This window comes from Miniopterus natalensis, chromosome 1 (assembly GCF_054644295.1).
Source record: "Miniopterus natalensis isolate mMinNat1 chromosome 1, mMinNat1.hap1, whole genome shotgun sequence".
Taxonomy (NCBI): Eukaryota; Metazoa; Chordata; class Mammalia; order Chiroptera; family Miniopteridae; genus Miniopterus; species Miniopterus natalensis.
The window spans coordinates 37,357,553-37,481,682 of record NC_142081.1 but is presented as its reverse complement, the minus strand read 5'-3'; the positions used below and the strand labels follow the sequence as shown (position 1 = coordinate 37,481,682).

At 42.2% G+C, this 124,130-nt stretch overlaps 1 protein-coding gene across 1 annotated transcript; it reads right to left on the bottom strand.

Annotated features, from left to right (window-relative positions):
* Positions 1–11,055: 11,055 nt before the first annotated feature.
* NIN (ninein) lies at positions 11,056–102,503 on the bottom strand. The gene is made up of 31 exons (XM_087820543.1): positions 102,315–102,503; positions 93,385–93,588; positions 82,508–82,589; positions 72,380–72,469; positions 70,367–70,536; positions 58,008–58,047; positions 56,663–56,853; positions 52,293–52,439; positions 51,666–51,830; positions 50,606–50,742; positions 50,145–50,285; positions 49,726–49,900; positions 47,069–47,179; positions 46,597–46,686; positions 44,536–44,674; positions 40,509–40,630; positions 38,883–39,388; positions 35,564–37,708; positions 34,178–34,303; positions 34,000–34,069; positions 32,269–32,481; positions 30,938–31,051; positions 28,072–28,194; positions 27,261–27,374; positions 26,326–26,472; positions 24,874–25,053; positions 23,137–23,286; positions 20,702–20,803; positions 17,295–17,495; positions 13,712–13,825; positions 11,056–11,318 (listed from the first exon to the last, which is right to left on the bottom strand). The coding sequence occupies exons 2-31, from the start codon at positions 93,565–93,567 to the stop codon at positions 11,109–11,111; spliced, it is 6,498 nt and encodes a 2,165-aa protein (XP_087676669.1). The 5' UTR covers positions 93,568–93,588; positions 102,315–102,503; the 3' UTR covers positions 11,056–11,108.
* Positions 102,504–124,130: the final 21,627 nt, after the last annotated feature.

Genomic DNA, 124,130 nt, shown 5'->3' with positions numbered 1-124,130 from the left:
TGGGCTTGTCATTGTCCAGGAGAGGCCAAGCTATGAGCCAATGCAGGCTACCGCTAGTGCTAGGTCTGGAGCCACTTATCAAGCGGTATAGGGCATGCTGCTGCTTGTTTGAGAGATTTTAGGAAAGTCCTAAGCATGAGGCTTGAGAGGCCACTTGCACAGAAAAGCCCCTGGAAATGGCCTGGATGAGCTGCAGGTGGGGAGGGGCGAGGCCTCCAGGAATCACAGGGCGGGGTCAAAGGTGTGAGTCAGGTGCTGGCGACTCAAATATGGCGCTTGCCTGCGGGCTGTGTATGGGGAGGGCTCACCAAAGGAGCAATGGCCTCTGCCTGCTCTTCTGCCTGGGAGAAAGCTGGCCCTCCACCTCTCGCCCAGGTTTCAGGCAGGTTAGTTCCTCCCCAAATGTCCTAGGTTCCCTTCAAACTGCTGTCTGGCACTGGGGTTCAGAGGGAGCGCGTCTGAGTGAGTCCGTGCTTGGGCCCTTTAAGAGGAGCTGCTGGGGCTCCTGCAGCCTCCGCGACCCTCAGCCATAGTCCCCGCTGGTTTCACAGCCCAGAATCGTGGGGACGTCTCTTCCTAGCCCTGGAGCCCTGGGCTGGGGGCCTGCTGTGGGGTAGGGACCCCTTGCTGCTCTAGGAAACCTCCACCACTGAGATTCCCTCCCGGGTTTAAACCGAGGCACCGGGTGTGGGCCTGCAGCGTGTCTCCAATTCAGTCCTGATCCGCCCATGTTTCCGCCCCTCCTATGGTCTCGGTGCTTCTTCAGTTCCCTGGTTGTAGGGCTTCTGTTCAGCCAGATTTCAGGAGGATCTGAGTGATGGTTGTTCTGTATTTTAGTTGTAATTTTGGTGTGGTTGTGGGAGGCAGTGGGTGCAGCTGTACCTATGCCGCCATCTTGTTTCTCTTCTCCAATATCTTGATTGCATTTTTTCTGATGAAAAAAATCTGTCAACCTTATTTTGTGACTTTCTATATAATACCTTTTTCTCTGGCTGCATAAAAATGAATGGATATAGATTTATAAACCATGGTTTATGAGACACAAAAATATATTCTTTGGTGAAAAATGGATCAAGTAACACCAGGTTGACAAAATTAGATTTGTCTGTAGGCCATATATATATAATAATGATTCTCAAACTTTCTGGTCTCTGGACCCCTTTGCATTCTTGAGAATTGAGGATCTCAAAGAGATTTCACATATATGGATTATATCTATCAATTTTAACCATGTTAGAATTTAAAACTGACAAAAATTTAAAAGTATTTTAAAATAAACAATAAGGTTTCTGGTGTACAATCTTTTTTCTCTTTTTTTAAAAATTTATTTATTTATTTAATATATCTTTATTGATTTCAGAGAGAGGAAAGGAGAGGGAGAGGCAGAGATAGAAACATCAATGATGAGAGTCACTGATCGGATAGCCCGCAACCCAGGCATGTGCCCTGACCATGAATCAAACCCTGATCGCCTGGATCCTAGGTCGACGCTCAACCGTTGAGCCAAGCCTGGCCGGGCTCTGGTGTACAATTCTATAATACATCATTTGTATATTGTATTGTGTGTTCACTACCCAAAGTCAAGTCTCCTTTTTCACCATTTACCTCCTCTTTACCCTCTTCTACCTCCCTCCACCCCACTTTGTAGTAGTCTTTTTTTTTAATCTTAAATACATTTAAAAAATATGTATCATTTTTTAATTTAGAAAGATGCAAAGTTATTTTTCATTTTGGGGAAACATTTCAATGGATTGTTTTTAAGTGGCCCTGGTTCTTGCCTGCTTCCATTTTAAACCACATGTCTAATGAGCTGGAGAATAGAGATAAAGAAAACCTGATGGGATGATCCTTGGTCGTCTTATGTCATGAGATTGTTAGGTTCAAGCAGGCGGGTGATAATTTATTGTAGGAAGACATTTAAATCATGTCTAGGCACAAACCTAGAGGCAGAGGCTCATCCCACTACATGCAATTTGAACATGAACCAGATTTTAGGTTTTTGCTTCCATCAGAAAAATGAGAATAGCAAAAATTAAACAATTGTGACATTAAACGAGCTAACTTAAGCCAAGCATCTCTATCCCTCCTCTCCCCAAATCCACTAGAATTTTGTCCTTTTCTTCAGAAAAAGTGATACTTAACTTATTACACTGTCTTTACAAACCGTTAATCTGAGTAAATATCATCAGCTTGTACTACTTATTATCAGAGTTAATAGATTGTGACTTATGGGACTGAAAAGAAAATGCACTCTTTCAACTGCTGGAAGTTAGCACTTTATTTTTATCATTTTGAAAGATGATTTTTCCTTAAATTACCTGGAAAATTGTCCTCAATTCCTTGCTATATATTTTTAAAACTTCGATCTTTTAGTGAAGAATGAAGACTAAGATGAACACCATAAATCATATGCATAAGCAATTAACATATATACTGTATCAGTGCCATTACAGGATGAGACATTCAAAATAGAAATGTACACACTCTACCATCCATATAATGAGTTTTTGTGTATGATGTAAAATAGTAATCCAGTTTCATTTTTTTGCATGTGGTTGTCCAATTTTCCTAAATATATTAAAGAGACTGTCCTTTCCCCATTGTATAGTCTTGCCTTCTTTGTCACAAATTAATTGAACATGTATGGGTGGGTTTATTTCTGGGCTGTCTATTCTGTCCCATTGATCTATGTGTCTTTTTAAGCCAATACTGTACTATTTTGATTACTATTGCTTTGTAATATAGTTTGAAATCAGGGAGTATTGTTCTTCTTTCTCAATATTGATGTAGCTATTCATAGCCTTCTGTGGTCCCATACGTTTATTTCTGTAAAAAAATGCCATTGGGGTTTTGATAGAGGCTGCATTGAATGTGTGGATTTGAGCAATATGCACATTTCAAGTATATAAATTCTTCCAGTTCCTGCATATGAAATATTTTTTCAGTTATTGGTGTCTTTTTCAATTTCTTTCCTCAGTGTCTTATAGTTCTCAGTGTACAGGTCTTTCACTTCCTTGGTAAATTTATTCCTAGGTGTTTTATTCTTTTTGATACAGTTGTAAATGGGATTGTTTTCTCAATTTCTTTTTCTGATTGCTTGTTGTTAGAAACACAACAGATTTTTGTGTGTTGATTTTGTACCCTGCAAATGTACTCCATTTATTAGTTCTAACAGTTTTTGGGTGGAGTTCTTAGGGTTTTTATATAAAATATGTCATCTGTAGTTAGTTTTACTTCTTCCTTTCCTATTTGGATGCCATTTATTTACTTGTTTAGTTGTCTAATTGCTCCGGCCAGAACTTCCAATATTATGTTGAATAAAAGTGGCAAGAGTCTGTATCTTTGTCTTGTTTCTGGTCTTAGAGAAAAAGCTTTCAGCTTCTCAGCTGTAGGCTTGTTATATAGGCTTTTATTATGTAGAGGTTATGTTCCGTCTATACCTACTTTGTTGAGAGTTTTTATCATAAATGTGTTGAATTTTGTCAAATGCTTTTTTTCTGCATCTATTGAGATGATATAATTTCATTTTTGTAGTGTATCACATTGATTGATTTGCAGATGTTGAACCATTCTTGCATCTTTTGAATAAATCGTACTTGATTATGGTGTACGACCCTTTTAATATATTGTTGAAATTGATTTGGGTTTTTTTTGAGGATTTTTGCATTGATGTTCATCAGGAATATCAGGCTGCAATTTGTGTGTGTGTGTGGTGTCCATGTCTGGTTTATTCAGAATAATGCTGGACTCGTAAAATGAATTTGGAAGTGTTGCCCACCTTCAAATTTTTGTAAGAGTTTGAGATGAGTAGGTATTAAATCTTCTTGAATGTTTGGTATAATTCACCAGTGAAGCCATCTTGTCATCTCTGTTGCTTTCTTCTGTTACTCTTCCTTTATGGCTTGATAACTTTAAGTGTTATGCTTAGATTCCTTCCTCGTTATCTTTTGTGTATCTACTATGTTTTTGCTTTGTGGTAACCATGAGGCTAATATATAATAGCCTATATATATATTGGTGATTTTCAACCATTTTCACCCCATGGCACATGTAAACTAATTACTAAAATTCTGCAGCACACAAAAGAAATATATCTTTTGCTGATCTGACACAAAAAATAGGTATAATTTTGATTCATTCACACCCAATGGCTATTGTGTTGGCCGTTGTCTTTTTTTAAAATTTGATAATCTAAGGAGAAAGAGGTCAGTGCTCTGACTAAACAGTCAGGTATTGCATGTTTTAAAAATTCTTGTGGCACACCAGTGTTCCTCTTGTGGCACAGTAGTGTGTCTGTCATGGCACACTGGTTGAAAATGGCTGCCATACATATATATATATGATTAATCCACCACCTTTTCTATATATTTACCTCTACCAGCGAGATTTATACTTTCATATGTTTTCTTGTTACTAATACCCTTCATTCTCAGCTTAAAGAAGTCACTTTAACATTACTTGTAAGGCCAGTTTAGTGGTGATGAATTCCTTTAGCTTTTGCTTGTTTGGAAAATTATCCTTTAATGCTGAATGATGGCATTGCTGGGTATTCTTGGTTGGAAGTTTTTTCTTTTCAGCACTTTGAATATATTGTGCCACCCCTTCTAGCATGCAGTTTCTTCTGAAAAATCTGTCCTATTGGGGTTCCCTTGTACCAACTAGTTGTTTTTCTCTTGCTTTTAGATTTTTATTATTTTTTAAATTTATTGATTTTAGAGAGAGAGAGGAAGAGACAGAGGAGGAGAGAAAGAAACGTCAATTTATTGTTCTATTTATGCATTCGGTGGTTGATTCTTGTATGTGCACTGACTGGGGATTGAACCTACAACCTTGGCGTATTGTGATGACAGTCTAACCAACTGAACTGCTGGGCCAGGGCCTGGATTCTTCTTTAACTTTTGACATTTTAATTATGTGACTTGGTGTGGCTATTTTGGGTTCATCTTATTTGGAACTCTCTGGGCTTTCTAGGTCTGAATATGTTTCCCTTCCCACTTTCAAGAAGTTTTCAGCCATTATGTCTTTGAATAAGTTTTCTGCTCCTTTCTCTCTCTCTTATTCTGAGGCCCCAATAATGCAATATTACCCCACTTGATGGTGTTCCATTGGTCTTTTAAGCTATCTTTCACTTTGTTACTTTGTCTTAGAGAAAAAGCTTCAAGCTTTTTAGCTGTAGGTTTGTCATATAAGCTTTTATCATGTAGAAGTATGTTCCATCTATACCTACTTTGTTGAGAGTTGCCTTTGCATGGGGTTGGTGCATACTGATTGCTTGAGATCTTGAAGATAGATAAATCTCCAAACAAGAAAGAAATGATTGGTAAACACTCATTTGTGCTGTAAGGACTGTTGAGGATCATTTACTTTGGCTTAACTAGTAAAGCATATCTTATGTATGATTTCTCAGAATTAAATATTGTTTTAACATAGGGTATCCAGCTCTATTTTACATGGTTGTCTACTTGTTAGTTTATAATATTTCACTGATTGTTTTATAGTTCCCATTTGTGGCATTTTAATTTTTTTGATAATTCTGTTTGTAAAAATTAGCCATTTTTCATGATTTGCAAATAAGATAAAACAATGAATAAAAAACTTTTGTGACATACATATTTTGTCTAGATTAAATTTAAGTTTTCTATCAGTAGATTATAGACATTTTACATGATTTAGGTCAAAATTCTGGTCTTTTGGACAAAATTTAACCAGTATTATGGAAAAATGGATATCAGGTACATACGAGAAAAATTACGACTTTTTCAATGCAAAATAAATTTTTAAAAGGAACTACAAAACAAAATACAGAATTATGTTTAACACCAGATTAAGAAACTTCCTCATTTTCTATGTTAAAATGCCTGAGGGCACTAATCTTCCTTACCTTAGTGCCCATAGCACTGAGTCTATCAACAAAGTTTGATAATCTTTCATATGCATTTTTCCCCTCAAAGTTTGTAATGCATTTTTCCCCTCAAAGTGTCTGCATAAATCTTACTACTCTATCCTAATCAGATTGTAAACAGAAAACCAGGAATGCTCTGTATTTTTCTTTAGAGTGCAGTGCCCGTAGTAGTTATTCAAATCAATACTGATTAAATATTGTTTGCCTATTACAAGTGTTGCAGCATATTAATACAGACAAACCTGGGCCTTGAGTCCTGTGTCCCCTACTTAGCAGTCTGTGTGGTCTTGAGTAAGTCACAACTTTGCTAAGTTGCCATTTTCTCATCTGTAAAATGGGGATAATAGTTTGCCTCATAAAGGCAGTGTGACGTTAGTCTAAAAGCTTTGAAAATAAATGAGGCTCATTAGATGGGTCTAGTTTGCAATATTTCTATTTCATATAAACTTTATGTGCTTTCAGGTTAACTTTTTTTGTGTGCCTATAACTGCACTTATCATTCATGAATAGCTAAACAAAAAAGTCTGAGCCACCCATGAAGGTGGCAAAGCGAAATATGAAAAACAAAGCCACCTCAGAACCACCCAAAATTTCACTCACAGCCTCACTTATGGTTAAGTCAGGATTAAAATTTGTTTTTTAATCCTCACCTGAGGTTATTTTTTCCATTACTTTTCAGAGAGAGTGGAAAGAAACATTGATGTGAGAGAGACACTTGGTCGGGGATTAAGCCTGCAACCCCTATGACCAAAGCTGAACCTGAGACCCATCAGTCCATAGGCCAATGCTCTAACCACTGAGCAAAACTGGCTAGGGCTAAATCAGGATTTTAGAAGTAAGTTATGAACCACAAAAGGGACTGAGACCTCAGACTAACCAGTGTGAAAGTTATCAATTCTGTGATAGAAATGAGTACCAGTGTGCTCAATCACATAGGAATTATTTGGGGATCTTTACAAAATGCATAATCTGATTTATTAGGTCAGGAGTAGAGGCTTGGATTCTGTATTAGCAGAATTTTTATTGCAATATTTTGATGTTTTCACTCTAAATACCAAGATAAATACAATGAAACTGTAAAAGTTCAAGGTGTATAAAAAACAAGAGCCATATTTGCAAATTATTTATTTACTGTTTAAGCTCACATTAAAAATTTTCTAAGAATGGCTAAGATGAAATATACAAGGTCGATATACACATTAATCTTTATCTGAGAAGAATCCTAGAGATGGCTTTAGATGAACTCAGGCTTTCCTTCATGAAACGTGTTCCCTTAAATTGGGTGGGGAACATCTGCCCTGCGGGTCTCATTTGGTCTGGCCCTGCCAAGACAACCGCAGGCACGACTCAAAATTCAATATTGTCATAGCTTTTTTTTTTTAAATCCTCACCTAAGGATATTTTTTCCATTGCTTTTCAGAGAGAGTAGAAGGGGGCGCGGCGGTGGGGTGGAGAGAGAGATCGACCTGAGAGAGAGACATCAATTGGCTGCCTCCTGCATATGCCCTGACTGGGGATCAAGCCTGCAACCAAGGTACACGTCCTTGGCTGGAATCAAACCCAGGACCCTTCAGCCTGCAGACTGACACTCTAACTACTGAGCCAAACCAGCCAGGGCATAGCTAATTTTTAAGTTGATAATTTTGTATGGCCCACAAATGATGTCATAAATATCCAAATTGCCCTTGGCGGAAAAAAGGTTCCCCACCCCTGCCTTAAATCATGCTATGATATATTGCCATAAGAATAAATTTAATATATCTTTCAGAAAAACTGAGAAACAAAAAACTAACTTGGATTTATTATTAAACAACTATACATATGCTATAAAACCAAAACTATTTTATGATGCTGAGATGTTTAAATAGGTGCAAACATGATATAATTAATAAATTTTAAATATGGAATGCTTTGGTTATTAGGCTTTGACTTGGATTTTGGCTTGCTTGTGTAATTTTATCATTCCAATGAGTCATTCCAGGTAATCCATTCAAAACCAGACTTGCTCAATACTATTTATTACAAAGCACTGAGCCTTTCCTTGATTGGGAATACCTTTAAGATGCTGACAGTAGCAACACATTTCTCTTTTTCTTCACTCAGAAAGTAGAAATAAATCTCAAAAATAAAAAATTCATTCCAACATGTTAAAATCTGCCATAAAATCTTATTCATTCTTTTTAAAAAAGAAATTCCTCATAATAATACCTGCCCTGGGTATTGGTACATTATTGAAATACTAGACCTGTAACAGCTCCTCTCATACCTTGAAAGCCTATGGCTTGGTGATCTATTTACGTAAAAGATGCTTAATATTAAATATATAAGCAATGCTGTTGAAGCTTCTGGGGAGGATTCGCATTTAAAATAGTTTTTAAAATCTGAGTTTAATAAGAATTTTAGAAAAATAAATAAAATACTGTGGTGGCCCTACCCCTCCCTCCCTTCTATTTTTCTCCCTTCACAAATTTGAGCTTAAGAGTTCAGGCTTCTAAAAAGCAGAAGAAAGTGAAATAGAATGCAGGTTTTACTATCCACATTTTCCTCTTCGTAGTGCAATGTATTATTATCACAAAGGCAAACTTGATTTTCTTTCCTTGAAACGAAGATCCCATCTTCTAGGACTTAATTTAAATAACTGTTCTTAGGAAGTCAAAAGAAAGTTTAACCAGTGCTTTTAACAAACAAGCAGCTATAAATGTCTATAAAATAATACATAATATGTGATTTTAAAGAGTGCTATTATAAAGTCTGAAAGCAAAACCTAAACATTTTAACATTTTAATCTCTTTAAAAGGTCTTTTAAAAAGCTATAAGCTATATTATAAATTGCCAGTTAAATTCCCACTCTAAATTACTTTACAAAAATAAACTGCTGCACAAATGTATCAATTAAGGTAACTATATATTTCTCATGTTGATCTTTTTTTCCAATCTCAAAAGTGCAGTAAAGCAAGAAATTAAGCACCTAGATGTTGGTTAAATAAACTTTCACTTGAGCAGCATTCTGATTTTGGATAAAAGAATTCTAAATGTAGTCTAAAACTTTCTAGAAAGTCACATTCACATTCATTGTACAGCATTTTACATACACATCAATACAGATTTATAAGAAATAAATATGTTAACCTACACTATTCATAATGTGAAAATTAAAATTCAACATGTGATCACATGCTATGCTAGCTATTTGAGAAATATGCTTGGTGCTCACTTCTGATGGCAATGACCTTGAGTAACTTGAAGATTATCACATAAGCATACCACAGATACTTAATTTATTTATGACCTTAGTGTAGACCTAACCACAGTTTTAAAAGTGAAAAAGATTCTCTGTTAAGTTCAATGCAGTAAAAGTAGTTGTATTTACTAGAATGTTTGCATTGGAAAAGGAAGATGGGGAAAGGCATGAGAGCAGATATTAAATGCTTTGAGGTGTAATTATAGGGAAGGATTAAAATTCTTTTTCCAGGGAGAAATCAGGATTTCTGATAAGAGTTGTCAAAAAATGAAAAGGTAAGTGTGAACTCCCCATCCCACAAACCACCGGGGCTTGTTAGGACTCTTCTGAGGACTCCTGTGTTGGCAGGTGGGACTAACAGATGGTTAGGCCTGGAGAAACACTTAAGTTCCTTGATGCAAATTGTTGTGTTGAGATTGAGTTTCTAACATAGGACTTCTTAGGCAGTTTGCTTCATCTTTTGTTCCTGCCCATAAAGCAGTGTTTGATTTTGCTGTTGTACTGCTTGTAAATCAGTGGGTTTGGCCTTCTTGGGATACATCAAAGCAAATTTTTCTTATCTAATTGCTCTCCCACAAAAATAAATAGGTGACTGATGAGCTTTGTTAGTGTCCTACACCTAACAAGTCCTCCACCAACCGCATGCTGATGTAGGCTACAACACAGATTTTACTTCGGGAGCAAAAAGTTAGCCAACCTAAACTGTTTACTGTTCTATATAGAGTTCTGGTTGTAAGGCTGAATGGGAAATCCTATTTGGAACTCCTTTATCTCAGATGGCATGCCATTGCTTATCATGTAAGAAATTCTTATTATCAGACTTGAGGTGTAGAGAATAGGAAGTGTGGAAATACTGAACCATTTACACAAGCAAATAATAATAACTATTCCATAAGTTAGAAGAGGTTTTCAACTGTAAAACCAAGGCCTTTTTTTCAGAAGATTACATTCACTAAAAGTGTAGAAATGAAAATCCCATTATGGCTCTAAATATAAGACAAATAAATAAGGTCACATGGTTTATACATTTTAACTTCTTAATGAGGCCGTATGTTATTTCAGGACGACAGTTTAAAGTATTGTTCCCTGAGTTCTTGAGGCAGCCCCAAATGTAATTTCATGCATTCCAAGACTTTAGAGAGAGAGAAAACCCACACTGTATACTTCTCTCTCTTCTAGTAGCTTTTTTACAAAGTGGTTTGTCCAATGCTTTCCCCATAGCTCAAATCCTTTAATAATGTGGCTTTATCTATTTTTTATAAGACAAGCTCCCAAATGAAACTTATAAGGAAAAAAAAGGCTGTTTAAAGAAAGTACAGTTTTAACATTAGTTAACAGTGCAGTTGAGTAAATCAGTTTTATACCTATAACACATCAAGAGTGATAATACTGTCATAGGTGTTAGAAGGTAGAGTTCTAAGAACTCAGGCTTTTCTTTACTTCAGCGGTTATTGAGTCCAGTTTCTGTTACCAAGCAGAAAGTCTACCAATTAATTCAAAGAATGAAACTATTAGAAAGACAATGACTTTCCCATATTTAAATGCTAAGGAAGCATACATTTGGTTTAACATAAAGATCAAAACAACAAAATGAATTAGATCTCAAACTTAAAATATCTGGAACTTAATAATTATATAAAAAACCTCATTCAAAACTGGGGTTTAAGGTTCATGAATTGTTTTCAGTATCTACCTTCTTGGTGACTACTAGAATATTTAAAAAAATTCAAAACCTGGGAATACTTCAAACAGTGAAATATGTATATATTTGTTGGCAACTCCCACTACAGTCTACTTAGGAAACTCATTACAATGAATGGAGACTCCAATTCTGTTGCTGCAAGTTTTAGGTTGAAGCCATTAAAGGTTTTTTAAATAAAAAAAAAAAAAAGGTTGAGAGAATCTACTGAAATGTTCCACCCATTTCAGTAAAGTGCACAAACAAGAGTGTATCCTTTGGCTTTGCTATGACCTCAAGGGAGGTGTAGAAGTCAATGGTGCTGGTGTCAGATTCCTGACTATATTACTGAGGCTGGCAATCTTCTCTTCTAGGAGGTAATTTTTCTTTTCAGCTGTTTTTTGTCGCTGCTCAGTCATTTCCAGAGCTTTCAACAACTGGGCATTTTCAACATACAAATCCTTCACCACTGCATCTGCTTTAGTATTCTTGCAGAGCTAGAAACAGAACCAGAAACATCTTGACTCCATTTCTGTAATTCTTTTAAGTTAAAGTCTGACATAAGGACAGTTGTTTATAAAGGCAAATGGCTTCTATCAATTATATTCTTTTATTTTACAACACAGCTTTAACATCAGACTGGCATTGGAGGTACCAGTGGAGCAAATCCAAGCTGTTTGCATAATATGTTTGTAGAAGTCACTGATAAAAAGAACAATTTGATATTTGAGGGTTCAAAAATGAAAGTTTTTTTCCACTTAAGTAAATTAGATATTTTTCCTTTATTCATTCTCTAAAAATACTAAATACTTTTATAACTTAAATTTCTGAGTTGTAGGGTGTGAACTGTGTTTAACTCTGTTATTAATTTCAGATGCTTGAGCTTCCCATTTGTAACTACAGCCTACTAATTATTTAAAAATGTGGCTCATGTATTATAACAAAGAGATAAGATTTGAGCAGTTACTTTTCCTTAACTCTTCCTCTTTTGCATAGAGCCTTGTCTAGAAGATATATTCTAATATTTATGGTTAGAATATATAGTCTAGGTTAGGGTGGAAAACTTGTCAGCAGCCTTGGGATAATTTTATTATTGCTTCTGTTAATATTTTCTAATCCCTCGTCCTTCAATATACCTTTAACTCCTCAGTTACACGTAATTTCAGTTAGGACATCTAAAAATATAAAGGCTTAAGGGGATAGAGTGGCTAATTAATTTACTAACGTTTCAGAGGGCAACGATGAAGCCCAGAACCTAGATGACTGGTGAGTGTTAAATACTAACCTACTCTCGCCTGGCTGGAGTGGCTCAGTGGTTGAGCATTGACCTATGATCCAGGAGATCATGGATCGATTCGATTCCCAGTGAGGGCACATGCCCAGGTTGCGGGCTCCATCCCTAGTAGGGGGCGTGCAGGAGGCAGCTGATCAATGCCTCTCTCTCATCATTGATGTTTCTCTCCCTCCCTTTCCCTTCCTCTCTCTGAAATCAATAAAGACATATTAAAAAAACAAAAAACTAACCTACTCTCTGTTGAACTGTTTTAATACAACTTTCCCCCCTCCTACCTTCTAGTAAAAGACACTTTGATGATTCTTTATCACTTAAAGAATGAAATTCAAACTCCATGGCTCAGCCTGTAAGGCCCTCTACTGCCAGCTCCTCCCTAACTCTAGTTTCTTCTGCTTTTCCCTGGACAGTGTTATGCCAAACTGCTAATGCCAAAGTGTTTGCAGATGTCCACACCCATATGGTGTCATAATTCCACGATGTTTCCATAGCCTAGAATGCCCTTCCCACATTTCTTCACCTGTTAAAATCTTACTCAACCCATAATAGGTTTAAGAGGTCATCAGAAAACTTACTTTCAACTGGTTGCATCAAGTATTCCTTTCCTGTGCTCCCCTCTACTGAAAATAGAGTGGACCCCATTTTCTTCATTTTTGAAACTACTACTGGCCAAATGATCGGTACTTTTGTAGGTGAACTATACTACATGTGGGTAGAGATTTTGTTTTGTTCATTGCTGTACCTCTAGTGCTTAGAATACTACCTGGCACATAGTAATTATATATTGAATAAATTAGTGATTAAAGGATTGAATCAATAAATGCTTATTTTACAGGGCTTTTTCTTTCCATTCTGTGTATTAAGATATAGGACAAAGGAAAGCTCCTGTCTACCTCTGCATTAAGATCTTCTGTTGGGATTACTCTTCCTAAATTGTATGTATCTAGAAAACAATGCTGGGAAACTTTCTCCTGCCCAACCCCTACCAGCTCAACTCAAATTTTCCTAGAAACTAGTCCTTTTTGCATGTCTCTTCAGTGGATGTACATACAATTTCTAAACACAGAGGCCATACCTGTCACCAGAAGGTGAAAAGGTTCAGGCTGCTTGGTGGTCTTGGAGTTCAGGGTCTGGATTCTAATTCAAAGCATAGCCTTTTGAGTCAGGTTATAATCATAAGGTACTTTTTGAGGTGGTCATAGCTGTTGCAAATAGGAAAGCTAAAGTTCTAAATATTATCCTCCAATTTTTTACCAATATAAATTTTCTGTTTATTTAAGTAGGAATATTTCCTGTCTTGGGCAAAAAAAAAAAAAAAAAAAAAAAATCTATGAGTTACTGTTAACAAATACACATTTTAAAAACTGTGGACAAATATATGCCTTAAAAGAGCTTCAGAAAAAATAATGTAGAACACAGGATTCATATTTTTGAAATGGTATGGGGGAACGTGAATCCTAAATTCTTCTATACATTCATAGTAGGATTTGCCTTTATTAGACAACAACAGTTAACAAGTTAATGGCAATAAAGGAATGTAAAACTGGAGTTAAAAGTGGAATGTAAGGTGGGTGGGTAGAGATGACCTGGGAGGCTCACTTGTTCTTTGAGCTGATTCACTTTCTCCTGAAGAAGCCTTTTCACCAGTTTCAATTTCTGTTCAACTTCCATCATTCGTTCCTCCATGACAGTTACTAGTAGTTCCTGGTTTCCCTGAAGGGAAGGGAAAAAAAGTATTATCATTTGAAAATCATGCCACACTGAAATGAAAACACTAGTAGTTTATTTTCCCCATAAGATGCCTAGAGAAAGGAGAGCAAATGTTTGCCTCTGTAACAGGAAGGGGGGATTTCTTTACGAAATGGGAGTTCTGAACACTGCATGGGTTATACATGTTAGAAAAGTAACCCTTTTCTAAGAGAAAGAATCAAAGATAAAAAAAAAGAATCTTACCTGTGTTACCATCTTCCCCTGAGATAAAGCAAAATTCTTAAAACCCATAATTTAATACCTCTGTGCACTTTTAGTAAAATAGGTATCCAAAGTAAATTAAAAGATGTTTATCAACCTTCTATCTGTGATTTGGGTCGTTGCAATACTGTAGGCCTCTTAACAACAAAACCAAAACTGAATGTATTCAGGGCTGTCTAACATTTCCAATCAGCTTGCAATGTGCGCATCTGTTTTTCCTTTGAAATGGCTGATTACTGTGAGGGTGTTAGTATTTCTTCATGATAATAACTCTTCCCAGTTATTCTACTCATCTGTTTCCAATTTGACTTGTCAATGTGAAGCAAACGTCTGGATTGGAGGATGGGTTTATCATCTGAACAGATTTAAAATAAAGAATCTTCTCCCCACAAACAACTCCTAGATAAAATAGGGCAGAAAAAGAGCCCTGGCTTCTCCTCCTCGCCCCACACAAGAGTGACAGATTAAGGACTATGTGGGTTTTGGAGAGAAGAGGACCTGGAGGGAGACTTAGAGTACAACTGACTGCCCCTACCCATAGTCCACCAAAATGTTCACATAAGGAATTTCAGATTTTAAAAGGTTCTTCAAATGTTAAGCAGGTGTTAGTGGCTGATGGCATAACCAGCCTTTAAAAATATTCTCAAAAAGGCATCCTTTAAAAAGCACACAGAATGACCAAACATGAGTTGAAAGCCAACATTTGTTTGGTTATTAAATAAGAACATTTCTTCAAACATAAAAGAAACAACTAATTCATGGGATTAATTTGAAGACAAAAACTGTAGTAGGCAAAAGTATAATGCAGAAAGTGAATTTCAAGAAATCAGGCTTTCAGAGTATCTCGCTTTCAAAAAACCCTGTATTTTAAAAGATATAATGGCTTTTCAAAATTTAAACACAAATTGGAAAATGCCTGATTTCCATTTGCCTTAAAAACAACAACAAAACAAAGCACAACTAAGAAAGCAAAACAAAACAATAACAACTAATTAATTCAAAGAGCGTGAAGCACGGCAAAAGAGTGGAGAAAGAGGAAAAACAAAGGCAGCCATATTTAAAATTTATTTTATTGTTTTGTCAAAATTCTCCTTTTTCCTGTCAAAAAAGTATTGTACATCTTATACAAAACAGTATAAATAAACCCTGATTTTCTTCAAATTCCATATATAAAAGTAGTACCTTTTATTAAAAATAGTTACAACATGTGGAATGAGAAAATATATAGAATACGTCCTTTCAAGAATCTCAAATCCACGCTTTAATGGTATAAATAAAATGATTTGTAACAAGCTGGTATTTGTGAACTTGATTCACAAAATCTGTCATTTCTACATAAATAAATAAGACACAGAATACTGCAAAGGCATAATAATAATAATAATAATAATAATTTAAAAGAGCACTTGATTCCAAAACATTTCTCAGCTTGTCTCTGTGTTTGTGTGGTATGTGTGGGTGTGTGGGCGTGTGCATTTGAGTATCTGCCATGGTAAGAAATGCCATCAATAGCAGCCCAGTTTTCACAGGTGCCCAATCCTTCTGTAGGAATCTGCATGCACTGCTCGCTGCTCCGGTAGCAAGGCCTAGAGAAAGAAGGCAAGTGGTACACTTCACCCTGATATTCAGGTTATGTTTTTTGGGGGGAGTCTAAATTCACACATTTATAATGCAAACAATTTTAAAAGCACACACATTAACACCACAGATGCAAGCAAAGCAACACAAAGGCAGAAGAAATCACATCACTCCACACAAGAGACAACATGCAGGTTCTGATAATATCCTTAAAATTAGTGTCTGCTCAGTTACCAGAAACAGGAGAACGTGTAGTGGCATTCTAGTGAGAGCACTAAGCAGTCCACCCTGCCACCTGACTGGAGGAATTGTTTTTTTTAGTATAAAAATCTTAACCTTTTTTGTCTACCTAATCCCGAAGTAACTGGAGTAATGGGATATTTATTTTTAAGCCTTGGTGGGTGGGTTGGGAAGAGCATGCTTTGGAAATAGTGTGTATGAGAAAGCAATGAGTAAAATCTTAGCTTAATCATTGGCTTAAAATGTCCAGCAAAAACTGAGGTCAAGGTTTCATAATTCAACTCTGTAATAAAGAGTTGAAGCATCTAATACCCCATCATCACAATTTTTACTCAAGAATTTAATTTTAATATTTGAAAATGGAAGTGGAATGTAGGAAGCTTCTAAGAACATGGATTTTAAAGCACAAAAGAAAAAAAATTTAAGGTTAGAACAGAGAACAGGAGTACATCATGACAAAGCATAGATATATTAGGAGAGGAAAAGATAACTGCTCTAATGTATAATTATAGTGTTAATGTGACTTTGCAAAAGCCACTTTGGAGGGATTACAGAAAAAGAGTTGGGAAATTCCTTATCAAATATCAACCAAGAAGCTAAGTATTTGAAAACAGAAGAGCATCTAAACCAGAAAGAAGTTATTTAGAATTCTAAAATGAAGGCGTATTTTTAATTTTATTTATAATTCTGAATAAACGTGGAAGACCAAAGAGGTAAGAGGCTTCTGAAAAAGGATGATTATGAATGAAGCACTAAAGAGAAATAACTATTTGAAAACCTTGGTAATATAAGATTGTGTCTGGTAGTGAGCTGGGATAATGTTAATTGAAAGGGAAGGGGAAGAAGATCTTTATTATCTTAAAAATAATTTTTTATATAATGTAGTTTGAAAATCTCTAAGTGAACTATGTCAACTAAAAAGAGCCACTGACTGCACATTTGACTTTGTTAGTTGTGAAAGTCCCCAGCTGTGAATTCCATGAACTCAGCACTCTGCACCCTCTGGTACAAGAAAGCCCAGGAGGCTTTGTTAGTAACGCATATCCTAGAGTTGCACTTGAATTCTGTAATATTTTTGGCATCAGACAAAAATGTTAGGTCGATTGTGCACTATGTGCAAGTGATCTTGATACTTTATCATCAATTATGAATGTGCAAAGGAGACCCGAAACACTTAATTACCCAGCTGAGAAGCTGGGAGCTCAAAAGCAGCAAGCACTGCAAAAAAACAAAAAGAAAGAGGCACTGCACTTCTGTGGATCTGTAATACAGGTAAGGTGTAATCTCTGACAGAAGATTTACACTTTTTATCTCCACCTTTCAGTTGGTTTAACTTCAAATAAACAGGTAAAATTAAACTAGGTGATCTGAGTTTCTACAAAGAGCCTCGTACCTGTGGTGTGTTGGTTTCAGAGGTTCTGTTTTCAGGCTCCTCCTGCAGGTGCTGGTTTATCCTTTCTCCCTGCAGCAGCTGGTGTTGAAGCTGCAGAAACTGCTCCCTGGGCACCACCGGACAGGCTTGCTGCTGGAGCAGCTGCAGATCCCAAGCGTGAGGGGGTGGGCTAAGCATCACAGTGGACCTCAGGTGCTGCATCTGGGGGCGGGGGCAAAGCAAAGCCCTGGTCAGCCGCAGGGCCTGCAATCACAGAGCTGTCCTCGGAAGTATTAAGCAGAGAGTAATGAAGCCTGACCCACTGATAGCCTGTAAATCAGGATGGCACCTGAGTGTGAGTAAGAAGTAAAGGGGAAGAATCATTTTGCTCAGGAGATAATATAATTAATAAATCAGTAGGCCTCCTTAAAAGTTTTAGACTTAAAACTGTTCTCCCTCACTCCTGAGTGACTTTAAGGGTATGAGGTACATGATGTACATAATGTCTGAATTCTTCATTTTTTACTTACACTAGAACATTTACTTATCCCTCTTTAAAAAACCACCACCACTACCAGGGTTGGAGTAGACAAAGGGGAGAAAGTGGTTATGCTTTAGGGCTCGCCACTTTACTTACCATTCATAAAGATTCTTAAAAGCAAACATTCAACAACTATGCAGTTTTCAAGTTAGCAGTATTCTTTCAAAGAATCTTGCATCTAAAATTATTTTAACCTATCTTGGCTTATCAATGTTATACTCTTAAATAGCACAATAAGATAGGCAATTCTGGGGCATAAGGAGATATCACAGAACATCTGGGAACTGAAGTGCATGGAATAGAAGTATTTGTTCAAGACAATGAAGAAATAGTATGTGAATGACATGCCAATCAAAGTTGGAGACAGGAGAATGCATTGCGTTTGGCCAGTGAAGCATGCCAATTCACATCTGTCGACACATTTCAGCAGACACAGGGCTCAATGGGAGGCATGCAGCAAACATGACCAAGTACTAAACTCAAGAAGTACCTCCAGGCTTGTGAGAAGGGAAAAAGGTCCTCTAGACACAACTATAATGACATGTTATGAAACTTCAGAGCCACTATCCATTTCTTTAAATCTAAATTTCTGAGGTGGGCCATTACCCATTTTGCAATATATTATAGATTCAGAAAAGCCACCACTTTATTTTCAGGAATAAAGTGTATATGGAGAATTATGATTCAATGATTTTATATCAGTGGGATGGTTTTCACCACGTCTTCAAATACTGAGTTTTAAATACTGAGGAAAACCTCATGTAAATATGAACACAGACATATCCCACAGTTAAAAGACAAATGAAAATGAATACTGGCTCTTACCTTAAGTACTTATTAACTGTTACAGTCAGGAGAAATGATCACATGTACAAGGAATTTAATGAGATGTCTCCATGCTATGAAATTCATTGAAAGAGAATGTTCTACCTTCACACACTATCTCAGGCAGAGAACTGCACCCTTCTCTGCTAGTTCCAATCACAGAGTTCTAGGTACAGGTTAGCCACAGACAAAACAAAAACAAAAGAAAATTACAGGAGTTATAAAAGGAAGAAAAGTATGAGTTATAAAAAGAGAAAGAAGAGTACACAGTGGGTGTGTTATATACCTGAATATGTGTGTTCTAGTCAGTAAGAACTTATAAAGGACCAACAGTTACTTTTCTCTGTATATAAATTGTACAGATATTAAAAAGTTTTGGGAATAGGTGGCGATGGTTGTAGAACACTGTGAATGTAATCAATGCCACTGAATTGTACACTTAAAAATGGTTAAAATGGCAAATTATATATATATATATTTATCACAATTTAAAAAATTAACGTAATACACCAAAACCATTGAATTGTGCACTTTAAATAGGTGAATTGTAGTATGTGGACTATATTTCAATAAGATTACTAAAGAATACAATTTGTATAGGTCTATACAGAGTTAATAGCTCTCATTTTCCTAAAGAGTTTTGTTAGAATAATGTATAAGATGTTCTTTTCAGTGTTCCAGTTGAAAATTCATGCTTTTTCTTTATTCACTTCTAGTACCAAGTACTCTCCCTCATCCATTAGTAAATATTTATTAATCAGGGAGAAAAATAACGAGGGAAAATTGCTTAGCAAGGCAAATAATGTGAAATAGGGTTGGGAGATAAGGGAGCTTCCAGGCCTGCGAGAGCAGGTAGGAGAACTGGCTTGTTGGCAGCGCTGGGAGAGGCTCTGGTGCTGATTAAGTATATCCTATTACTCTTTAATTTGGTATTAGATATGTCAGCCTTAGATTCAGATATCTTATTCATTCCAGTATGTAATTATTTCATCAGAAAAGCATATCTACATCTAAACACAGCCCACAGCTCAAGGTTTTAAACACATTTATTATATGCTGTCAGAGAAAAAAAAATGGTTTGGATTTCACTATTTATAGTGGCTAAATCAGAACACATAAAGGTGACAGAAACCTCAGTGGTCATTTAAATGTCAATGTGATATGTTTGCCCATATTTCACATTTAAAACTCAAGCATCTATTTAAAGTTACCTTTGCTTGTGCCCAGCTTCATAAAAATATTTAAACATCTCTCTTCCTTCCTATAGTTCTGGCTTATAATACTTGTATACATAGTACTTTTTAAGAGCACAATAAAGACAGTTTCTACTCATTCCTCTTTACCTTATGTAAATTTTACAGTTGACTAAACACTGGATTAATATTTTCATCTACCCAAAGCAGAATATCCAATGAAATTATGATTTATTAAGGATTTGTAAATAAGTTGCTTTATAGCCTATAACTGTCCTCAGTATTCAAAAAGCAATCTAGTAGACTGGAACCCCCTGTCCAGGCTGACAAGTTTTACAAATCCATTTTATATTTAACAGCTGTACCTCTCTCAAGGCAGTGCTGTGTTGCTAATGTAATGAACGGTGGCAACACTTGAAAGTTAAACTTCTAAATGCTAATGTTCTCACATACCCTGCGTGAATTTCCTACCTGAAGAGGCTGTTAGAGAGCAATCTTACCTATAAAACACTATAACATGGAAGGTACCAGGAAACTGTTACAACCTTAGCAATGGCGAGAGAGCCATGGGTCTCTGGGCTAGTTTTGGACAGAGACTCTGCCTCCTGAATCTGCTGAGGAACAGGTCCTTACGTTTTAGGATAATCAACATTAGCCCCTCCTCTGTGAAGCGGTACGAATTCCTATGACTGAGCTGAAATGGCCATCAAACTTGTTAAGATAGACCAAAGAATTCAGCGTGGCAGCGTACTTAGATTTTCGCTTTTTTCATAAGATGAATTCAATGCTGTGCTCGTCTCTCCCAACAAATGGCTCATTCATGGATTAAAATATTCTTCATAGCTAAGACCATTTGCTTAAAACTTTACCTCCATTAGCTGTTCATCCAGTTTTACTTGTTTCTTTTTCAGGCCTTCTGTTTCCAAATGAGTTGTTTCTAATTCTCGTTCAAGGGAATTCATTTGACTGACCTGTTAAAAAACAAAAAATTCCCTTAAAAAACAAAACAAAAATAAACACATCTGAGTTGCTCTACTTCATTTTGACAAGTTTACGCTAGTGAGAAATCTCAGCTCTTGGAAGAAAGCTGAATTCATTCCTTGAAGGAAAGCAAACAATGTAATTCAATGCATGTATTACATTTAAGTAGTCTAGTTTTAATCACCACTCCTTATGTAGAGCAGGTTGCTTAAGGGAGCTGGCTTTCAAACTTCAATGCCACTCACTGTATGAAATACATTTTACCTTGCAACCCAGAAAATATACCTACACCCACGTGTATGTGTATACATGCATAATTAGTTATAAGTGCACATCACCGAAAGAAAACTTTCAGAAATAATACTTATCCTACCATGTACTCTGACATTTTGTAGTGTATTTTATTAATAAAAAATGCTGATGTTTCACTAAATCAATTTTATGATTCTCTACTATGGATCCGCAATGGAAAAAAACACTGTCTTAAGGCAAAGTTCAAAGATTTAAAACTGGGAGTACATAAAACCTGATTTCTCTAACTCCTTTCTCAATTTTAAAGATGAAATTTGAAGACTATATGAGTATCCATTTTTGGAATTCCCTTTATTATAAGAAGAATTTAATGAGCTAGAGAACACTGGGATTCAGAATACTGCTAAATAGAAAACATATGTCATAAACATATGACAAAAATGTTGATTTTTGCTTCTACCAAAACAGATGAAGATAGTAACAAGAGTTGTTAAAACGAGTGTAATCTTGCCCGGCTGGTGTGGCTCAGCGGTTGAGCATCGACCTAGGATCCAGGAGATGGAGGTTCGATTATCAGTCAGGGCACATGCCTGGGTTGTGGGCTCGTAGGAGGCAGCCAATCAATGACTCTCTCATCACTGATGTTTCAACTCTCTCTCCCTCTCCCTTCTTCTCTTTGAAATCAATAAAGATATATTTAAAAAAAAAAAGTGTAATCTCTCAAGGTACATTTAAATTCATTGTTAAGTTAAAACCTATCATTAGAGTTTTCCCTTAGTGAGCAGCTGAATGAAACCCACTGTCTTTCTTGAAAAGTTGATTTGAATGTGCCTAATTTAATGACATTTCAGCTTTAGAGCACATCCAGTGTTCTTACTGCCAACGGTCATCATAACTTTCACAAATTTAAAACAAATTTTTCTAAAATTAAATTCTTTAACAGGATTAACCTACCTTGTCCCCCCCCCCTTTTAATTGAATTTATTGGGGTGACACTGGTTAACAAAATTATACAGGCTTCAGGTGCACAGCCCATCATCTGCACACTGTATTGTGTGTTCACTACCCCAATTACCAATTTTTGTAATAAAGTAAATGATCATCATTCTCGCCAGATTTTTAAACCGTAAGTTTCAGAAGAGGAAGGTAACAGTGAAAACTGTGAGTTTTAGTTTAGAAAAAGAAAGAAAAACAAGCAGCAACAAGAACTCCTAGAGTAACACTGGTCTAGAACTCTTAACCTCATGGAACGAAGAACTGCACTGTGTTCCAGAGGTTTAACCGTGTGGCAGTGAGCCTCCAACACGGTCCCCAGTGATCGCCACCTCCTGGTCTTCACACCCTTGCGCGGAGCCCTCCCATACGCTACCAGGGTTAGTCTGTGTGACCCTGAATACAGCAGAACTAATGGCGTGTCATTTCTGGGATTAGCTTATAAAAGGTACTGCAGCGTCCGGGCTGGCGTTCTGGGATCTCTCATCACTCGCTGCCAAGTCCTGAGAAAAGGCCCCTGCGGTAGGAGCCGAGGCCTCGGGCAGTCAGTGAGCCGGGAAAGAAGCCTCCTCCTAACTGATGTGAATGAGCCTGGAAGCGGATCCTCCCTCCCAGCGACGCCCTCGGGTGAGGACAGCCCCGGCTGATACGCGGACGCGACCCCACGAGAGACTCAGCCAGAAGCACTCAGCTAAGCTGCTTCTGAAATCTTGACCCACAGAAACTGTAAAACAAGTGTACTGTTTTAATTTGTTACCCAGCAATAGATCACAGAGGCCTTAAGATGTTCCTAATATTCGGGCTATGCAGACTTTACTGACTTATAAAGGCTTTGTAATACTAGTAATGATTAGCTGTCTTCTTTATGAAAGCGTCAAGTTAACAGCTCCTTTTCAACCATCACTCAATCAAAAAAGTATACTGTTTCGACAAGATTACAAGAGCACAGACAAAAGGAAGAACAAAAATATGCCACCTTAGTCATTTCCTTGGAAGCACACAGGAGAAGAAACACACTTAGGAACGGACGCATCCTAGTCAGAACATAGACACGTGGTATAAGCTCTTAAAAACTCACCTTCCTATTTGCAGGAGATCTTTCCTTTTGCAACTGTTCACACTCTCTTTTTAAGCTCAGCTTCTCCTGCTCTGTGGGCTTCACAGTACCTGATGTGTTTACATGTTTTTGGTGTTTGAGGGGGAGAAGGCTGGATTCCAGATGACGGACCTAAGAACAAATGTAAGAGGAAGAAATGCTAATACAATCGCCCAGCCAGGAAAAACAGACGACAAACATAGGAAAGTTTTTATTTAGCACTTGGGTATTACTGTATTAAACACACTTTTTCAGTCAAGGCGGCTAATTTTTGAAGCCTACTTTTTTGTATTTCAAAAGATCCTTTCTACGTAAATCTCTTTTTAGTCTGACTGGCTCTAAAAACCCAACACTATAAGGAACAGGTAGGGAAAGAGGGGACTTCTGGCTCTACCAAACCATGGAGAGTCAAGAAAACAGACACGGTCCGAGGCGCTTTTGCTCTGACACGGGTGTGACTTTTTGGGAGTAAATTAGATGGTCGCCCACTTTGTACTGGACTGTTCACACCTGAAACAATATATTTATATCAACTAAGTTCCATGTGGACAGTGACCCTGTCTATCTTGTTCAACACCGCAGCTTCAGTGATAGCAGTTTCTGGCACACAGTAGATGTTGTAAAATAAAAATCTGTGGCTCTTCAGAGAGTTCTTCCTTGAAAGAGGTGTTAAGTAAAGGTTAAACATGATTGGTTCACTACTTACTAGAGGTAAAGAATGATGGAAGGAGACTTGCCTTGGGGTGGTGAACACACAATACAATAGACAGATGATATATTATAGAATTATACTCCTGAAAACTACATAATTTTATTAACCAATGTCATCCCAATAAATTCAATTAAAAATGCATGTGAGGTTCAGTTATGCTGTTGTGTATACAGGTGTTTATTCCTTTTCATTGCTGAATAGTATTTCATTGTGTGGATGTGCTACAGCTTGTTTATCCATGTACCAGGTGAAGGATATTTGGATTCTTTCCAATTTGGCATGACAATTAATAAAGCTGATTTAAACATTAAAAAAGAAAAAAAGGCCATTCTAACCTTTGAAAACCATTCTAAACTTGAAAGTTTAATTCTATTTTTTAAAGACCATTCTAACCTCTAAACCTTGAAATAACCTTTAAAAAGGGGCACCTTTGCCTTGGCCGGGTGGCTCAGTTGGTTGGAGCATTGCCCAGTACACCAAAAGGTTTTGGGTTCGATTCCTGGTCAGTGCACACACCTAGGTTGCAGGTTTGATCCCCAGTTGGGGAGCATATGGGAGGCAACTGATCCCTGTCTCTCCCCACCCAAACATATCCTCTGGTGAGGATTTAAATAAATAAATAAAATTTTTTTAAAGGGGCACCTTTTCTCTTACAAGCAGTTAGACCAACAAGATCTGAGTCTCGCTGTGCCATTTTTGTGCTACTAGTCTTGGTGGCTAGCCTATTTGAAGAGGAAAATATGGTTAACAACTTCTATGAGTCTCTATTTTAGATCCGAGGATTTAAATCACAGATTCTTATACTGAACTGCTTTTACAAAATGAAAAATATACCAGGACAAAATTAAATGAAAGTAAATGATAGATTATACATCCTGAAAATAAGTCTGCTTTAACAGAATACTCAATTCCATACCTGAGAACTATTTCAATGATATCAAACACTCATTTTCACATCACAGTAAGCATTTCCAAACATCGCCACCGTGGGCAGCTTTTCGAGGTACCTTCTCCCGGGAGTGTGCGAGCTCCGCCTTGGTGCTCTGCACCACAGTCTGGAGTCTCTCGTTCTCTTGCCAAAGCAGTTGCTGTTCCTCATTCCTCAGATGATCCAACTTGTCCCAAGACAGCCGCGGCTGCTGGTTCTGGAATCCTGACGGCGGGGTGGCTACTTCTGGGGCCCAGTTCTTAAGAGACAATGGCACAGTTAAGCCTTAAAAACAAGCTGATTTCTGTTTTGAGTGTTGTGTTTACCTAATGACAGCAATTCTTAGTTAAGAACCTTTCAACCTTTACCTTTGCGTTCTAATGGGAGTGAGTAAATGTATATACAGATATAAAAAACAATGTTATTGGGGCTTGATTTAAAAAAAAAAAAAAAAAAAAAGGAGTATAAACACTCTGTTTAAAATGGTCTTTGGCAAAATAACCCCATCAAGTCTACTAGCAAAGGTGACCGTACAGCAAGTTCCAGTTCCATACAGGACACAAGTACATAGAAACTGGTGGCCTTAAAAACTTCCCCATTCTTATGAAGTTATGCTTTGAACCCAGGTAACTGCTCTTCTGGTTAACAGAGGGCACAGAGGCACCATGGAAATGCAGTGCTAACTTGAAAGCTTTCACAAGCTCAACTCTACTTTCATTTTCACATATGCAATCATATCCTTCTTTAGCTTCCAAAGCACATAATGTTCATGTAATTGAGGCCTGAACAGAGAAATACACATTAAGCTACCGAAGTGATTTTTTGGATCCTGAAAAATGCTTTAAAAAACAAAAAAGGTAACACAACTAGATAAGCCTTTTAAGTCAAAACATGAAAAAGAAAAAAAAGTACCATCTCATTCTGAGAAAAATGTCAGTTCAGAAGTAATTTTTTTAAATGGAAACAACTATTTTTTTTAAAAAAAAATCACAATAGAAAATTATCATCATGAGAAAAAGTAACTGAATTAATGCCCACTTTTATGCTAGGACAAAATCTCAACATCTGCCTGAGGCTGATGCCCCTAACACTGTTTGTTCTTAAGTTATTTGTGCACAGATGAAGCAGTATTGTGATATTAAAATGAGAGACACTCTCTAGAACATCAAAATATTTTAGTTTTACAACAAAACAATGTAGTCATGGTCTTTTGACTTGCATACTACAAAAAGTTAACTTGTCACTATGGTTCTATTTATATAAAGTTCAGAAACAAGAGTCCGTAATCTATGGTGCAGACGGAACAGTGGTTCCCTTGGGGTTATCAGCTGGAGAGGACAGAAGAGAGCCTGCTGGGTGCTGGAAATGTTCTGTATTTTCAACTAGGTGGTGGTTACACATACACACACACACACACACGCAGGTATGCAAAATATCACATTTTATGTATACATGTCTATAATCAAGTTATATACTTAAAATGTGTACACTTTACTGTATAAAGTTACACCTCAATTAAAAAGGAAATTACCTTGTCACCAGCATTCTGAAGCTGCTTCTGTAAAGACATCACTTCTTGTTTCAAACCCTCCTTTTCCTGCTGAGTCGCTCGTAGGTCGGATTTAATCCGGGACATTTGCAGGTTTACATTCTGCAGTGTGTCCTCTAAACTCTGAACCTGCATCAGGAGAACAGTCTTACACTCTGACCCAAATCCTTGTGCCTCACCTATAGCATGTCCAGGTATGAATGAGCTAGGACAAGATAATGCCAAGGTCCCTTATGTTTCTACTTGTTATATCCAGCTCTTCACAGTAGCTCTGTGGAAGCCCATTCTATTATGTATATTTAAAGGATGTTAAATTATATTTACGACAGTGATGAACTATGCCTGGAGCAGGGTATTGCTGACACAGTCATCTGGCCTATTACCAAGTGATATCTTACAGAACCAATAAGTACCAACTGCCATCACAAAAGATGGTTTCGCCTAATTTTATAGAAATTATGTTTTAGCCTGTGGTGTTGGTTTATAAAGGATCTCTTAGTTGAAAACAAAAATTTATCCTGGTAGAACCCTAGTCTATGCTAACATCTCAATTATTTCAATTAAAAAATACTAAACTGGTAAAAGGAATGTTGATGCAGATCTTTATAATAGGGCATGAACCTGCCTTAGAAATGTCATTTCTAAATTACGAACAAGCAGTCATTTTTACACACTATCCTCAGCTTTCATAAAGAAGTAATCTCATAATGATGAGATAACCTCATAGAAATGAACTTGGAGAGGAAATACTCAAATTATTTCACTACACTATAAGCATTATATCAAATATTAGTCAAACTAAATCATTCTGAGCCCCCTTGGCCACTTCTGTCCGGAACATTCTTTCCACTGGGGGTTCTGCTGGAAGACACAGGGAAATATTAACTGTGCCGATGAAACAAGAATCGTCCAAGTACCTTTTCCTGTGAAGCCGCCAGCTGTAACTTCAAGCTTTCACTCTGGTGTTCCCAAGACTTCTGTTCTTGCTTCATAGTAGCTATTCTGTGCTCTAGAAGACTTGACTTCGCCAACTGTTTCAGGGAAAGAAAAGAGGGTGCAGGGCATTTTTCAAATAGATCTAGTCTCAATTTACAGGCCTCCACTTATGTTAAAAAGATCAAGTACCATGTATTTATGGGGGGAGCAGAGCAAGGCAGAAGTTCTCCTGACTCCCTCTTCTCCCTTTGATTTTGAGGAGTCTCTTCTCTCTGGGGATTTCCATTTTTCTTTCTCATTGCCTCATATTTTGTGGGTTAGAGATGGTGGACTGGGAGGCAATGAGAAATCTCAAGAGTATACCATAATAGGAAAATACAGATCACCTAGTAAGGCAGGTGGGACAAAAGCAGTGTTTTGGATTTGCTAGGGAAAAAACAATAGAAAAAAAAAAGTCTATGTAATAGACCTCAGATTATTAAAAACAACAAATATTATTTACTTTATATATAAGTAGGGAGTGATATACTTAAATAATATTATATATGAAGTAGCATGGCTACATATTAAAATGAGACAAACTTTCTATTACCATATTTAACAATGTGATTAGACAGCTACTTTAGACTCCTGGTGAAATCATGGCTTTGGGAGCTCTAAGGTCGCAAAATGCCAGCTGAAATGCTGTTCCAGGAGCCTCTGGAATAATCAGGCCCATGTGCCAACTGCAGAGAGAAATGCTCATTACGGCACACAGTGTACAGCAGTGGTAAAAAGTCATACTTTCACTACCTTATCAACGCAGCTATTTAATTCTTCACTTAGAGCTTCCTTTTCTTTCAGCAGTTTTTCACTGTAGCTTAGAACACTAGAAATTTTTTGCTGGAAGTCTGAGAGATCGGGACATCTGTGCAGCTGTAAGAGATAAACAAACGAGCCCTCCCATCACATCTCATGCCTATATTTATAAAAAGGTATTTATAAACAGGGCATTTTCATGACTGCTGTTATTTCCCTATCTGTAGATATTTCAGAAGACATATAAACTCTCGGGGACTATAATTAACTTTAACAAAATGTTCCCGCTAGTTTCTCTCCATTCTCCAATCGACCGTTGAAATGTCTGCTCAGATAGACTCAACCAGACAGACATTGATAAATAATGGTCCTAGCTTTCTGTTTTACTTTCAGGGTAAAATAAATAACAAACTGACATCCCGTCATCAATTTAACTTGTGTACATGTAGCCCAATACATTTTCCTTGTGCTTTAACTAAAAAAAAAAAAAAAAATCTTTAAAAAAAAATCTGTCAAGACTATACAACTGGTATGAACCAAGTACAATGTATTAACACAAGGGCAAGTTTAAAGAAAAAACATTATTTCTGAGCTTGTTCCATGTACCCTTTCCTTCGGAAGATATCCAAATTGACTTGCTTAGTAAAATGTTGCTGGTGTGGACACTGGCTTCCTCCTCTCCACTTCATGGAATCAGGACAAACCAGACTTTTTTTGTTTCTTTTCAGCATCAACCTTAGCACTACTGACATTTCGGGCCAGATAATTCTTTGTTGTGGGGTCTGTCCTGTGCACTGTAGGGTGGTGAACCGCATGTCTGGCTTTACCAATTAGATTCCAGTAGTGTCCCTCCCCCTTCCCCACACACAAGTTACACAAACCAAAAAACGTCCCCAGACATTGCTAAATGCCCAGGGTGGGGAGCACCCCCCCCCCCACTTTAAAGAGACTGGTTGTTTCTTACACTTCTTAACTCTTTCCACAGTTCATACGTTTTTCATTTCCCTCCACTTCACTTGACTTTCCAATGTTCAGTTCTTTATTATCATCATGATTTTATGGCCATCTTTCTACTTCCTACCTTAAGTTCTTTTACATTTAGCTTAATAATACTATGACAAAATAGCCTTTAAGGGTAGGATCTTGCCTTCAACTGGCAACAAATCAGGCATACCTTACAAATCTAAGCAAGTCGGAAGGCTGGAGGAACATGTATTTTAAAGTACCTGGGCACTGGTTTAATGAAGGACCTCTCTCCTTTACCCACCACCTTGCCTCCCCAACCCCAGACCCTCACAGAGCCTGTTGTCATTTTAGGTGTCGACAAATGGGCATGTGGCTTCTGGTGCCGTTCATGTTTCTTCTCAGTGCAACAGATAATAAAAGTGTTTTGTGAATGAGGAGTCTTCACCTGTGCTTTCTAGGTCCCAGCTGTGTGGCAGCCAACAATGGGCTGACACCTTCCACTCTTGTCACCCGAAAGAGTGCCACAGAACTTCCTGCCAAAGGCAGACAGGGCTCACAGTTTTTCCATCTCACCGTTTATATCAATGCCTCTGTAAAAAATCTGCAATAAAAACGTGCTGAATGATGTCCTCATCGTGCTACTATGCTCCCACGTCTGCTCCTTTCCTTCTGCTCTCTAGCTTAACAAAGTCCCAAAGCACACGTCGCCCATGCTCTGGACCTGGAAGCCATCACTGCCACCTCGGAGGTCCAACGGCAGGCAGACTTTCAAAAGGTGAAGGAGAGAAAGAAGTATGCCCAAGCTACCTGGGACGAAGGCGGCGACGGCAGCGCTGGCGTGCTCAGCCACCAGAGAGGGGCGTGTGAGTTTTAACCTCTGCAGTGTTTATACGGACAGGCAGCTTCTGTTAGGGCAGAAGAGATACGCCACGCACAGGGGCATCTGACTTGGAGGGGTTCTCCCGAGGCGCCCACTAGGCACCGGGACTGCACTAGGCATTGCGAGAGGCACAGATTCCCCGACAGCCTCATGATGCTGTTAGGAAATCAGGACTGAAGGAGTCAATCAGAGTCAACAAACACAGCATTTGGCGGTAGAGACTCAATATTTCAGCAGTCAGGGAGGGACGCCTTTATGCGCATAGACTGGACAGACACAGAGAGAATTTTATAATCTAAGGAGGTCATAATATTAAAGTTATCCTTTAGTGAAGCAAATGAAGTAAAATGGACCAACCAAGTTCTCCTATTATAAATCAGGACTGCTCAAACAGAAAGATTCCTGTACTCACTGAAAAACTCAGAATAAAGAATAAAATAGGACAATGTCCAGGATAGAACTTTAAGGTGAACCCTCTTTTATACTTAAAATTAAGTCTTTGAAACTTTGAAATAGGCTCTGAAAGCGAAATTTGTGAGAGCATCCCTGATAATACTCTAGAATTTACCCTTGCGCCTAGGATAGATGCCTCATACCGGCAGTAAGGAAAACAAACAAGAAGGACCAGCTGTGTCTCACGAATCTGGGTGAACAGTTATTAAAGTTATAAGGAAAAGGTTACCTTCTTTTTAGACAAACATATTAGTTTTTCACCTGGTTTGGAGAAAGTACAATACCAAATTTCTTAAACTGAAGTGGTTGTGATCATTTATAGCAAAAGGACTTCAGTCTATAACATATATAAGTTACAACCTAGAACAACATTTAGAGAATTAGCAATAAAAGCCCTTCTACGTAGACTTACATTGCAAGTCCTCAACTTCACTAAGCGATAATCTAGTTGACAGGATTCAGTAGAAGGGACACTTGGTGGCCAGAAAAGCCAGACCATCAGTACCTAATGTTCTACGAGCCCCTTTCCCCGCACCTCTCCTAAGCAGCATACACTCTTACTTGTTTCATTTTCTCCAGTTCGTCTTTGAGAAGGAAGTTTTCCTGTTCCACAATATGAGTCTGTATTTTAACTTCAGAAAGTTCTGCTTCCAGAGAAGACACTAAAGTGGAAGACTAGGAAAAAAACCAAAAAGTCAAACAATATACATGTGCATTTGGCCTAGGGACACATACTAGGGTCACAGAAGGCAGCATTAAGGACACACCAGCACAAATTCAATGACACAGTGGTTTTTGTTTGTTTTTAAATATGGGAAAGTTTATTTAGAAAGCCACAGAGGTAGCAGAAGGGCCCTTGGTGCTTGCGGGCCGGGAGAGGGAGGAGAGGCAGGGGCGTGCCTCGGAAGAGAGCGAGCGCCGGTGACGCAGCTTTATGACCATTCAGCCTGTCCGCAACCGAGCTAACTAAAACTCTTTTAAAAGACCCTCCTCTTCAATGACATGAACATGACTTCTAAGGTAGTTTTTGCAGGTTTCTCCACTGTACAGTTACTCTTTCTCTTGGGGGGACATACTTTTAGGCTATGCAAATCGTGCTTCTTCTTAAACTTTTTGCTTATTAAGTTTAGTGTCTATCACTGGATTTTGTCTACAATAATTACTACCCTGGTGTTTGCCTTATAATGATTTTCTATTTCTTTCTTTCTGCATTTATTAATTGGAATTCTGCTGTAAGGAAGACAGTGTTTCTCCCCCTTCATTTACTTACTCAGTTTTTTATATTGGTGTGGACCTATAGATATTTATTTTATCCTATGTTTATACTTATTTGATGTTATACGATGGTTATTTATTTTGTTGATGAAATCATTCCACCTTTGGCCAAGAACACGGGGCCCAACCTCCTTCAGGTTGGGCCGTGTGTGTCCTTCTAACATGCCCCATCTTTTATTGGGCTTTGTTTTCCTTTCTGGCACCATGAAATATTCCAGGCTTATCTTGAATTTTCCTTGTCTCAGCCTTGGAATCAATCATTTTTCCAAGGAGCCCTGGTTCCTCTCATAGGAGAAAGGTGTTTAGAAACCAAGATCTGAGCACTCCATCCATGAACACACATCCATATCTCTGTCTATTCATAAGCTAGTACCACACTGTTGTTGTTTTTTCCCCCCTATGCAGAATAATGTATTTATTATTATTTTTATATATGCTTTTATTCATTTTAGAGAGAGAGGAAGGGAGAGGGAGAGCTAGAAACATCAATGCTAAGAGAGAATCATTAGTCAGCTCACCCTGTTTTATTAAGACTTTATGTACAAGAAATTTAATACAAGCATTTCTTTTATGTTGGGATTTCCTCCAAAAGGCTGCCCGGTGGCTGCAGACCATACCTGCGCTTTACAGTGTTCCAGCTCCTCTTTCAGATTCGACTTTTCTCCTTCCCGTTCCTCGGCCGTGCTGGGTCCTGGCTCCTCCTTCTGGCATAGCACTTCTGCCAGCCGTTGATTAAGCTCTTGCAGTTCTTTCTGATTTTCAGAGTTCTTTTGGCTAAGTTCCGTATTTTCCAAATCCAACTGTTGGTTTTTGGTTTTTAATTCTGAAATCTAATTAAAATTGAAATAGGTTTTAAAAACTAGTTACCCTACTTCTGCTAAAAAAACAGATTTAGAGACTAATTGGTTTTTTCCTGACTACGTAAAGTTACACATACACACTTAATAACAGAAATAATATAGAGTAATTGTTACAAATCTGGTCAGTTCAGACGTGTATGAAGAAGTGACAGGCACTCAGTCCAACCCAGTCCACATGGGTAGCCACTGTTCACAGCTGGATACGTATATAACCCTCCAGGTTGTTTTCTATGCATATACAAAACCCATATACACACAGAGATTTTTTTTCTTCTTTGTAACAAAAATTGGAATCCTTTCAGATGTTTGGACAGCCTGTTTTTCCCCACTTAACATATCTTACAGGCTCCTATCTTCCAAGTCAATGCATTTAGAAACCACCATATGCTATATTTTTTAGTGGCTGTCACATTTTCCAAGGATCAAGACATTACATAATGCATTAAGTTTTAATTATGAAGGAACAAAACAATCCTTTGGAAAATTCATTTACACATGGTAGCATTTTGTATTTAGGGTCATTTCTTTTTTAGAAGTTGGGCTGCTGGCTTAGAAGGCAAGCATATGCATTACTATTTTTACGGATATCCCCCAAATGCCTTCCTCACAGGCCCACCAACTTACAGTCCTATCAACAAGGTATGAGCACCTTCATCTCCCCACCACCTCTTTTATACTGGTGATACCACTCTTCAATTTTTGCAAATCTGACAAGTGAAAAAGTTATTTAATCTGCACTTCCCTCATCACTAGTGAGGCTAACCGTCTTTTTACTTAATATATTCTTTTGTTTCTGTGACTTGACCACTCACATCAACTATTCATTTTTCAACTGGATTCTGCCATTTGTTTGTATGTGTACAAAATACACTGTGGATGTCAATGCCTTGTCCACTCTTTTCCCAGGATGTTCCTGCCTTTTTACTGTTTCAGACAGATTTTTAAATGGCCTTCCTCTACCCAATGGCATATTGTGAGATTGTACAAATTGGCATTGAATGGCACAAGTTATCTGAATAAATCATAATTCTGTGAAAAAGATATACTGATAAACTGGCATTCTATATCTGTGAAATTTTCTGCTTTTAATCACAGTGAGAAAAGAGGAAGGCGCTAACAGCTGAAACTGTATGAAGAATGGAGCTAGTATTACTTAGGTTTGTTTAAAGGTATCACCTCCCCATTCCCACTTATTATAAAGTTTTTATCAAGCACTCACACAGAGTCAAGAAATAATAATACATTATTATACCCACAAAAAATAGAAACTTAGTTTCTAGTTACAAAAAATTCACCTATTGACAAAAAATAGAAACCTTAGTTTAGAGTCAGCATGAGGTGAGTTTCCATTTTGAATCTCTAAATTTACAACCTTACCACCACTAACTAATGTTATTCCAAAAGCATGTCCTATAAACCTGTAAATTTCAAATAAAAAAGAAAATGTCAGACTCCAGAAACACTGGGAAATATTAAGGATCTCCTTACCTGTTTCTTTAAATTTTCAACTATCTTCTGAACTTCGGCTTTTTCCTGTTTTACAGTTTCTATATTTTGCCTAAAGGGACAATGAAAACATAACTTAAGCGTTAAGCTTTAAAAGTTGAGGTAAAATAGTTTTAGTCCTTGCAAAAATGCCTTAAGAAAATTTAAGTATATGTCTTACCGCATTTCTTCCTGAGATCCATTTAATGCCTCCAATTGCAGGTCAGAAATGCTGTCTTCTTCGTTTAGACTAGTAATTTCATTTCTCAAAATAGAATTTTCCTCTTGAAGCTTCTCAGATTCATATCTGAAGTACAGAGATTTTTTCCAAAAAGTAGTTACCACAAGGCAGTCATCTGGCATCTTTGGAAACTACTTTCTAGTAATTTCCAATGAAATAAGTACTTCATGCCAGTTAAAACGAGAAGTCTGAATTAGTAGCCTCTGCTCTTAGAAATCGAACTGTATCATATTGACTCATTTCTTACAGGAAGTAAGAATTCCACTGGAGGACCTCAGGGAAGTGCCGCTAAGCCACTGAAGACAGAATGGAGGCCAACGTCCACTCGGGTTGCTGCCTGCCTGTGCGCGCCTGCTGCTCTGCGCACATAACTTCATTTATCTCAGTCTCAAGTCCTACCTGCTTCCAACAGACATAACCCATATGACTAAGCTGTATTAGCTTTAGTTTAGGCCCCAAGGTCCCTAGAGAAAGAAAATGCACTACATGAATAAAAGGGCTGCACTGAAACATGAAATGTTTACTTTGTGATTGTTTCCTACTTCATTATATTCTGATTTTCAGAACTGAAAATCATCTGAAGCAGAGGAAACACCATGCACAATTAAATTATTTTGTTTCATATCATTAAGATATTTCAGGCATGATGCAATATTTTATGAGTTTTTTTAAAAACCAAATTTGCTAGAAGACCTACTGCAATCATAACTTTTAAAGTCAAGTGAGTGGCGGTTCAAGTCGTTTCATTCTTGTCTTTATTTTCAATCACATTTCTTAGAATCTGAAAGCTCCTCAATAAAATTACACATTCTAAGATAGATGTCTATTGTTTACAGAAAATCGGCACGTTCCTTCAAGTAGTATAAGGAAAAAACTGTAAGGTACAAAACACATCTATCCTATATTAGTATAAAAAGAGAGTTATCTACCAAGCAAGTTAATAATACACAAAAGGCATTCATTCTCATATAAGTTTCATCACAATGAGGAAAATAACATTTAACAGCGACAAAAAAATCTACCCGTCCAAATGAAGTGCTAGAAAAGAGTTAAAGACTCGACATACACTGACGCACGCGGTGGGACAGCAAACACTCTCCCTCATGAGCTTTCACACCGAAATGAACGACACTGATTTCCTACGGAGGAAGGGGCTGCCTCCCAGGCAAGGTTACTCTACTTGTTAATGTGTCAGAAGCAGAGGGGCGGCTACGGCCCTGCTCTCTTCTGGAGGCTACAGGTTAGTTTCTCTAGGTGCAGCAAGCAGCAGTTAGATCGGGCGAGGCGCTCTGTGGGGCTCCGTGCGTTTAGAAGGACATACATTACCTCAGAAGCTCAACTTTCTGCTGCATCTCACTGCACGTGATCTGCAGGTCGTGCATCGTTGCCTTCAGCTCTTCCTCCTTTCCTCCTTGGGAAGGCACATCTTTCTGCTTAACTAAATTAGTGACTCTCTCCCTCAGCTTTCTGGTGAGCTCCTGCAGCTTTGTTTTCTCCAGTTCTAACTCTGCTATCACGGCCTGACGCTGAAGATGTTTGTCGTGAAGGCCTAGGAGAGCGGCGTTTTCCTCCACGATGACTCGGTCCTGCTCTCCGGGCTTTTCGCCGTGAGTCCGGATCGTTGTGTGCAGCCAGGCAATTTCACGGGCCTTTACTTTGCCCGGGGTCTGCGGGCTCTCCTGCTCAAGGTACTGGTTTTCCTGGTAACGCTCTTCTATAACCTGGTGCCCACCCAGGACCTCGGGCGCGCGCTCTCCCAGGGCCCGATGCGGGCCGAGCGCCCTTTGGTCAGGCTGCGCGCCCAGGCTCTCCAAGTGCGCCTCCCACAGGGAGAAGCAGGCACACTGCAGCGCCGACCTTTCCCGCAGCCTCTCGACCTTGCCTTGAAGTCTCAAAACCACAACACGCAGCTCCTCGTTTTCTCTTTTGACCGCGTCGTAACTCTTCTCCAGGCTAAGGTATGTTTCGGTCGCTTCTTCCACTTTCTTCAGCTCGTCCTGCAACCTGAAAACTTCTGAAGCGAGTTCCTTGTTGTTTTCCAGGGCTTCATCGTAGTGTGTCTCCAGCACTCTCAGCTCTTCCTGCAGACAGTCATTTTCTCTGCTGGCATCTTCGTACAGCAATTTATACTTGGGAGAAGCCTCGGGGATTCTTTCAAGCACATTTAGTTTCTTTTTCAGCACAGAAACATCGAAAAGGAGATCCTGTTTCTTTTCAGAAGCTCGATCGCAGTCTGCACGTAAGGTCATTAACTGTTCCTGAAGCTGACAAATCTGATTCTTCAGGTCCCGGGTCTCGGTCCTGGTCTCCTCACTGTTTTCAAGCTCAGAAAAACTCTCCATTGACGCTTCAGACTCCTCTCTCTTGACCTCCTGTCTCTGAACAGAGCTCGTCCCTGTGCTTCCCAGGTCCCGGACCTCATCGTCTTGCGGGTCGCTGAGGATGCGCCGCCTGGTTATACCTTCTACTTGCTTCATTCGGTTTTGCAGTAAAAACGGCTCTGTTCGTTCCACAGAATTTCCAAAAAATCCAGTAGCTGGCTCCTCTAAACAAGATGACATTACTGACCCTGGCTCTAATTTTTGCAGCCTCTGCTGCAATCTAGAAATTTCAGTGGCCATTTTCACATTTTCCTTCACTGCCTGTTCGTGGGCTCGCTGCAGGCTCAAGAGGACGTCTCCATTCTCTTCCAGCAGCTGCTGTCCTTGCTGGAGCAGGGACATGGCTCCACTTCCTTCTGCCTCCTCGCCTCCTGCTTCCTGGCAGCCGTTCTGCAGCCTGGAGGGAGGAGGCGCCACCTGCTGCATTTCCTTGATTTGATTCTGAAGCCGGGAGATCTCTGTGCTCATCTCGGCCCTGTCTCGATCTGCTTTCTCGCAGGTCACTTGGTGGACGCTCTCCATGGCCAGAAGCTTGGCCATCAGTTCCTGCCTCTCCTGGTCACGCTCCCTTTCCAGCCTTTCGAGCCGCTGGTTGGCCAGCTGCTCCGAGACGCCTGCCTGGCACAGGACCTGCTCACGGTCCTTCAGCTCCCTTTCGTGGCTGCTTTTCAGCTCAAGTATCTGGTTGGACAGTAGGCTTTGCTGACTTTCCGACACATTTCTTAGATCTTTCAGGTCGTTGAGTAGCTGCTCTCTCTCAACAACCATGCTATTCAAGTGTTCTTTGTATGTTTTCTCCAGCATCTCTCTCTCCTGGGTCAAGACCAGGGAAGTTGCTTTCTCCCTCTGGAGAGTCTCTTTAAGCTGCTCCTGGGCTTCGGCACACTCCTGGGTGAGCTCGTCCTTCTCAAACTGCCACTGAGACCTCTCCTCGCATTGCTGTTCCAGGAGCTCCCTCAGCTCTTGGCGGTAGTGCCTTTCCAGGCTCTGCAGAGCATTTTCGCATCTCTCAGTGACTTTCTGACAATCAGCCTGAAACTGGGCTTCTATCTGACAGGTTCTTCTATTACACTCAGTTTCCATTTTTTCCCTAAATGTGGTCAACATACAGCATTACTGAAACGGACATCAACTCCAGAAGCAAACAAACAAGCAAAACATTTCCCATGCATGAAAGGAGCTGCCAACCAAACAATTTAAGTACTTCCTAAAAATAGTTTTCACTTATGCCTCTGTGATTCATTTATACTGAGAAGGGATCTCATTTCTGACAGACAAGACCAGCAGCCATAATTCATTTAAAAGACTCAGTACTTAAATCTCTCTACATTTAGAAGAAAACTTTAGGAAAAAAAAAGTTCTTTGGCATACTCCTGGATGTATTTGTTTTTAGATTTTTAACCAAAAACTTAAACTGATATTTCAGGGTAAATGATCGAATGAATTTATATTCCCCTAACTTGGGGAATATAAAAAAAAAAAATCCTTTTAATTGTATACATTGAAGGATAGTAATCATATAAACAACACATTTTAAATTCATTGTGCTTTCGCCTCCTATTTAATGAAGTAGAACTGAGGTCATCAGAGTAAGAAGCGGCAAAGCCTTCATATGTACCTGAGATTTTATGCAAGTGAGGTAAGCACAAAGCCGTGTTTCATAACTCTGGGATGAAATGTAACTTTGCCCAGAATCTAGGTTATAAATAGCCTTTCTTAGAAAACAACAGGCCTGAACTAGGAAGGAATCACATTTGCGACAATCTTCTCCTCATTTGTTGTTCTTAAAGATACAAGTCTGAGCCCTGGCCGGGTGGCTCCGTTTGGGGCATCATCTTGTGCACCAAAAGGCTGCAGGTCTGATCCCCAGCCAGGGCACATACCTTGTGGGTTCGATCCCTGGTCGAGGCATGTACGGGAGGCAACCGATGGGTGTTTCTCTCTCACACTGACGTTTCTCTCTCCCCCTCCCTCTCCCTCTCTCTCTAAAAATCAATAAAAACAGATCTTCTGGTGAAGATTAAAAAAAAAAGATACAAGTCTGATACGAGGCATACTTTCCTCTTGTAAAAGAAAAACAGTTTCAATGACCCCAAGGAAGGCTTATGTCTGAACAACGGCAAAACAGGTCGAAAGACTAAGAATCTCGTGAATCAAGGGGCTACTGTGCCTTCTGATTTATCAGCGTCTCCTTAACTGACCGGAACGTCCGGTGCCTGTGACAGGCAGCACCCCAGGTTGTCCCATTTCCCCCCTTTTCTTACCTTCCCTCTTGAAGTTCCCTTTGGTGTTTTTCCAAGAGCTCTTTTCGCAACTCCTCTTTCTCAAGAGTGTGCTTCTCCACCAGGCTTTTCAGCTGCTCCTGGTGGAACTGCTCTAGTTCCTGAGTCAAGCCCCTCACCTTCTCTTCTGTCCAGGCGCCATTTCGAAGGAGTCCTTCCCTGTCTCGGTTCCAGCTCTCCTCCGCCTGCTCCAGCCGGTCCTTGAGCTCCGTCTCATGTTCCAGCCTCAGCCTCTCCTGCAGGAGAGTCTTCTCCTCCTCCCACTTCACCTGCAGTTGTTTCTTCTCCTCCTCGTGTCTGCAGTTAGTCGTATGTTGTGCCTCCTGGAGCACCGCTGCCTGGCCCTGAAGTTCCGCAACTTCATTTTTAAGGTCACTTATTTGTTTTTCCAAGACGTGCACTTCATTCTCATGCTTCTGCTTCATGCTCTCCTGCTCCCTGTCACAGGCAGCCTTGACTGCATCCAGCTGCTTTTCATAGTGGTGCACCTGAAGCCAAAAAGCGAGACCGCCGCCAAGTTATTCAGCTCGAGGCCATGGAAATGTGATGGGGCAGAAGTACTTTCTTTCCTACAATACGTTACTCAGTTTTCCCATTTTCTTTTAAAGTAACAATTCAAAAACACATTAAATAAGATTAAATCAGGCATGGTTTGCTTTCCTTTATTTTAATTTGGTTGAATTTTATTAGTTTCTGAACAACTCTATTAAAACTAACCAGACCTTCACATAGATACCATTTGTCTTCCCAGGCATCCTTTCCAACTGCAAACTTAGGGGCTTACCATACTTAATTAAATTCATATATTTATTGAACACCTATCAGGCATTCAGCAAGCCTCGTGGGGACATAAAGTTGGGTAAGACATAGTCCCTGCCATCAAGGAGAAACCTGTCTAGATGTGGTTATGACAAATACAAAGAAGTATACTACAAGGCAGAATAAAAAATATAAAAGGCATGAAAAAAAGAGCTACAATGTAACCAGGGAATTCAAAGGAGGGGAAAAAAAATCACATTTGGTGGGGGAAATTCAGGAATGGGTTCATGCAAGAGGTAATATTTGATATTAAACTCTGAAGGGTAACTAGACTTTTGAGAGATAGAAATAACATAGCACGTAACAGTATGAGCCAAAGAGCACAGTCTGATGAAAAACAGCAAACTGCCTGGTTTGACTGGAGGATAAGGGAACTCAAAGGAATGGTAAAAGAGAAAAACGGAAAAATAAATTGAAGCAACAAGGTTAAGGAAGGGTTTTGAAGGCCAACATTCAGAACTTGTATCTAAGAGGTAATGTTATAGCAAAGGGCTTTTTTAGTTTTATCAAGACATTTTTTAACAAGTTGAAAATAAAATAATGGCCTTCAAGTTTATGCTTGCTGGAAAATGAAGATCTTACATTTTGGAGAAACTCTATGAGGAAAAGGCCTTACCTTTGGCCTATAAAACCATCCTGAGGAACTGCGTTTCTGGTAGTCACCAAGACATGAGAGAAAATATATAGAAAGTGCTGCTCTATCGGAACAAAGAACTGAGAATGTACTACATACAAAAGCTTATCAGAACTCAAAGAAATTAGAGAACAGGACTGATAAGAAAGACTTACTTTATCTTCAAGTTCCAGTCTTAGATGACATAAGTCCCTGTGATGATGTTCTTTCATCTGTTCAATGACCAGCTCTGCCTCGATGCTCATATTCATTGGATTGCATTCTTCAGAATCAAGCCCTGAAAATACATGAGATCTGTTGACCCTGCCACATTGGACAATCTGAACAAAATGGATAAATTCCTAGAAATACACAATCTTCCAAAACTGAATAAAGAAGAATGAGAAAATCTGAATGGACAGATTACAACTAGTGAAACTGAAACAATAATCAAAAAAAACTTCCAACAAACAAAAGTCCTGGATGGGATGGCTTCACAGGTGAGTTTTACCAAACATTCAAAGAAGAACACACACCTATTCTTCTCAAACTATTCCATAAAATTCAGAGGGAGGGAAGATTCCCAAGCTCATTTTACAAGGCCAGCATTATCCTAATCCCCAAACCAGGTAAAGACACTACGAAGAAAGAAAATTATAGGCCAATATCCCTGATGAACATAGATGCTAAAATCCTCAACAAAATATTAGCAAACTGGGCCCAGCAATACATTAAAAAGATCATACACCATGATCAAGTGAGATTTATTCTTGGGGATGCACAGTTGGTACAATATCCGTAAATTAATAAATGTGATGCATCACATAAACAAAATGAAGGACAAAAATCATATGATCATATCAACAGTTGCAGAAAAAGCATTCAATAAAACTCAACACCCAATTATGATAAAAACTCTCAACAAAGTGGGAATGGAGGGAACATACCTTAACATAATTAGGCCCTATATGACAAATCCACAGCCAACATCATACTCAATGGGCAAAACTAAAAGTTTTGTTCCCTTAAGATCAGGAAAAAGACAGGGATGCCTACTTCCCCCACTCTTATTCAACATAGAACTAGAAGTCCAAGCCACAGCAATCAGACAAGAAGAAGAAATACAAGGCATTAAAAATAGGAAAGGAAGAAGTAAAACTGTCATTATTTGCAGATGACAGGATATTATAGACACAGAACACTAAAGGTTCCACCAAAAAACTACTGAAACTGATAAATGAATTCAGTAAAGTAGCAGGATACAAAATAAATATCCAGGAATCAGTTGCATTTTTATACACCAATATTAAACTATTAATAAGGAAAACTAAGAAAACAAGCCCATTTACAATTGCATCAAAAAAAAATACACACTAGGAACAAATTTAATGAAGGATATAAAAGATTTATGCTCATAAAATTATAAGACACTGAAGAAAGACAATGAAGAAGATACAAATAACTGGAAGCATATACTGTGTCTATGGATAGGAAGAATTAACATCATTAAAATGTCCATACCACCCAAAGCAATCTACAGATTCAGCGCAATTCCTATCAAGATACCAATGGCATATTTCACAGAACTAGAACAAATATTCCAAAAACTTAAATGGAACCACAACAGACTTCGAACAGAAACAGCAATCTTGAGAATGAAGAACAAAGTTGGAGGAGTCAGGCTATCTAATACTGAGCTATACTACAAGGCCATAGTAATTAAAACAGCCTCGTACTGGCATAAAAACAGATATATAGATCAATGGAATTAGAATAGAGCGCCCAGAAATAAACCCAAGCCTCTATGGTAAATTAATAGTTGACAAAGGAGGCAAAAACATACAGTGGGGTAAAGACAGTCTATTCAATAAATGGTGTTGGGAAAATTGGACAGATACGTGCAAAAAAATGAAAGCAGATCACCTTCTTACACTGCACACAAGGATAAACTCAAAAAGGATTAAAGACTTACATGCAAGACTCAAAACCATAAAAATCCTAGAAGAAAACGTAGGCAGTAAAATCTCAGACATTTCTCATAGCAGTATTTTTTCTGATATATCTCCTCAGGCAAGAGAAACAAACAGAAACAGACTCATAGATACAGAGAACAGACTGACAGCCTCTCAGAGGGGAGTAGGGGGTTAGAGGGCTGGGTGACAAAGATAAAGGGATTAAGCAAAAAAATAAATAACCTCATAGACACAGACAATAGTATGGTGATGACCAGAGGGAAAGCGGGTGGGGGGGGGGTGGTGAAAGTGGGTAGAGGGGATAAATGGGGGTGAAAGGAGGCTCACTTGGGGTGGTGGACACCAATACAATATACAGATGATGTATTGAATTGTACACCTGAAACCTACATAATTTTATTAACCAATGTCACTCCAATAAATTCAATACAAAATTTAAAAAAACAAACACACAAATTAGCTAGGGGCAATGGGGCAGGAGAATAAAAGACCAGCATACTTCCCGCTATGCCTTGAGGTATTAATTTCATGGGTCAAGATATCCAACTCACTATTCAACATTACAGAAGATTATTGTAATATTAATTCCTGTAGAATAGGTGGAGTCCCCACCTCAAATTACTGACTCAGACTTTAAAATAATCAATAGGGAGGGCTTATGGGAGGAGCTAGGGCTATGGGAACAGTTCTCACACTATACAAAATTGTGATAACCCTACGGGAAGAACTCTGTGTTTATATAATAAAGCTCTATGGTTCTAATTTCCCCTTCCTTTAACTTCCTTTTCCCCTTATATAAATACCCCTCCCGGTCGGTACACAGACTCGTGTGTGCACGTGGCTTGTCATGCACTGGGTCGCAACTTCTTCTTTTTCCTGAATAAATCTTTTTTGGTGATGAAACACCCAGTCAATATTATTTTTCAGTCGGCAAAACAAATAGGGCATAGTTTAGGAACACAGATATAGGAAGTCTGGGGGAAATTTTCTCAACTCAACCATATGAGTTCACTTTTGCAACTGCCCATGATGGTGACTGAGAGGGACACTGAAATGTAAAGTATTAAGTTGGGGGCTCAGCTAGTACATAGACAAAATGATTATATCTAATACTATGTAGAAATCTCTTAAGGCAGGGGACTCAAAAATATTTCTCGTGTGAGGGTACACAGGCAGATGAGAGAAAGGGCATAAATCCAGCATCTGGAATTGATGATCTTGCTTTGAGTTTTTGCTTCGTACATCACGGCATATCCCCAACTGGTGATACTTGGGGTGTCAACCACTCCAAGATGGTACAGCTTCATGCACCCATGAGGAGAAACCCCAACACTTGGTCATCTATGGAAAAGTCCAGAAAAGCTTCTGAAATGTATCATACTGTCACCTGGGCTCCATCCTTACACTACAGTAAGGCTACAGACGTAGAATCAGAGGAAAGGTCTCATTAAGCTCTTTTGTCCCTTCTCCATATAAATTCTAGAATTTATTTATTCTAGGATAAATAGGTACTTATAAGGACCTGTACTCCAGTAATAAGTAGCAGTGGACAAAACTATTTATAACAGGAGAATTTATTATGAGTCCTTTCTGAAATTCAAACTCAACACACTGGAAGAAAGAGGCAGGAGACCAGGAGGGAGGAAAAGAGCTGACAATGAGTAGAGGACGGTTCCCTAACAACTCTGCCTTCCAACCTTGCCATTCAAAATCTTCCTCAAAGACACAGGTAACCAACACATTTATTTTATTTGTTGTTTTGCAGAGGAAATGCAGACAGTTAGCACAGCCAGCATAAGAAAACCAAATTTTGTGGTTTCTGGCTGGTCCACTCTCCAAAACCATCGTCATGCCAGTCAGGCACTCTTTTAGAAAGGGAGGAGTCAGCAATAGCTCAGTGTCTGAATTCACACTTCCAAGGCCTGGATTCTCAGACTTGTGGCCAGGATTATTTTGTTTTTTGTGTGTTTTTTAAACAAAGCAAATATCTTTGTGGTTTGATTTTTCCATTCCTTTATTGTTGCATATCAAAATCAGATAAAAATATTCTCACAGAGGCTTCAAGAACAAATGAAAACACTGACCACAACGAAATAGCTCAAGAAAATAGTATTGCCAAAGTCTTTTTCTGTTGTTATTGTTGCCAAAGTTTGTCCATTTTACATTCAATCATGGATCAAAAAGAAAAGTCAAAGGCAGACTCTGAAAAGCTAGCGTCTGAATGGCTTACCCTGGTCAGGTTCAAGGCAACCACTGTTAACATCAAGTTCTTCCGACAGTGGGTTCTTCAAGGAAAGTCTGAAAGCTTTGCCTTGTGTACGATATTCTTCCAGCTCGGACTGGAGTTCATCCACTTGGTCTTGTAATACCTGGAGTTTAAAAACCAACATGAGTCTTAGATGTGACGCCAAGCAGCAAAAGAATAAATTGGACATCATCAAAATTAAAAGCTTTTGTGCTTCAAAGGATATCATCAAAGAAAGTAAAAAAAACACAACCTACAAAATGGGAGAAAAGTTTTTTGCAAATTATATATTTGATAAGGGACTTGTAACTATATAACATATAATAATATATAATATATAAAGAACTATTAAAATTCAATAATAACAAGACAAATAACTCATTTAATTATTCGGCAAAGGGTCTAAACAGTCATTTCTCCAAAGAAGATATACCAATGAGCAAGTGAAAAGGTACCATCATTAGCCATCAGTGAAATGCAAATCAAAACCACAATGACATACCACTTCACAGCCACTAGAATGGCTATAATAAAAAAGACATACCATAATAACTACTGACAAGGATGTGGAGAACCTGAAACTCTCATACTGGTGGAAATGTAAATTGGTGCAAACCCATTGGAAAGGTTTGGCAGTCCCTCAAAAAGTTAAACAGAGTGATCATATGACCCAGCAATTCCGCTCCTCGGTATGTACCCAAGAGAAATGAAAGTATATGTCCACACAAGAACTTGCACACAAATACTCACAGCGGCATTATTCATAATCTTGAAAACAACCCAAATGTCCATCAACTAATGAATGGATAAATAAAATGTGGTATAGCCATATAATGGAATATTATTTAGCACCTGAGAGAAATGAAGTACTGATACAAGCTACAACGTGGATGGACCTTGAAAACACTATGCTAAATGAAGCAAGCCAGATACAAAGAACCACATATTGTATGATTCCATTTATATGAAATGTAAAGCAAAGGCAAATCTATAGAGACAGAAAGTAGGTTATTAGTTGCTCAGAGCTGGGGTCATGGGAGAGAGAAAAGCAAAGTGAAATGGGAGTTTCTTTTTTGGGTGATGAAATGTTCTAAATTTGATTATGATAATGGTTGCACAATTCTGTGAATATGCTAAAAAACAGTGAATTGTACACCTCAAATGGAAGAACTGTATAGTTATGAAAAGCTTTCAAAAAAAAAAAAATAAAGAAGTGGGTGGATTTGGGGAATTTTTGGAGATAGAGCTGACAGATTTTACTGATGACATACTTAACTTTAAAGACATATAAAGAAAACACCTCTATTTGATTAGAGCCAAGAGCCAAAATTTAATTATAAAAATGGCATGAATATTTCATTTCTTTAGTCAAGATATACATATAAACTTCCTGAGAAGGCAAACTATGAACATCCTCAAGAGGAGGTGCTGTTTTCCCCATTTCTGCACAATTACAATGTTCATCTAAAGCAGTCAGAACTCAGTTATGCTTACTTACCTTGTTAGAATAAACAAGTGTTTGTGGTTTAAGAAAACCAATTCAAATACCCAAGCTAAAAAATCCAAGATTTCTATTATATATATAAGGATTTTTTTTGTCTCTTCAGGTAGAAATTTGTAATGACTTACTAGCTAAAGAGTTGAGTGGTTTCTGCTTTATTTGCATTTAGTAAATAAAGGAATGTAATCAGAAAGAAACTCCCACAGGACAAAAGCAAACTACATCAGGTTAGGTCTGTAATGATCAATCAGGAAGAGTTAATTTTGGAATATGCACATCAACATGACCACATATTCCTCTACTCGGAATAAAACTATATTTTTCTGTGAGCACCAGTTGTTTCCAACCTAGATAAAGCAGACTTAAATGCAGTATGTATGATTCCCTAATATTTCAAGATACTTAATAATAACATTAATACCTAACACTTGGGTTAAGTGCTTACAATATCCCAGGCTCTGCTCTAAGCACTTTCCACGTAGACACTCACTGAATCTTTACAACAAACCTACCCTCCGCCTACTAAGTTCTCTTCACTCACTCACCCTGCACTGCTGCTCATACTCATTTCTCATCTGCGTCAGCCTCTCTTCTTGCAGAAAGAATTCAGCACTGCTGGGATCGAGGTCACCAAACTAGAAAAGGAAAAACAGAAACTGTCATTTTTCCCAACTGCCCTTCTCTGACCTATAACATACCAAAGGTTCCAGTTTCTGGTGTTCACCCAGTCTCTTGAGTACGAAAGGAATGTGACATTTAAGCAGGAACACCACCAACTGGATGATGGGAAGAACATTCTAGAGGGATGTGTTCAACTAACACAGAGACCACTTCTCAGTGCCCTGCAATGTTTTCCTCACATACACCCTCTTAATGAACTCTCTGCAGAAATGACTGCTTCCGTTAGCCACCTAAATCATTCCCTAATAGGAACTTTCTCGGTGGCATTGCTTCTGCTCTTTTGGGTAAACTACACTTTGGGCTGCGTCTCAGGAAGTCACATTTAAACAGATTTACCTTTTCTGCTAACACATTTTCCAAATTTCGTTGAAGTTTGTTTGTCAGATTCTCATACTCTGCCAACTTCTCAGCATTTTCCAGCAGCTCATTTTCTAGACGACTGTTTTCCTGAAGAAATTTAGGGAAATTAAATAGGCACAGATTAAAAAATAAGAAAACTGTTGTGCCATTTTATATGAGGCAAAAATCAGTGCTGTAGATTGAGGATTTGTTCATTTTTGAGTTTCAGATTAGACAAAAGTAAATATTTAAAAAATGGACATTTATCTTATAATCTAAAATCTGCCTCCTCTTTCTTTCCAATCTTACAGAATTGTGCCATCCAATATGTAGCCACTTGCAGTCACACATGGATACTGAACACCTGAAGTATGTACAGAATAGCACACAGGCCTGTAAGTGTAAAATACACACCAGATTCCTAAGAGTTAGTGCAAAAACATAAAATAGCTCAATAATAATTTTTGTACACTGATTACATCAAAATGATAATGTTTGGAGATATTAGCTTAAATAAAAATGACTTAAAATTAATTCCACTTGTTCCTTTTTAACCTTTTAATGGGGCTATTTGAAAATTTGAAATTACATGTATGGCTTGCATTATCTTTCTAGTGGACAACATTGCAGCAGAAAATTTAATGACATCCAAAACATTTTCAACATATATTAAATGAGAGAAAACTGGTTCGTTCAGCTAACAGCAAAAGAGAAGTCAGAAAAACTACAAAAAGTAGAATAACCCTAAAATCAATTTTTATTTAGTGGTTTTAGAGCTTGGTTTATATTTAATTTACAATTTTATTTTGGTTTAAAGATGTAAAAGTTACACACATATAGGTTTTTCATAATTGGTATATGTTTAAGTTATTATAATAAAATAACACATAAAATGAAGTCTACAAAGGGTGGATTTTTACCCCTGCATATATAATACTTGTTAGAAAGACTTCCACCCCACATTTGTTAAAATATATATATCTATAGAATCACACAGACGTGCCATTCGACCTATTTTCTATTCCAATGTTAAAGGCTGATTGGAAGAACAGTATTTTCAAAGTACATTCTGCCAAAAGAATATAGAGCCAATATGTTAATACATTCTTGTTCACACCCTCTCACAGCAATATGAAGTAAAAAAGAATGTGCGTGAAGCATTTAAAAAATACTACCTTTCCCCCAAATGCCAATTCTACAACTCTAACCTTTCCAAGTACGTCTAAATTTAGATGTTAAATAGTGAGAAGCAATCTCGGTGTGTGAGGCCTGTGCTGGTGCTCTAGACACTGCGGAATCAGGTTCTGTTACTGACAACAGGGAATGCACAGTCTGGACCGTGGGGAGGGAGTTAGATACGCATACAATGACCTATGATGCGATAGAAAATTAAGCTATCTCTGGCAAGAACAAAGTAAGTGAAATGGAAACAAAAAAGGAATTTGGCCCGCAGTGTTGGGGAAAGCGGTGAAGGAGCACAAAAGCCCACTGAGGAGCCCGGCTGATGGCAGTTGCAGTGGGGTTGGGAGCAGGACACGGGGGGTTGCTGGCGGTTCCTGGCTACAAAGGCCTGAAAGCCCCATTTCAGGGGCCCTCAGTGCTACCCCACTGCACCCTTACAAAGGGTAACAGCACGATTGTAAGTGTTCTTTAGTAAGGTCACTCTGGTGGCCATACGGAGGTCGGACAGGTAGAAGAAAAGGCTGCACATCAAGTCCACTGAGAAATCGTGATGAACTCTGCACCTATTCAGACACAGCCTGTGGAAACGGAGAGGAAGTGGACACAGCTGAGAGGCACTGCACAGCATCAGCAAGACCTAAAGCCCGACGAGCGAGGATGACTGGGGATTTTAGTCCCCTGTGACGTACAGCACGTGGTGGTGACAGAGAGTAGGGAGCAAATTTGAGAGAGGAAATAGTTTGATGGTTAGGAAGCAAGAATTAGCTCAATTTTTGATGTGTGGAGTTTGGGAACCTTTCATAACCTCAACAGTAGTGAATATTCCACATGTACCAACTACCTTCCAGACACTGTCTGTGAATCGTCTCATTTAATGCCCGTATCTAGGCAGCGGGGTAAGGCTAACAATGGTGCCCATCTTGCATATTAGGAAACAGGTCTGGGTGCCCTGATCAAGGTTTTCCAGTCAGTAGTGGTATCCAGGTTGGAACCAGGCAGCCTGAGACCAGAACCCTCGTCCCCGCTCATCCCTGGACTACACTGTACCACAGCATCTGGTGTCAGGGCCCAGGAAAGACAAGGATCACTTCCTCTACGAGGTGTGGGGAAGGAGAGGATGTGTAAGGGAAATGGCACATTTGGAAGCAGGGAAGCAAAGCTGACGGGCTCTGTGTGGCAGGAGACAAGGTCATCTGCTCAGAGCGAGGGGGGTGGGGAAGGCAGGGGAGAGCATCAGCCTGAGGACCAGTGCAGCTTTGGGGGGAAAAAACAAGACACTAAACACCACCGTTGATGAACCAGAAGCCTGGATACCCCTGAAATCAAGATCCCGGGGTGGGGCTCTGCTACGTCTGGGTCATGACCCAGCGGGGTGCACTTTTGGGAACCTGTGACTGAGCCCTGTGCAGGCCTCTCACACAGCTGCGGCTTCCCCAGCAGGACACAGACCACAGAACCAACCGGAGGATTACCTTTAAAGAGAGGGCAAGGCGGTCCCGGACGTAGTTCTCTTCCGTTTTTGCCTTTTCAATTTCCTGCTCAAGTTCCGAACGCTGCTTGCCCACCTGCTGCATGATCTGCTCTCTCTCCTTCCGGAGTTCATTCTTCAAGGCTGCTATGCGCTCCTTGTACTCTTCATCCAGTTTCCTGTGAGAGGGAAAGACCGACAAGCTGCCATCAGAGCCCTGGGAGATCCCTATGTGGATTCACCAAAAATGGAAACAGAGTCAGAGAGGAGAAGCCACTTGAGAAAGTATCTAGTGCATCCTGCTTTCCTTTAGGTTTAGCAAGACCCCACTCACTCCAGCCAGGTGTGGCCAGCAGGCAGGCTGAGCCTGCGGCTCTGCGCCAGGGTGCTGGGCAAGGAGGGGCCCGCCCCTACCAGTCGCACCTGAGGTTGTATTCATTCCGCCGCTCTATGGCCGCATGGTGATCGTCCACTTCTGAGGCCATTAGAGACTTGAGCTTCTCAGCTTTGTCCAGATCTGACCGTAGCTTCTCTTTTTCTCTGACCACCTGATCAACACGCTCCCTAGAATCAGAAATAGACCGAGTTAAAGGGAAACTGTTTCTAAGCAACAAGTAGACCCAAAAAGACTCTCATCTGGCTTGCTTCAATACAAACTCAAAACCAAGACAACTAAAAACCTTCCAAAACAAAGACATTCCACAGCTCCCTTCAAAAACCTATGTGCACATTTAACCTCTCCCTCATTTTCACAGCAGAGATGATGGCAGATTAGCCACATTTGCGTATGGAATGAAAGAGGGTATGTCACAGGCATCTGAATGACTTGCTGGACAAGTAGAAAAGAGAATGAATGGAGCAGGTGAACCTTCTGCCCAACTCACAGCAAATGCCGGATCTCAGCTTTAAAGCTGGCCAGAGCTGCCTGGTGAATGCTGTTCTTGGTGACCAAAAGTTCATTTTCAAGGGCCAGGGTCAATTCTGTCAAGTTGACATTTCCATCAAGGCTGAAATCCAAGGCCTAGAAACCAAAACAAGTTCAGGAGAATCACAAGTTCTATCCTCTGAAAGCAGAAAATGAGGGTTAACCCAGAGAGCCAAATTCATAGTCTAGAAGACGGGTGATTACATTTCTTTAGTGATTGCCAAGGAATAGTCTTCAGTCCAGAACATGACTAAGTTCTCTTTAAGGAAACCATAACATGGTTATTTATGTTTTTAAAGAAAATGCTATCTGGCACTTTAAATAAACACAGTGGTATATTTCTAATCCTTACCAACCAGAGATCAGTTAAGAACATTTCTTTCTCTTTTTTAAAGCTGTGGTACATTTACACAATGGAATACTACTCTGCCATAAGAAGGAAGAAAATTTAACCCTTTGTGACAGCATGAATGGACCTGGGAACATTATGCTAAGTGAAATAAGCCAGTCAGAGAAAGACAAGTACCATATGATTTCACTCACATGTGGAATTTAATGAACCAGCTGAACTACCAAGCAAAATAGAGACAGACTCATAGAGAGCAGGCAGACAGCTCTTGAGGGGAGTGCTGGCGGGGAGGGGAGGGATTGAGCAAAAAAGAAAAAAAAAGAGAGAGAACACTGGACGGGGACAACAGTGTGGTGATTGCAGAAGTGGAGGGGGAGGGCTGGAGAGGAAAGAGGGTATAGAGGGGCTAAATGGTAATGGAAAAATAAAATAAAAATAAAATTTTAAAAAAGAGTATTTCTCTTATCAATTTAGGGGTTAAAAACATGGAAAGTAGTTAGCAACAGATTCCTGGTTAAAGTGGGTAGGCAAAGTTACCTCTTATTTCTGAGGTTTTGTGAACAGAAGTATCATTAAGGAGAAATCAAAGCAAATCACAGTTTCAAAAAAAACCTGGAATTTTTCAACCCTTTCCCGATTTGTCATTTTTCTGCCATTTTTGCTGCCACACCTTCAGGACCTCCTGGCTGTTCTCAATGCCCTCCTCCTGCCAGGTGTCCAGGATCCTCTCCACCGACGCGCAGCCCATCCCGTCATCCAGGCAGGAGAAGACCCGAAAGCCGATGGTACTGGTCATCGCCGACGGAATCGTGCGTCGCCCACTCTCATCGAAAGACTGGAAGGAGAAAGAGACTTGAGCGCGCTCAGGCATTTCCACAAGATGCTGGTGAAGGCGCAAACTGGTCAGTCCTGACGGCAGGGAGCAGATGTGTTTCTCCAATTCACACTGCGGGGGGGCAAAGTCACGCAGCCCCTTCGGTCTCCTTCTCCCAGGGGAGCCAAGGACGCAAAGCCTGTCAACAACCACCGCTCTTGCCAGAGATGAGACGGGTCTCTGCTTAACACCGGCCTTCCCTTTCGGCTAACATTAAGGGGCACAATTAGGGGTCTTCCCGCCCGTAATTGACGGTCGTTTCTCAAACCCAACTTTTCCTTCTTAATGGTAAAGTCTTTCTTAATCTTCCTTTGCTTCTTCCTCCCCCGTATTTTCCCTCAGACAACCGATGACGTCATGAAAAAGCAGTCACATGGGCTTGCCTTCTACTTACAAAGACACCCCTTCCCGTCTGTCCCTTACCTGCATGGAGAGATGCCTTTTCAACTGTCTGTACGGAGTCGATGCGGATGGCGTGAGGGATTTCCCATGTTTGAACAAGCCGTAGAAAAAGTCTTCTACACTCATGGTCCCGTCAGGATCAAGATTATGGAAGACTTCCTCAAGCACCTAGAAAAGGGTAACCATGTATTTTAAATGTTTCACTCAAAATAGCACAAGGCCCAAAGTACACTTCTGGCCAACAGAAATTGGCACCAATGTTGATCGCAGGAATCTAGAAATATAACATGTCCCTTTATTCTAATGTCACCAAATTTATTTTCCTTTTCAGTAATAGGTCCTTCCACCTCACACAAACTAAACAAAAGTCCAGTTCAGCACCTTCATAATCTTTACAAGTTATCAATTAACTGTATTTTTTTACTCACACTCTTAGAACAAGTAATCTTTTTTTTAAAATCTTCACTGAGGATATGCTTTTATTGATTTTAGAGAGAAAGGAGAGGAGGAAGGAGGGAGGGAAACAGAAACGAGAGACACAGAGAGAAGGAAACATCAATGTGAGAGAGAAACATCAATTGGCTGCCTCCTATATACTTCGCGACCAGGCATCAAACCTGCAGCCTAGGTATGTGTCCTAACTGGAAATTGAACCCAAAACCTTTTGGAGCATGGGATGGCACTCCAACCAACTGAGCTACCCAGCCAGGGCTAGAGCAGGTTAATTTTTAATGTTACTACACATTATTCTCACAAGTTAAAAAGTTACTTAAAAAATATAAAGATACAGCTTCCTAGTATTGTAACAGTAGAAGTTAGCTGGACATGGAGCCATTGTACTGTGGTGACTCTACATAATATTGTAGTTATATTAAATTTTTGACATTAGGATGTTAACACAGAGAATCTGGTCTGGGACAGATTGCAATGATCTAAGAGTTTGGGTCTGAAGCCCATGACTTGGGATTTAGAATCTTACTTGGAACAATACTGTGTGTTTTGGGTTTTTATTTGTTTTAATGCTTCAGCACCAGAGAAATGAAATTGGCTAAGAAGGATTTTGTGTGTGGGGGATGAGAAGGGTTCCAAGAGATGTAAAGAGCAGGGAATTTTGCCTGGTCATTTTGCAACCTCTGACAGTGGTCAAGTGGTCCTCATCATATAGTCGGGGAAGATGACACCAGACTGCAGTCCCTTCTACAGGCTTGCCTAGGAGATACTTTATTCCCTAGCTCAACAGAGGAATGGAAAGGGGAATAGTGTAGATGAATCACTGAAACACAAAACAGGGAGGGGAGCGAAAGACCTCTCTCTCCTGCTAGCAGTCGGATTCCTCTTTATTTGGTGGGGGCTAAAATTTTTCTATAGGAACATGCCTCCAAGGAACAAAACAGAAATCACCTGAGAATCTTGTTAAAATGTGGGCTCTAATATAGTTAAATCTGGGGTTGGGGCCTGAGATTCTTCATTTCCAGCAAGCTCTCAGGTGATGCCCATGTTGCTAAGTAATAAACAGGATAAACAACAAATTTACTCTTGCTGCATTAAGCCTACAGTTAAGTGGGTCCATTCTCTGTAACACATCCTCAAATTCTCAATATTCATTTCCTAAGTCTGGACTATAACTAGGATTCCTGTCATCTCAGAATTGTTGAATTTATTCTTCATGTAATTGCCTGAGGCATTTTTTAATCTCAAACGCTTTTTTCCAATTCCTATCCAATAGGAAACATCTGTTTCCATTTCTATTTATATACTTCCTGTGGAGAGGACTCTAAAACAAGAAAACCATTCTAAAGAGTGGAAATCTCTGGCAGGAGCAACAGTTCCTAATAGAGAATTGTGTGATGAAACTGAAAGGTATTTGGGTCAAGATTCTGAGGTTTCCAAGATCCCTTAGCTTCTCGGTCTTGTTCTTATCAACCAAAAGAACACTTTCTTAGAGGACTAGGGCTTCAGGACCATCGAACTAGAAGTCGCAGTAAAATCTAGCTGTGCTGACTGCAGTTAACAAGCATGTTTTGGCCTTAACCTTAGACCCACACTGCTTGACTTGGTGAACTTGGCCAAATCCATGCATAGCTTCTCGATTGCCTAAATCCATTCTACCCATCACCTGATCCATTCAAAGTGAGTCCTGCCAGTTATTGTACACAGGGGGGCAAATGGTGAATGAAAAGTGTGTGGATTCAGAAGCGGGTGGATGAGCAGGGTTGGGCTCAAAAAAATACAGGTCAACTGGGCAACTGGGGAACCCCCCACAGCCTGTGCAGGAGCCGAATCCAGAACCCCGAGGACATTCTTATTCCCCGTGATACACCAGCCAGGTCTCTGGATGGTTGATTTCCCAATGCGTAAGTTGTGAACTAATGCGCTAGAACAGAGACCACGAACCACAAATACCCACAGAGACCAGGCAGGTGATACACTGAGGCAGGATGGTCCTGAGACAACAGAAAGTAAGCCATTTAAAGCAGTGAACTGAACACGAGGGCATGCCCTGTCCAAAGGCACCAGGCCCTTCTCACTGTCAGCAAAATGGAGCCAAACCTAACTTTTAGAAAGACTTCCTGATTTAAAAAAGTGCAGTAAAAAAGCTCAATTTTTAAACATTGGGCAGGCCAAATAAAACAGCCTTTGGGCCTTGTTTGGCATCTAGGATGACAGCTTGCCATCCCTGCCCTACAGATGTCCTTGCTTCTGGAAAGCAGAGGACAAGTTATAGCCGTAAGCCAGTGACTAGTCCCCGCCTCATGGTAACGGCAAGCGGTAGTGATCTCACTCCCTTTATCTATGAAAATGAGGGGCTGACTAAATCTAAAATTGCTTTCGGTTTTAAAATTCTAGGATTCCAAATTGTACGTTGATGAAATCATCTTGAACTTTCAGTTCCTCTGTGGTCCAGAGTTAATGACACCAAGTACTATAGTATGACATGGTTTTTTAGAGGAGGAAAAGCACTGCATAAAAGCTGTAGTCAATACACAATCCTTTCCTCATCACCAGATCAGGGGAAAATAACTAAATGTGCTACTTCTCCTACGTTCTGGAAACTCCGCCACAGAAGAGGCAACTCCCCGCAAGCGGCTAGAGTTTATTCCAAGAGTTGTTCTTAGATAAATAATCCAAGTTTGTGCAGAATTTCTTGGCAAAACCACCTAAGATTGTACATACTACACTGGTTTATAATTTAACCTCCTAAATTTAATTTTATGACTCAACAGCCACCACTGAAAAATAAATGACCACCAAGCCATTAAAAAGGTAGTCAAATGGCATAAAACAGTCACATACACAAGGAAGAAGGGAAAAAGGACTTTGCAAGCCAGGCTGCCCAGAAGCTTTTGATGATAAATCTCTTTCTGGTTTAGGAAATAACACTTATCCCCTGAGCAAATAGACAGCATGGTTTCAAATATTATTATAATCAAAGATTCCCAAAGCTACAACTGAGCCTTAACTTCTAAGTCCCTCTAATCCTTATTTTCAGCTCTTTGAAAGGCAAATCTTGGAATTTTTTATATTCTTATGTTTCATAACTATTCCTGTGCCCAGTCCTTCCTGCCTATTCCCTTCTTAAATTTTCAGAAAATGCAAAGCTCACAATTTTACCAAGAGTTTTGGGGAATCCTTCAAATTCTTCTATCTTCAAAACCACCAAACTAGCCTTTTCCATTTCTTCATGACCAGAATATTGTGATGGCTCCTGGCTGGTCTTCAACCAGAGGCTCTCTTTACACCAATATGCCTGCCCAAAGCTGCCCCCACCACCTTCAGCAAGTCAGTTTTTCCTGTATATTACTCAGTCCTTGCAGAACCCGGGGATGATATTGAGATCACTCCAAGAACCCAATCTCATCAACTTGGCCTTCAAAATATTTCCTCAACTCAAATCCTCCTGCTTAATCCTTCCTCTACGCCTTCCCCACATTCAAGCCCATGACTGCCATGTCTACAAACATAGGGTGTCCCCCAAAAATGTATACACACACTTTGAATAATTACAAAGGCACTGTTGATTAAAATACATTTCATTTTCAATCTTGAGCTATCAGCTGTTAAAGGGTGCATACATTTTGGGGGGACACCCTGTACATCTGATATCATGGCTGTACTGAGCTAGTATCTGACTATGGGGTAAAGTGCTTAGCACAGTGAGGGGCACCCCGTACGGGCTCCGTAGGGGCCAGCTCTTGTCAGTTTTTCTTTTCTACATCATAACACAAGCTCCTCAAAGACAGAATCTTCGTGGCTGACTTCCTAGGAAAAAAAGAGAACGGAGTCTCTATAACATACTGGAGGAAGCCAAAATATGGCTGTTCCTGGCCTGTGGCCCATTGAGCTTTTATCATGATTATTATTCACGAATAAAAATGTGACGCATGGCTTACCTCTCCATCGACATTCTGCAAACCATACTGCTCACAGATGGAGACCAGCTTCTTTCGGTTCAGGTGACCATCACGGGTAATCCCCAGATCTTCACAAACCTCCTGTAGCTTCTGTTCTATCCAGTCTTGGGGAGGGGAAGACCCACTTTGGGAGGCACTCAAATCATCTGGGTTCCAAAACCTTAGCTGGCCTGGAATGAAAGCATACCTGGTGTTGTCTCCGAAGGGATTGCAAAGAGAGACACCTATTCTCAAAGAAAAAAAAAAGTGCTTTTTGAAAGTAAAACGATGGAAAAAAAAAAGACTATGAATGTTGATTCCATTTTGATTTGCTTCTGAAGCAAGTGCATCAGAACCATTGGTTCTCAGGCTGAAGCAAGAGCAAAGAGGCACTTTTTCTGCTCACTGGCAGTCATCCCCATGTAAGAAGTATTTCCTGTGCAGTCACGCCAAGGTGCTAGTCCTGTTTCATTACAATGGAAAACATGCACAGGCCTAGACTTTGGTGTGAGTGGAAGGGAAGGCTGGTTGAGAGGCATTCTAAAGAGCTTTATACATCCTGCTACAACTACAGCTACCAAGACTTAAGGATCAAACTACTTATTTAAAAATCAAAATGTATCTTCTATTAAAAGTTCTCACTTCTAGTTAAACTTTCCACTTACCTATTAGAGTCTTTAAAGTCATTACTTAAACATGAGATAATTACTGGCACAATTTTGTGTGCCTGGAAGAACTTGGAGGGTTGAGAAGAGCATTTAGTGTTATTTATCCAAGAGATTAAGCCCATTACTGCTGTATCTTTCCAGCTTGGAGACCTAGAGAACATGAGGTAATTGCACTCAAGTACAGTTAACCTGCCAGGGTAGGCTGATCAACGTGCTGAGGTTCTGTCAGCTGAACCACAGTGCCATCTGCTGGCCAGAAGATCAACGTGTTTTGATGTATTTTTTTATTGAATTTACTGGGGTGACACTGGTTAATAAAACCATACAGGTTTCAAGTGATGTTTCTTAAGTATATCTAAATCTTGTTGAAAGATAAGGTCCCTATTTAATTCAGGACGGTTCACAGATAAATTTCAAAATCTATATATGAGAGTAACCCATGGTAAACTGCTACATCTTAGTTCCCATATCTTGTATGATGTTAAGGGTTAATATTTTAAAACTATTGAGCTATCGATTGGGAATGAATTTTTGTTGCTATTGTTCTTAAGGTTGCTTCTTAGCTGGCCTCCAGCATGCAAGGCTGTTAGGAAGATGGCTATAAGATGCAGGAAGGGGAGTGTAGAGATGCCTCTTGAAGGCAGCCCTTCCCTCCCTGACACACGCTCAGTTCCTACCTTCTGCTTCATATTCCTCACTGCGTTGCGTCTTCCAGTGCTAGAGAAGGCAAGAGAAGAAAATCAGTGTGCTTCCAGAACTCACTCCGTTTTCCTAAGACCAGATAGCTCTCCGGCTCTGAAACACCCTCTGCGTGAGTTACGTGATTCAGGACCTTCTGGTGCTTTCTCCTCGACCAGCCAAACGAGAGGAGACTCCTGAGAAACACCATACAGCCTTCTGCAGTATTTCACCAAGGAGCTGCCTGTCATAACTGTGGGGTCACTTATTCAACAGCACAATCCGTCACAACCAATAAAACCACGCCAGAGTCCACCAACCAACGAGGGTTTCTATGCACACGCTGATGAATCTGTTCTTCAATAAATGTTTACTGGGCGCCAGGTATTATGCTACATCTCTAAAATACAACTACGAACAGGAAGAACATAGTTCTTGCCTCGAGAAGTTTACATGCTATGAAGACATGCAGACAAAACAAAACAAAAACCAAAAAGTCAAACCAGGAAGCACAATACTGTGGTGTATTGAAGGCTACAACGGGGAAGTTCAAGATGCTACGAGGATTCCTAACGGGGATCCTTCAGACTTAGGAGATCCAGATAGACTTCCTGAAAGAACCACTGTCTAAACTGAGGCCTGAAGGATGAGACGGCCAAGTGGAAAGTAAGGAGCAGTTACTATTTGCGGAAGCAGGGAGGCGAGAATGATTCTAGTGTGTCTGTGACACAGTAAGAGGGCAGAGATGCAACCCCAAAACAGGTAGGCTAGAAAGCTCAAGTTAAAGAAAATATACATTGCCAATAAATTACAATAAAAGCAGTGAAATTTATCTGGTCTGGACCATTTTATCCCCTTGTCATGCTATGTTACAACTGGGTCTTTTCCAAGTCACAGCACACAGGTGTGGTTTGAGTTAGTGCACAAAAGCCCTCAGTCAAGGACACAAGTCAGAACCCAAATCCAGGGCTTGCTCCACTGGCCCAAAAGGCACAGGTCTGCTCCAGCCAGTGGCAGCGAGCAGGTCCGCAGTGGCCTTGGCCTCCCCAGCGAGCTGCCTACTCGCCGCCTTTGGGACGTTCTACAACCCTCGCAGGCAATCCCCTGAGAACAGGTGTGTCCCCCCCTTTCAAAGCCCAGCTGCTGTCTCAGCAAAGAGCCAACTTGAGGAATGAGCGGCCTGCTCTCTGTGATGGCGGAACAGTAGTAAGGACGAACTGATTTCTCAGAATCCTAGGATAAGCTCAACAGAAAAATGGGCCTGGTTACCTCCTGTCTCCAGAGCCTGCATTGCTCACGGCAGGCAGGGCGCCGCCTACAATTCTTAGATTACACATTGATCTTCAGTAGCTTGAGGTACTTCTTTCAGGCCACCTAAGCACACTTACTCTGCTCCTCTCCACACTCGCTCAGTCTCTCCTCTTACCTGAAGGACAGCTGGCCACCAGGGCATCACAGTTCCATATTTTACTTGGAGACATACTGAAGACAGCACCCGTTCAGACAGTTCCCCAAATTTTGCCACACTAAACTGAAACCACAAACTGGCAATGCCGGGATGGATTATTCTTGCCACACAGGAAAGGCATCAAAAAGCTACAACTCAGCATACGTAAGTTCACTGCAATTCATTCAGGTTACAACTGAAAGTCACTAATACACATGGTATCTGTGGAAACCGAATCAGGGCACAATGTGATTTTGGCTTGTTTGTCTGTGATTACAATTTCATCAGCCCACATTTCCATGTAAAAAACCTCTCTCTTACTGGGAGGATGTCTAAGCCTCTAAGCCTGGTGAAGGTGGGGAGGGAGCAGCGCAGTAAATAGGGTTCTATAGATTTTCCAACATTATTGTTTCTGGGCAGAATTCAACTGTTTTTATATTAACAGTTTTAAGTCAATAAAGCCCATGAATGGAGGCACCCTGCCCCGTCGGTTCTTCCCTATTTATTTCCTCATCTAACAGAGCAAATGACTTAAATGTTTATACTGCTGTGGCACCCCAAATGTGAAAACTCACTCAGGCCCAGCCGGGCGTGGCTCGGTGGTTGAGCATTGACCTAGGATCCAGGAGATCGCGGTTCGATTCCTGGTCAGGGCACATGCCTGGGCTGCGGGCTCTACCCCAGCAGGGACATGCAATGATGACTCTTTCATCATTGATGTTTCTATCTCTCTCTCCCTCTCCCTTCTGCTCTCTGAAATCAATAAAGAAAATTTTTTTTTAAAAAAGGAGAACCTTCCTCCAACCCTTTTAAAAAACAAACAAAAAAACCCCCTCATTTCCCATTATAAGTTGGACACACCTTAAAATAAAATCCATTAAATCCACCTAAAACAAATAAAACAGGTTTCTATGGTCTAAGACCACCACTTGGTCAAAATAAAACCTACCAAATCACAAGCAGGGGATGGTTTTTAACAGCACAAACTGACAGGAGAAATGGGAGGAGAAAGAGTATCACTGGGCATGAATAATTAATAAAGGGACCCCCTCTGGGATACAGTTGGAAAATGCAAACACACCTTTGAAAAATCCTTGGTAACAATTCCTAAAGCAACAAGGTGTGCATCTTGCTACATAAAAGTTTATTGCTTACATTTGCTCACCTCTCAATTCATTTTAAAATAGTGAGCAATTAGTTCAGAAGAGCAAGAAGCTACAATATACTGTCTTCAGCATCTCCCTATGAGACTGGGTGCTTGTATCTGATTCAATCCCCAGGGCAGTACTTCCTGGTACCCCCTTTTTCTGATTCTCACCCCTAATAAGAGATGGAGCTGTGGGGGTTACAGCACAGATGTGGAGGAGTACTGCCGGGCTCTGAATCCTGGCTTACCTACCGGGTTGGGTTTGGACAAGTCTCTTAACCTCTTTTGCCTCAGTTTCTCCATCTATAAAATGGGTAGAATGCTTAGAATTGTGCCAGGCACATAATAAGCACTATATAATGTCTTATTTTTACTGGACATGTGTTTATGTAGTACATATTAAATTTATGCTTGCAAATTTTTTTCATTACGTTTCAACTTAAAGCATTCATTCAGGTGGCCCTGGGGAGGTATCTGTTACTCATATCAATTTGTAAGAAAAGTGCCAAGTCTCCAGCAAATATGCACAGAATACAAACAGACAATTTGCATAAGAGGAAACACAATTAAACAAATGTGGGGAAAGGTTCATTTCCACAGCAATCAAAGAAATATAAATGAAAACCAAGGAATCATTCTGTTCCCATTAAATTAGAAAAGATATGACTCCTATTACCATCAAGGCCATAATTTAAAATAGGCCGTTTATATGTTACTGGCAGCAGTGTAAATGGATATTACCCTTTTAGTAAAGCAAATGGCTTAATGTATCAAAAGCCATAAAAATATTCATACTCTTTGACCCGATAATTTCATATGGCAGTAAAATCAAAGGAAGAATAAAAACAGAGACATAAATACGTGCATTTAGCTTTTTTTTGGTAAGAGTAGAGTACTGAAAACAATTTAAATATTCAACAATGGGGCATAAAAATATAACGATACATCACAATGTAGTCATTAAAAGAATAATTATAAAACCATGTAGGAGCATGGAAAAACGTCTTATGAAATGTTAAATGAAAGACCATAACAAAAGTGCTATCTACACTATGATTACCGCTGTCAAAAATATTTATACAATTAGACAAAGACTGGAAGGAAATAGAGACAATAAAGTAGATACACTTGTTTAACAGACTATGGAAAACAATTTTATTTCCTTTCCTGTTATAAATGTTGTTCATGCAATATAAACAGGTTCAACTTCACTATTGCTTTGCCCACCTGCTGTCAAAATCTCACTAAATGAATTTCCTGACTTGGGGTGTGGAGAAAAGGAACGTTCTCTCCCTCTGGTATTTACCACAATGCAATGTCTGCAATGCCCTCTAGCACGGTGGCCTGTGACGTATAGAGAAGGTTGGTGGGAAGCCAGGTGCCCTTCAGGAGGGTAAATGCTGTTGGTACCAATGCTGCCTAAGCTTAGCAGAGTGTAGAAAGATCAGGGACACTCATCTGAGACCTACATTGGGGACTGTGACCATGACGATCCAAAAGAGGTATCTTAAGATAGCCTAACCCACCAACCTCCTACGCCCCAGGCAGCACCAGCAGCTTCAATGACTTCCCACAGACTCTTAGGGCAAGGGGTGGTGGGGTAAGGGATAACTTGTTTTAAAATCTCTAGGGGGTAACAATTTTTCAAGCATCCTTCCCATGGCCCTGTGTAAGAAACACAGATCCAGCTAGGGCCAGCCCTGCTAGGGGGAAGCAAGATTATGCTAATGGCTACATTTTCATTCCAAGACCACCTCAACTGGAGAGGGAGTTTGCCCACCCCAATAAAGAGGGAGGTAAGCACATGGCGCTGAACATTTGTTATTAAATTGCAATTTGGGGGGGGAGGGGGATTCAATTCATTCACAGCTCATTTATTTTCATTCTCACTGCCTGGAGCCAGTAGTTCCAATTAAAAAGCAGGGGGAGAGGGAGGGGAAGGCAGGTTAAAAGGTTGGGGGATTAGATCATCCGGCTACTGGAACACCACCAATAAAAGGAGGCATCATTCTGGAACAAGGTCGTTTAATTGCTGATGGTTTATGCTGCCCAGTGAAAGCCTGGCAGGTGGCCTCCAGACACAGATCACTGCAAGGGAGATAATCCCAAAAATCTCAGGGAAAATGGGGGAGGAAGGAAGGGACAATTGTTGGGATGTGCTCTCAATACTAATTCACAAAAAAAGGATTTTAGATTTCTTCCCTTGAAATCTTATGTAGTCTCTCACTGGAGAAATAGATATTGATGCATTTTTAAAAATCATTCTGTGGGACTTCAGCTACTCCCAACTCTGGAGGCAAAATGATAGCATGCGTGAGTACAGGGGTTGGCAGAGAGACTGTCTGGGATGTGTCTGGCTCTTACATTTCATGTGAACCCTCAGCACCTTACTTCATCTGCAAAGTGGGGACACACAGCTACTGGGGACATGAAAGCATATGCTTGGCACTTAGGAAATGTCAGCTATTGCTATTATTTCGGCCAGAACAATGATGTGGTTAGGGGTTTAGACTCCAGAGGCCAGACTCCCTGAGGTCAATTTCACCACTGACTAGCTGAGCAACCTTGGGCAAGTTACTTAGCTCCCAGTGTGCCTCAGTTTCCTCATGGGTAAATGAATAGCAATGCCTACCCATGAGGGTGTGCTAATATTTGGAGAGCACTTAAAACAGTGCCTGCTACAAATTAAGTACTAAGTGTCTGTTAAGTAAATAAATATTACAATGACTAGTCCTACTACCTGGGTGTTTAAAACTAGGACAAAGGCAGAGGAAAGAAACAGCGGACCAGTGTCAGCTTTAAGAACAAATCCAGAAGAGACCTGCAGAAATGACAGCTTTGAGCATGGAAGTGGTGATGAAGCAATCAACTTGATTCAGCTTAGGAGAAGGGCCTCCCCAGGGGACCTCCCCACGGGACCTCCCACGTGGACAGTGTCCCCTGGGTGACCACAGCGGGCAGTGGCTGCCTGCGCTTCCACATTACCATGCCAAGTGTGCTGGCCAACAGCCCCATTGAAAGCAGACAGAGGGGAGAGGGTCAGAGGTTGCCTTGCTCCAAAAGGCAGCCCCCACACCCCTCAGGCAGACAAAGGGAGCCCCGTACCCCCCTCGTGGGCAGTGCCTCTCAGGGTCATGCTGGCCATTATGGCCAGCTTTCTACAGCTGGATGAGGGTGTCCCGCACATGTACGCTCACAGGTGACCCTGCTTTCAGGAATGCTTTCTTTGGAGGGACACCTGCTTGGCTGGACTTTGGAGCAGATGGCCCAAGCCTCTTGGATCCCGAGCTTCCAGCTCCGAGGCCAGGCCAGCATCTGCAGCCTGCGGGCCTGGCGCGGCCCCTGCCCACAATAGCCCAGTCACAGCCCCCACCCACCATCTGCTCCAGGGCAGACCTTGTGCCCTGCAGAATGTATGGCTAATTAAAACGATTATGGGGCACACACGGCGCTATTCTTTCCCAGCAGAGGTTGCTGAGCTGATCTCAACAGCTTTAAGCAGGGTTTGTTTTGTTTTGTTTTTTTGTTTTGTTTTGGAAAGGGGAGAACCTAGCAAGCCCAGAGAGAAGAGGAAGGAAATTTACTAGAATAATAACAAAGCTTCCCAAAAAAACTGAGCTGTAGGGTCCATTTTACAAGCGTAGCTAAAGCAAAGGAAGTCTCTGAGGAAAAAAAAATGGTTTAGGAGAATGCTTATGATTGAAACTGCAGGACTTTTAAAAACACAGCATCTATGGCATATTTAACTAATAGTCCTAAATATTTATAAAGCCACACTCCGGGCCAGGTACTGAAAACTAGGTGTGCCCAGCAGGGCTGGCTACCATTTCTGCAGGTACACACTTCCTGGGACTTCGGTTCACTTCCCGCTATCCTAACTTTGAAGGCAAAGTGGACAATTGGAGAACCCAACAGCCCAGTTCTTAATCTTTGTTCCCAAGGAACCCGGGACAAGATGCTCAGTTGCAGGGCTGTCATTACTAGAATGCAAATCAGTTCCTCTGTCTTTAAAAGCAATTAAAAGTTACAAGTCAGTGCTGGGGAGAACAGAAGTCAATGTATGATTTTTAAATGCACACACATTTAGATGAGCCCTGCTACGCTGCCAAAAAGCCTTCTGTACTGCCAGTGTGAAGAAATGTTCAATTTATAAGAGTTTTAGCCTTAAGCCTCTCCTACCAAAGTTGGAAACTGGTTTTGGTTCACTGGATTTTAAAGTCCTTAAAGGAAAGTGATTGTTTTTAAATATATCTGCTCATGGAATCTTGCTCATCACAGTTGCTCTCAGTGAACAGTGAATACTGCTTTTCTATTTGGAAAACAATGGTGTATAACTGGAAAATGTTACTATTATCATTAAAATTTACTTACCGATTTTTGAGTTGTTGCCTGTGTTAGTTAGAAAATAAATATTAGGAATTGTTGACCTGGAAGGAGGTAGGGGTTGGGGCTGACTCCAAGGGGATTCCCTTTGGGATCAAGTCAGGAACAGCAACGCGTGAAAGCCTTCAAGTCTGAAAGCTTCAGACTGTGTCACCACGAGAGACATCTTATCAGCTTTGAAGGGGCTTCTTTACATCCCTTTCAAGTGATCTACAGTTGCATCTGGGATGAGTGTCTCATCTCTGGGAATAGCCAAGTGATCTAATCAGACACTAAGAAATGCAAAGGGGGACACTGGAATCCCATTAACAAAAAACGTATCCTGGTGACATCATTCTGTTGGATGGAAATAAATGACAACAGTAATGAAACTGCCTACAGACTGTCAAAGACTAGAACAAAAATATAATGGGAGTATTGGGGAAACAGGGGCATTTCAACTACAAGAGCTCTTAGCAGGACTCCTCTCAGTTATTAATATGTTTGTTCCAGAATCAAATATTTACTCCATACAATGTAAATGAATAATTCATAAAGGTTAACTGCAAAGTTATGCATATATGAAAATGAACGTAAGGAGAATATACGTCAGTTTCACCCGTCTCAAAGAAGTTTGAATTTATGTAGGGTAGTGAAATTAGCTTTTTTCTTTTTAAGATTTTAAACCACCGCTGTCTCCCATTCTCCTCCCCGCACAGTCTCAACACAAAGACTTGATTAACTTGTCGATTCTTGGGCAAAGGAAGCGATTGGCTTTAACTTTTCTCCCAGGTCCTCACTGAAACTGCATGGTTTTGGCTTACACCATTATTGTCTATAGTTGAAAAAATAATTGTTTAAAGCTTCTTGCTCTTGATAAGAATCTTACTAGACCTGATTTATTCCTGCGGAGGAAAACAGTTAACAAGGTGTCCCCTGTTTTCAACGAGGGCAGAAAGCAAAGTGGCCCTGCCCCAATTGTATTAATTGAACAACCTTTCCTGCCAGGGCTGTGTGACACAGAATGGAATGGAGAATTAGTTTTGTTTTCTCTGTCCCCTTCCACCTACCCTTAGAGGAAACATGAGCATGAAATTCAAGGTCAGTTAGTAGCCACTGCATATATGCATATAAAAGGGGGGAAAGGTACTCTTTAGAACCTAAAAACTTACTTCTGTTTCTTAATGAAGTGAAGCAAAAGAGACAACCAAAACCTCACTAATCACACCTTATGTTGGCATCAAGAATGTGCCCTTTGTTAGTCTGCATTAATTCAGAATAGAATGTCCAATTGAATTGCCTTGAGTGAAAATGACCCCATGAAAAGAGAAAAATCATCCCTTTCCTTTCAATACCACCCAGAATGAGAGGTAAGGCTCTCAAGGGACCCAGTTGCCAGATACACACACTAAACTGGAAGGTGGATGCCCTATTCGGCCTGATGTTGGAACCTACCTGTCCCCTGTGAATTAGCATATTCTGCTCCAGGGTTTCCAAATGAAGTTCTGTAATAACAGGTTTTCAGTGCTGAAAACATAGGAGGTAACAATGGTCTTTCCACTAGGGCTTTATGGGCTTATAAACTAAACTTGGTAGGGGAGGCATGCTTAGAAGCTAGGTAAGATATTTTCTGTTTCAGCAGGAAAGAATCAAATTGCTGGGAGGGGGGGCAGTAAAGATGATTAAAATGTTTAAAATTTATGTTAGGGCTTTAACATATGTGAACTGAAACAAAAGTCGAATATAATCAACAGCACCTCGTAACAAGATTTATTCTTATATATTCTATGCAGGGGGCAAGGCCACGGTGGTGGAGCATCTGTTACCCCAGAGTAACCACGAGGGTTCTCACCCAAGGCTCCAGGTCACAATGAGGCACCACGAACAGCCACGAGAGGAATTCCACGTTGCTGTAACTAATGAGGCCTGGAACTTCACGTGGGACTTCCATTAAAAATAAATTTAATTGCTTGAAAGCAATCTATACTAGCATCCCCTCACTTGCCTACATGTCTATGTTTTCTTGTGACTACTGAGAATTACCTGGAATATTTGTTACACGTATGGGAGAAGGCCTTCCAAGGAAAGCTACATGAAAACAATTTGAACCGCTAACCCAGGAGCCTTGGAATGAACTGTCAATCTTTAGCAATTCCCCTATTGTGGAATAACTCTAGAGAGAAGAGGGGTAGAGAGGGAGTATTGTGACTACTCACATATCCCTACAGGATGAGCTCCTAGAAGGAAGTGAGCCACCATGAGAACAGCTTTTACAGGGGCTTGTGACACCATCCCATTCCATTGTCCACCCCTACCTAAATCCTCAGATAAATGAAATAATTATATGATTCACACCAGAGCTAAAATTAGTCTCCTCTTGGGTAGCAACAGCCAGATTTCCCCTCCATTTAACTTCTGACAACAGGTACAGGTCCTTTTGTCTTCATCAAAAAACTCTAAGGTCACTCTAGGAAAAAATCAGGCAGGTCTGAGAGCTGGAAAAACTGTAGCCCAAAAGCAAGCTCAAAACCCACTCTTCTCTGAGCCAGGATCCAGGAGTCAAAGGAAACCCACGATCAAAAACAAGAAGGCCCGTCTCCAGCTCTCAGTCTGACTGCTCCTTATGAAATATTCACGCCAGGGGAGACCCAGCCTGCTCCCTTCTTTGGTATTGCCCAGTGGCACTGAGATGAAGTGTGAGCCACTGATAAAACACACAACATAGGAATAAATTCTTAACACCCAAGGGCAGGAGACCAAAGGGCCTCAGGCAACCAGAAGGGAGAAAAAAGAAGTCAACAGTACAATAAAGAACTCCTGACAGATTCTGAACTCTTTATAAATTAAGAATAAATCCCACAGGTCACTGAGAATTTTTTTCCTCTCCAGAGTCCTCATTTAGGGGCTACCTTAGAGTAGGAAAGATTACCCAGCCCTCCGAGGAGACCTGAACAGCTTCTGTAGAAGAGACGAGGTTATTTCTTGCACAAGTCTGTGCTGCCCAGAGCATGAAATTCTGTTGGCCAACTAAGTGGCCCTAAACTGAGGCTACTATGAAAACTGGCCAGGAAGCAGGGCTGCTATCTTGGCCCAACAGTATGCAGTAAGACTGACACAGTGAGGAACCATGCCACCGGACTGCAGGTATTCGTGAGTGGGACCCATGCCGCCCACAGTTAGTGCACAGAGCTGGGGTCGGCCTGTCTTACTGCCAACAGACAAAGCTGTTAATGCCACATGTGGAGCTATTAATTTTTTAAAGTGATGAATCGATTTGAAAGCTGACAGGCTCAATTCAGCTCCATTTTTAAGCGAGAAGCAGCGAGATGAGCTTCAGTTTGAGGCCACACTCAGCAATTTAAAAAGATGGGGTGAGAGGTGGTAACTGGAACCCCCAAGGCTTTCTGGGGAGGGATATAACAGACTATCGAAGTCTGGTGAAATGATTCTCCCAACATGCCTTTTTGTCTAGGCTCAGGCCTCAACTCTTATCTTTATTTAGACATGAAACCAGAGTCTCACTTTTTAAACAGTAAATCTCACTGGAAATCAGTAGATAAAACAAGGCTATGAGAAATCTACTGCCAGCAACAAAGTCAGCTCTGCCCGAGAACTTTCTGGGTATCCCCAGGTGGTAACTAGAAACCATCTTATTAAAAAATACATAATCATTTAATTTCTTAGCACCAAATACTAATGCCTCAGGTACTCAAAATAGTTGGAGAGGGGAGATGCCAGACTTAAAAGTGTTCTCCAACTAACAAAAGCTTACCTCCTAAAGTGTTGAGACATGTTTTAATCATGTTTTTATAGAGAAGTGTCTCAGATACATTCTGTACTACTCAGGTTATTAAACAGACTGTGGACTAAAACGATGCCTTTCCTGACAGCAGGAGAAATATTACAAATACTGCAATAACTGAAGCACTCAAATTACCCGCCTCCCTGAAACTGTATACACAAAAGTTTGGTGCATGTGAATACGTGTGTTTTATTGGGGGGAAAGGCCCCATCTAAATTCTCAAAGGGACCCAGGAAAGGTCTGAAACCGACTGAACCAAGACAGGAAGCAGCCGCCGCCTCAGCCGGCTGGCCCCGCTGCGACGTTCCAGGCGGCGTTTTCCTTATTGCTTCTCACGGCCTTCTCTGTTCTCAGCTGTCACTTCCCACCCACACGACTCTTACACCACTTTGTGGTTTCTCTCTCTGTTCTCTAACTACTTTTCTTCCTGTCTTCTGGCCCACATTTTTGACACTGCCCCTTCGCTTCTGGGGGTGAAAACAGGTATTGCTTGTTTTTTAAAAATGGTGCAAACTTCTGATTGGCAAACCAGTTACATGTCATCTGAGTTGCAATATATGTGGCCGGTTTCACTTCTGCTCAGTACTTGGGCTCTTTCATTACCTTTGGGTTTGTGGGTGTTCTGCAAAGTTGAAGATGCTACATGTCTGACTTCTGGGGACATTACTGGAACAAGGTTCCTGTCAATTGCAGTAAGCTGAACATGGATGTTAGACAGAAATGCGCACACACACACACACACGTGTGTGCACGCACATCTCCCCTTAACCCACAATCTACAGACTGCTTTCAGAAAGTTGAGGCACTTGGTCTCTTTTCCAGTTTACATTAGTATCTGAAGTATTTGCATCCCCAAGCTGAGCTGGGATGTGCAAGAAATGTTTAGAGCTTGCTGAACATGTCACGTTCAATCATGTTCTATAAATGGCATAGCGGTAAATGGGCCAGAATGAGAGAATCAAGAAAATGTTACTGCTTCTCCTTTATTGGTACATTATGGCAACGTGTAAAATGAAAAGATGGGAGATGAGGGAGGCAGGCGAATCTGATTGCTGGAGAGCCAGACGGGCCTGGGTGCCGCGGAACTGGGAAGAACCTTGGCAACTGCTGAGTGCTGTGACAAGGACCACATTTTAAAACTGCTTTCCCCCACCACAAAAGATAAGATGCTGGTTCTCAAAGTACTTAAACACAGTGCTCTCATTTCCTACCTGTCATGGACGCTGTTTTACAGTTTGAGAATGGGGCTGGTTAGCTTTTCACATAACTAAAAATGACAGGGTCATGAAGGAGATCTATTTCCAAGAAGAGCAAGAAGTAGTACACATCAGATAATCTGAAAATAACTGAATCCCAAAATGTATAAACATAAGCATGTACAGAAACGTGAGCTCGCCCAAAGTTGAAACAGATGAAAACATTCAAACAATAGAAAAGTCAGCCACATGTATCCAAAAGGCAAATAATAAGATGAGCAAGTAGCTGGTAACTGAGGAAAGTCATAAACTCCCTCAGGTCTCCTGTCTGCACCACAGCCATGCAGGTGTCCGTGGACATCCACACCTGTGCTCCAGATGGACATGCCTGTCCGATTCCTTACCTCGTGGCGGTCACCGGCCGGGATGTGCGAAGGCCTAGCTTCCTCTTCGAGGGGCTCAATCACGGTCACCTCTGCAAACTCCTCCACAGACTCTTGAAACTCCGGTAAGGACCTCCGTCCGTAACGCTTCCCACCTCTAACATATTTGGGCTGAGCTTCTAGGGAGCAGTCTGGGCAAGGAGACAAGAGTTGAGGCCACATTACATGACAATCTCAGCCCTTAGCTGACACTCACAGCCGTCAGACACAGCCTCTTATACCAGCCCCAAAATAAACCACCACCATTTGCCAGTCGTGGTGGATGTGGGTGGGTGTGAGCCGCCAGGTCAGATGCAGAGCACAGCTTCTAATTCGGAAGGATTTACCGCACCCGAGCACATCTCTGCATGTGTTGGGAGAGATGCAATGCTGGCAGGGAGGGATTGGACTTAAAAGTACAGAATGGCCTTGGCCGGTTTGGCTCAGTGGTTGGAGCATCGGACTGTGGGCTGAAGGGTCCCGGGTTCAATTCCAGTCAATCCCCGGCCCTGGTGGGGAAACATGCGGGAGGCAACCAAATAGATGTCTCTCTCCCATCGATGTTTCTCTCTCCCTTCCCCTCTCTCTGAGAAGCAATGGAAAAAATATCCTTGCATGGGGATTTAAAAGAAAAAGTACAGAATGAAGGTCAGGACAAAGCAAAGGGTCATATTTGTTCTGTTCATGAAGCTGGTGTTTTGCAGAAAAGGGAGAGGGGGCGATCATACTAACAAAGAGACACACTGGAGGACGTCTTGGGAAGTCATGATAAAATAAACACTGTATCAGCGCTGTAAAGTTGGTGTTCACACCCATTAGTTTGAAACACACTCCTCTCGTACCTCCGTGGCTCCTTTGTCAGCCATGCCACTTTCTGATCTATCAGACAAGCAGGATGACAGACCAAAGAACCTGACACAGCAGATCCGAATCAATTAATGACAGCTCATTGTTTACACGAAACCTGGCATCAAGAGCTCATTATAAAATTAAGCTGTGGGATTAAGTAGCAAATGTGAAACTGCATTAATAAAAATGGTGTATTATGTTTTTTCCTTCAAGAGCTTCAGCATTGTACAAAATAAAGAGAAGTGTGCATAAGGGGAGAGTCATCTCTTGACCTTAAAGAAGGACTTCAGCATTCTAACAGAACCTGTCACAGGTTCAACATTCACCATCATCACCACCACCACCATCACCACCATCATAACCACCACCATCACCATCACCATCACCACCACCATCACCACCACCACCGCCACCATCATCACCACAACCATCATCACCACCACCACCATCAGTGCTACAAACTACCCTTTCTCTACAGCAGACAGCTTTAAAGCAATACAGTAAATACTTCACTCTATGCAAATGTCATCATATCTTTAGATATAGGTGTTTTTTGGTTTTGTTTTGTTTTGACAACTTGCACAGAATTAAGAGAATAAACTGTTCCATTAACATACAGAAGACGGGCAGTGCTTTGACTCTCACCATCCACGCAGACGTGGTGTCTCTCTGGAGAACACAGTTCTGTTGGAACATGACAGCCCTCACAAGGTACGTGTGAACTCAGGCATGCGGGCTTGCAGATGAGGTGTGTACACATACGGACAAAATGAGGATGGCTGAGTAGATGAGAACGGGAAGAACAAAACTTTTCCTTCATCATCACTGAAGCCATGTTAGGGGTTCGCCACTACTTGGCAGTTTTCCTGGAAGGATGGGTGACCCTGTTTGACTAACTCTGTCCCCCGCTTTTGCCCGTCCTCTGGTAGAAGCTCAGATTTCACAGTGTGGTCAGAAGCATCCTGAAAATGCTCAGCAAAGCTCAGAGTGAAGTACTTATGCTTGCTCTATAATTCCCAGCGATATTTATATCTAGCTTTTTAAAAGTCCCAGCCAACTCATTGTATTAGGTCGAGCGATACTCTTACAGGAAGTATTTAGACATACAAAATTTATACTGAAAACCACATGCATATTTGAAGGTACCTTTTATCAGAAGAGAGTGTGTCAGCTTGTGAGTATTCAGGATCGGCCCAGACACCCGAGCTACTTGTTGGCAGCTGACACCCACAGATGCTAGTCAGATAAGAGGCAATGCAGAACCATCCTTAATTTATGACATATTCTTAAATTTTACTGGCAGACAACAAGATACACCATTAGGGGTGACAGGGGGCTTGGAAAAGATGAAAAGGAAAAAATGTAATGTCAGAAAATGGAATGTGGGATTTTCTCAGGGTGAGAACAGTCGTGGTCTGGGGACAGAAGTGGCCGAGGAGCTCCAAATGCACGTGGCACTTACTTCCAAGGAAAACCAGTAGTGGGGCAAAGCAATCATGTTAAAAACCCACTGTAATTTAATCCTAAACCCACTTGCGGATGGAATGGTTCCTTAGCTGTCTACCTCTCAACACCCCATGCTGCGTGGGGAGTCGGGGCAGAATTGAAATAGCTCTTTTTTTAAGCATTGGAAGATAACAGATTGTGAACCATTAGGAGCCCTGTGGGGTTTGAGTCGATGTATTTTAACTTATTTTTGCATTGCCAGAAACTTTAAAAAAATTTTCACTTAGCCCAGCCGGGCGTGGCTCACCAGTTGAGCATCGACCTATGATCCAAGACATCCCAGTTCAATTCCCAGTCAGGGCACATGCCTGGGTTGTGGGCTCGATCCTGTCAGAGGCATGCAGGAGGCAGCCAATTAATGACTCATTAATCTGTATCTCTCTCCCTCTCCCTTCCTCTTTCTGAAATCAATAAAGATATATTAAAAGATTTTTTTTTCCATTTACTTTATTATTATAACTAATTTTGAGCAAATTTTCAGTTAATGTTTTTCACAGAATGTACATACATCACAAAATCAATTTTCAGAGAAACTTATTAAACTGTATAATCATTTGGAGTAGAGATATTAGCACACACAAAAGATAAATGGGGTATTAAGGTTTCTTCATACTGAATTTCCCAAATTATCCATGTGACCAATAAAGAATCGGACTAACCACACCAATGAGAAAGTTACTTCTTGGCCTTATACACTCACACATCCCTCTCCTATTTTGAGCATCCGCATCATTGTACTCACATGATAAAAAGGGGGGAAAGACGGTAAAGGAGGTCCCCAGAGAATATACATGGTCAAAGGCCACTATAGTGTTAAATATCTGAAAACTCTATTATTTTCCTTATCAATCTCAACCAGGCTTTTAGAAGTCCACAGTAGCAGTCCACCAGGCAGGAAGCCTCAGGGGGATTTGAAATCACTCTTACACTTCTAAATGAAAGAATGCCTTACCCTTTTCCTTACTATGCCCAATGAAGACTTGCAAAACTGCATCCAGATGTAATTTACATCGTTTAGGGTTTGATATTGGAACACTTTTATGTATGGATCACTTGATTTATTAAGAAATAAAATAATGTACATCCCATAGCTTCCTTTAACATAAGTGTAAGTAACTGCTCCAATCATGAGCTCCAAGGAGAGATGGGAAACGCCAGTGAAACAAACACAGTTATAAAGGAGTGCCCTGCTCTCAGTGTTTGATTTCCTTGAACATATATTTATAATTCTACAGGACTGTCAAGCTCCTAGGTCATTTTCCCTACTTCCCCATTTTTCATTTCTCCTATTTGTCATCACTACATACAAATAAAAATGGGCTTTGAAGACAAGCGGAAAAGCCCAGCCTGCCTGGAGGAGTCTTGGACTCCACTCTGGAGAGCTTATAATTAGGTGCATCAACCGAGTAAGGTGACTCGAGGTGATCCTACCTGACCTAGTTGGAAGATCTAGGTTTTATTCCACAAACCAAACACCTGGTTTGATCCAATGTCCTAAAGACTGCTGGAGCGCTAACAGAGCAGGTGGGCAAAAAAAAAAAAAAAATCTAATTGAAGTTCAAAAGACACAACAAAACAAAACAAACATTCCTTCTAGCCTTAGAAATTAAACAAGATCTGGGTGCTCAGACACCACATTCTTTACTCCATATCTCATCTGTCCCGAGCAGAGGCACCTGTGATAATGTTCACCTTCCAGAATCAGGACAGACCACCATGCACACCTATACTTGTGAACAGAAGGTCCCGTACTTATAATAAAAGAAAAATTGAAACACATCATCAGTGAGAATGACCCTCAGGGGATAAGCCAGCTGCTGGCAGGGAAAACAACAGACACTCACCCACCCCATCCCTTTCCCAACTCCCTCCCTTCCCCCACTCTAATGGAGCAGCACCCTCTCCCAGAATTGACCATGGCCACCAGTGTGGTGCAGAGTGCCACTTGGAATGCTGAGCTCTCCTGATGGCCAAAGGGGAAGCAATGGGGACCCAAGAGGAAGCTGAAATAGTTACCTGAAAGCCTAAACACTATTTATTCAATCAATGCTCTCTGCAAAGATACAAGCTTAAGACCTGAAATGAAGCAGCATCCACAGGGCATAGATGGGAAGTTAAAGCTGAGTTTCAAAGATGCACTCAATACTACGCTGGATCATGTAAGTCCTATTTACTGAACACCTGTCATGGGCAAAGCACTATGTTTGTACCTACTGAGGGATAAGATGACTATTTTATCTTTTTTTTTTTTTAAATAAAATTTCCCTGTTCCTAAAAATGACCTGAGGCTATTTCCAGGATGAGGAAGACAGCCCTGCCTTTATGGTGCTGATATTCTTATTTTGGAATTGCTCATGCAGAGCCCTGCTGTCTGCCTCCCTTCCTGCCCCATTTAGTCAGCCTGGGAAATCACTCCCAGGACTGCACCGCCTTCCAAAGGACCTCGGCGCAGGCGTACCGCCAGTTTGAGGCTCTCCAAACTACAATTCTGCCGAGCTCACAGAAGTACTGAAGTCTATTTAAAAATAAGAGGGCAAGCCCTGGCCGGTGTGGCTCAGTTGGCTGGGCGTCGTCCCATACATCGAGGGGTTGCCGGTTCAATTCCTGGTCAGGGCCCATGCCTACGTGACAGGCTCTGTCCCAGGTTGGGAAGCATGCAGGAGGCAGCCAATCGGTGTGTTGCTCTCGCATGGATGTTTTTCTCTCTTCCTTCCTCTCTCTCTCTAAAAATCAATAAAAAATCTTTCAGGGAAAACATGGCAAAAATGAAGCACATGCAAACCTCAGGACGAGCACCCAGAAGCTTCCGTGGGAAAAGACAGTCGTGCAGCAAATGAGCACCGCCCAGCCCACCGCACATCCCCACCTCCTCACCTACTCTAACCCCGCCGTTACACAGGCATTGCACAGTGAGAGTGCAGCCACACCTGATTTACAACAGAGAAGGGAAAGAGACAGCATCAAAGGGAGACCAAGACAGAGAGATGTCAACAGAGACTGAGAGACAAACGGAGATGGAGAGAGACAGAGACAGAAAGACAGATTGAGACTGAGAGAGAAGGGGGTGAGGACAGGAGATGGGCAGAGACCCAGAGGCCTACGGAGGGCAGGGGTGAGGAAGGTCAGGAGGAACAGATGGTGGAGGGGATCAAGAGGTAAGGAAAAGTGGGGGGTCATCAAGGAGAGGAGGGTAGAGGTGAGTTGGAGTGGTGGAAAGAAAAAGTGAGGTGGGAGCTGTCCCAAGGAGGGGAGGGGAGAAGAAAGGCCAAGAGAGAATGAACAACATAAAAAAAAATCAGGAAAGCCTTCCCACATCACCTGCCATCCCTTCTGCCTCCCAATATGCCCCTGCCTCTGCGGGAGGTTGTCAGAAAGCAGGGTCATCACCCCGCACTGTGTGCACACAGCCTGTCCAAGGCAGCAGCTTCCAGGCCCAGGTCGCAATGCTCCCCAGCGACTCCTCTCTCCTGATGCACATGTTCCATTGGAGCTTCCAGATCCTTCCTGGATGCGAGGACGTCAGCTCCTATCAGTCTCAATGGTGCATCTTGCTGGAACACAGCTGCTTCCAGACATAAAGCTAATGGGGGTGGCTAGGAATAGCCTTGCCTGGGAGGGAATTTTAGAGGGGATGGCTAGCACCCCATAAGGGTGCCCAAGAAGGCAACTTTCAGGCCCAGGTCACAGTGCTCCCCAGCTACTCCTCTTTCCTGATGCAGGGATGACTGCAGTTGAAGATCAGTCAAGAGAAAACTCTTCTGAGAAGATAATGATGATCTGGTTGTTTCCCTAGCCTCCTGGGCAGAGCCAGGAATCAGGGAGGGGCACCCACAGGGTTTCCCAGCACAGCAAAGTCAGGGAGAGTCTCACAGCCCTCATTCCCCAGCAAATTTCCTCAACCTCATTTTTTGCAGTGGCTAAGATTAGTGGCAAGTGCACAGTGACGTTACCCAGTCCGTCCCCTCAGAAACCAGAGCTGCCTTGATCTCATGATTCCCTCACTTTCTCTTCCTTTATCTCCCTTCCCTTCAGCAGCGGGCTGATGTGAAAAGGAGACACCAGAGCTCTCAGGCTCCTAGGAAATGATCCCATCGTTCATCCCCCGTTTGGAAACCTCATACACTGAAGTTGAAATAAACTTACAACATCAGCAGAACTCTCGAGTGAACTGCTTCATTGTCAAAATTTTCACCAGCCCTACTGATTTAATTTTAAATAATGAGTGTTTTTTGCACACACCCATATATCTTTTTAAGGATTGCCTTTTTACCCTTAGTAAAATCATCACAACAATAAGTATTTTCTACAGCACAGTTTAAGAGCTGCTTAGTTTTTGATTAACAGATACATCATAATTTGCCTAACCAACACTTTGTCAAATATTTATTATGCTTGATATATATATATATATATTTTTTTTCTATTTTAAATGACTATCCTTATACACAAGACTTTGTGCACATCCATAATTATTTCTATAGTATAAAATCTGAGAGTAGCATTGATTCGCCAAAGGCATTTCTATAGTTTCTGGTGCCTAATGTTTTACATAATTCCAGAAGGTCCTACCATTTTACCTGACCACCATTGGGTGGGAGTGTTTCCTGTTCCCCCTTATCCCATGAACTGACTCCCCACACCCTCCTCTGTTGCTGGTGGTGATAACGGTAAGTGGTTTTATTTTGCTTTTAATTTATGGAGAAATGTTCTGGTCCTCACTGGTAGCATCTCACAGACACCAAGAGAACAGGAGACTAAATTCTTCCTTATCTTACTCAACCAAAGAGAGGACAACAGAACACGCCTGCTGGGCCATCTCTGTATGATAGCTCCTGAGGACAGGAGGGCCTGGCCAAGGCCTCTGCATACAGCCGCAAACACAAATCTTCAATCACTGCCATTCAGGATCTAGCCCAATGTCTGGTCATCAGACCCGTTTCAGTGCACATTAGCCAACTGAACGAAAGGCACCTAGTTATTATAGTCATAGCTTCTTCAAAATATAAGGGAAAAAATTAAAATCAGGATGGTTCCTAGAATTAGGAATGTTTATTACAAAAAAACCGATCACCTGCACCAAAACCATGCCTAGTCTTATTTTTCTAATGACTTGGCTTTTCTGAACCTGAGTTTTCCCCCACCAGATAAACAAAGATATTTTACATTAACCATATTAGGAAAAGCAAGGGCTACCTGCATAGTGCGAACACTGACTACAGAAAAGAAATCTACTGCAAGGTGCATCAAGTGAGGACAAAATCCCTGGAGAGCAGATCCAGACGGCACGCTGATGCTACGCAGCTACGGCCTGCGCCAGCAGTTCCGTTACAAAAACCCTGCAGTCCCAGCCGCAGCTGTAGCAAATGAATAAACGACTAATAATTAAGTTGATGTCCCTCACTTATTCCAGGCAAATAATTTAAAAACTAAATTGTAGCCCTAGCTGATTTGCCTCAGTGGTTAGAGCGTCGACCCGTGGACTGAAGGGTCCCGGGTTTGATTCCAGCCAAGGGCACGTACCCCAGTTGCAGACTCAATCCCTGGCCCTGGTCAGGGCAAGTGCAGGAGGCAACCAATTGATGTGTCTCTCTCACACTGATGTTCCCCTCCCTCTCTCTCTTTCTCTCTCCCCCCCCCCTTCCGCTCTCTCTGAAATGCAATGGAAAAAATATCTTCTGGTGAGGATTAATAAAAATAAATTGTACATGTAGATATGAGTGAGTAATGCCACTGGCCATGTTAATCAGTTTGGAATTTACAAAGGAGTCCCTACAACCCCAATCCATTTTTCTGCCCTTATCTGAATTTCAGTATTTTTCATTGTATTGTGGTCATTTTTGTTTTTTAAAGAAGACACACTCTGGCTAGGGAGATACCTTCTAATTTTAAATATAAAAAAAATGTGTCTTAGAGAAGTTATAAATGGCAGAACCCAAGACTATGGAAATAATGGCTTAATTCCATCTCCTCTCAAATACTATTATAGCCTCATTTTTGTATTACTTATATGTAACTGCCTTTTATTAGAGGAATATGACAGCATGTTATATACTGGACATTTGTCCCTAGGAAGCAAAACTTTACAGTGTCAATTTATGTTAGGTAAAAATCTTACAGAAACAGAAAGCTAAGTTTTTTCACAAACTAAGACAATGTCATTTAGATATTAGGAGACAATACAATGAAATCTGGGAGCTGAAAGTATTCTAAGCATTTCCAGCACAACCACTTTTACATACAAAGTGACCACCCACCCACTTAGAAGGGCCAAGACACTATTTCGTAACTCCCGGTTCAAGGCTCTTTCCACCATATCAAGCTGGCTTTTCTACATTATGGTCTGGTACAGCATCTGGGATTTTTAATGTATACAAATCTTAGATGTTATAAAATATCAATTCATGACCCATTCAGTTTCTAAGACTATGTATGGACTATGGCCCTCCTGTGTTTTCAGTCACCTCCCAAAGTCTAGCAGGTCTATTAATAGATACACACACACACATATACATGCATAAATACGTTTATTTAATTCTCACCCACGGATATTTTTCCATTGCTTTTCAGAGAGAGTGGAAGGGAGAGAGAGAGAAACATTGATTGGTTGCCTCCTGTATGCGCCCCAATCAGGGCTGGGGATTGAGCCTGCAACCGAGGTATGTGCCCTTGGCTGGAATCGAACCCAGGACCCTTCAGTATGCAGGCTGACACTCTAACCATTGAGCAAAGCAGGCTAGGGCAGGTCTATTGCTTTTAAAAGGCAAGACAAAAATACCATAGCCCTCATGGGAGAAGATGAAGTACTGAACAGCTAAATAATGCTGAGGGCACAGGCCTCCCTGTCACTAATGATCAGGTGAAACTTGCTCTTATTAACTCCTTCCTGCTGCCTCTGGCAGCTTCTCAGAATCTTCCAGGCCAGGCTACACCCACTGAGGACTGAGCTATCCCCGGCTCATCCACCTGAGGGCTAACGCCCTTAACCTAAAGACTCCTGAAGTCACATCCCTTGGTGACACAGCGATAGAGTGTCAGCCTCCTCCTCTGCTACTATCTGCGAGAATGTAAACTATGCCCCTCTCCAGGCCTCAATTTGCTCATGGAAAAAATGGCAGAGAACTTTCCAGATACGGTCTACGATTTAAGGGGTAGTTATCTTCCTAGAGAGGGAGGAGGGTGAATTCGGGTGGCCACTTGTATACTGCATGTAAGTCCTGACACTTCTTTCTCTGTCCCTCGCCAGCCAGTCAGCCTGTGGGTGTGGAGTCACATTTTAGAGTGGGCGGGAAAACATCTGAGTAGAAAGAACAGCACGATCCCCAGACACAACTGGAAGAGACAGACAGAGATGGGCAAAGACAGAAAAAGCAGAGATGCTCAGGAACACCACAGGGAACGTGGGAGGAAGGGTCGAGTCAATGCCTCCCATGAGATAGACCGCTCTTAAGGCACAGGCTCAAGCCTGGATTTTATCCTGCTGGACCAAATGTCAGAGCGGTGACATAAATGCTGCCCGCAAGCACTCTGCTGCCTCAGTCCACAGGACTGGCGCGGCTCTGTGACCAAGGTGTGCTCCAGCCTACCCAAACGACAGAGCACACAGCAAAACTGTAAAAATCCCTTCCATGTGTGATCCTGGAAGACTTGTCCAAATTATGGTCCAGAACAGTACACACAGAACTCTGAAATCACCGTCCGGGGCCAGATTCATACACGTTACCTCCTAGCTGTCAGCGAGCTCAGCAAGCCACTCTCTCTGCCCTCATCCCATTATTGAGGTCCCAACACTGCACACCTCTAGGGTGTACTCTTCACATTTGTGGTCACCATAAATCTGTATATTTATTATGACAATTTTCTGGCATGGGACAGTACAGGTTTTGAAGAAAAAGTAGCAAAAGGATTGTGTGGCCTAGCGGCAGGGCTGCCCACCCCCCTCCCAAACCTGTATAAAAGCACATTAAGCCTCCAGGAGAACATGGAACGTATGTTTACATTACTGTGCTTCTATTAACTGCAAAGAGGTGACATCACCATAGCTGTCTCAGGGCCCCTAGATACTGCACTATTGTTATCAAGATGACAGAAACCTTAAATAAGGAAAAATATAAATAAAATGAGAGACCCCACAGGAACAAGAGTCTGTGTTCCAGCAGTGGTCACCTACAGAAATTCTAATGTTAGTCTTGAAAACCTCAAGAAGGTAATAACCTCCCTCCCAGGCTCACTGTGGACTTCCAGAGAGCTCTGGCAAGCCTTAGGTTAGTGATAACCTTCCTAAGGGTGGTCACCATATGCAAAATGGGGGAGACTCAGTCCAGAATCCAACAGTGCTAAACACAGTGTTCATACACGTGACACAAATCTGGAGCATTTCAGAACTGGATCACCAGCGAGGATAAGAAATGAGTTTCCACCTGTGCTTCGTCTAAATAGGTCACACTGAAAGACTCCTTGTAGTGCAAAATGTTAATGATTTCTCCTCAGTATCAAAAACTGGACTAAAGCCCGGCCGGTGTGGCTCAGCAGTTGAGCATCGACCTATGATCCAGGAGATCACGGTTCGATTCCCAGTCAGGGCACATGCCTGGGTTGCAGGCTCGATCCCCAGCAGGGGGCCTGCAGGGGGCATGAAGGAGGCAGCTGATCAATAATTCTCTCTCATTATTGATGTTTCTCTCTCTCTCCCTCTCCCTTTCTCTAAAATCAATAAAAATATATTTAAAAAAACAAACACCAAAAAACAGACATACACCTGGACTATATTTTTGATGTTCTTCTTCTAAAAGTAGGGTTTATTAAGATATAATTTGCACAGAGTAAATTTCATCCTTTTAGTGCATAATTGTACAGGTTGGAAAAACTCATGAAATCTGTAACTACCATCACAGTCAATATATTAAACAGTTTCATCACCCCCCAAATTCCCTCATACCCCTTTATAATCAACCCCTAGCCCAATAACCACTGATTTGATAAAACTGGACTGCATGTAATACAAATTTCAACACTATAAATTTCCCCTTAGAATTTACTGTATTTCATGAATTCTAAGATACACACACACACACACACACACACACACAGCTCTAGATTTGAACACTGAAATTAGGATGTGTCTTGCAATCAATGGCATTTTACCATAATTGGCAATAATTTTTCTTTTTAGAGATACATAAAATAATAATGCGTTTTGTAATCTAGGGTACCTTTTAAAAACTCAGTGAAATATATTAAAGTCATAATATTTGAATGCTTACTATGGATTAAGCATCCTACTAGGTCCTAAAAGTCCAAAAATGAATCAAATGCTCTCAAGGAACTTTCACTTGAGAGGGGGAGAGAAACAATTACAATAAAATGCAATAACGTCTGGAGTAGAGGGTTATCCATTCACTAAGACTAAATAAAATTATCTCTAGACTGGCTACCTTTCTTCTTTCAGGCAAAATCCACCCCTCCCAATTCATATCCTTTTGGCTTCAGTGCTCATTCCAGGAGTGAGTTATTGCCACACCATCTGACACAGTGCCTAGAAACAATCCAGTTATTTCTCCTACAATTCGCTGTTGTCGTAGGGAAGTCTCGTTTTAGTGTTCAACAGCTGCAGGCTTTTATGATAATATCAAAAGGCAAGTCACTGAAAATAACTGCTTAATCTGTGGAAGGCAGATGCCCCAAATCATTCAGACATGCTTCGAGGTACCCAAATTCTTCCCTGCACAACTTTTAAAGGGGAATGTAGAGAAGACAAAGTAGTGTCCTTACCTGGTTCCTGAAAGTGCTCTTCATTTGATAGAGTTCTAGACAGGATAAGTATTAATGCTTCTTTAAATTGGTCAAAATGCACCTAAAAACAAGCAATTAAAAATAAATTCAGAATAGTTTCCACAGTCCTAAAGTAACAAGTCCATCTACATACAAGGTACCAGAGCCATCTGTTAGCATCCTGAGAGCCTTGAAGTCAGTCACAACCTGCTTTTATTCCTTTTTTTCCTTCATTTCTCTAAAACACTAAAGGGAAAATGGGCTGATTATTTCTGACACCAAAGTGTCATAAATTTTAATATCAGTATTTATTCAATCCTGAGGGGAAAAGCTATATAGCAAAACCTTTTTTATAAATGCAGAAAAAGATGTGTTTTGAACTCTTAACTTTTACTTTTCTGAACAAGACCAGAAGATAAAGTCATTAAGTTAGATATTAGGAAAACCTTCCCAAGTAAATGATCCACTGTAATGATGCCCCAAAGATTCTTTTATCTCTTCAAATTTCTAGAAAGAAGTAAGTTATCTTTTGAGGATGACTTGAATATCGTCTTGCCTGGGGCAGGTATGTAATATTTATCTCCCAAGGCCCCTGTGATTCTATAAACAAGCAGGAATCAACAGCAAACCCAAAGGATAAAAGAACCTTGGAAAGCATTTTCCTGAATTCTTAAAAACACAGTTACCTTGACTGAAGTAGGAAAGAACCTGAGCTTTATTTAAGTAAATACCCAGAATACAGATATCGCATTGGTTAAAGGTGTAAAATGGTTTTCTTTATGACCAGGTATACTTTTCTATAACGTACATGTATGTGATCTCACGGTGGGGCAGGGAGAGGGATGCTATTTCTTCTTCCCATCATTCTAGCTTGATAGTGTGGCATCTACTTATACAGAAGCCCATATTAAACACAAAGTTAGTAAATTTGGGTCTCTTTGGACATCATTACAAAATAGTGTCTAGAAGTTTAAATATAACTGACAGACAAAAAACACTTTCAAATTAAAACTGGAAAAGCAACAAACCTCATAAGTCACCTAAACAATGGGAGAAAAATCACATAATGTCTTATCCAGGCAAATCAAAGCGAAGGAGAGGAATCCATTGAGATTCCAGTCATAAAATTGTATACATTTGAAATTTTCCAGACTCTCCCAAAGTATATATGATTTCCCTACCACATTAGTTTTGAATAATTGGGCTTACATTCCAAAATCATACTCCTTCAGACCATGTAAACTAAAAATCAGCATAATCTATAGAGCCAGAACAGAAACCTGTCAAGGGAGCCTGGGCCATACAATCATGAAAGGGTTAAAAGATTGTAGAAATGGAAGCTGTGCTAATTAGGTTTCACGGATGACAAATTGCTGAGAAGCCTGGCTGCTGAGAAGCCTGGGGGAGGGAGGAGGCACAGGCCCTGCCGTGTGTGTCCCTGAGTCAGAGGTGGGCTTCAGGTATCCCAGCTCCAGTTCCCAGGGCAAGGCCACCTTCCCAATCAGCTAGTCCACAGACATCACACCCAAGGGCTCTCCTGCTCAGGAGCACTTCCAGGCATTTACTACAGGCTCTGGGTTCCCACCCTGGCTCAGCCACTCTTTTCCTTCTGTGAGCTGGCTAATTACTAAACCTCTCTGAGCTTTGGTTTGGTAACCTGTAAAAATGGGGCTATCTAACAACTAATATTTATGATTCATTCAACAAACATTTACTGAGCAGCTGCTATGCACCAGGCACTGTCCTGGCCCCGTGATACAGCCGTGAATGAGTGACCCAAGATCCCTGCTGCCATGGAGCACAAATTCTCAGGAAATGTCGTGGGGAGTCAAGCAGGCGCTGTGCTGAGAGCACTGCATGCATTTTGTTATTTATACTATCACCTCCATCCTAGGCAGATAAAATGAAAGTTTTGTAAAGTGTCTAGAACTTCCTGGGACTTAACTAGGTACTCAGCAAGTAGAAGTTAATGCTAACAGGTATAGCGATTGGGTGACTGTTTCCACCACTTTCCCAGAAAACAGGGCCATATGAGTGTAACCAAGGTAGCTGAGTAGGCAAACTTGGGGGGGGGGGGGACCGCAGGGAAGTCAGGAGCCTGCCCTCACGCTCTGTGCAGGTGTCCAGCATCGGAGCAAGTGACCCAGTCTGCTGTGTTTGGGGACCCCAAATCTGGTTTCTCCTCTGTCTTAAGATACTAATGGAGATGACCTGAATGAAGCCTAAGTCTCTCATTGCCACAGTTATGAACTGAACAGAAAGAGCCTCTTGTTTCAGAAGGGAAGTGCTCGCCTTGAGACTTTCAAATCCTTCACACTTGTCTCTGGGGTCTCTGCTGGGTCTTCTGAAGATACACGTTTTGAGAGAGGTAAGTGGAAAAAGCCCTTCTGAATGTTGTCCCAACAGTTCAATTCAGTGAGTGTCAGCCACGAGGAGTCTCTGTACCTCAGATTTACTCCCTCTGAAAAATGACCAAAACCGCTATAATCTGGAAGTTAATTCTAATACACTCCCAAGGCTTTATTATACCACATTTAAGGGAGGCTTAGGTCTCATACGAACTCACCAACTTCTGAGACAGTATCAACCTCATTTATGTGCAGGGTGTTTATCTCTCAGTCAGTGATCCAGAGCACGGCAGACAATCAGGACACACGCAGTGGTGTTCAAAGCTGACGACAGTGCCTTGAAGCCCACAGTCCTCTCAAAGAAGCTGCCACTGAACCAACTCACAAGCTCTTTTTATTTTTTTTTTTTAAGATTTTTTATTGGTTTTGAGAGAGAGAGGAAGGGAGAGAGAGAGGGAGAGAAACATGGATGTGAAAGTGGAACAAGGATCAGCTGTCTCCTGCTCACCCCCTACTGGGGGGGATCAAGCCCAAAACCCAGACATGTGCCCTGACCAGGAATCAAACTGGTAACCTTTTGGTGCAGGGGACAACACTCAACCAACTGAGCCACACTGACCAGGGCTCAAAAGCTCTTTATTCTCACTTCACCTGGTTAATTTTAAGCTTCATTATCCTGCTTCTCAACCTGCTACAGATTAGAAACAGCAAATAAAAGAGGGGGTGCTCCAAGGCAAGCACGAGAAATAAGTATGGACATATTGGGAAGGAGGAAAGACTTCTTCCCTCTAACAACAAAAGAGTATAAATTTTTTGTACTTTAACATACTATTTTTAAAAACTATATAAACTATATAAAAGAGGTGCATGGCCTCAAAAACTTAATAGGCTGGGATTATTTAGGGTGGGGACAAGGATCTCTGTGCTCCTAAATAAATCCTGAGGGTATGTATCACTCTCATAGAAGAATAGGTGATAGACCAAGAAGGTTTAAATGATAGAGAAAAACCTTATAATGCTTAATATACCCTTTGTTATGGCAAGATGTTAATAAAAAAATTTTAATCCCCAATGGCTAACCTTTAAAAAAAAAGGCTATCACTAATTGGGGTAAGAGATCCAGTTATTAGACCATTTTATTAATGTGGGTCCTGGATAATACTAGATGAGTGGGGTATTAGTGTAGTTCATTGTTTCCGGGGCGTCTGGTCATTTGGCTCTCATAATATCCATGTGAGATGGTCAAGGCAGGCATCCCTCCTTAGAATTGAGAGAGAGGCTCAGAGAAGGCCCATGCCTTGCCCAAGGCCACACATCTTCAGGTGAAGGAGCTATTTGGAGAACCCAGGCCTTCTAACTGGACACATTAAAGTGCAGCAATTCACCTGCCCCAGGCTGATCCACCCCTGGTCTAACCTCTCAGGAAATCCCTCTGCTGCTCCAAGTCAAACCCTCAACTTTTCACAAAGCCTGTAAGTATGAAGCAGTCCACTGGGGCTCCAGAGGAAGCAAGATCAAGAGATACATAACCTCTGCCCTCAAGGAGTTTCTCAGCTACACTCTAGATTCTTCAGTGTGGGAGGATGGGCAGGGGAAGAACAGAAGAAAGTTTATTAGTAACTACAAGGTAGAATCTGGTAAGTGTTCTGAGACAAAAACAAGCTGGTAGGGGCCTCTGACAGATGGGCACATCCTAGTTGGCCAGCAGGGAGGAAAACGGGACATTTGGTGACATCTGACTTCTCTAAGATATTCACAGGCACAGCTTAAAGTTTTCTAAAATGAACTTATAATATATTAAACCCGCCACATTTTAGAAAAGGGTCTATAAAACACTATACATGATTATTAACTCAGGAGTGCTTCATAACCCAACCATGTCTATCCAAGTGACCCCTTCTTCCCCTACCAAAAAAAAAAAAATATATATATCTAAAAATGCAAAAACAAAAGACCTGGCAAACGGATCAAAACCACTGGAGTGGGGGAGGGCGGGAGGATTGGTAAAGGGGGTCAATTATATACTAACAGATAGAAACTGGACTTTTGGTGGTGAGCATGTTTCAGTGTATACAAACAGTGAATTATAATGCTGTACACCTGAAACTTATATAATATTATTAACCAATATTACCTCAATTAAAAAATATTGGAACAGCTTTTAATTCTTAAATTGATCTTTATTTGCCTTCTTGCAAGGATATATAGACACTGGACCCTCCACTTCAGACAGAAGTAAATTCCGTATCTTTCAAGAAGATAGTTCTCTAATGGAGGCAGGTGAGTGCTATTTTCCATCAATGCTCATGAATACTGATGTGGCAGAAAAGCCCCTTAGGGCACAACCCAGAACCAAAATGTTAATAAATGCCCTCGATTGCAAAGAATCCTGCATCAGCAGGCTCGCTAAGTTCAGTACCTGGAATTTTTAAGTACCATTTTTTTCCTCCTCCAAGGGAGTTTTACTATTGTATTACGTTAAAATTCAGAAATTACCACAAATATACAATGCAATTAAATCTCATGCGGTAACAAGCTTCGGAGCTGTGCACACCCAGCTCACCCACTGGCACCTCCACATTTGAATAATAATTGCTGCCATTCATTTTACAAGCATTCCTCTATCTTGTGTGCCTCAAAGGGCAGTTTGCAGCAATGCAAAAATTACGTGACTGACTGAAAACACACATGACATTTAAACTAAATTAACAGGAAGACCAGTCAAGTCTGATATTTTCTGTCATGTGTCACCACCGCTTAATAGAAATTTACCTCATCACTTTTGCTCTCCGAATTTCCTATGAATGCTTTTTTAGAAACACAATTTGCCTCTCTGAAAAAAATAATTTAAGCACCACGCAAGAGACAAATGCTATTTTTAAACCACAAAAGAAAAACTGCAACAGGAAGTAAAATAAGGAACCTAACATTGCATAAAATCATCTCGTGCAATCTTGGTAGATCAAGTGCATACAGTTTCCATATGTGTGCAGGCAGCACTTCAAACAGACCCAAGAGGAGAGGGCTTGAGCCAGCGTTCAACAAAGCGAGCTCATGAAACAAGACAAAGGCCCACGTGACTATCTTCACACTAAGGAGGCTTGTATCCAGTACACAAAGGGAAGTCGATGAGACAACACTCAAAACAGTGTTAGTTGAAATGGGTATAGAAATACAGACTCCTAGGGGAAAATGATGTTTCCGGCGTTATGCAAAGAGAGCTAACACAGAAGAACAAAGAGATGTAGTTTCATAATGAAAGACATAGTTATAAAACGTTAGAGTCTAAGCAAAGCATTTGAGTTATTGTAGCTTAGTGTCATTTACTACAGACAATGTGGAGAGAGGCAAAGGCCTTTGAAGAGGCAAGTTTTAAAAACCTAAAGCAACTGTGTGAAGTTGTGCTCCAAGACTGAGCCAAAGAGCCCTGCCTCTGGTGGAAATAGATGAAACCACCACCACGAGAGTTTCTGGGAAATCCACTCTAAAATTTCTCTGAAAGTCATTGCTGGAAACTCATTATTTCCCAAAGACCCATTCTAGGAGAGAAGAAAGAAGATACAGAGCATAATAGTTAACTGTGTGCCTGGCTCTTTGAAATGCACAATCTAAGTCAACCCTCATTATAATCTTATGAGGAGGGTATTATTTTTCCCATTTTACAGAAAAATAAACTGAGCCTCAGAGTATTTAAGATAATATGCCCATATGGCTGCAATTTGGCAAGAGTCAGTATATGAATCCAGATCTGACTTTTAAAGACTGTGCCCCCACAGTATACTGTCTTGATGTGGGGGTGGGGGTGGGTTGAAGGGGGACAGAGAATGAGACTCATTTTTGTGTATTTGGAGTCTGAGGAGGCTATGGAGAGGCAGTCACACTCAGGGACTAGGAAATCTGGGTTTCCATTCTGATGCTGCTTCAAGTAAGCTGCTTGACCTTGCATATGTCACTGTACTTTTCCAAGTTCTGGATTCCAGGTTTCTCTGTCATATAGATGAACATTTAAGTCTAAAAATCTGTGATGGACACTGAAGAACTTTAAGTCCCCTCATCCAGACAAGATGTTACTCATAAAAGTATCAGTGAGATATTGTGGGAATTTAGTGAGCATTCCTGACCATACTTTCTCTGGCGAAAGAGATGATCATGACTGAATAAAGTAGGTAGAAGAGAAAAGCTTTTTGGTGCTTGTTCCCAATTCTTGCTGAGAGCACAAGGCCTCCCAACAGCTCTCCCCTACGCCCTTGCTTCTGTCAAACTAAATACCTCTGAGAGGCTCAAGGCTCACTGTATTGCAAAACCAATGTTAGTTTTGCAATGAATTTGACAAGAAAGTGCTCATACAGAATGGAAACTAGTCTTGTAGCCTCTGACTCAGAATGGCTTCTTGTCTATAAATGGGAACCACAGGCTCTTAGGAGTTTAATTCAACCCCAGATGAGACTGTTGTAAAGGAAGGGAGTGATGGAGAGATACCCAGAGTCACAAGGTCAACTTAGGAATCAGAAAATGTCCTTCACCATTTCAGGTTACTCTATGTCGGTTAAACAGCGAGATTCGGCAAAGGTACAGACATTTAAGAGGTGCAATGAGAAATGTTTCTGCCATTCCTTCCAATGCATTCAAAAAAGCCTCAGATCAATAATATGAAACAGGAGCATGAACACGAGGTAGCGATAAATAGACACTATTTGATGATCAAGCGTAATTTTGCACACAGAGAACAAGTCCAAACGATCACCACCAGAAAGTACTTCTGGGCCCTGGCCTGGTAACTCAGTTGGTTAGTGTCATCCAGATACGCTGAGGTTGCAGGTTCAATCTCTGGTCAGGCACACACAAGAAGCAACCAATAAATGCATAAATAAGTAGAATAACAAATCCATGTTTGTTTCTCTCTCTCTAAAAATTAGGAAGTACTTCTGTATGTCTGACTAACTTTTCAAATGATTAAAATGTGTATAAGAGGAAAAAAACCTTTAAAAGCTTTTAATGAAATGGAAACAACAAAAAAGCAATCCTCCATGTGAAATTAACCTTGACATTTTTAAAAGAACTCTAAGCACTTTAAAATAAATGGTGGGAAAGCTGAGAAAAACTATATATTTGTACAACTATCAAGTTTTAATACTAAAATATTTCAAAGTGCCTTTGATGACCGAAGTCTACATACCTATGGAGCTCTTTGGAAACAATGATGAGTTCTGCTTCCAGGCAGCTTGTCCAGATTCTAGAAGGTGCAAAGGGCATGGGGCCCTTCAGCAGCCAGATTCATATTAAATAATACAGCAAGGAAACTCATCAAAACCAAAGGGGGCTGTTTAGTCTCAAAGTTGGTATATTCCATAATAAAAGGAACATGCATTTTTAAAAACAGGATACAATTAAAGGCTTCAATAAAACCAAGGTAAATTATCATATTTATGTCCAGGTTTCTAATAAAAGAGAGAGAGGCATATGGGAACACTTCATTCAAAAGACACAAAACCAGGAAGCACCTACAATGGGTATCAAATGCTTAGATGAAAACTTAGTTCAATAAAAGAGCTAATGTGGTTCCCTTTTTCAAATGTTTGTAGTATTTGCTCCCAGTATCGCCAGGTACATTATGTGACCGGACTATAAATTCTCTGGTGTCTTGAGTCCCTTGACAAAGATATGAATGGGACTCTTCTGATAAATAGTAGCAAACGCCTACCAGCAATGCCCTCTTTCGCTTCAAACTGGTGATTCACAATCTTTAGGCATTTCAAACACTTACGTACCGGGTGAAGCAAAAGTAGGTTTACAGTTGTTCTTACAGAAAATAATTAATAAATAATAATAAAGAATAAACTGTGTTTTGTGCACTCACAACTGTAAACCTACTCTTGCCCCACCCTGTATAACCACTGTGCAGGGGGTGGAGGGACAGGGCTTCAAGCCATAAATCAAGATTGGACAGGTGAACTGAAGCCTAATTTGGGGGTAAATGGTCCATTAGTAAATGCATGAAAATGGCAAGTCGATTTAAGTTACTTTCCTTAACAACTGTCAAAAGAAACATGAGGCTTTAAGGAAAAAAGAACAAAGTTATTCAAGATAGATTTTAAAATAAAAAAATAGACAATATTCATGCTCTTAGTTGGGAAAGGGCAGTACCTTTCATCTGATTTATTTTCAAGGAAAAATGATTGAGGCCCATTCCAATAAAGGTAAACTTACAAGTTTTATTTTATTTAAAAACTGTATTTGCTAAGGTTTAAAAGATAAAATTAAAACCAGGAAGCTGATAGGTACTAATGTATCCAAATGCCAATTTAATGGAAAACTGTAGTTCACCATAACTGTAAGTTGCACCCATAAGACTATCAGAATGCCTGACATGCAGGAAGCATACAACACAACACACATCAGTTGAATTAATTAATAGACGAACAGATTTAGATTTGTCATGCTACAATCTCTTTCTCCTGTTTTATTAAGCCAAACTCCTAACCCTGATAAGGTCTCTATAAATAATATCTGAAGAGAAGAAGATGACTGGCATTAAAAACATATAATTTTACAACTTAGGACTACTCAATATACCAAGAAGGTGCTAGCACATGGATTGCTTCTGTGACTTCTATGGAATTTTTTTCCCTATAATGTAAAATGACAGACCATATAGAGTGTCCTAACAACATATGGCGAAGTTTATGTGATCATCTGAGGAAAATAATTCAATTTCATAAAAAATGCAAATTTAACAGTAGTGCATTAATTCATGCCAACCCTGCTCTCAAGATAATCAGCAGGGACTCCCACATGGAATCAATATGCAGACATCTATTTAACTTTTATCACGGGCTCACTAAGTAAATATCACGCTACAGGCCACTTAGGTATTCCTTATTCACAGGCAAACAGCAGACACAGAAAGCAGGGGGGTGATGTCAGGTCGTTAACAAATCAATCGATAGCTGCTCCCCTGTTTCAGTTTTGCCAACTGAGGGCGAAGATGTGCGACATCTGGAGAGCAAACCGCCAACCTGCTGCTGAGGTGTGATCTGTTCGCGGCAGGGGCTCCCACATTTACACCGACTCCAGCAGGAGCTCTCAAGGAAACCTTACGTTCTATTATGTCTTCTCGGGCTTTCACAAGTGGTAAGTGAGACCCACTCTTTTCATACCATTCCTTAGACACCAAAGAGCCTGAGATCTCCAAGGACCGCAGTGGGAAAAGCTACTCTTCGGGCTCCCCAGGGTGTCTGGGATCGAGGCAGAACTAAAAAACACCTGAGCGTGTTACATGATGAGAAATGCATCAAACCCCCGTTTAATCCTCAAACCCCCGTTTCTGTTTGCAAAGCAAAATTTTTAGCATTCTGGGGGGACCACATGTATTCACAAGTAGCTAACTCCTCCAAAGTGGCGAAGAATGATCCTAGTTTTGCAAAAACTTATTTTTTCCTTCAAGGGTGAGCCCTGTTAAACCCCACATTTGTGGTGCCGACCCCCTGAGAATATCATCCTTTGTGCATTAACGTCAGGGTGGTCGCTACTCCCGCCTGTCTCACATCAGAGAGCCCATACATCACTCGGTATCTGAGGTCACTTGCCCAACCTGTCCGCTCAGAGGCAACGAAAGCTAAACGAAGCAAAGCTTCCTGACTGCTTCCTCAGTTCGCACCCCACGATAGAAACACTGTCTAAAAGTGAGGCAGTGCCAGCCACAGAGCTCAGAAAGTACTGCCCATTTGCTCCTCTCATCCATTCAAAAAATTAACAGCAAGGCTCACCCCAAAGCCATACAATGATGCCCTTAATTATATTTATGAGCATGGAAGGCAATATCCCGTTGTGACGGATCAAACGTCCTTCCCACTAAGGGCAAGAGGGAAAAGAGGAAACCTCGCACTCATCTCCGGGACCGGATCTATGGGGAGAACGTGACTATTTGTCATCGAACACAGAAGTTAACATCAGCGCGCACACGTCCCTGCTGGAAGTGAGTCGTGCTGGGTTTTAAATGAGCCTGCACTGTATTTACTTACTCTCCTGCCTTATTTCCTGGGTAAAAGTTTAATTAATACTTCACCCCAGAAGCAATCCACAGAAGAAATCGCTTTATGGGGAGTGAAGTCATAACCGCAATCTGCTTTTCCCGTGAATGGCAGTTTCCTTGCTGCACTTCCCTTCTTGTCCCTGGAAATCTGTTACCTGCCGCCTCAGTGACGAAAATGGAGTCCATCAAATGATCCACAAAGGATCATTTTAAGAAAAAAGTTGGAGACCATCCTCTCGTTACCTCCTTTCCTCTCTTTAGCTAAGATCTCAAAGCACATCTTCCCAGGGCGCAGATTACAGCAGGCCTCGTCTCCTGAGCAAGCTGCACTGTGCATCACACCCACTACATTTCATCTGTTTCTCAGGTTAAGAGCTGAGGCCACACACGGCCAGGATGTTAGAAATAAGTTGCAACAGGCGTGGTTTGCCCCGCCCCCAAGGCCCCGACAGAAACCGCACCCACTTCCCACTGTCATGCTCTTCCCCAGGCCTTACCCTGCCCAAGAGGTTGTCCTGAAGCAGCGTCTCCTGCAGCACCGGGGCCACCTCCTCCAAGCTCAGCATGTGGCAAAGGTCGGTGAGTTCCTCCTGTCCCAGGGACCCAGTGCCCGTCGTGTCAAAACTGTCAAACAGCTCCTTGAGTCGGGCCTCATGCTGGTTCTGCTCCACCTCATCCATCCCATAGCCCACAGCGCTCACCTGTGCAGGACAGAGACAAGGACAGGTTGTGGCAGCCTCTGGAATCCTGCCACTGCCACCCCTCGGCATACTAGTCCTACCATCTGCATGCCCTGGCCCCCTTGTGCCGGTGGATCAGGACCTTGGGCAGGGCCAGCAGGAGAGGTAACGCTGCACACTCACCAGCAAGACCACCGGTCTCTCCAGGACCCAGCCCTAGCCAGTGACCTGCCCCCTACACTTGCACGGGGCACACCCACAAGGTCAGGTCACCCACAAGGTCGGGTGGGTCACCAAAGGCTAACATGACCAGAATGAGGAAGTCTTGTAGGCAGAAAGGCACCCCCTCAGGCGGCCAGCCAGTCTGTCAAACTCAAGACTAAGAGTGATTCTTTTATCAGCTCATCTGGCCCAGGATTTACAGTGAAAGACCACTTCTGGCAGCCAAATAAAGTAATTGTTACTTTCAAATAAAGTAGCTGTTAGTGCCAACAGACCACAGGGCCAGAGCTTCCGTGCAAGTCCATGAGCTCCAGCCAACCTGCCCAGATGTTGCAAGCTGCTGGCTCGGGTGAGCTGCTTCTTCCGCAGCCTGGATACGCCCTTTGTAGTTAGACCAGAGCGTCGCAGCAGGAGGCACTGGATGAATACGTCTGATACAAAACCACCTCTCTGTTTACAAGGCACCAAATGCCTTTTCCACAAGTTCCTCAAAAAGCAACTCAATTAACCAATGGTGCAATTACATGAGGTGTGACAGGAAGAGTATTCCCTGAAGCTGGCTTTAGTCCCAGGGAGGGTTAGGTAATGCTTAGTTGCCTAGAGAAAGGAGAAAACAATACTCCAACCTTTCAGACAGTGAGGTTCCAAGGAGCCACAGATCATACAAATCATACAGAGTCTCAGGGGACCTCTAGCATCTAGGCCATCGCACCTCTGTTCACCTGGTTACTCTGCCTTCCACCTCTCTGATCCACCCAAATCCCAGACCTTCTGTTTTTCCATTTTGGATAATAACATGGAGTATCAATAACTCTCACAATCATTTTTACTAAAAATATACACCGTAAAGTACTGGGTATACCATATGTGAAGAATGAAATCCATTTTTTTATGAGAGCTGATAGAGAATGCTCTCAGCCTTGAGTTTGACAGACTGGCTTGCACAACAATTCATTTCTAATGTGTTAGGACTTCCAATCAAAGTCTGCCACCTGCGTATCTGGAGGTACCTTCAACCATGATGCAATGGAAGCCAAGCATGACATATACCCTTGAGACAGCAACCTCAGCTTTCTGAAACAAGGCTCTCAGAACCAGCCCTTGACTGTAAAAAGCAGCACCTTTTATAAAAATTTTATTTATCTTGCCAATATAATTTTTTACTGTGATAAAAACCATATAACGTGAAATCCACCCTAATAAAAAATTAAATGTGCAGTATTAGTCACTATATGCACATTGTTGTATAGCAGGTCTCTAGATCTTTTTCATCTTGCATGACAAGTTCTACACCCACAACACAGCAGCTCCTCCATTCCCCTCCCCCAGCTCCTGCAAACACCATTCTACTTTGAAAAGCAGCACCTTTAAGTAAACCGAGCCCTGGGTCAGAAAACTCTGACTAGAGGTGATGTTCCATGGAGCAGGTCATTACAACATGGGACACGTGTTGAACACGGCCAGCACTGAAAATAAGAGAGCCTTCCATACAAATCAGGGATGCTCTAGGTTGTGTGGCTTTCTTTCCACAGACAACTGTTCAGAACATGACGAGGTAAAAGAGAGCCACGATCTTCCCAAGGGTTTCAGCTGAACCAGGTGGACTCAGAAGATGGATTCCATCCAGCTCTGCCATGTAACTCAATTTTTATAGGGGCCACTCATTAACAAGCAGTGGCACCATTCTGGTCCAGACTCCTGGTATCAGAAGGTCTCTCCTCCTAATTATCAGTTTTTCTATTACTAAGGTACTGCTGGCTCTGGCTATCTTCCCAGAGCTGGTCTGTTGGACTAAGTAATCACTATGTAAATGTTTTCAAAATAAGTTGAGGGTGCTATATAAACATCAGAGCAACAGAAAAGAAACACCAAGGTGCTAAGCAAAGCCACCAAAGTTAGGAATTTAGAAGAGGCCAAGGCTTGGCTAATGAGATTCACTTAGAGTCTGCCAGTTACTTGTCAGCTAAAATCTGCTGAGAATCCCCAAGGTGCTCTGGGATTTTTAGGGTTGCCATAGAGCTCAGACTCACTCTCAGTTTACCTGTCCCATGGGCTATAATCTGACCAGCTTCATAAAAGCCAGACTATTCTGCTTTTGTTTGATTTTACATATTAAAAAAACCCCAAAGTGAGAGAATTCTAACACTTCCCCTTTTAAGAACTATATTTAAGGGTTGAGGATTTTGCCCAGTCAGCGTGGCCCAGTTGGCTGAGCATCGTCCTATGAACCAGAAGGTCACTGGTTCAATTCCCAGTCAGGACACATGCCCAGGTTTTGGGCTGGACCCCCAGTAGGGGGCATGCAGGAGGCAGCCGATCAATGTTTCTCTCTAATCAATGTTTCTATCTCTGTCTCCCTTCCTATCTCTGAAATCAATAAAAACATTAAAAAGGGGGGAGGGGTTGAGGATTTGTCGATCTAAACCAATGAAAGAAGGCCATAAAACTCACAATGTACTGAAAAACCTTGATCTTACCCATGGCTTTGAATTTGATAAACTATCTTGCCCTGTTCTTTGGGAAGTCACTGGATTTTAAAACTTTTCATTTTTCAGTAGCTTTCCTTTTTTTTAATCTCTATATTTTTTCTCTCTCCTTCCCAAGACACTATGCTTAGGAAAACATTCTTTTGACTAAAGCGGGGAAACAGCCCTACCCCTGCAGAACAAATGATCATATGTAAGGAAACATCCAAACTATGTTACATATGGTGACAAATTGTCAGTACTTGTCTGGCACAGAATGCGTTTTTACTGGTTGATATTATTCCCCAAATGTTCATCAGTAATTTCATGGGCAAGAATTTTTTTCTCCCCATTTGCCAGAAATTTCTTTAAGGGCAGGGTCCACAACTTCTTTTTCTTTTACAGCTTCCTCCAAATGCACAGTACAGTGTGTTTTCCACATCAGGGCACAGTAAACGTGGGCTGATTGGGTACATGGAGACTTCTTGAATGAAAACTTAATCTGAATGAGCGCTACAGAAATGAGCATATGAAGAGTCTGAAATGCCTATTTCGTCCACAAACACACCTGTACTCCCCTCCCACTCCAACTCTTTTTCAAAGGCATTTTCAGTCCTAGACATAACCAAACAGAAGCAGAAAGCCAGCGTTCACTGCCAAACTGGACCATGCAGAGCTGTCTGAAGTCTGGTTCAAGGAGTTAGTAAGTGAGCCAATGGGATTCGCACACTTCAGCTGCGTTTGTTATGGGATGTAGCTCTGGAGGACAGTCTGTACTAGAACACCTTCCCTCACCTGGTCGGTACTGCTCAGTGGTTGAGCATCGACTCATGAACCAAGAGGTCACGGGTTCGATTGCCGGTCCAGGCACATGCCTCATGAACCAAGAGGTCACGGGTTTGATTGCCGGTCCAGGCACATGCCCAAGTTTCGGGCTTGATCCCCAGTAGGGGGCGTGCCCGAGGCAGCCAATCGATGATGCTTCTCAGCGCTGTTTTTCTCTATCCCTCTTCCTTCCTCTCTCTCTCTCAAAATCAATTTAAAAAAAACACACCTTCCCTGGTCCCCTCATTTATAGAACAGGAAGAATAATACCCATCTGGAAGGGTTGTCCTGAGGGTTAAATATGGTAAGCAATTGAGAGTAGCGAATCCCACAGAAAGCTGTGAAGAGAGGAATTGAGAAAACCACCAAGAAAATACCTGTGACTTACAAAGAATAAACTGAAGAGAGGTAACTTACACAAGTCAATCAGCCACAGATCTGCCTTTAATGACACAGGACAGGAGCTGTGGGATGCCAGAATCCAGAGAGCAAGAATGGGCAGGGTACGTCTGATGTATATTGACGTGTTACATTACTAAATGGTGATGGCAGTAGATAAAGTTCAACGTTTCCTCAATCTTTAAAGGCAGACTGTTGGACCAATTTAATGTGAAACAAAAACAGAATGGCTGAAATATAGTTGGGAGTTCAGAAGAAACAATTTTTTAAGTTTCCAAGCATTTACTACTGTAAGTCTGGCCTACGCAGAGTATTCTACCTATGTGATCTCATTTAATCATCCTAATACTTTAGGTATCATACTCCCATTTAAGATGCAGACACTGGGGGTTCGCAACAGCACACAACTTTTCCAAGCATACAGCACTAACGTGGGGTGGAGCCGAGGCTGGGGACCTGGTCTGACTCTAACTCCACTGGCTCTCAGTCCTACACATACACGAGGGGGACCACTGAAATGATACCATTGGCAAATCACTTATCTCCACCTTCACGTGTTAAGCAGCAGAACAGTACCAGGTACTAGGAACCACCATGGAACACCTGACGGCCGCGGACTCCCCCAGGTTGGAGTGGGGAGGGTGGGGCTCCTTCCTCCCTCCCACCCTTGGTCCACTTATTGAATAATTATAGCCTCCAAGGCATTAGGGATACATAGCATAAGCAATCTCTTTCTACTAAAGCAGCTTTGGGATTCAGGGCATAAAAAAATACATTTATATGTAAAAGTGATCATGAAGAATCCCATATCTTCAATAATGGGCAAAGTGTAGGAACTGATCGTTGTTAAATTAATTCCCCCAAACACTTAAATATGTCTAATCTGTGCAATTCAGTGCTTTTCAGAGTCAAAGGCTAATGGATGGCCACCAATGACAGGAATCTTACTCAGAGATAAAGAAAGTTGGGTTTGGAGTCATAAATCTTTCTTCAAATAGCCAAGAACAATTCCAGTTTTATAAAGCCTGCCACAAACCTGGGCCTCTCTTCAACCATCCACCTTCCCAATCAAATTGTCAGAAGCCTTTATGACTCCTCTGGAATAAAAGGGCCAGTGTGGGCAATATTTGGGAATTCTAACTGGAGACAGTTAAATAAGAGGCAGATGCACAGAGCCATTCATCAAAGCATTTATCACCCAGTAGCCACCCATAATGAGAACTATTTGGAGCATTTTCCTTCCAAATAATTCAAAACAAGTCTGCCAAATGCACAGACCCTGACAGGGATGTCCATTACAGAGCGGTGTCATTGTGCTCCACTCGGCAACCCTGGCTGGTGAAATCACAGTGCCAACTGGGGCTGGAAGGGATCTAGGTGGAGGTGCAGCTGGAATGATGAAGTCCCCCAACACAAGGCCAGCATGAAGTGGATATGTGAACTTATGAACTTTCCAGCATCCAAGACATAGAAAGGAGCTTGTAAGAATGGCACCCTGGCCAAAGGAGACGTCTGTTCTGGGCCAGAGGGAGTGAAAGGGGGACAAAGCCTGGCAAGGGAAGACCAAATAATAAATGAGCACAATGCCAGAGCCCCTCGCCCAGGCCTTTTATTTCCCCTCCAGATGGTCCAGCAGCTGAACAGCTATGAGGAATGCCTGTATGTCCCTCTTGGCTCAGCTGCTTTCGCTGGGTATTATAATAGATGCTTTGGGGTCTGTGTTCAGACATAGCTGTTGGGGGTCTGCAGACCAGGCAGTGACCACCAAGTGACTAATTTAGGTACTTTACAACTAAAGTGATAAACAAGCTTTCACCATTTGGCAAGTCAGAGCCTCATAATGCCAATGATCATATTAAAATGTTTCTTTTTCTTCTCTCTTTTCTGCACTTTAATTTGCTGCAAAGATTTCCGGTCTTGCCATTTTGGACAAATTTCAGTATAAAATTAAATAAGGATAAGAATAAATTTAAGTTTAGCAAAAGCTTAATACAAAAAGCAATTGTCCCCATTTACATATCTATATAGAATATTTCTGCCCCAAACTACTGTGGCTCAAACTGATTACTGTGATAGTCTCCTCTCTGCTCAGATAGCACCTCATTTCTAGCTGGGTACCAAAAGCACAAGAGGATCACCAAGAATAAAATCACGGTATAAAAATATAAAACAAAAGCTTAAATGCTACCACACAGGAAAAAAAGTCACATTAAATTTGAAAGAATAAGAATCTTTGCTAACTACACTACAAAGTTTAATTTAACTAAGGGTATCCTACTAGTATTTATTCTAAAACATAAATAAACTTTGTATTTTCCTATCCTGAATGATGCAGCAAAGCCAAGCTTTTATTAAACCTAACAGCTAGGTGGCTTACCCATTCAAGTTGTTAACTCGGGATAGCTGGAGGAATAAAATCATTAGCCTAGCACACTGTGGATTCAATAACCTATAATCAGCTACTAAGTAAAACCACAAAAGCAAAAAACTGCTGACTGTTCATCACTTTCTTAAAAGAGACTGCTTACAACAACTTTCACTTTTTGAGCCATATTAACTCAAATTAATGTATAATGCCTGCAGCTATGAGGACAGTTCCCTGGGGTCAAAGTGAAGAGCTTCCCTTTTTACATCTATAAATAATAGGTTATCTCAACTTTGTGTTTTAAGTTAGCATTAGCACATAAAATACTTTGTAATTTTTCCATCCAAAAGCTGGAAAAAAATGGTTAGTTGCTAGTATAAGTTGCAATACAGAAGCATCCTAATTTTAAACAAAGTTGCTCACTTGCATACACCCATAATCTTTTTAAAATATTTTATTTGTAAATAGGATAAAAATATCTTTTTGCAAGGTTCAGTAAGTCTCTCCACAAACCCCTGCCCAACAGATGTAAGTTCAGTAGCCAGAATTCAAATCCCATAATTTATTGGCCTACTAATGAATAATTAGGATCTATAAAAATAAACCTCCTAAAAAGACTTGAGGCTGTTTGAATCCCTCAAAAATGCTCTGGTTACACTTGCCACCCCTTTATCAATGTTAGCCTGATAAAAATGTATTTTTATTATCAACATAAAAAGGAAGCATCGAGATTGGCGAAACATTAGTTTAGAAAGCCATCTGCAGTGACATTTAAAACAATTTACTTGAACAACATTTAACTTACGATGAGAATATTGCCTATCAAAATTAAGATTGATTGTTCAGAATTTATTGGAGCGCTAGGCATCCCCCTCTGGACAGTTAATATCTTTTGGTATTAGGGGGGGTCATCACATACCTACAATGGAAAAAAAACCCAAAACACAAGAGCAAGACATCCATGCCATTCTGAGCAGGTGCCTATTAAAATGACTGATCCGTCACATTTTAATGCAAAGCCTGTGCCTGTGATGGCTCCCTTTCCACTGCCCCCTATAAAGCCTCTTCCTGCTTTCGCCCCATCTGGAATATCCGTAAGTCCTACCCTTTATCTACACTGCACCTCAGAATGCTTTCCTCTAAGGAATCACCAGATAATAGGGGAACGTAAACAAATCAGCAGGGAAACTCCTCAGCACTTCCCTTGACCTCCCGAAGACACTGGCAACAGCTGAAGAGACCGCAAGAAACTGGTTCCGCAGCCAGGCCGCTAGCCTCACTTTTACACACAGTCTGGGAGTTTTCACGGCCCCTCCAACTCCAAGCAAGATCTGCCAATATTCCAGGTCAGCCACCAAGGTGCTAGCCACTAGGGAAGATCAAGATAAAACGAAGCTGACACAGAAACAGACTCCAAAACAAAGCATTTCCTTGCAGACTGTCGAGCCTCAGGAAACAAGTAAACATAGATTTATTCTAACATTCCTAAGGGAGCCAACTGAGAGTCTTCAAAAGGTCCCAGGAGCCTAGCCCATGGGCCACAGTGGACTTTATTATCAGGACTCTAACCCTACCACCTCCGTCACAAAAGACAACCACGCAATCTGTTTTCATTTCATTAATTCAGGAGCTGCGGTGCAGGGCGAGCCCCTCTGGGGAATTCTCAGCACCAGGAGGGGATCTGTTCCAGGCGAGGGAAGACGGCAGACCTCAGGAGAGCTAAGTGGTCTAGACACAGGGGACCTGGCAGAACAGTCTCTCCAGCCCCTTTGATTCGCAGGGCCCAGGCTAGGGAACTGCCTCTCCCCGTCTCTCTCTCTGTTCCAACTTGCCAGGGAGCCCCCCGCAGTCGGCGTCTCCGCAGCTCCGTGCTTCCGTCAGCGCCGGTCTGCGGGCTGCAGGAGCCCCGCTCCTGGAGGGAGCCCCGTTAGCTTCTCCCGCAACAGCCACACTCGATCCTGCCGGTGTGGCGAGCAAGGCTTTCAGGCAACAGACGCCTGTCATTTTGCCCTACCCCCTCTCTCAGCAGCAACTGCCCTGGGAAGGTCTTTCCGTGCGCGCCGACCCCACACGCCTTGGAAAAGCCCCACTTCCAGGGCAGCGCAGGCGGACACCTCGGGTTTCCCCAGACGGGCTTCTTTTTCCCGAGCTTCTCAATCGCAAGCCTGCCTGGGTGGCACAAGGCAACAGAGCCACCCCCCCTTCTGCTCCCTCCGGGGCTCAAGTCCACGCCGGGACCCGCACACAGTGGCCGCTGTCGGGGGGCGGCGGCGGGACGGGGCCGCGCGGGCGGCGGAGGTGCCCGCCCCGACCGCGCGGCGACCCGGTGCCGCAGGAAGGCGGGCGCCTCGCCCAGGCCCCTGACAGCCTGCGATGCAGACGCGCCGCCAACCCGCCCGCCCCCCGCCGCCCGCGGGCCCTCGGACACCCCGCCGCACCGCCCGGCCGCCCGCGCCCCCGCCCCCGCCTACCTTCCGTCGGCCTCTCCGCGGCGCCCGCACAGCCGGCCGCCCGCCTCCAGGGCTCTGCAAAGCGAAGGCGGGCGCTTTGTTAGGGCGCGAGAAGCGGGACAATACTTCGCAGGCGGCGCAGAGGTTCTGGGCGGGCGTCCTTCAAACGGACGAGAATGGGGACCCCCGCGACCGTCATTTCCATATGTAAGGAACCAGCTTCTACAAAAGCGCGGCTCCGGGGGGCTGCGGCGCGCGTCCCGCCCGCCCCCGCCCGCCCCGCCGCGGAGCCCGCGCCTCCGCGACCCGCCCCTCCTCCCGCCCCCACAGCCGCCCCCTCCCCGCTGCTCCCCGGGGAGCGTCCGGGCCGGCGGGCAGCCAGGCCACCCGCCTCCTCGCGGCCGCCTCCGGCGCCCCGGCAGCCCGGACACCTTCCACCCTGGCCCCGGGCCCGAAGGGGGAGCCCCGCCTGTCCGGGTGCCGGGTACGCGGGGGCGCGCAGGGCCCCACCGACGGCGCGGGGGCCCCGCGAGGCCTCCGCGCACCCCCAGGCCGCGCAGCTGGGGTCCCGGAAGCGGGCTCCGCGCTCACCGCGTCCCGGGGCTCACGCGCCGTTGGCCGCCGCGGGGACCATGGCCGCGGGCGCACTCGGGGCTCGCACTCGGCGGCGGCGGCAGCGGGACGGCCGCGCCCAGCGCGCTCGGCTCCCGGCTCGGCCGCGGCCACCCGGAGCTCGGGACGCGGGGCAGGGCCAGGCCGGCGCGGGGGAGGGGCCAGGCCGGCGCGGGCCCGGCGCGGCTCCGCCTCCTCGGCCCGCGCGGTGCGGGCAGCGGAGGGAGGGGCGCCCCGCGCCGGCGGGACCCGGGGGGGGGGTCCCCCGCCCCACACCTTGCTCGGGACCAAGCGTCAGGTCCCGACTGCTCGAGTGGTGGGAGCCCGGTCCGGTCTTCGCCGCCGCCTGACGCTGGGGCGCTCGCTTCGGAAATTTGAACTTGGAAACGCCGGGGCCCGAGGGCAGCAGGTGGAGGAGGCCGGCGCCCCGCGCACCCCCTCCGACCCCCGGCCGCCCGCCGCCCTTGCCCGAGCCGCGCCCTCGCACCCCCGCTGCGCCCGGGCCGCGGGGAGGGGAGGCCCCGCCTGCAGCCCGTGGTACTTGGAGGCAGGACTCGGTGCCTCTCTGCCCCTCCGACGGCCCTGGGATTTCAGCCCCCGAGCGACCCTTGGCCGTCCCGGGAAGAAGGGTCCCCGAGGCGAAAGGGCTCTAGAGCCGACTCTGAGCCCTTCCCAGCGAGTGCAACCCTCCGAGCAGATCTAGACTGGCTTCCGCCCTGGCCCCCCTGTTCTCACAGGCTCGCACCCCCTATCCAGCCTTCCGCGGGCGCAGCCAACCCTCGGGCACTAGCCACACAGGACAGAAAATCCTTGGAGTTGGTAGTTCTCCCGTCAACGATTGCTCGGTGTTTACCACCTCCTCTCTCTTCCCTCCTACTCCACCCCCCCATCTCCCCACCCCCCAAGTCTCTCCTTTCTCACTCCCCCATCCCTACACTTCTGCTCCAGATGCAAACAGGACCCCAAGACCAGGCCTAGAGCGGCGGCAGCTGTGGGTGGGGCGACACCCAGGGTTCTCCTAGCGCTGCAGGGTTAAATGCGTTGCCCTTGAAGAAGCCACCTGATTTATTATAACCCTCAAGTCTGGTTATTTCGACCAGAAACTGGAGAAAGCCCCCTGCTGCTGAGAGAACAAGGGACAGACAGGAAGGAAGGGAGCGTGTGGGGATACAGTGTGCTGGAAACGCCACAGAAAGGATCTTCCCTGACCCTGGCTCCACCTTTAGGAGGCAGACTTTACTATACCCATTTTGCAGCTGAGGAAACTGGGCCGTAGAGATGTTAAGGACCTTGCTCAGGATCACGCAGCTAGTACTTGGCAGAGCTGGGATTCAAAAGCAGATCACATATATGATAAAACTTCAGAGAACGAAGAACACACACAAATGAGTGCATGTAAAACCGGCCATATTTGAATAAGGCCCTAGGACTGTATTAATGTCAATTGCCTGGTTGTGATACTAGTTATGCAAGATGTTATCATTGGGGAAAGGGTTATATAAGGAATCTCTATGTTATTTCTTACAACTTAATGTGAATGTACAGTTTTTCCGAAGGAGAAAGTTAAAAAAAATAAAGCAGATCTGTCTTATTTCAGAACCCAAGCTCTCTTCCTTCAACACGGTGTGCCTGGAGAATGAGGGGAGGTTCATGTTCTGCATGCACACCCACACTCATGCACTTTATGTGTGGTTGTTCAGACTAGTAATAATGTACAACACACCATCACACTGCTAGGCAAATAGTTAACCTGTTACCAGAATACTTACATAGGCGTCATTTTATGTATAAGATAATAATGTTTGCTGGGGACTAAAACACCTCAAAGTCTGATAAGGTAAGAATAAAGAGAGGATCTTGTTTTACCTAATCTCTGCCATGGTTTTCTCTCCAAACACCCCTTTTTAACCTGCAAAAATTCTTAAAAATGAAACTGCTCATTAATTTAAAGCATAGTGACTCTTGGAGGCCAGAGATGTTGGAACTGGCATTCACTCCCCATGGAGGAAGATCAGAATTGGTGAGGGTTATATGACTGAAAAACAGAAGATAGTCTTTCTTGAAAGGAGTGAATGGTGTGGCGTTCGTGCTGAGGCTAGGAACTGGAAGTTACATTCAACAACCTCCAGCCTTCCTACAAAAGTGGAGGAAGCGTAGCAGTTCATGGTGTAGCTTTGCAAGAGCAATTCTACTAAGGTAGACAATTTGACACAACTGTGCCTGCAATTCTGGTTGCACAGGGTGAAAGGTTAATCTTAGTCCACCTGAGTCACTGGAAGAAAGCAGGGACTTACCTTAGAACCTATCACTTGAGATTTTCTCTCTGTTAAAACAAAAATGAAAATAACAGCAGAAATAGTAGCCAAGCTCCAACTCTACATTAAATACAATATTAGGAAAAATGAAAATGAAATGTAAACATTTACTTTGCATTAATACCCTTTACAAATCACATTTCACTCTTAGCTGTTGCAGTTTACCTGCCTCTGGTACAAACTCTCTCTTTACAAAGGGCCTTGTTCTGGGACCTAGGATCCTTCAAGTATTTGTAGATGACATTACTGAGTGGCTTTCTGTTACATTTTTCAGTATTGAACTGTCTTTCTCAGACATTTAAAGCTCTAAGAAGTTAACTAAAAAGTAATTCAGGGAAGACAAAGTAATTCTTTGTTTCTTCCTGAAAGTAACTTTGTAATGATTAGTTTAGAGTCAGGACAGCAAAAAATGAATTTATAAAGGAGAGAGAAAAAGCAAATTTAGGCTTTGTAAATTTCCTGGGATCTGCAGAGTTAAAGTTGGGTTTGTTTGTTTGTTTGTTTGTTTGTTTGTTTCTGGTCAGGGAAAGCCTATAGCTCTAACCAAACTGAGTCTACCTGCCCCCAAAGTTGCACTTGTGTATGAGTTATTTCTCTGTAATAACACCCAGGTCCTTCTCTGCTTCTTTAATAAATCGTTCTTATTTCGCTGACCATCTGAACTGGCCAGAACAGTCTTCAGGCAAGTTGTAGCACTGCATCAGGGAGGGCCAGTTGATTCAAGCAGATTATCACTTATGGTCCAGCCCAGGGACTGTTGGGGTGAGAGGGACACCCAAGGCTTTAAGGAAGTGGGTGGTGAAAGGAGGAAGGGAAAACTGGATTCCAGACATGCAAGTCAAAGACTAGGAGTTTCAGTGACAAAATGTTGGTGGTAAGAACCCAGGAAGTTGGCAGGAAGAAAGAAAAACACAGAAAAGAGGCAAGAAAGAGACAGAAGGCAATCTGATTTACACTTTTGCCCCTGAAGGGCTTTCATTAGGATTCTGTCTTCATTTTCCCTCATAAAATACACGCAGGAAGAGAAAACGGATTTGGCATGATTAGAAAAAAAAATTTTTTTTAAATAAGCATTGAGCACCTACTCCATGCCTACTACCATCCTGGAAGTCATGAGACATTCAAAGGGAACATCAACCTTGGTTCCTCCCTTGAGGAACATACCATTCTCCCTCGGGGAAGCAAAAATATGCACACAAGAGAGAGAAAGGGAAGAATGTGAGGTGGCAGTAGATTCTAATCAGGTCCCCCAGTTGGGGGACACACACATATACAGCATGGCAGAGAAGAGAGGAATGGTTTCCCTAAAGACGGCTTCCATCAGGTCATTCAGCTCACTGCTCTTCCTATCAGGCCCTAAGTCTCCTTCCTAACTTTCAAGGCCCTACTGATCCATGCAAACATATGTATCCTCAGTGTCCCCAGTCAACCTACCCTCCTTCCACTCTGCTCCTGTGTGCTGCTGAGTCTTCCCTCTGCTGCTCTTCCTACCCAGACCATCAGTCCAAAGGTATACTTGCTGCCCTGTCTCTGCCCACTGTTCTTTATTTGACCCAGCAGTTCATGCACGTCAGGAAGTGGTTATTAAACATGTGTTTTGGGGAGCTCGTGGGTGGAGCGTCTGGGTGCTTTCCAAATACTTGGCTCTCACAGGGAGAAGAGATGTTGCATATGTGTGCTTGGGGCTGGGTGGGGGCTGGGCATCATTTTTGGAACTATCCTCTTTCATGTGCTGGAATCTGGAAATGTTCTGCTGGCCTAAAGACTGTAGTGCCTGAAGATGGACAACATCACTGCATTCAAAGTAGAAGGAATGACAAGCTAGTTGAAGAAACATTGGCATTCCTTCTCCTCACACTCTCTTAGACGCTTAGCCAACATGACATGATATCTTTGCCTTTTTGTAAAAAAAAAGACCTTCGTTTAGAAAATGATGTAACATTTTCCCCCCAAACAAGACTACTTTAAGTTTTCTAGAATTTGATGCACACACAAAAGAAATGGGAACCCAGAAGCATATGTTAAAATAGTTCTTAAATTAGGTAAGTAAAACAATCCTGCCCAATAGAAATATGTGAGCCACATGTGTGATTAAAAAATTTCTAGTAGCTACATTTCAAAAGGTGAAAACAAAAAGTAAAATTTAAAAATTTTTTTTAACCCATTATATCCCCAAATAGTATCATGTCAACATGTAATCAATATAAAAAGCATTAATGAGATAATTTACATTAGTATTTGTATGAAGTCTTTGAAATCTGGTGTGTATTGTGCACTTACAGCAGGTCTCCATTCAGACCAGCCACATGTGGCCAGTGGCTACTGGTCAGACAGGGAACAGGAGGGTGCCAACTTCAGCCAAGACCCTCCCTTGGTACAGGAACCTGGGTCAGGAGGGCTTGGCGCCTTGCTCAAGATGAGATACAGTGAGTGAAGGCATCAGACCTCTAGGCTAGGCCCGTCCACCCCAGCCCTCGCCTCCTGTGAGGGTTCATGGGAGATGCAAACAGCTGCCTCTGAATGAAATACAGCGTTAAAAAATATTTAAAAAATCACTTCCCTCTAAAACCTGTGGACCCCCAAAAGTCTTTTAATATATAAAATTTCAGAAGAAAATAGCCCAATGTACACTATTTTAATACTTAGAAATTACAACCCTGTGAGCCATTCATTCATGCCTGCCCGCGGCCTACCTGCTTTCTACTCGGGTGCATCTGAGTCTGCTGGGTGCCCAGCAGAGAGGAGGCTGGAGGGCAAGAAGGCAGCGCAAGGCCGGCCCCGGGCCCGGTGGGAGCGGTGCTTCTCGGCCTCCCTCCTTCACCCCACCAGTGTCAGCTCCTGCGGCATCCCCAGGATCCGTGCTGTTCCCACGATTAATCTCAAAGACCTTGAAGTAGCCGAGTGACTTTTTGTCTTCCACTCGCACACTTTGTAGTGCCTTCTGAACCAAGCCAAAGCTGAATTCAGAGAAGTGACAGATAATAGGAAGAGCATCACTTCCAATAGTTAGTTAGGACATTTGGGAGCAAACTGAAGGAATGAAGGCCACTTTGTACCTGGATTGATGGGAAACCAAAACGTACATCATTACAAAAAGCATTAACCTTTGATTTGTATTTTGTGTTTTTATTTTTAATTTATCTTTATTGTTGAAAGTATTACAGATGCCCCCCCCCCATTTACCCCCTCCACCCTGCTCCCATCCCCTCACCAGGCCTTCCCTGCACGATTATCTGTGCCCATAGGCTATGCATATATGCATATAACTTCTTTGGTTAATCTCTCCCCACACACACACTCTCTGAAATACGCCGGTCTGTTGCATGCTTCCATGTCTCTGAATCTATTTTGTTCGTTTAAGTTTAATTTTGTTCATTAGATTCCACATATAAGTGAGATCATGTGATATTTGTCTTTCTCTGACTGGCTTATTTTGCTTAGCATAATACTCTCTAACTAAGATCTGGAAACAGCCCAAGGGCATTTTGTTTTCAGTTCGGAGAGAATGGACATGGTTCTGTAAGGATATAATTTGGGCCTCTTTGCACCAAACCCTGAGGTCGAAGTGATGGCCAGTCTCATGGCAGTGAGCTCTGTGAGTCCTATTTCAGTCTATGTAAAATGCCATCTTAGAGGCTGAGGGTTGGGGCTAATGCTGAGACGCCAGATCCATACTCAAGCTTTAATAAAAAGTATTTTGTCCAATCTTGATGATTGAGGTCCCTTCCCCCACATCATGCAGCCTATTTCTGGGTCCCCTAAAGTGCAAACAATGTAAAAGGAAATAAGATCAGCAGAGAGAAAAATCAGTGTCTACGTGTCGATAGTCTCAGGTCAAAGTCAAGAACAGGTCAAACTGTGTGTGTGTGTGTGTGTGTGTGTGTGAGAGAGAGAGAGAGAGAGAGAGAGAGAGAATAGGCAGATGTCCTTGGTAGCTTATTTGTCCTCTGTGCCCTTCACCTGCTCTGTGCGCGAAGAGGTCAACCTAGATGCACTGCATTAAGGGCTCTAGGTGTCTCATTAGGCCCAGCTGATGGGGTCACTGGCAGAAGATTGGAAGAAGGAAGGAGCATAAGGTTGGGGCACTTATTCATCCAGCTTGCTCTCTGCAGGGTCTCCGTAGGCTGGTTGTACCCCTTGAGATCGCAGCTCTGTCACACAGCCCTCTCCACACAACTCTGTCACCAGCTCTCCTCTTGCCAATGGGTCTAGGATTGGTAATGAAGTGCCTGACATTAGCTTTCAGGCAGGTACTATTTTCCAAATACCTCATTTGAGTTTAGCCACTATTTCCTTCTGAGATCTTGATTGATAAAGTGGTCATACATACATTCCATGCTCTAGAAACAATGACCCTTCTCTCTATTGGCATAAAATAGCCTGATTGTCCCACTGTCCAGAATTTTAGGTCAAGTGGACCCTGAGATGAGGATTTGTGTGCAAGAGTTTTATTAAAGAGATGCTCCCAGGAGAAACCTGCAAGGGGGTGTGGTGGAGGAAGGGGAGCGGGGGAAGCAAGACAGAGAAAGCAGAGGAGAAGTCAGCCAGGGCACAATTTCAGACGAAGCCCCAGGCTCAGCTGCATCTTCGAGTGGAGCTCTGGGGCGTAGGCTACATCTCAGAATTTGCACCAGGAAGTCTGGGACCCAAGGACATCTAAGCCAAGCACCATCAGTTGATACTTTACATGTATTCCCTGTAATCTGAAAGTATTTAGAACAGGAGACACACTGATTACTAATTGGCCCAACAATGGAGTTATTGGTGCAGAGGAAAGAGAGCTACCTCCAGGTACCAAAAAAGCTCACAGCAGATGCTAAGGGACACGCCCTTGAAAAAACTCTGCACATAATTAAGTAGTACTTGCTTTTACTGGACTCAGTCAATATACTTTAGTACTAGTAAAAATGAAATCAGGGCCAGGAGTCTTCTTAAAGAGCAAAGGGTCTCTGTGGGAATCTTAGCCACCAGATGCAGCTAGTAGCTCCACGGCGTGTGTGCCTGTGGCTGGGGGTGGGGCTGCAGCAACACTCGCCATTTCCCTCTGAAGCTTCTAACACTTGGAAATTTGTCATAGAAGCTTTTCTCATCTGCAGTTCAAACACTTTTTTTCAGCAGGAATTTAGCTGAAGTTGAAATCACCATCTGGCATCTCATATTGAACCAGGTTCTCTGCGTGCCAAGGACTTTTTCTCTTGGCAATGATGTTGACTGTGATCTTTCAGAAACGCATCTTGGGTTGGCAGTCTCCGCCAGCGAGCCGAGCGAGCAGCCTGTCCTGGAATTCAGGAGGGGACGTGCTGAGCAAGTCCTTGCCCCAGGAAGAGAGTGCGAGCTGAAAAGTTGAACCTTAGGTTCTTAAACCCCAGGAGCCATATCTGTTGTTATTGAACTATAACCAGTTAGGGGGTAAAATCCCAGCAATATGACTGGAAATAACAAAATGTCACACTAGGCCTAGAAAAGGAGTATTCAATTCATACCAACAAATGCTATGTAAGCATTTTTTTAGGTGCAAAGCGATATCCTCTATGCCTCAGGGCAGCGATTTTCAACCGGTGAGCCACAAGAATTTTTACAACGTGCAAGACCTGAGTATTTAGTCAGGGCACTGACCTCTTTCCTTTAGAATGTCAAATAAAAATATGACAACAGCCAACACAACCATAACTGCCCGGTGTGAATGAATAAAAATTGTACCTATTTTTTTGTCAGATTGGCAAAAATATATATTTTTTGGTGTGCCAAAGAATTTTAGTAATTAGTTTATGTGGGCCCTGAGATGAAAAGGGTTGAAATTGCTGCCTTGGGGACGTAACAATGACTAAGAAGGGGACTTCACACCCTAGTGTTTCACCATCCAGTGGCTGGGAGATGCCTGGGTGGAAGCAGGGCCGACTGTACTCAGGAGTGTAGCTGACACTGCCTGCCTCCCCCCAGATGCTCACGAATGCCTTTTACCATCTCTATGCCCCCCCATCAGCTCTGATATGCTTCCCCTTCCACTGGCCTGTACCTATGACTACTTTGGTGGCTGCCCTGGGGTACTGTGCATATATGCAGAGAGCAGAGGTGCTTGGGAGCACAGGTCCTGGCCAGTGGCTGCCCAGGGTGGGAGGAAGGGAGCAGGTCCCCACCTTGCTGCAGGGCATATGTTGACTCCCTACAGAGGCAGGCTGAGCTACTCCCCCTGGGACTTTGCCTAAACTCTTTCCTCCTCTCTCCTACTTCCTACATTCACTTGCTAGTCTCTTCTGGGAGCATTTCCCTAATAAAATACTTCCCTAAAAATCTTCCTCTCAGAATCAGCTCCTGGGAACCTGACCTAAGACTAGGGGCAGAACGCGAATATAAATGAAGCGCTATGTGCTATGAGAGCACAGGAATGACTAATTCTGCCTGGAGATAAGGAAGTTTCCATAAAAGGAAGGTTATTTGAACTAGGCCTTGAAGGGTAATTTGGATTTCCAGGCAGAAAGAATTGAGGAATGGCAGAAGTCTGGGGGAAATACAAATGTGTGTAGGGACCATGAAGGCAGGGGTGGGAAGCGATGGGCAATGGAGCTGCAAAGGGGGGCTGCGGTTAACCAAAGAAGAGTCTTTAATGTTGTTAAAGAATCAGGGCTTTTTTAAAATTCGCAGTAGTAAGCCATTGCGGGTTTCTGAGGAGGGGAGAAATATGATACATCTTTCTTTTTGAAAATAATTAAATGGTGCCTGGCCAGGCGTGGCTCAGCGGTTGAGCATCGACCTAGGATCCGGAAGATTTCGGTTTGATTCCCAGGTTGCCGGTTCAACCCCCAGCAGGGGCCGTGCAGGAGGCAGCCGATCAATGACTCTCATCATTGATGTTTCTCTCTCTCTCCCTCTCCCTTCCTCTCTCTGAAATCAATAAAGACATATTAAAAAAAGGAAAAAAAGAATTAAATGGAAATATAAAGAATGGGTTGGAGAGATAAGAGGTAAACAATGGAAGCCAGCCTGGGGGTTGCAACAATCTGGGTGAGGGTGGTGAGGGACTGATGGGGTGCTGGGCGTGGAGTGAGAAGGAGAGGAGGGGCCCAGAGGATGAATGATGGGCTTGTCAGCTAACCGGGTGCAGGTGGGAAAGTGAGAGTACCCCAAGCGGCTCTAGTGTTGGCTTGGAACAGAGTAGGCAATGGTGCTGTATACCAAGACAGAGAACCCAGGGGGCGAAAACCAGAGAACTGAATGAGTTCATTTCTGGATATGTTAAAATTGAAAGAGAGATGCTTAAAAAAAATCTCCAATAACTCAAAGGAATTTGAACAAAGTCTGAGAATAAAGAACAAAGAAAAAAATCGGGAGATTCAGACACCAAAGTTCTAGGTCCAGGTTAGACCAAAGGGAGACACTTTAAAAATATATATATATATATTTATTGATTTCAGAGAGAGGGAGAAGGAGAGAGATAGAAACATCAATGATGAGAGAGTCATTGATTGGCTGCATCCTGCACCCCCCCACACCCCCCACTGGGGATCGAGCCCACAGCCTGGGCATGTGCCCTGACCAGGAATTGAACCGCGCTCTCCTGGATCCTAGGTCAATGCTCAACCGCTGAGCTACGCTGGCCGGGCAAGAGTTACTTTTTAAAAGCAGCTTTCTGGAATGGAATCAAAATAGCAAAATCAACCACAGAAACTTGGACACCCTTTTGGACTAAGAACACTTAAAATTTACTTATAACAAAGTGCAATGCTTCAGTTTTGCTATGGTTTTACTTTACTGATTAAAACTAGAGTGGGGCATCTATATGATTTAAAGATTATATCTGATATCTTAAATTTGTCTGGCTATTTGGAGCAGTCTGTGAAAGCAGAGTCCTATGACAATGGTGTGAAAGGAAGAAAAATAATGCTTTTAGTGTTTGTAGCCTATTATCCGTCTAATGTAACACATTGCTGGCGGAGAAATAAATCCATCAACTGACAGTGGTTATTTCCTGGCCCTTAATTATTGCTGTTCACTTGCTTATGGCCTTGCATTGATTTTTAAAAAATAAATCAATATGTCCGTGTGAGAACTGGCATCCCTGCGTTGCATTGACATTTCAAGCAGTTCATAACTAGAAAAAAGAGCACAAGTCCAAATTCTTAAAAAATGTTTCAGTTTGGGGAAAATTCTACTTTACACGAGACACATTGTTTCAAAGGCCAAAGGAATTATAGGGCTGAAGAGAGGCCTCACCGCTCTATCAATGTTACATGTAAATTCTTCTCTTTGAGAACACTTAATACTTAGAAACTAACACTCTCTCCTATCCTCAGGTAAGATGTAGATCGCAAAAGCCAAGCTACCCATAGAAATAACAGAGGAAGAGAAACTAGAAAACGTAAGGGGCAAGAGGAGGACATTGCAGTTGTATGTATTCATTCCACCTTCCTCCTTCCCTCCCTCCTTCACTCCTTTCCTTGATCCCTCACTCAGTCCTTCCCTTCCTCCCTCCGCCACTTCCAGGAATACTTGAGAACCTACTGTGTGCCAGGAACTGTACTAGGAGGAAGAGAGAACCCGCTGAGCGAGAGAAACATACATGGTCTCTACCCTCAGGGAATTTGTCTATCACACTTGATTTCAGATTCTACATATAAATAAAAGATAATTCCGCTTGTTTTTTTACTCCTGTTGTTTCTCGCCTTCACGTTGTATAATAAAGCATGTTAGGTTCACCCATTCGCCTGGCAAATGTGCTAGGCATAACCCAGCTAGGCTGCCTGCATTTGAAATCCAACACTCTCACTTAATAGTTGTGTATATTTGGTCAAGTGAATTAACCTTTTGACCCTCTGTCTCTTCATCTATAAAACATAGATGATAACAGCACATGCCTCATAGGACAGTTTTGGGTATTACAAGAATTAATTCATTTAGAACTTAGAAGGGGCTCTGGTACACAATGGGTGCTCAGTTGATGTTACCCGCTATTATTTTTATCATGCACAGGAATAAACAGATGAAACAGACCCTATCTTTTGAGGAGCTTACAGTCTTGCAGGTGGAGACAGACAGGTGCACAGATAAAGGCGATAAAGTGTGGTGGGTGAGTGACGAAGGAAGAATGCTTAGGCCGTCGTGGGGGTTTCACGAGGAAGGGAGTGGTGAATTCTTTGGGTCAACTCTTTTGAGACGGATGTAATATCAACCCAAAGCAGTTTCTTATTTCCCTGACCCTTAGGTAAATGATCCTTCCCTATTAAATGCCTGTTTTGCTTGCTTTATTTGCCCATAGTTATTCCACGGTGGATAATTACGTAAGCACAAATGAAGGCTTTTTATGAAGGGACATTGTGGTCCCTCTTTATTTACGCTCTGAATAAAGGAGCTTACCATAATAGGTGAAACTAGGTTACATTTTTCTGATTTCTTATGTTCCATGGCATATTTCTTATAGAAATCTGAGTTGTTTGTTCAAAGGGAAAACAGGCCTTTTCTCCTCCTAGAAAGTGATCTTATCCCTTTTGTCAGTGACTGTCGGTGTTATGACCGTAGGATTTTAGTCTGCTCAATGGCAACCACAGTAAGCTGGCGGTTCTGGAAAGATTTTCTCAATGCTGTGAGACTAATGGGAGGAGATGCCACTGTTCTCTGGATTTTGGTGGTCTGCATGTGATGGCTGGCACTACTGCAGCCGTCTTGTGGCCCTAGATACTACTGACATCTGAAGGATGGCAAAGGAGAAAGATGGAAACAGAGTGGGTCCCTGAAGATGTCCTTGAGCTGCCGGGTTTACTTCTCTGGGCCTTGATCCACTTTCAGACTACTTGTTGTGTGAGAAAATAACCCCTTAATTGTTCATGCTGCTTTTAGATGGCTGTTCTTTCAGTTAACTCCTTGTGGTAGCTTGTCCCCAAGGATTTGGGGTTCTTCACTGCAGGAAAATTGTACATACTCTTCCTTTTAAGCCCAGTTGTGGATGTATAACTCACTTCGACTAAAGAAATGTGAGCAGCATGATGGGGCCTTTCTGGGCGGAAGCTTCAGGGGCCAGTATGTGGTTGGCCCCGGTCCCTCTCCCCTGCCCCCATCAGGGAAGCATGTTGAGATGGAGCCTCTGCCAACCTGGTCCTCAGTGACCACAGTAAGTAGGGCCTTCTGTCTCTCCCATGATGCACTTGTGGCATGAACAAGAAATGAACTTGATCACTCCAAGCCGCTGAAATGTATTGTTATTGTTGTTACCGCGGATAAATCTAGTCTATTTGGACCGTTGAACATCTTAAAGCTGCAGTGACTGAAAGCAATGAAGTGAAGGCAAGAGTTTGACATGCAGAAGCTTAACCCTGAGTCCCTGAGCAGCTACTGGGACGAGCAGGCTCACCGCCGCCCACTCCACAGGCTTCCTGGTTAGCGAGATGTGCCTCCAAATGGCAAGTAATTCAATCCAAATAATGCTTTTAAAATGTCCTCACGTCAATGCATTATTCAGAGTAAATGAATCACAACTTATTAAGTGTCTGTTTAGTATTCCGACACCCGCCTCACCACGTTGCCCCACCGAGCTCTTTTGGAATGACCTCATATGCACTCCCCTAACCACCCACCCACCTGGACACCCCCTCGGGGGCTTTTGGTAATGGCTCAGTGGTCCCATAGCTGAATTTCTGTTGTGCAAATGTGAAACGAGGGTGATGCGTGGTGGGGGGTCCGGTGGATGATGATGGTCGTGGTAAGACTTACACAGCACTTATTCTATACCAGGTGTCTTTCTAAGCACTTAATATGTAGTTACTACTGAACTGTCATCTTATGAGGCAGGTATTATTAGTCTCTCTCCTCACAGAGAAGGAAACAGGCACGGAGATGTTAAGTTCTTGTTCAAGGTTGTGCAACTGGAGTGTGGTGACACTTGGACTTAATTCCAAGCAATCTGGCTCCAGAGTCCTGTTCTAACCATGATGCTTAGCCAAGAGGGGTAGGGGGAGTTCTTGGGCAGCAGTTTTTAAAGAAGCAACAGGTTCCAAGCCCAGTCCAGCTTCCCCTGACTTAAATCCTAGCTGGGTGTTGTTTCACAATTTGCAAAACGTGTCTACACCCTGGTTTCCTCAGTGGTCCGATGGCGTAGCTGATTGTCTGTCCTCCGTGGAGTAACTGAGGTACATGAAGACCCCGGTTTTGAGCTGGGTTTGGTAATGTTGTTGGGGCTGCTGGAGCATTCTAGGCCAGACCCCCGACCCCCCACCCTCACCCCTACCCCAGAGGGTGCAGAAGTCTCAGCATGTGAAGAGTCATGCACAAAGATGAAAAGAGCTTTGGAGGATTCCTCTAGGGGTTTGCAGGAGGGTGCAGGTTGTAAGGTGACAACAGGACCTGGGAAAGGCTGTCTGCAGAGTCACCTTGGGGACCTGTAGACATGATAGAGACGAGACACACTTGACATCTTGGAATGGAAGGTGAGTGAGCCATTTGGACCGACTGTGATTTAGAGGGTTGGGGGTAGAATCCTATTAAATAGAAACTGTAATTAAAAATTTTTTTAAAAAGAGGGTTGGGCATTTTTCTGAGGTCTTAAAGGGGTGCATAGATGTGCATATGAGTAGGGAGGTGAGGGCAAGGAACTTGGATCTGAAATTGTTTCAGAAAAGCTTTAGAAATGTAGCTCAAGGGAGAGAACTTAATACTTCAGGGAAATGCAATTAACTACCAGCAGGTCCTTTAGGTTGTGCTTCTAAAATGTATTTTGAAGTTGAACACCTCTCACCATCCCCACTGTGGCCACTGCCAACACCCTACTTCCGCCCACCACTGAGCTTCTCCTAGACTCCCGAGTCAGTCTAACGGGACGGCCTGCTTCCACACCTGTCCCTGCACCATCCATCCATCCATTTGCCTCACAGGAGTCAAGGTGATCTTTTTAAAGAATACAGTCAGTTCCTGTGGCTTCTTCTCACTCTTAGAATAAACCCCAGATCTTTACTACACAGCCCGGCCCTGCCTGACACCTGGATTTCGCCTCTCACTCAGGCCCCCTTCCCCACGCTTCTCCAGTCCAGTCCCTCAGGCCTCCTCTCTGTCATATGCACACACAGGGCTCCTTCCTGCATCAGCTGCTCCCTTCGCCTGCGACACTTTCTCCAGGCCCTTCGCAGAGCCGGCTTCTTGTCTTCCTCCGGTCTCGGTCCACATACCACTTTCTCTCTTTCCCAGTCCCTTGTCCCCTGCCCCTCACCCTCTCTTGGCCACCTTCTACACCATTAGCAGGTTTCCTTTCCTTCACAGCTCTCACCACACTCTGAAAGGGTCCTGGTTGTTAATTTGCCCATTTAAAGGGTTGTCACCAGTCCCCCCTATTAGCCTGACTGGGCTTTGTTCACCTTACTCATGGCCGTGTCCCCAGCACCCAGATCAGTTTCCAGCGCACGGAGGCTCCATAAATTAAGAAGTAAGTAATTTACATTTAATTTCCGTCAGTAATACATTTCAAACAGTTTACTTATGTGTGTCCCAGTGGAAAAAAGGAGAAAAAAAATTAATTTTATTCTCATTTAATTGAATATTGATGTGTTCTTTGGATAATGGCAATGGAATAGTGATATCCGAATGCAGTTTTGTGAGGTTATCTACCTCTAGAAAATCTGAAATTACATTGGACTCAGAATAAATGATCTTTACATAGAAATATTTAAACCCAGGAGCCACGATTGATAGGTTCCTATTTTAAGTATTATGGAAACATAAAATATGAGCTACAATGTTTCTATAATAAAGAGCTTATAGTTGTAAGGGTATCAAAATCTAGCTAACCATATTTTCTTGTCTGATTTCTTTGAATAACTTATTGGTGCTGAATATTTCCTTGGGATCCTTTGAAATAGTAACATTCTACCTGGTTATCAACTTCATGTCCCTATTTGTCCTGTTTCTGGATTTGATTCAACATTTTCTTATTTAAAGATCCTTAATGGAGAGCCCTCTGGGACATAGCCGTCTTCAGCCCACATATGGCTAAATTTGGTCATATTTGCTGATTGTGTAAAGAGCCCTCCCTGAGAAGTAAATATTAATGCTGACTGGTTTTGAAAAACGAATCCTTGGGGCACCTCTTCTCATCTTTCCATTTTTAGAACCTCTGCTAGCGGCCTTAACACTTGGGTGGAAGTGTTTATAAAAGAGCTTGGGAAGGCTTGGAAACGGCTTCATTTTTAATATCCCAGATTGCAGCCGCTGCATTCGGTCGGCCTGTTCCATGTGCTCCATCTGTCTTGGAGACATGGGAGGCTCCTGGGGAAAAGGGAAGGGCGAGTTCGTTTGCCCAGCTCTCTAGCATGCCTCAAGTCTCCCTCCCACGTGAGGGCCAGAGCAGGGCTTCCTTCACGGGGGCTCCTGCGACACTCACTCCCCGGGTGCTGTCAACTTGCCATCCAAAGCAGGGAGAGGAGAAGTTGCTTAGTTACGCCCGAGTTAGAAGGTTTGCAAGGGTGAAAGCCGTTCGCACAACCTCTACTTTGAGAGACTTCTGTAAGGTTTCTTATCATTTCAGGTGAATTTAGTGAAACACAGATTGGTTCTTTTATTTTGAATATACTTTAAAAGAATGTAATCAATTTACTTGCTGGCTACAGTTGATGGGGGATTTCTGATACCTTTCTTTCCTGTTTCAGGCTAAGTACTGGATGAAAAAAAACCTGAAAAACAAAACATTTCTTTGCCTATCCTCAGCTGCACCTGATGGTGAAAGAAGTTGAAATCTTACGCCTCGCTGGACATTACATCCAATTTCAAGCGTCTATTTATCTTTTTTTTCTTTTCTTAAGTCACTGGAGAATACCTAGTAAAGTTTTTTGTTTCTCTAAAAACCAGCTGGTTATATTTGTAACTGGAGCACTTCATGAACTGGGCATCTGGGAGACCTGAGTGCTTTTATCTGTCCTATTGTTGTTTAACATTATATTTATGTATCTGTGGAGTGTTTTGTGGCCTTAGAATGGGAACTTCTGGAGACTGAAGATCTCTTATGATGTGGGTAGTGCCAAATAAAATAGGGATTCTTCAACATCTTCTCAAAAGGGACTTTAATCTGGAGCTATAAAGTGACACTTCTTTCCTATGTGTGAACAGAACCAAACCTTCAATAAGCAAAACTCACAGCCCCCAACTTTATGAACCTCTACTGAATTGAGACGATGCTAGTATCCCGGTTTGTTACTTTGTGGAAGGTCATTGTTCTAGAGTTGTTATAAAGTATTTTAAAGCAAAATGCACTGTTTAAATATCGTGTGATATTTAAAGCTGGTGTTACAGTTTACAAATCATGGCTCAAGTTGATAAATGTGTACATTAGTGCCTAACCCCATAATATCAAATTTTCTCAAGTCCTATGACTCATCTGAGAGCGCTATTCACTTGCCATCAATATCACCTATCCTGTTACAAGACCTTGCCATCACCTGGAACTGCTTCACCTCTGAAATCCTGAACTTTGAAATTCCACTCTGACCTCAACCTTATACCCTTCTGTCCCTTATATCTTCACCCCACCCTATCTTCAGTCTTAATAAGGCACTGGCCTTCCATCTCCCCATCTAACAGCCCCCAGCCCACGTGGGTTTAAGGACACTCTCTTCATTGGATGCAACTCCCTTCCTCCTTTGACTTGCTGGTTCAGTCAACCAACAAATCCTCAATCTTGGATCCAGCCACCCACCTGCTTTCTTTGGCCGGTGAGCATTACAGGAGAGAATTGCATGGCCCATAATCATGGAGTCTGGCGCTGACACAAAATTTGAATTTCAAATTTCAACCGGACGCTCAGGACCACCTGAAATTCTTTGATGATTCCTAGTTATTTCCTTATATAAGCCACCTGATCTGAGACACGTGGGACTGGATCACATGAATCATAGACACTTAGGACAGAGCTAAACTGTCTTATTCAAAATATATAAAGTTCCTTGTTTCCCTTGGATTTCATGTGGGCCAAACTCCCCCCCCCCCGCCTTTTTTTGGTATGTGTTTCCACTTATTTTCATTTTCTTTTGCAGTTTTCCAAATAGATTACTTTTTGGAATAATTAAAATGTTAAGAGTTGAAGATAATCACAAAATACTGACTACACACCTACTATGTGCCAAGCACTGTTTTAGGTGCTGAGGATACAGCAGTGAACAAAATAAACATAGAGCCTATACTTTTGAAGCAAGGGACAGAAAATAGGCAAATCAGTAAGACATATGCTCATTCTAATAGGTGGGACTGCAAAGGCCTGGAGTCGTGGTGGAGGCTGAGGTGTGCTGTGGAAACGCTGCTCCGTGTAGTCAGTGCTCTGGCACTTGCTACACATGTGACCCAGGCAAATTATCTAACCTCTCTGTGACTTAGTTTCCCTATCTGTAAAATAAAAAATTTCATACTACCAACATCCTAGGATTGTTATGAGGATTAAGCAACTTAATACACACATAGCGTTTCTCCTGGTCAACATAATGTTCAACAATTTTATTTCCCATAGTTGTCTCAGATGGCCCCACCCTCACAGTCACAGCCCATGCCCTAGAGGTGGAGATAGGTTGACCATGAAGGGAAAGGCCTTAGCAATGTGCTCATGCAGTGCTTTTGTCAAATTTGCCAAAGTGAGATATTTTAATCGCAATTGGTTAAAATGCCATCTGTTTTCATATGTTCCCCTTGCGATAGTTAGCAATGAAGCGGTTGTTGGCATTTGGGGACCAGCTAAGAGGAAGTTAAGTTGGGAGCACATTTAGTTGGGGTTGAGGGGGGAACATCTGTGTGGTTTGGTCACTTCCATTTGATTTCTGTTATTACCGGTATCCCCAGGACTCCTGCTGCCCACTGTGCCCAGGTGCAGGGTGGAGCAAGGTGAAGGGAACGTGTCCCACAGAGTCTGGCCGCAGGAGGCACGGAGGTAGAGGGGAAAACGGGGTTTGAAACGTACAGAGCCAGACGTTAGTCTGTGGAAAGTCCTTGTAATCCTCTGATGTATAAAATTGTAAGTAGAGGATTTGGTTCTCAACATAGTCAAGACAGAAGTCTTATTTATTAATTATTAAATAATTATTAACACGTTATTTTGGAATGAATGTTTGTATCCCCCATAATTCACATGTTGAAGCCCTAACCCCATGTGATGATATTTCTAGATGGGGGTCCCTGGGAGGTCATGCGGGTGGGGTGCTCATGATGAAATTAGTGGCCTTATGAGGAGAGGCCAGTGAGCTCGCTCTTTTTCTCTTGGCCACGTGAGTGCAGAGTGAGAAGGTGGCTGTCTGCCAACCAAGAAGAGAGTCTTCCCCAGAACTCAACCCTGCTGGCACCCTGATCTTGGACTTCCAGCTTCCAGAACTGTGAGAAATCACAGTTTGTTGTTCAAGGCACCCAGTCCACCTATGTTGCTATAGCAGCCCAAGCTGACATACATTATACATTTTTTTTCTTTTTTAATGGGAATCACATTAGATAGAATTATAATTCCTGTCTGCAGAGCAGGACCCTATAGCAATACTAAGATAGCAGGTGGGTCTGTGTGTGAAGTTACAAACTTTACTCATCCCTCCATCAGGATTAGAAAACAAATTTCAACCAACCTCATTAGAATGAATAAAGTGCCCAGCCGGGCATGGCTCAGCGGTTGAGCATCGACCTAGGATCCAGGCGATTGGGGTTCGGTTCCCGGTCAGGGCACATGCCTGGGTTGCGGGCTCAAACAATGACTCTCTCATCATTGATGTTCTATATCTCCCCAGCTCCTTTCCTCTCTCTGAAATCAATAAAGATATATTAAAAAAAAAAGAATGAATAAAGTTATCCTTCTACTCTCTCTTCAGAAAATATTACAAGAGTTGTTGTCCTTTTAGAGATGATCAGAGTTTAAAGCCAAACATGTAGAGGAAAAACAGTATTGTAGAGGAGGCTTGCCAGTTGATGAATGTAAATCTCAATAATTTCTGAATTTTGTAGGGTTTGTAGGATTTGTCTGCTTTTTAAAAATTTATATTTGTACAATTTCTTTTCTAATTCTAAATAATATTCACTTTGACCCTAATTTTGATTGGTAAATTTTGTGCTCTTTTCTCTAAGAAGGCCCTCCACCCAAACTGCATACGTTTCGGGCCCCCAAGCCCCGGATCCCGTCCGTGGAGGAGACGGAATGAGGGGACGCCTTTAGTTTGCCATCTCATCGTACTCAGCTGCACGGAAGGGAACACAGGCTCCGTTCCTCCCGCCACTGACCTGCGTGGGGTCTTTATGTCCACGTGGAGTCCCCACGGGCACCTGCGCTGACTCCTGCCCTTCCTTCTAAGCCGGCTCTTACCGCGGCCTCCCCAGCGTACCGGGCAGGCCCATCCTCGGCCGGCCACCTAAGCTGGGTGCCAAGCACCGGCCTCTCCCGGTCACCGACCGGGCTTGTCTCCTCAGCCGAGCTGAGTCATCTGCCCTCCACCCACCTCGACCACCCGAGAGGCACAGATTTATCGAACACCCAGGCCTGATCCTGGCGCTCCTTTGTGTTCAATCCTCTCACTGGGCTTCAGGATAAAACGGGCTCCTTAGCGACGTGTGGCTTCTGCTCACCTTTCCGGCCTAGCTCCGGAGAACCTTCCCCCGCCTCGGCTGCTGTGGCTGCGTGGGGCTCCGGGCCGTGGGGCTGCGTGGGGCTCTGGGCCGTGGCCCCGCCTGCCCATCTCACAGAAAGGCTGTGTCCTGCACGAGAACGTACGGTCCCCCGGGTGCGGACTGGGGGTACCTCCCTTTACAACCCAGCACCCACCTAGAGCCTTGCCCAGGGCGGCCGTTCAGCAGGTGATCAGAGGCTGAATAGATTAGAGAAGGCAAATCAGGACAAAGCGTTAAAGAGGAGCCAGTCCTCTTCTACTTTCCTGACAATTTGCTTTTCAGAACAACATGTGGACTTATCTCGCTGTTTTTCTGAGTGGTCCTATCTGTGTTGAATCCTTTTCTGGCCAATACTTGGGCCTTATAGCAACATGCTTCTGAAAAAGAGAGGAAAAGGGGGGGGGCAGGATGCAGGGCGGAGGAAGGGAGCCCTCAGCCTGTTCCTCAGGAAATAGGTATCCAAGGACACAATGGCCATTTAGTATTATTTCAGCAAAGGGGACTACAGTAGTAGAATTTAAGTATATTTGTACGGATGGAAGAGAAAACCCTGCTGTGTGGAGTCCTGGCTGAGGGCATGTCCAACATGGCAAAGGCCCTGACCTTAGTTAGAGCTGTGCTCATTCCTTTTTTTTTTTTTTTTTAAAGCAAAATAATGCATTTCTAGGGAAAATATTAAACAATACAGGAGGGTAGAAAGTAAAAAGCAAAACTGACTCATCCCCCAGTCTTACTCCCCATACCCAGTCTTTGCTTCCAGGCAGATTTTAAAATCCACGCAGGGACAGTGGCAATTGCATGCCCAGTAGGGCTGCAATCACGCTAAAAACATCGGACACGTGTCTCCAGAGAGACACACGGGATGCAAATACTATAATCAACACCAGATTTGTATAGTGAAAGGGGTAGGAGCCCACGGAGAGCAGGCTTTCGACTTTGACTAGCTCTTCCCTTTGACTACTCCACAGGTCTGTGCCTGCGACATGTCCCACACTCTCGGAGAGAACAGTAAGGTGGGCCTAGCACTTCAGGGTGCTCAATAAAATGAGGCCGCCCATCCTCAGGTCAGAAGTGTTTGGTATAAAAATGCCTCGAGTGGAAGTCCCTGACGCGATGGGGGCAGGGCTGGGCTGGGGAGAGCAGAGTAGGAGTCTAAGCCCCCCCCCACCCCTGCCCAGCCTTCCCCACCTCCTCTCTATCAAGCAATCGGCACTCTTCCAACTTATTCTTGTCAAACAAAGCAAAGGAAAGCGCAGCACCTGTAGGCCAGGGCTTGGGAAAGCAGAAGCAACAGCTGTGCAGGGGAAGCCCAGAGCAG

What these genes read in the sequence shown, in the direction of transcription:
- NIN (XM_087820543.1), bottom strand. Translation starts at nt 93,567, where the DNA reads ATGGATGAGGTGGAGCAGAACCAGCATGAGGCCCGACTCAAGGAGCTG. An exon ending in CGGCCGGTGACCGCCACGAG is followed by an intron (nt 58,048 to 70,366) that starts GTAAGGAATCGG and finishes TGCCTTCTCTAG; the next exon opens with CACTGGAAGACGCAACGCAG. An exon ending in GGATCTCAGGAAGAAATGCG is followed by an intron (nt 34,070 to 34,177) that starts GTAAGACATATA and finishes TTGTCCCTTTAG; the next exon opens with GCAAAATATAGAAACTGTAA.